This window comes from Oreochromis aureus, linkage group 3 (genome assembly GCF_013358895.1).
Source record: "Oreochromis aureus strain Israel breed Guangdong linkage group 3, ZZ_aureus, whole genome shotgun sequence".
NCBI lineage: Eukaryota > Metazoa > Chordata > Actinopteri > Cichliformes > Cichlidae > Oreochromis > Oreochromis aureus.
In genome coordinates this window covers 96,631,978-96,773,441 of record NC_052944.1, presented here as the reverse complement: position 1 = coordinate 96,773,441, position 141,464 = coordinate 96,631,978, and the positions used below count along the sequence as shown (strand labels likewise).

The 141,464-nt window shown below is 40.8% G+C and overlaps 10 protein-coding genes across 11 annotated transcripts in view; 7 read left to right on the top strand and 3 right to left on the bottom strand.

Annotated features, from left to right (window-relative positions):
- Positions 1 to 5,870, bottom strand: part of LOC120438538 — a 9,682-nt gene extending 3,812 nt beyond the window's left edge. Inside the window, exons 1-5 of the mRNA XM_039608912.1 lie at positions 5,726 to 5,870; positions 4,573 to 4,944; positions 4,374 to 4,481; positions 2,589 to 2,915; positions 369 to 701 (exon numbers count right to left, since the gene is read on the bottom strand). Coding sequence (XP_039464846.1) covers positions 369 to 701; positions 2,589 to 2,915; positions 4,374 to 4,481; positions 4,573 to 4,944; positions 5,726 to 5,762 — 1,177 coding nt within the window. The 5' untranslated portion in view covers positions 5,763 to 5,870. The remainder of the gene's footprint in view (positions 1 to 368; positions 702 to 2,588; positions 2,916 to 4,373; positions 4,482 to 4,572; positions 4,945 to 5,725) is intronic.
- Positions 5,871 to 8,293: 2,423 nt separating this feature from the next.
- Positions 8,294 to 17,204, top strand: LOC120438558. Its single transcript, XM_039608958.1, has 7 exons — positions 8,294 to 8,419; positions 10,255 to 10,296; positions 10,376 to 10,642; positions 10,723 to 10,962; positions 11,052 to 11,273; positions 11,439 to 11,564; positions 14,682 to 17,204. Exons 1-7 carry the CDS (start codon positions 8,389 to 8,391, stop codon positions 14,687 to 14,689), a joined length of 936 nt encoding a protein of 311 aa, XP_039464892.1. The 5' UTR covers positions 8,294 to 8,388; the 3' UTR covers positions 14,690 to 17,204.
- Positions 17,205 to 19,439: 2,235 nt separating this feature from the next.
- On the bottom strand, positions 19,440 to 32,213 carry LOC120438539. Of its 2 annotated transcripts, XM_039608915.1 has the most exons (9): positions 32,047 to 32,213; positions 28,981 to 29,337; positions 28,787 to 28,882; positions 28,074 to 28,400; positions 26,965 to 27,297; positions 21,686 to 22,015; positions 21,180 to 21,515; positions 20,984 to 21,110; positions 19,440 to 20,836 (listed from the first exon to the last, which is right to left on the bottom strand). In XM_039608915.1, the coding sequence occupies exons 1-8, from the start codon at positions 32,093 to 32,095 to the stop codon at positions 21,019 to 21,021; spliced, it is 1,920 nt and encodes a 639-aa protein (XP_039464849.1). In that variant the 5' UTR covers positions 32,096 to 32,213; the 3' UTR covers positions 19,440 to 20,836; positions 20,984 to 21,018. The 2 variants fall into 2 exon arrangements, with proteins under 2 accessions (XP_039464849.1, XP_039464848.1); XM_039608914.1 differs by having other exon boundaries at positions 19,440 to 21,110.
- An 11,546-nt stretch (positions 32,214 to 43,759) lies between these two features.
- LOC120438562 lies at positions 43,760 to 47,608 on the top strand. Its single transcript, XM_039608962.1, has 7 exons — positions 43,760 to 43,888; positions 45,417 to 45,458; positions 45,538 to 45,807; positions 45,891 to 46,130; positions 46,217 to 46,402; positions 47,003 to 47,124; positions 47,286 to 47,608. Exons 1-7 carry the CDS (start codon positions 43,858 to 43,860, stop codon positions 47,298 to 47,300), a joined length of 906 nt encoding a protein of 301 aa, XP_039464896.1. The 5' UTR covers positions 43,760 to 43,857; the 3' UTR covers positions 47,301 to 47,608.
- Positions 47,609 to 54,125: 6,517 nt separating this feature from the next.
- Positions 54,126 to 58,094, top strand: LOC120434759. The gene is made up of 7 exons (XM_039603098.1): positions 54,126 to 54,156; positions 55,459 to 55,500; positions 55,580 to 55,846; positions 55,930 to 56,169; positions 56,251 to 56,430; positions 57,058 to 57,183; positions 57,748 to 58,094. Exons 1-7 carry the CDS (start codon positions 54,126 to 54,128, stop codon positions 57,750 to 57,752), a joined length of 891 nt encoding a protein of 296 aa, XP_039459032.1. The 3' UTR covers positions 57,753 to 58,094.
- A 9,350-nt stretch (positions 58,095 to 67,444) lies between these two features.
- On the top strand, positions 67,445 to 74,566 carry LOC120438556 (low affinity immunoglobulin gamma Fc region receptor II-like). Its single transcript, XM_039608954.1, has 8 exons — positions 67,445 to 67,484; positions 70,049 to 70,090; positions 70,170 to 70,436; positions 70,522 to 70,761; positions 70,840 to 71,049; positions 71,175 to 71,297; positions 74,051 to 74,095; positions 74,545 to 74,566. The coding sequence occupies exons 1-7, from the start codon at positions 67,454 to 67,456 to the stop codon at positions 74,056 to 74,058; spliced, it is 921 nt and encodes a 306-aa protein (XP_039464888.1). The 5' UTR covers positions 67,445 to 67,453; the 3' UTR covers positions 74,059 to 74,095; positions 74,545 to 74,566.
- Positions 74,567 to 89,643: 15,077 nt separating this feature from the next.
- LOC120434756 lies at positions 89,644 to 102,636 on the top strand. Its single transcript, XM_039603091.1, has 7 exons — positions 89,644 to 89,674; positions 97,145 to 97,186; positions 97,266 to 97,532; positions 97,614 to 97,853; positions 97,958 to 98,125; positions 101,457 to 101,579; positions 102,185 to 102,636. Exons 1-7 carry the CDS (start codon positions 89,644 to 89,646, stop codon positions 102,205 to 102,207), a joined length of 894 nt encoding a protein of 297 aa, XP_039459025.1. The 3' UTR covers positions 102,208 to 102,636.
- A 7,808-nt stretch (positions 102,637 to 110,444) lies between these two features.
- On the top strand, positions 110,445 to 117,653 carry LOC120438560. The gene is made up of 7 exons (XM_039608960.1): positions 110,445 to 110,484; positions 112,041 to 112,082; positions 112,162 to 112,428; positions 112,512 to 112,751; positions 112,830 to 113,042; positions 113,167 to 113,289; positions 116,396 to 117,653. Exons 1-7 carry the CDS (start codon positions 110,454 to 110,456, stop codon positions 116,401 to 116,403), a joined length of 924 nt encoding a protein of 307 aa, XP_039464894.1. The 5' UTR covers positions 110,445 to 110,453; the 3' UTR covers positions 116,404 to 117,653.
- Positions 117,654 to 117,668: 15 nt separating this feature from the next.
- LOC120438559 lies at positions 117,669 to 121,763 on the top strand. Its single transcript, XM_039608959.1, has 7 exons — positions 117,669 to 117,828; positions 118,782 to 118,823; positions 118,903 to 119,169; positions 119,707 to 119,946; positions 120,036 to 120,236; positions 120,833 to 120,958; positions 121,668 to 121,763. Exons 1-7 carry the CDS (start codon positions 117,798 to 117,800, stop codon positions 121,688 to 121,690), a joined length of 930 nt encoding a protein of 309 aa, XP_039464893.1. The 5' UTR covers positions 117,669 to 117,797; the 3' UTR covers positions 121,691 to 121,763.
- Positions 121,764 to 131,504: 9,741 nt separating this feature from the next.
- On the bottom strand, positions 131,505 to 139,876 carry LOC116334468. The gene is made up of 8 exons (XM_039608911.1): positions 139,708 to 139,876; positions 137,996 to 138,370; positions 137,790 to 137,897; positions 136,569 to 136,895; positions 135,451 to 135,783; positions 133,421 to 133,750; positions 132,914 to 133,249; positions 131,505 to 132,814 (listed from the first exon to the last, which is right to left on the bottom strand). The coding sequence occupies exons 1-8, from the start codon at positions 139,769 to 139,771 to the stop codon at positions 132,723 to 132,725; spliced, it is 1,965 nt and encodes a 654-aa protein (XP_039464845.1). The 5' UTR covers positions 139,772 to 139,876; the 3' UTR covers positions 131,505 to 132,722.
- Between the last annotated feature and the right edge of the window lie 1,588 nt (positions 139,877 to 141,464).

Here is a 141,464-nt window from a genome sequence, read left to right as displayed (position 1 = left end):
TTTGTTGTAAGTTCATGCATTGTGTTGGTTTTGTTCTTTGAACAAGGTGATGTTCATGCACGGCTCATTTTGTACACCAGTAAAAAACATATCTATGTCTTGAATATGAAAAAAAATCATATTTTATTTTTCACTAAAGTGGGGTTCGGTGAATGCGCATATGAAACTGGTGGGTTTGGTACCTCCAGCAAGGTTAAGAACCAATGATTTAAACACACAGTTGTGCCGCCTGACATTCTTGGTTTTTAGTCAAAACATCAAAGAATTTATTTTATTTGAATGAACTGAAAATAGATTCAAATTAAAGGCTTTTAGAGATTAAACTCCTACATGACCTCTGACCTTCGACCTGTATCTACAGCACTGACCTCTGACTTTCAGCTCCACTTGTTTCTTCAGCAGGATGTTTCCCTCCCTGCTGTAGACGGTGCAGGTGTAGGTGTAGTGATCCCAATCTGTGGGGTATTTCAGGGTCAGACTGAGGTCTCCAGTTTTCAGCAGGTCTTTATTCATCTTCGTTCGGTCTTTGTAAAACTGGTCCTGTTCTTTAAACTGGTCAGAGCCGTTCTCATACACGTGGACCTTCCTGGTTCGGATGTAAATACAAGTCCACTCCACTTTAGCATCTTCAGGCAGGCGAAGTCTGGTTTTGCAGGGCAGCTGGACAGACTCCACCCCATCCTTCACCTCTACACAGGGGACTGAGAGGACAACAAAGCACAATGAGTTGTACAGCCAGTGCAGCAGCATGAAGTTAAACATTTTCAGTGAAAACATGTTTGACCAATTCGACTCTGAAATATGTTCCTTTGCTCCACATTACAGAGTACAGTGTACAGTACAGTGGTGTCTGTCCAATCAGCAGCAGAGCTGACTCTTTACCAGAATTTTTTGTGTCAAATGTACAGAAGCAAATCCTTTGTTTGTTTCTGAAGAGTAAAGTTTTTATTTTCATCTTTCAAGGTTATTTCTTAGAATCTTTCAAAGAAACTGTAGAAGTTACTAGACTATGATTCAACTACACAGTCAGCTGGTCACTTGATCTGCTCTCTGAATGCTCAACTTGAGCTCAAAATGAACTTAAAGAAACGTCTGTTGTGGTTGTTAGGTCTGCACTCGCAGGCCTCTCTAGCTCAGAGACTTATCCCGATGAACAAAGCAAGACAATCAGAGCTCGATCGGTTTTTACTTGCGCAACAGTCGTAATCTCAGAGCTGCAAGCTCTGCACCCAAATTCAGTCAACTTCAACTCCAGCCTCTCCTCGCAGCCTTTTATTAAATGAATACAGTTACACAACCCCCTATTGTAAAACCCGTATGATGTGTTGTAAGAGCTAAGGCACTATGTGAGTAAATGCTCGTGCGAGTATGTAAGTGAATGTGTGTGTGTACGTGTCTGTGCGTGTGTGTCTGTATATGTGACTTCCTGTTGACCATAATATCCTATTAGAGCGATTAGAACATGCTGTAGGTATTACAGGTACTGTGCTGCAGTGGTTTGTATCATATCTATCTAATAGACTAAAGAAAAAAAGCTTTGTAACCCTACTATCCCTACTAGTGAAGACTGTAATTTCTACAACACTGCTTTCCTCCCCGAGGTCCGCAAAGCCGTTTAAAAGCCCCTTTGAGGTCCCTGTGTAATCACATAAACCTTTGATAAAAAATCAACTGAACTCAGACATGCACAGAACATTTTTCCTTCATTGTGTGGTTGAACTTAGAGCAGCTGTAGGGTTTGTTTCTATTGGTTGCTGAAGGCACATCACAGCACACAGCGGTCAAACTTTGACCCCTACATGTGCATGTACTCCTCACTTGTGCACTTTAGCTGCACTTTGCTTGGCGCAGTGGGAAAACTGATGGTAGAAAGACAAACAAGCAGCAACAGAAGCCAGCTGCAGCAAAAACCTTCAGGCTGTAGCACAAACACTAAAAGCAATCAATATTTTTAAATTTGTGCTAGCTTGTCCAGTGACTTTAGAGCCTTAGAAAACTGTTGCCTGTTTACAAAAATGGCTGTTATTCCTAACCAATTAAATGCTACATTTCTGTCAAACCTCTTGAATTAACCTCCAGAGTCCCAGTGTCTTTTGATTTCTGCTTGCTTTATGGGTTTATGGGTTTGGCCTGTGTGAGTGAATAAAGGCTGGTGAGTATAAAAACTGATCTTTGTAGTAGCAGAGGTATTTCTCTAATATGAGGACAGGGGCTAGATTCTACAAAGTTCAATAAAGTCAGCATTTCTTATCAAAGTATAAATCCGTATTAATTAGCATAAAGTCAAAGGTGCAGAAAATGTAAAGTTCCCATATGAGGATGCAGGATCTGGGTCGCAGATCTGGTGGATAAAGTTGAAGGTGTGTACTTCAATAACATCTTGATTGTTTCATTTAAAATCACCTTTCCTGGTTTACAGACAAAGTGTCCAAAAACGTAGGGACCTCCTGCATCTGCAGCTCACTCATAACATCCTGTTCACCATAGTAACCACAGTCACATTATCAATGACAGGCTCTTGTTAGCAAACTTCACCATTTCTATCAATCCTATACTGTAAACCTTTGACCTGTATCTGCAGCTCTGACCTTTGACTTTCAGCTTCACATTTTTCTTCAGGATGTTTTCCTCCCTGGTGCTGACGGTGCAGGTGTACGTGTCCGTGTCTTTGTCTGTGGGGTATTTCAGAGTCAGACTGAGGTTGGCAACTGTCAGCCGGTTTCTCTTCATCTTGGTTCGGTTTGTGTATAACCAGTGTTGTTGTGGTTGAGGCTGGTCAGAGTCACTTTGCTGCACATGGGCTGTCCTGTTAAGGCTGTCAGTCCACATCACTGTAGTGTCTTCAGGCAGGTGAACTGTGGTTATAAAGGGAAGTTGAACAGACTCCACCCCTGAATCCACCTTCACCTGCGGGACTGAGAGGACAACAAACATCATCATCAGCTGCACAGGAAGTCTTTAACACTTGGAGCAGGTAGTGACTTAAATAGTTACTGTTTATTTTCAGTGTTGTTCCTGAAAATATTTGTATTGTTTTTCTGATTACAGCCTGTTGTTTTAGGCTGGAATTATATTTTTCTCTTCTCTGTGGGGTTTTATTCCGCTTGTACTGGTGTAACTGTAATCGTAGGTGAAGCTCATTGGACTTTATATGATACGTGTTCCCTGTATCATTCATCCTAGGGACCGAAGTGACCCAGTACTACACAAACGTCGCTCGTGTATATCTTGCCAACAAAATGGGAAATCAGTGGAGCGATTTATTGAAATATGTTTATATATTTAACTGAGCTCTAATAACAAGTCAGATGCCTTCACTCCTTTTGAGGATGCAGTGTCCATGTTGCCCCAATAATCCTAAAATTTAATCCATCTGACCACAGAACAGTTTTCGACTTATTTAATGACATTTGCCTTTACTGTCTAAGGACAGCGCAGCGAGAACTCTCTGCTTATGAGAAGAAGAAAAAAAAAAAACAGGGGAAGTTTTAGCAGTGAGAGAGAGAGAGAGGCAGAGAGAGAGAGGGAGAGAGACTGAGAGAGAGAGAGGGAGAGAGAGAGAGAGCAGAAAAAGAGAGAGAGATGTGAGATTTGTGACGTTTAGCGTGTTTGGAGTGTGTAGTTAATGTGTTGTCTTGTGTAGTTAGTGTGTAGTGTTGTGGATAGTTTTGTGTTGTGTGTCAGAACAATGAGGCGACTGCTGTCTCCAGGTAGAAACAGGAGTGATACACCTGCTGCTGTCAGACCTGCAGGTATCAGGCTGGACAGAAATGATTTTTTGGAGTGGCACAAATAATTTGTGTGGCATCTTATTGAAGAACAGCTGATTGTTCTGTAAAATGAAAATGAAAACATGACTGTAAATTCAGACATGTGAGGTTGTGCTGAAAAGAATGAAACCAAACAAGGCAAAGTAAATAGTTTTTAAAGGTAAAATGTGGAGGGAAAATCAAATTGATCAAATTCCTGATTCTCTGAACGCTTTCATGAAGTTATGTGCTGTAAATGATGAGATATTTACAGTTTTCAGAACTCCGTCCTGAGGAACATTATTTTGTAATTGTTTTTGCAAACTCTGAACATCTTTACTTCGGGTAACTCTGCCTCTCTTAATGCTCAGCAATGTTATTGACCTGTTGCCAATTAGCCTAATTCAGTTAAATGTTAGTTAAATAATTATACAGATGTGTCATTTTTTGCTTTTTGTTGCTGCAACTTTTTGGAAAATTGTTACTGCCATCGAATTCAAAACTTTATTAAAATTGTACATTTTCTCAGGTTGCTGGTTCCCTTAAGAACATGGCTAAGATCACTAACCACCATCATTTAAAAATGGAAATGTGACCACATCACACATGTGACAAATCACTTACCTTTCACAAAATAGTGTCTGAAGTACATGCCTCCACCCACAATTAAGAATGCAGCCAGATTCAAGAAAACCAGGAGAACTGTGACCCTGCTGCGATCTAACAACACAACTGTGAACAAAAACAGGAAAATTGCGTGATGTTAAAATAATGCTGCAGAATCTCTAACGCTGCACATGATTTTTCATTCGTTTGCACTGACCTCCACCTGTGGCCCTCTGGACCTGCAGCTGCACTGTTGTCTCACCCTGTTCATGTCCAGACTTGCGGGCGGTGCAGGTGTAGTTGCCACTATCAGACAGTTGAAGATTTTTCAGAGTGAGGCTGAGGTTTCCAGTTTCCAGAGCATCAGTATTCATGTATGTTCGCCCGCTGTAATGCTGGTTTTGGTTCTGAAGGTTATCGCCTTCCTGTTCACGCAGGTGAACTGTGGGTGGATTGAGGTCGGACCGGCTCCACACAACTGCGCATTCTGCCACATTAAAACTGAGAAACCTACATGGCAGCAGGACAAACTCTGCTCCCTCCTGCACCTTCACACTTGAGGCATGCTGGGAAACTGTGGAGTTTAAACCTGAAATCATTCCCACACTTTATTATGACAGCAGGAAACCACAGATACCACAGACACAATACAGCAGTTCCAGTGATGCACACGGCTGATTTCATGAAATCATATTGATTCAGTGGGTTTTTTTTTATTTGTTTAGATAATAAGGACATTATTCCTGAGACATGACCAAAGTGGCTGCTGTTTCATAACTGTCACAAAACCTGTGAGACCAGTTACACTGCCATGGTGGCTAGATGAAACCAGCCAAGTGCATCAGCTTAGAGTGACTCGAGCTGATAATAGAACAGATAGAGACCACATCAGGCCGCATTTTTGTCTCACTGCTTCAGTGAGAGAAGACATTTAAGATAAAGTAACACTGACTCAGATAATGTCAGTATGTTTACAATGGCATACTGTAGGATGTTGTCCCTCTCTGTCAGCCATATAAAGTGTGTCCTGAACTGTTTTACTGAACTTGAACAGCAGAGGGCTCTGTAACAGCAGCAACTTCTCCACAAGGTTCAAGTGACACATACAACATACCACCTGGATTTGTGTAGCAATAAGCCCACAAAGGTGCCCTTTCATCAGGATGGAGGGCAGTATCTTCATCCTGTTAGGCTTAGAAGAACCCAGTGGGACCAAGGTGAAGTATCAACTGCGACAGCATGTGGCAGTTGAGACCTCGCCTTGTTTATGAATGCACACAAACCTGTCTGACTGTGTGTGTCTCTGTGTGTCTCTGCAAGTGTGATATTAATGGAGCTTGGATCGTGAGAACAGAGGCAGATTTTCTTACCGTGCAGGAGAATCACAAACACCAACAGGGTCTTCATCTTTCTGTAAAAACAGCAAATAGCTAAAAAAAAATTCCTTCAGTCTTCTTCTGCCTGAGGAAATCAGCAGTAAATCCACAGACATAATCCACCTGCTCCCCACCTTACACAAACACACCTTCAGTTTTTTTCATTCAGGAAGAGGAAACACTTGTTCAGAGGGAGGAAGGGACTGTTCACGTACCTCTAGCCAGTAAAGACGAGGACAAGAGAAACAAAGCAAATAAAGAGAAAAGAAACGTGAGTCAGGACCAGTTTAATACGTCTGTAATCAAAAATTTTAATCATCACGTCAGACTAAAGTGAAATATTATCTCTTTGTTTCCTCGTATCCTTCCACATATGATAAATGAGAATAAAGTACATAATAATAAGAATAATAAATAATGTTTTATTGCTGTCTACCAGCAGCAGCTTCACAGCCCACCAGGGGTTTAAGTACTTACCCCCAACAGCAGCCCTCCTTATAAAGTTAACTGTGGTTAGTATCTGTAAGAAATAAAAAAATTAATAATAATAGCTAACTTTAATTCAGTAATAAAGAGTATTATTATTATCATTAGAAAAGAACAGGAGTGATTGACTGGTAACACTGTAAGAGTAACAGTATTTAAAATATTAGCAGTTATTAATTATATTTTAGTCAAGATCATTTTAGAGTTTATTAAAAATGTTTTTAAAAAGTATTACCCTTCCACCTCTAACAGTGATGATATATTAGTTTTGGATGAACAAATATTGTAGTTTGTATTCTTTATTTGCATTTTAGAGGTTTAAATAACAATATTGATTCAGTTTTCTGTGGAAAAGGCAAAGAGGGAACTGCACATCTCGTTCATTAACTCTAAAAGAAAATGTTTCCTCTGTGTTGCTGTGAAAATCACTCATTCAGTTCAGCAGCTCAGCCTCGCTCTGCAGAAGCAGCGTGCCAAGCTGATGATGTTAAGAGGGAAGTAGTGAAGAGGATGATGTCGCTCTGCTTTCAGTCATCATCCCGACAACATGAAGACTTCATCTGCTCCTCTGTGAGTCACACACTGAAATCCTTCACTGATCTTTTTCATCGATTCATTGATAGCAGGTCTAATAAACACTCTTGGATGCTCTCACTCACTGACTGCTTGTTTTAGGTGAGAGGATCAGTTCACTTTTCTTCTTTTATATTACAGGTTTCCTCTGAGAGCGGTCTGTGATGTTTGATTGGAGCCAGGAAGAGATATTTTTGGCTTATAATGAATATCACAAGTTTATTTTATTTTAGAGCTTCCAGACTTTCTGCAGTTTATTCTGGAGTAATACATTAATAAAGTCCACCATGTAATCTGGACCGTCATAATAAATTGCTCATGCCCAGTTAGTGTCTGTAACATGAAGTCAGATGACCTCTTTTCATCAAACATGCTTTCTCTCAGGAAACCACAGCTGCTGGCTGCATGTGCCACAGGTTCTTCTGCCTGTTCTGTAATCTTCACTTCCTCTATTAGAAGCACATTTTCCACGATGAGTCAAACCAAAGAAATGGAGACTGTTCTTGAATGGTAAAATCAACAACCACTGAACAACAACCACTGATCAATGGTCATGAGTACCATTCACAGATCGTTGGGGGAATGACAACAACATTATCAACTTTCCGTCAGACAAGGGTAGGTACACAGTTTTGCTAAAGCAGAAAGACTATCATGAGAATATTTCCGAAGTAAAGTGTGGCGATCGTAAACATAGGTAGTTGTAATCTCATCCACAGACAGCAGCAGAATAGGTAATGCAACATAAAACAGAAGAAGACAGAGTTTGACAGCGGCGTTGCCGATCACAGGCACCATCTTGTCAGAGAGAGAGAGAGAAACCTGTCACAGATACTTGTCTTTGAAAATGTTTGAGTCCTGCTGTGATGAGATTTAAAACAAAGTAAACTCTCAAGATGATCAGTGCAATTACACCATACAGAAATGTTTTTTTTCTGCCCCCACCTCTATCACGGCGCTTCTCCAACCCTACTGTCCAAAGCAGACTTTTAGATCCACTGATAGTGGTCTTCTATCTTTCCACGGACCCGTTTGAAAACGAAGGGGATCACGCTTTTCAAACCCTGGCTCCAATACATCCCCACAGACACAGCGATCAGGGGGGCAGAAGAACAGCACATCAAGAAGGCCCTGAGTAAATGTGGTTATCCCAGCTGGACTTTTGTCAAAGCTGGAAAGGCACCTAAAGAAAGCTCCAGCCAATCCAGGAGAGAAGGACAACCGCTGCCCAAGCGAAAACCTGTAGTGATCCCATATGTGTCAGGAGTATCAGAGCAGTTGAGACGCATTTTTTCTAAACATCGGGTCTCTTTGTGTCTCTGTTAAAGAGCTCCTCTTTGATGACCACTCCCCAAATTTGAGACAGTGGTGACAACAGACTGGGACCAGAAAAAGTAGATGCATATATCATTCATTAGCTCCCAAACTGTCCAGTTATGGACTGAAACAGTGAGGGTTACCGTGAACATGACTCATGCAGTTTATTAGGGAAGCGGCTCAGCCTCGATCTGCAGAAGCAGTGTCACAAGCTGATGGTGTAAACAGGGAAGTGGTGAAGCTGAAGGTGTCACTCTGCTGTCAGTCGTCATTCCGACAACATGAAGACTTCAGGTGTGTCTCTGCTCCTCGGTGAGTCAAAAACTGAAAAACTTTTTATGCTTACTTTCAGTCATATATTCATTTGTGTGATTTACATTGCTGTGCTTGAGAGCCTCCATCTACTGGAACCAAATTCCTTGTATGTGTCTGCACATATAGTTGGCCAATTTGTTGGATCTGCTTAAAGTTTGTTTCATGTAGGAGAGAGGAAGAGTTCGCTCTTTTTCTGTTGTCTGTTTTCTAGTAGGGCTAAAATAATTTAATTAAAAGTAATTGAAAATAGACAGTGATGCAGCTCACACTTTAACTCAGATGCATCTAATGAAATAAATTCTTTCACACAAGCGTAAAGCAGGAAAGTGTGCATACATCATGACTTACTTTTGTCTCATCAACAGATGTGGATACAAACAGAGTTCTAAGCAGAAAAACAAAGTTGTGATCCATCATGTAATTTGCACTGGCTCAATGAACTTTGTATTCATGTTAAGTTCACTGTCTATAACATGATGACTTAAGGAGAATTCGGGCAATCTCATTTCTTCGAACATCGACGTTCATTCAGGAAACCACAGCTGCTAGTTGCACTCACCACACGTTTGTCTTATCTGCCTATTATGTAGCCTTCACTTCCTTTAATAAGAGCAAAGTTTCCATTATAAACACAGAGTCTAACAAAAGACTGGTGACTGTTTTGGTCATTTCCCTCAGAGTTTGTATGTTTTGTTGTTTTTCTGATGATGAGCTTCAAACAGCAGCAGATTGAGACTCAAATAGAACCTAATAAAATCAGTGAAGCAGTTTCTCCAGGCTGTTCATTCAACTGCTCATGTCATCCATCAGGGAGTTACTTTAATATCATTACATTGTTTGCTTTTAGTAAATGTGAAAAATTGAATATGAATGAATTTTATGTTTTTCTTTTTTTTTTTTTCTTAATACCTAACTGCTGTACCTGTACTGCCCGTATCTCTGTAGATATACTGTATAGCCACTCAAAACTGATGTTCAGACAAGAGTGTGGGAGCCGCCTGTTTTCTCTCTCCATTATAATTCCTGACAATTTTATTAGTTTGGGCGAGCTCAGCAATTGCGTTTTCTAAGGACAGCGCTAGCAAGCACTCTCCGCTATTTTATGGGAGTTGCATGAATACTTTGTGTGCCTTCTTATTTGATGATCGATGGCTGCAGACTCTGTGGGAACTGAAATCAGCCCGTCATCGATGCAGAAGTGTCTCTCGACAAAGTGTCTTGTGTCCGCTCCAGAGTTTGTCTCGCCTTCCCAGGTGGCTCTTCATAGGTAATAGATGGTTACTACTGGTGACGGGCTATTACCAAAAAATATGCACCCAGACGTGGTCTTCCTGCACTTTGTCACATGGGTAGCAGTAATCAACAACTTTTTATTCTTTTTTTATTCTTATGAGCACGAGAGAGAGAGAGAGAGGGCCACAGGTACATAGTCACAAAAGATGAATAGCACAGCATTTAGTTGAATAGACGTTAAAAGAGAAGGTGTTTCAACAGCTGTTGTCTACACTCTTGACACAGGAGAACAGAAGACTTCACCACCAGTTGACCTCCTCACCAACTTTCTCACAACACCTAACTGTGACCTACATAGAAAGCCAGCTGAGTGTGCAGCTTTGAAATATAACATCCAGAGTCTATGTGGCAAATGGCTAAACAAGTGCCATCACAGCAGGGTGAAGGGTGAAGGCTTTTAATAAAATAAAAAAATACTCTCAGGCCTATTACTGCCTTCTGGTCATAATGTCCACTCCCTTTCAGTGACCTCTCACCTTTAATATCCTATGACCTTCACTGACCTCTGACCTTTAGTGACCTCTGACCTCCTGTTGCAGGTGTGCGTGTGCTGCTGCTGTCTGCACTGACTGTTTCTGCAGGTGAGTAGATGCAGTGCACCATGGTCCAGGACAAACACTGAGTGTAAACACTGATAGAAACTGTCCGTCTGTCCTCCAGTCTCTCTGACCGTCAGTCCAAACCTGCAGCAGTTCTTCACAGGAGCCTCAGTGTCTCTGACATGTGAAGGTCAGCTGGGCTCTGATGGAAGGACGGTGAAGAGGGACACAGGAAGTGGGACTGAGTCATGTGGAGCAGGTGGGCGGGGCTTTGGGAGGATAAATGGTTCATCCTGTTTGTTTGATGAGTTCAAGCCAGTCAGTGGAGTTTACTGGTGTGAAGGTGAAGCTGGAGAGAAGAGTGAAGAAGTTAACATCACTGTATCAGGTAATGAAGTCATTCAATTAATCAGACTAACAGCACACTGTTATACCACCTCTACATCACTCTGTGTGTCTTTTCCTCAGATAAACATGTGATCCTGGAGATCCCTGCAGTTCCTGTGAGCACAGGAAGTGATGTCACTCTACAGTGTAAAAAGAAAACTGGTGGCACAGCTGCAGCTTATTTCTACTTCAATGGGTGTCTTGTTAGACCTAAATCAGAGAAAAACATCACCATTAACGTGCAGCAGTCTGATGAAGGTCTCTACTACTGTGCTACTGATGAGTTTGGATCATCTCATCAGAGCTTTCTGAGGGTCAGAGGTCAGATCACTGACATCACTTCCTGTTTAAAGACAATCTGCTGAGCTGATGATAAACTGACTGAACCAGCTTCCTCATCTCTCCTGCAGGTCCTTCAACCACAGACTTGTTTACAACAACAAAAGAAGCAACAACAACCATAACGTCACTGAGAAACACTCATATTTCCTCTTCTTCTACCCTTCTTTCTCCTCCCCCTTCTCCCTCCCCCACCTCATTCTTTGTATTCCCAATTGTAGCTGCTATAGGTTTTCTGGTGCTATTGGTTCCGGTTCTGTTTGTACTTCATCTTCTGTGGAAGAAGCACACAGGTATAGCGTCTTTCTCAAATTTTCATCCAAAGTCATCATCTTGGGCACATCACGACAGCCTCCATCAGCGTTTCTATTTTTAGAACATCGCTTAGAAAGTAGATTCAGACTAAAACACCACAGACACAAATACTAGTATTCTTTCAGATCACTTCATCTTTGCAGGGAGATACCAGTCAGCTACAACAAATGATGTCACCTATGCTGAGGTCACCAGTAGAGCCTGGACCAAGAAGACTCCAGTCAGCGAACCTGAAGTACTTTACTCCAGTCTGCGGACAAACACTACAGGTACACATTCACCTGTGTTATAGCAAGGGAGATAAACCCAAAAGTTCTTTTAACTGGGGTTGTAAAATGTGGTCAATGAAACAATGAGAATCTTCTTCTCAAATTTATCAAACTAGTGTTTTGAAAGTGGGACCTGAATGCAGGATTCACAGCAGGTGCAGTTCACTCTTTAATTTGAGCGGATTTGGTTTGTTTTTAATCCAGATGTAACTTTTCTAAGATAAAACGGAGAAGCACACGTTGGATAGTTTAATAAAATACTCTACAAACCACCAAACCAGCAAAGCAACAAAATTAGGAAAATAACAATCAGTACAAGGTAAGAATGTACTGCTCTCATTCTGACTCAAATCTAAAGGAGCAAAAACAAGTTTTAACACATTATTTAAAGACAGGCAGTTAGTGGACTGAACTAATGAGGGCAGGGTGATGCTTCCACAGTTTTGGGCTACAGCTGAAAAAGCCCAGTCAGCTCTCACTTTAAGTCAAGTTTTTGGGACTACCACGAGAAGCTAGTTCAGTGACCATATTACGTCTTTTATTGCCATGTAAATCTGAGGGTTATATACATAACAATAGTAGACTAGGCCATATTTTAAAAAGCTAACCCCTGGACAGAGGATAAAGGGAAAAGAAGGTTATACCACCTATTTGTATTATAAATGAGGAAGATGCAGAGTCACCACTGTGAAAAAACTTCGTCTTTGATGTCCATAAAGTGACATGAGGGTGGTTATGGTTACCCTGTGAGTCGCAGCATGTAAAAGCACATTAATAGTGAAGTCACCTGAGTCAGTAGTTCATATTTCCCCGGGTCGATCGTTCATTGACCCACATCAAAACAGGTGCTGCTTGTGTGGTTAACTGCTGAGAGAAGCTGAAGCTGTGTGATGGAGCTTCTTTGTTGAGATCAGTGGGAAATGATCAAAGGTAAAACACATAAACCATGAAGTGTTTTATGTGTTTAAGTTCAGTCTAGCAGCTATTCGAATGTTGTGGACTCTGTAAAGATAAACTGTGTCTGACTGCAGAGTCCAGAGAGTGCATGTCAGAAGATAGTGGTGAGATACAGGACTGAACAAAGGAAGATGTAAAGTTACCACATAGCAAAAGATGTTCTTAACTTTGTTTCTTGTCTTCATCTGTTTATGTGTTTAGACTAGTGTTTAAAGTGAAATAAAATGATAAAGAGTTCTTTTTAAGAGAGATATTCATGAAGCCCCTCACAAAGTCTTCATAAGAATTAAGATTTTTCTGCAGGGTATTATTAAATTAAAACAATATATATTTGAATTCAGTTCAGCAGGCAAACAGGTTTGATGGAAAATCCAAGTTCAGTGAGAAGAAAAAAAAACCTGGATATTCAGTCACTCATTGGCATGTTCTTGTCTTGATGATGTCATCCCAAAAACTTCCTTTAGCACACATGACCAATGCTGACATCATCACTCAGACCCCTGAGAACACAGGTAGGGAGGCTGCACCTATATTACTCATGTCCCAGTGTTATTACATACTGAACTGTCGGGGTGACCGTGGTTCAGGGGATTGGGAATCTCATCTGTAACTGGAAGGTTGCCAGTTCGATCCCTCCTGCTCTCTCTGTCCTGGTCATTGTGTCCTTGGGCAGGACACTTCACCTACCGCCTACTGGTGTTGGCCGGAGGGGCCGATGGTGCGATATGGCAGCCTCGCTTCTGTCAGTCTGCCCCAGGGCAGCTGTGGCTACAACTGTAGCTCACCTCCACTAGTTTGTGAATGAGAGAGTGACTGAATAGTGGAATTGAAACGTACTTTGGGTACCTCTCCAAAAGTTGAATCTGTTCATCTGGACGTAGCGTTTTGTGGGAGAAACGTTTCGTCACTCATCCAAGTGACTTCTTCAGTCTCAGCTGACTGCAGGTTTCCCCAAACCTTATAAACAGGACATTTGCATAATGACTGAAACCAGCCCACTGAAGGAACAATGGGCTGTGAGGTCAGTTCCTTAATCATAATTATGCAAATTCCCATGACCATTGATCAACAATCACTGACCAAAACCCATTGATCAAAGAACACTGATCAATGGCCATGAGTACCATTCACAGAGAGTTGGGGAATGGCTGCAATCACAGCATTGTAAGATGGCGAAAGATGTACCCTTAGGCCCCCTCCTCGATTCAGAGATGGTCTTTCCCTTTTCACGTAAATGGCCTCCTTGACTCCGCGCTCAAACCAGCGTTCTTCCCTGTCCAGGATGTGTACATCCTCATCGTTGAAAGAGTGTCCACTGGCCTGTAGGTGTGAATAGACTGCAGAGTCCTGGCCTGATGAGGTAGCTCTTCTGTGTTGTGCCATCCGCTTCGCCAGAGGTTGTTTGGTTTCCCCGATGTATAAATCCTGGCAATCCTCCTGGCACTTAACAGCGTACACTATGTTACTCTGTTTGTGTCGGGGGACCCGATCCTTGGGGTGGACCAGTTTTTGGTGCAGCGTGTTTTGGGGTTTAAAAGCCACAGAGACCCGGTGTTTAGAAAAAATGCGTCTCAACTGCTCCGATACTCGTGACACATATGGGATCACTACAGGTTTTCGCCTGGGCAGCGGTTGTCCTTCTCTCCTGGATCGGCTGGAGCTTTCTTTAGGTGCCTTTCCCGCTTTGACAAAAGTCCAGCTGGGATAACCACATTTACTCAGGGCCTTCTTGATGTGCTGTTCTTCTGCCTCCCTGGCCGCTGTGTCAGTGGGGATGGTGTTCGCTCTGTGTTGTAGCGTCCTGATGACACAAAACGCTACGTCCAGATGAACAGATTCAACTTTTGGAGATTTACTTTCCTGGATGATTGAGAATGCATCAAGATGTACTTTGGGTACCTAGAAAAGCGCTATATAAATGCAATCCATCATTAACTTTTTTTCTCTTTAAGCTTCAGTTTAAAAATTAGGTTTAAAGTTTCATATATTTGTTACATACATATACATTTTTATTAGGTTTTAAAGTTGGTAGGACAATAAATCCCTCACCATTCTAGTGACCTGCCCTATGACTGCACACTCAACTGTCCCATTTTTACAGAAGCTATAGACACCACAGAAGAAGTTAGAAAGAAATGACAAGTTTCTCTGTGTAAACAGGAAGCTGAGGACAGACCTGAAGACTTCCTGTGGACAGTCTCACCGTGGGAACATTTACAGCCAGTCATCAGCTTCCTCCGTTCTTCATTCACTCCCATTCATTCACACAGTGATGTCATTTTGGGAGCAAGTGGGGAAGATCTCCTGTTTCCTGTTCCTCCTGAGGAACCAGGAATGATGAGGAACTAAAGAAATCAAACTGCTGCTGGTTTGAGTCTCTGCAGCTTGAACTGTGACAAAGGTCTTCTGCGAGGTGAAGAGTCGTCACTTTCGGGAGCTGCTTCCATCATTTCAAACTGATCAATACTCTGAACTTATGAACACTCATGTTTGACAACGAATGTCCTGTGATGGTCCTCGGTCTTTGACCTAGTTTTTGTGTTTGTTATGGACTATGTGTTTACTTGTTCTCTAGTTTGGATGTTTCCAACCTTTCTTCTATATTGGTGTCTCTTGAGCTCAGGTTCCATAATTTGTCACAGTCTTCATTATTTATATTTCTTATTCTCCATTTCATGTTGTTTAAGTTTATTTCCTTCGTGTCCAGTCTGTGCCAGCCTCTTCTCTGTGTTTTGTTATTCTTTCAGTCTCTCCGGTCATGTACCTGCGTTTGTCTGTTTTCTCTGTGTTCTGTCTCATTGTGTTTGTAATCCCATCCCTGTGTTTTCTCCCTCCACGTTCATCTCTCTGTATTTTTACTCCTTTGTCCCCTCAGTCAGTCATGTCTCAGTGTGTTTATTCTTCTGCGTCTAGTTCACATATATTAGTCCTGGTCTCTATGTTTGTACTTCCTGTTTTATTTTGATAGTTTTTCATCCTATGTATGTTGTGCCCAGTTTTGCTTCCTCCTTCTCTTTAGTAATTAGTTCCAGTTGTGTTCCCAATTATTGTCAAACCTCTCATTATCCTGTGTGTGTATTTAGGTCCTCAGTCTCTCTCGTGCCATCCTGTTTTGCTGTGTACGTCTGTGAGTTCTAGGTTTCCCTCGTAGTTTCCTGTTTATACTCTCTAATTTTTCTTTGTTTGTTTCTCTTGTATTTTTTGTGTTTCTTTCTGAATTTCTAGTAACAGTCATAAAGCTGCCTCTTTTAGCCGACCCGTTTGTTTCCAAGTCCTGCATTTGGGTCTTGCCTCTGCCTGCCACACAGCTGTTCATGACAGGCACAGAAAACGATTTTGAGCCTAGAGGTAATAAATGCATGAACTAGTTTTTCAGCATCACTCTGAGACAGGATATTTCTAAATTTAGAGATACTGCTCAAATGGAAGAAAGCAGTCTTACATATCTGTTTAATATGTGCATTCAAGGACATATCCTGGTCAAAAATGACTGGTTTCATCTCAAAGCTGGCCAGTTGGACAGGAAACAAAACAAGATGTTATTTACATATGAGCATCACACTTTACCTGAAATACACAAAGAATCACCTAATAATAGAAAACAGTTTCAAACCTGCAGGATTAAAGTGATGAAAGTTTGTTTTTACCATGATTTAAATTTGTCTCATAAACATCCAAAACCTGCTGAAGGTTCAGAACTGAATCTAATGCAGTAAAGTCGAGCATGTAGTGAGACTGAGTCAGTGAAGCTTCATTCCCAGTTAGTGTTTGTAACATGACGACTGAACAAGAAAGCAGATGCCCTCTTTTCATCAAACAGGAAACCACAGCTGCTGGTCTGTTATGTAGACGATGTTTCCTCTGTTAAGAACTAATTTTCCACTATGTGGACTGAGTCAGTAATCGTCCTGTGTCTCTCAGAATTTCATTATTTTGTTTTCAGATCTAAATGTTGCCATCAGTCACTGTCAGTTTGGGCACTGAACCTTAAACAAGCATGTCAAAAATAAATCTACATTAATGATGCATAAACATCAAACCAGCAGGATCTGTGCACTGTGAACACTGACTGAGGCTGAGGTGATGTGATCCAGTGGGTAGTCTTCTAAATGTGTCTTCTTGTCTGCATGCTGAAGTATTCTTGGGCAAAATACTGAACCCCAAATTTCTTCTGACGCCTCCATCCAAACGTGAGTGTTTGATAAAGGTGCTTAGAAAGCACTGTGTGAATAGCTGAGTCTTGTAGTAAAAAGTTCTCTGAGTGCTCAGCTGGATTAGAGCAGTAGCAGCAGTTCATTTACACAGACAACCTGTCGCTTACATCTATAAATGATGATCAGTGAACTGTCACTCGTGGTTGAAGCATTTGTTATGTAGAGCCAGAAAATAAACCACAAGCTTGAACACTATTTTACTGACCTTTATCTGTGTAGCCTTCCTGTATTGAGCTAGGCAAGGACTAAAATAATTTCCCAGCATTATCTTTCTAACTAAATGGCTTTTTGCTTTAGTTACACTGCAAATACAGCTGACATGGCATTTCAGACTTTTGCTGTAATCAAATTTGTAAACTTGTATTTAAGTTGGTACATAAGCTACATGTGTGCATAATGCACTGAAATAGATTCCTTTGTGATACTAAAGTATTAATATTTACTGATGTTCAATCTTGGTCTCTTTGTGCAAGAGAAAAATATGTATGTGCATTTTTCCTCATGAATTTTGTTGATGTTGTGTCAAAGAGTTACACATTTATAATATTTGATACATAGCTGTGTCATTGTAGTTCAAATTCAAATTCAAATTTTATTTGTCACATACACAGTCATACACAGTATGATATGCAGTGAAATGCTTACACAACTGCTCGTGACCTAAAGAAAGAAAAAAGGCTATGAATAAGAATAATTAAAAAGGGTAAATTTAACTAGGAAGGAATAAAATAAAATATAAAAATTAAAGTTAAAAATGAAATAAATGTACAACACAAATTAGAATGAAGGGTAAATTTAACTGGGAAAGAATAAGATAAATATATAAATTAAATTTGAAAATAAAATAACTGTACAACAAAATACACAATACACAGTATAGAAATATATAAGAATGTATGAAGAAATATAAATATATATACAATAACAGCAGCATTTTTTTTGTACAAGTATTAAATGGAAATGAAGAAATATAATGTCCAGTGTTGTGCAATCCACATTTGTGTCTTATGCAGTGCAAATATGCTTAAAGTGATTTAGTGGGCAGTTGGAAGTCTCTCAAGCGTCTGAGGTGGTAGAGACGCTGTCGGGCCTTTTTCACTACAGTGTTGATGTGACAGGACCATGACAGGTCCTGCGTGATGTGAACCCCAAAGTATTTGAAGCTGTCCACTCTCTCCACTGGGCACTCGTTAATGACAGGTGTCTGGTAGTTCCTCTCCTGCTTAGTGCTGAAGTCTACTATCAACTCCTTTGTTTTACTGACGTTTCGAAGGAGGTTGTTCCTCTGGCACCAGTTCTCCAGATTCCTAACCTCCTTCAAGTAGGCCGTCTCGTTGTTGTCAGAGATCAGGCCCACCACGACGGTGTCGTCAGCAAACTTGATGATTGTGGTGGAGCTGGTAGTGGCCACACAGTCATATGTGTACAAAGAGTACAGCAGGGGGCTCAGAACACACCCCTGGGGGGCTCCAGTGCTGAGAGTGGTGGAGACTGAGACATGTCCGCCCATCCTTACTGCCTGTGGTCTGCCAGTTAGGAAGTTGGAGATCCACTGACACATAGATGAGCTGAGTCCCAGGTGCTCCAGTTTGGTGGTGAGTGTGGAGGGAATTATGGTATTAAATGCAGAGCTGTAGTCGATGAAGAGCATTTTAACATAATCCCCCCTTCTAGTGTCCAGGTGAGTGAGTGATGTGTGGAGGAGATGAGAGATGGCATCGTCTGTGGAACGATTTGGACGGTAAGCGAACTGTAGTGGGTCCAGTGTGTCTGGTAGTGAAGAAATGATGAAGTCTCTGACCAGGCGTTCAAAGCACTTCATCACTACTGAGGTGAGGGCTACAGGGCGAAGCAGAGAAGCAGGGTTCAAGCTTCTACAGAGAAGCAGGGTGGGGTTTCTTCGGGACAGGAACAATGATGGACTCCTTGAAGCATGTGGGGAACACCGACTGAGATAAAGAGATGTTGAATATCTCACAGGAGCTAGCTGGTTCTGTGTACAAGTTTGGACTTAACCCTCTGATTTAATCTAAAATAATACTCTGTGTTATTTTGTTAGACCAACATGAAAGATAAATAATTAAAACAACTTGTTGGAGAATTAAAATAGTAAGAAATGGAAATCAGATCTCTCAGCTACTTCTGTATGAGGTACTATGAGAACGTGTGATTTCAGGCTGTAGATAATAGATTTCTAAGAGGTTTCTTGCTGGATGAAACCTAAACGAAAAACTCTACAGACATGAGGTGGGCTCACCCAGGATTTGAACCCGGGACCTAAGCGAGAATCATACTCCTAGACTAACAAGCCAAGTAAACATCATCACCAACTTCTTTTCTGAAAGTCGCACATCAGAGCACGTAGCTGAAGCTGAATATATGAAACATTGTCTTGAAAGCTGCCAGTCAAAGGTATGGAAACACATCATCATGGGTTTTCCACATTGTGGACACAAACAGTTTCAGGACATCAGCTCACAGCAACTGTCATTTTAAAGATCTTGCCTCATTCAACCAGACAAGCACTTTTTCTATGCTTTAGTGCTTTCTAGCTAAGAGTCGCTAACATTCATTCTTTGCATCAGAGAGCAACTTGGGGTGCCAATCTGCCAACTCAGGAGGTAAAGCAGATCATTTCCCAGTTGGAAAATTGATGGGTTAATTTCCTGGATGCTCCCATCTGCATATCCATGGACAAGTCATCTTTTCATTTCAAATCAATTTTATTCATATAGTGACCAGTCACAATAACAGTCACCTCAAGGCGCTATATATTGTAAGGTAAACCCTACAGAGAAAAACCGAACAATCATATGATCATCTGACCAGACTATATATCACTGGCTTTGCTAAATGTTGTTCAGCAAACTTGCTCTTCATACCTGCTGATTCCAGGTTTTTCTGTAGCTCCTTGGCTCTTCAACAACTCTTCTGATCATTATTATATATGGTGAAATGACTTTCGTTCCACCTCTGGATTAAGAACCCAACAATGCTAACTAGAACCTTCAATAGTTTAGAACCATCAGTATGTTTTGCAACAATAAGGTTGTGAAGGTTTTGAGACAGCTCACTGGTTTTACCCATCATGAGATGTTTCTTTTGTCACACTTTGGTAATGACACAGATTTTTATAGGCCATGAGTTGGGCCTGAACCTGCTAATATTAATTTGTAATAACTGTCAGGATTGCTTTTAATTATTGATAAATTTCAGTTGCCACGAATCATGATTTCCCATGTCTCATTGCACCTTCCTTTTCTTCACGTTCCTTTTCTTCCTTTTAACCCCTGACCTGAACTTTTAGAGGTGAGTTATAAAACATCATTAATTGAATTACAATATTAGACAAAGAACAGAAGTAAATACAAAATGCAGTTTCTAAATAAATGTGTTTATTATTAAGGGGAAAAAATCCAAACCTAGATGAACATGTCAGAAAAAGCAATTGCCCCCTCAATTTAATAAATAGTTGGCTCACCCTTAGCAGCAACAACTGCAACCAAGCATTTGTGGCAACCAGCAATAAATCTTTAACAGCACTGTGGAGGATTTTCAGCTCACCCACTGTTGCAGAATTGTTGTAATTTAGCCACATTGCTGAACCAGCTTTTTAAGGTCATGTCACAGCATATAAATCAGAAACACACAAAATTGACTTATTTGTGTGTTTTGCATAATTTTCCTGCTGCAGAAACCAAGTGTGCTTCAGCTTCAGGTCAGATGAGAATGGATGGCCAGATAGTCTCCTAAAGAATTGTTTTTTTAAGAGGGCTGAATTCATGCTTCCATTTAGGAAAGCCAGTCTTGCAGGTCCTGAGGCAGCAAAACAGCCTCAGACTATCAGACTATCAGACTATCAGCACCATATTTTACTGTTAGTATGAGCTTCCTTTTCAGAAATGTCGTGTGTAATGAGACACACTCATCAGTCCAGAGTTTTTTCCCAAAGATTTTGAGGATCATCAAGATGTTTGAGGCAAGCGTTCATATTCATTTTGTTGACTAGTGGTTTTCATCTTGGAACTCTGCCATGCAGGCTGGTGTGCCCCAGTCCCTTCCTTAAAGTGTAGTCGTGAGAAAGGGACTTTAATTTTAACTGCAGGAAATCCATTTTTGAAAACATCAAATCATCTTTAAAACTTCTTTAACTAGCTTTACCCATTATAACAAATATTTGTTCTTAATGTTTTGCATAGTTAAATAAAATGATTTCTTTGATAAACTGTAATTTTTTCTATCTCTGTTTGAACTAAAAGCTGATCCTAAACTAAGCAGAGATGTCAAACTGATTGATCAGCCATCAGAGGAGTCGGATCAATGGAGCTGCTTCTGTTCCTGATGTCCCCTGTTTGATCCTGGACCTGAACTCTCCCTGCAGAGGAGACACAAGACAGTCAGACACACACAAACAACAAGAGAAAACTTATATATTCATACTGACCTTTGACCTTTAGTAGCACTGTGGTCTCTCTTGAAATGCTTTTTTCTTTGCTGCTGACATTACAGATGTACTCTCCACTGTCTCTCTCTGTGGGCTGTTTCAGGGTCAGACTGAGGTCTCCAGTTTTCAGCAGGTCTTCATTCATCTTCGTTCGGTCTCTGTAAACCTGGTGCTGTTCTTCAGGCTGGTCAGAGCCGTTCTCATACACGTGGACTAAAACTGATGGTTTGGGTTCTTCACGTTTCCACTCCACTTTAGCATCTTCAGGCAGGTTTTGTGTGGTTTTGAAGGGCAGCTGGACAGACTCCGCCCCCTCCTCCACCTCCAGCACACAGTCTAAGAGGACAACAAACACAACATGAGCTGTACAGACAGCAGTGAATCTAGAAAACACCTTATTAAGCTTCTTTATAGATACTGCAGTCTGATATTTATATTTAATTTTTGTTATTATTATTTTTTTAAACAAATACACTAACAAATATTTCATAGGTATTTGTACTGACTTATCACTTTGAGCAGAACTGTTTTCTTTCTCTTGATCTTTTTGCTCTCAACTCTGCAGATGTACTTTCCAGTGTCTCTGTCTGTGGGGTAATTCAGGGTCAGACTGAGGTCACCAGTTTTAAGTGAGTCGCCTCTCATTTCATTTCGCTCTCTGTAAGACTGGTCTCGTGCATCAGGCTGGTCAAAGCCGGTCTGATATTTGTGAACCGTCATCGGTGGTTCGGGTTCATAGCGCCACCACTCCACTTCCGTATCTTCAGGCAGGTTTTGTGTGGTTTTGAATGGCAGCTGGACAGACTCCACCCCCTCCTCCACCTCCACCTGACAGACTGAGAGGACAACAAACACAACATGACACAGCAGCAGTTTTATTCAATGATTCCAAAGAGAACCTTAATATTCAATTTTAGGCTCAAACTATGATATTTGTCTTTGCTTGTGTTGATATCCTAAAGTTACATGAAATATACTACAATAATTTAACTAAGAATTAATGTATTTTATTGGTTGTTTTCTTTTGAATTGTTTTTGAATCCAATAAAGTAATGACTTTATTGGATGTTACACCATTTTGTCTAGTGCACTTCGCTCTCGCTCTGCAGGCTTACTTGCTGTTCCTAGAGTATTTAAAAGTAGAATGGGAGGCAGAGCCTTCAGTTTTCAGGCCCCTCTTCTGTGGAACCAGCTTCCAGTTTGGATTCGGTGTCACGATCCTGGGTCTTATGACCCAGTGTTTTGAGTTTTAGTTCTTTTGATGTTTATAGTGTATGTTTAAGCTTATTAGGTTTCCTATGTTCATTTGCTTATTAGTTCCCCCTTGTGTTTTCAACCCCTGTGTAGCCTCCCTTGCTCTTCGTGTGTTTCATGTCTGTGTGTCTTATGTTGTCATGTCTGCGTCTCATTATATTTCCTGTTTTATTTTGAAGGGGTCCTGTGTTCCTATGTTCAATGTTTTTAGTTTTACGCTCTCCTTGTGACGTCGTTATGTTCTTGTGTGTCAGCTGTTTTCTCCATGTGTTCCCACTTCCCTCATTATACTCCTGTGTGTATTTAGTCCGTGTGCTTTCAGTCATTTCTTGTCAGGTCGTCTGCTCATTCACATCTCAACTTCAGGTATCCATGTCAGTTCACCAGGTTTAAGGGTTTTCATGTTTAGTTTTAGTTCACCCAGTTTAGGTTATTGTTTAGTTTCACCAATGCCCTTTTGTTTGTACCTTTTTTGCTAGCCTCAATAAAAAGCTTGTTTTTTGTTATATCCACGCCACGTTCAGTTTTTGGTCTGCGTTGAGTCCTCTTTTGCAAACACATACAGTCTGCCCCAGCCAGACTGTGACATTCAGGAGACAGACACTATCTCTACTTTCAAGATTAGGCTTCAAACTTTCCTTTTTGCTAAAGCATATAGTTAGGGCTGGACCAGGTGACCCTGAATCCTCCCTTAGTTATGCTGCAATAGGCTCAGTGTGACCAATTTAGTCCTAGAACTGAAAAAGCTTCTTGGATGAGACGTAATACGTCGTCAAGCAACTTAAAGAAGTCCAGACTTTTTTCTTTTCAAGCTCCTTAGACCACGATGGATGGATGATGAGAACCTTCACAGATAAGATCCAAACAACACTTCACATTTGATAAATGTCGTCATTAATTCCGCTTTAGCTGTTTTGCTTCCACCACGATAAAAATCACACTTCATGCACAGCTCTCTCTTTTTCTCTGTGTACTTCAAGATGTACAGGGGTGCTCGTGGCTCAGGAGTTGCAGTGTTGGGGAGTAACGGAATACATGTACCGCCGTTACGTATTTAAAATACAAAATATGAGTAACTGTATTCTGTTACAGTTACCGTTTAAAAAGGTGGTATTCAGAATACAGTTACTTTGTTGAAATAAATGGATTACACGGCGGTACTTTCCTGTTTCATATTGTCACGGGTCAGGACTGTTTGGGTTTGTTTGACAGCTACGTAATGTTGTTCCAGGCGGCAGCGTTACGGTTGCCATGGTTACAGGGTGACGCGCTCTCTCTCTGCGTGTTTCCTGGGTGAGAGAGCGCTTGTCGTTGTTGTTGTTGTTGTGCTAAGCTAAAAGGCAGAATGCTACAGGCATAGCTCTAAAGATTGTAGCTGATGGGCAGTGTAGTCCGTGCTGCAGGGAGAATGGACTGCCATACACGTTATGTGTCTGTGAGCGAGGGAGGGAGAAAAAGGCGAGTGGAAAGTACGAGTTGTCATCGAGCAAAAACGGGAGCTGGAAGCATGTAAATATAATAATAACCACTGCAGCCAAGAAGAGTGCCTGACGAGCCCATTTGTAAGTAAGCTATTAAGACTCAACTGTACACTGTTTTCGTGTTTTCCTCCGGAAAAAATAAGTTCCGTTGGAGCAGCCTTTCAACGCCTCTCTCTGTCTCTGGCAAGCAAAGTTGACCCAGACAACAAAGTAAAGCTACGAGCCCGACACGGAACCCGATGTATCAGCCAGAGGTCCCTTTACTATAGTTGGGAACCGCGGACCTTCAGTAACAGTAATAAATCACAGCAATAGTACATTCACGTAGTTGTAAACAGCACGATAATATATTAAGTAATCCAAAGTATTCAGAATACGTTACTCTCATTGAATAACGTAACGGAATACGTTACAGAATACATTTTGGGGCATGTATTCTGCAATCTGTAATGGAATACATTTTAAAAGTAACCTTCCCAACACTGAGGAGTTGGCAGTTCATCTTGTAATCGGAAGGTTGCCGGTTCGAGCCCTGGCTCGGACAGTTTCAGTCGTTGTGTCCTTGGGCAGGACACTTCACCTACCGCCTACTGGTGTTGGCCAGAGGGGGCGATGGCGTGATATGGCAGCCTCGCTTCTGTCAGTCTGCCCCAGGGCAGCTGTGGCAACTGTAGCTGCCACCACCAGTGTGTGAATGTGAGAGTGAATGAATAGTGGAATTGTAAAGCGCTTTGAGGGCCCCGAAAAGCGCTATATAAATGCAATCCATTATTATTAATAGTTTCCCGTCTCAAATCTGTTTTCTGCATTATTCATTCGCTTATTACCTACCAGTCTACCGTTGTTTACAGCGCTGTCGGCCGCTGTCTTTTTCTTTTCTTTTTTTTTTTCACTTAAATGATCTCAGACAAGACAGACTAATTTCTGCTATTTAATACTGAAGAAATTAGAACTTTTTAAAAATGATGTCAAACCTCTGTGACTTTGCTCTGCTTCACTTGCTTCACCAGCAGCATCAGGTAATGTTCACATGTTGATTCATGGTTTTCTTTTTGTTCTACTGCAGCTTATTTTTATGCTTATCTGCTACAAAAAGCCAGGCCAGGAAAATGTCCTTCATGTTTTTGTGTTTTTTTTCCTCAGTTACTTTCACACAAAGGCATCTGCTGTGATGTTCACACCTCTGATGAAGTCTCACATGTATCAGTACTGATAAATGATCAGAATTATAATATTTCTGACTGTCCGAGGCAAAGTTGAATCGAATCAGGACTTTGAGAACCGGAATCGAATGGATTATAGAAATCAGTGATGATACCCAGCCCTAGTGAGCAGCCTAGACCTGACAGAAGTGGATGTAGCTGTGGGTAATAAGAAAAGATGAAAAGAACTATTGATAACTTTTTTGTTAAGTTAAGGCCTGATCCCTAGTAAATTATAGGCAGTGCTCTGACACGGAGCCATCAATCTTTGAACTTTGAAAAACTGCAGTGTATCCAGAAAACACATTATGTGCTGCAATAAGTGTCCCCTCTCCCCACTGCCTTTCAGCGGCAGGCAGCAGCAAACAGGTCGTCAGAGCAGGCCGAGATGAGGATTATGTTCATTGTGATAGTGATGATATGTTAGTACACCTCTCTGAATTTAATAATTAGTTATTAATAACCTCTTGCCATTTGGTAAATGGCCTGTATTTGTAAAGCGCTTTACACATCCAGTCATCCACCCATTCACACACATTCACACACTGGTCATGGCAAGCTACATTGTAGCCACAGCCACCCTGGGGTGCACTGACAGAGGCGAGGCTGCCGGACACTGGCGCCACTGGGCCCTCTGACCACCACTAGTAGGCAACGGCTCTCAGAGAACTGCCCACTCTTGAGCCACAATCGCCCCTAACATTCAAATATGAATGTTATTGTATTTAACTGGTAGTCAAAGTGTAAAAAACCAAAGGCAACCTTCTGATTACAAGACGAACTGTCTCAGCTCTTTCCGGGATAGTGGCGCGGCTGCCCCTCTGTTGGTCTTCCTTGGTCTCTTGTGTTCTGGGGGCCTCTGGATGTCTGGAGTTTTGATATCCTCCATAGCTGCTTCATGCCCTGGAGGACGGGGCTGTGGCCCCCCCACACCCTCTAGCAGATCATTACATGAAGGAACCTTTTAAATACAAGCGCGTCCATGCTCACAGGTGTACACACGGGTGCTCACACACACAAACTACACCCTTTTTGGCTCCTACCTCAAAGCACACTGTGCGCTGTCGATCTCACGTGCTGCACAATAATGTTTAATATTTAGTTATTACTCACATAGATTGTCGTGATGATGTTGTTTATTATGTTGCTCTCTTTTTCTTTCTCAGCAGGTGATTGATATATTTATTTTGTGAATCACATGGACCAATATGGCAAGAGCGGGATGGTCCATTTGGTAAAGTAAATCCGTTGGGCATCTTTCTTCGCCTTCAGACAATTTTTCTGATGGCAAAAGAGCCAAACGGGACAGGCGGGGAGAAAAAAATACAAAACTCTTGAGCCACAATCGCCCGTTTTTCCTCCCACTGTCACCAAAGCACTTGCCCACAGTAGGGTCATATGATTATTGGGGTTTTCTCTGTTTTCTCTCTATTATTGTAGGGGCTACCTTATAAAAAAAAAGAATGGGCAAGGATTTCAGTCTGTAGATGTGCAAAGCTGGTAGAGACATACCCTAAAAGACTGGCAGCTGTAATTGCAGCAAAAGGTGGTTCTACAAAGTATTGACTCAGGGGAGTGAATAATTACGCACACCCCACTTTTCAGTTATTTATTTGTAAAAAAAAGTTTGGAATCATGTATGATTTTCGTTCCACTTCTCACGTGTACACCACTTTGTATTAGTCTTTCACGTTGAATTGATTCATGTTTGTGGCTGTAATGTGACAAAATGTGGAAAAGTTCAAGGGGCCGAATACTTTTTCAAGCCATTGTAATATAAAGGGCCTTGATGCAATTGTTGTTGTGATTTGGTGCTATAAAAATAACTTAATTAAATTTAAGTCTGACCTTCGACTCGAAGCCTCACTTCTCTCCTCAGCAGGATGTTTCCCTCCCTGCTGTAGACGGTGCAGGTGAAGACTTCGGTGTCTCTCTCTGTGGGGTGTTTCAGGGTCAGACTGAGGTCTCCAGTTTTCAGCAGGTCTTCATTCATCTTCGTTCGGTCTCTGTAAAAGTGGTCTTGCTCTTCAAGCTGGTCAGACCCGTTCTCATACACGTGGACATTTGTGGTCCGGATGTAAATGCAGGTCCACTCCACTTTACTGTCTTTTGGCAGGTGAAGTTTGGTTTTGCAGGGCAGCTGTACAGACTCGACCCCCTCCTCCACCTGCACCAGGGGGACTGAAAGGAGAAAAAATACCAAAATGAGCTGAACACAGAATCATGAGCATTGAGAACATTATATTTGCATAAAATGAAACATGTGCACTGAAAACATGTTTGACTGGCTGCAGTCTAAGATTTGTCCCGTTGCTTCACTGAGCAGAGACTGTGTTATATTTGGTGTCCTAAATCAGTTATGGGAAGAAATTTATCATTTTGTTTATTTTCACATAGTCCAGGTCAGGCTCTGTACACTGTGTAAAAAAAACACAAAAAACCCTCAACTTTGTAGAAAGAGGGGCCATCTGTCTTTATTTTTAAACTGGAAAAGTTAATTGACTGTCATGGGAGCTTGCCTACTTAATATTTCCTATCTACATGTAGATTAGTATGAACTGTTGTTCTCATCTCTGCAGGTTCAGACTCATTTTAACAAGGGGGAAATAGAAGAAGCTCATGCGAGTTTCCTTCAAAAAAATCAGATCCTCAAAATTCTAGATCGAGATTTCAGGCTGAGATTGACTGAAACACATTATCATTATAATATTTTCATTCAAAATTATTTTAATTGTAAAAATGACGTCTTTTAAAATTTCTCTTAAACTCCTCAAGTTCTTGGACTTGTGTCACATCTTTAGTTTGAGCTGATAAAAAAGTGATGGTTGAAAAACCTAAACTAGAAGATCTTACTGTACTCATCAAGTCCTGTTCACCTCAGGGACAGATTATCAATGTGGTCACCAAGCTCTTCAGTTCATGACTCACCATCTTCATCTTTTATCTACAGCACTCACCTGTGACATAGAGCTTCACTTGTTTCTTCTTTAGGATGTTTTTCCCCCTGTCATAGACGGTGCAGGTGTAGGTGTTTGTGTCTCTGTTTGTCGGGTATTTCAGAGTCAGGCTGAGGTCCACAGCTATCCGCAGGTTTTTCCTCATCATTGTTCGATTTCTGTAAAACCAGTGCTGTTTTTCAAGGAGGTCAGAACCGTTTTTATACACATGGACTATCCTGTTGGAGCTGTCAGTCCACTCTACAGTTGCATCTTCACGTCGGTGAACTGTGGTTATAAAGGGCAGCTGAACAGACTCCACCCCTGAATCCACATCCACCTGTGGGGCTGTGAAGTAAGAAAACCAAATAATGATTTGTGCCCGCAGTCTGTCAAAGCCCCCATGTTTGACATGTAAAATGTATGAGGGGAGCAAAGAGTAAATCAATTAGTATTCTAGAGAAATAGCTGCCATTTGTCCTCAGGCTCCTAAATGAGAGAGAGGAGTCAGTTTAGTAAAATGAGCTGGAGGATTCCTTAAGACATGGAACATGGGGATACACTGGTTCGTGTTTTATTGAAAAAAAGGAGACAATTAAAACAACCTATTAACATAACTAATAGATTAAGAAGAAGAAGAAAACACTGTAAGTCAAGTCAAGTAAAATAAATCTGAGGTTTAGGGACGATTTAGATTATTCACAATGCAAACACATCACACACACACAACATACCTTCCTTAAAATAGTGTCTGAAGTAAACTCCAACACCCACGATGACAGCTGCAACTACAACCAGGACAACCAGAGCCACTGTGACACTGACGGGAACTTATAACACAATGAAAACATGAAAATTACATGATGTTAACATAAAATGATTAACACTCTGTGACACTCCATGCAATTTTGAATCTCTTTGCACTGACCTCCACCTTTGACCCTCTGAACCTGCAGTTCCACTCTTGACTGACTGAGTTCAACTCCAAACCTACGGACGGTGCAGGTGTAGCTGCCGCTGTCAGACAGCTGAAGCTTTTTCAGAGTGAGAGTGAGGTCTCCGGTTTCCAGAGCGTCGGGATTCATGGACGTTCGGCCGCTGAACTGCTCATTTTGGTTCTGAAGGTCATCGCCTTCTCGTCGACGCAGGTGAACTGTGGAGGGATTGAGGTCATAGCGACTCCACACAGCTGTGGATTCTTTTTGTTCAAAAGTGGGAAACTCACAGGGCAGGAGAACAAACTTCGCCCCCTCTACTACCTCCACACCTGATGCACACTGGGAAACTGAGGAGACAGACATAGAAAAAGAACTTAATAATCCCACACAGGAGAAACTCAGCATAAGCGACAAGAAGAACATGTGAATTCAAAATGTATTAGAAAACCATAAAAATAGACAAAATAAATAATAAAAAGATTCTGTGCAAATGGTTACTATATGCAGAAAAATACAACAAGATGTTTTATGTGCACATAAAGTGCAGAGGCAGTGATAGTTATACACATATATTTATAAACAGTGTTTATCCTGTGTATAATGTTACAGCCTGGCTTCTGTCGGGATGAAGGACCTGTGATAGCGCTCCATCCACAGTCTCCATCCAGTCTCATGCAGGGGTGAGAGATGTTGTGCATAATAGCCCACCCACCTCCTTTATGGGGTCTAGGGGACTGTCCAGGATGGAGCTGGCCCTGTTCACCAGGCTATTTAGCTGTTACCAAGGTTATTATCGTTAACGAAAACTAACGAAATAACGAAAACTAGAAGTGAAAAAACATTTTCGTTAACGGAAATAAAAATAAAAACAAAAAAAGGAAAACTAACTAAAACTGTAATGAGTGTTCACAAAACTAACTAAAATTAACTGAATTTATAGCAAAAATGTGTTTAGTTTTCGTTGATGTGTGCGTGTCATACAATAGTCAAGGATGAAAATGAAGTTTAGTTTCCAGGTTTTTTTCTTGCTGTGTCTCATTATGCCAGCAGGTGGCAGTACGTTAGTCGAGTCGTCTGTGTCGCTGCTCCGTCCACGCTCAGAATCATGTCAGGAAAAGTCGGGAGAAAGCGCCAGAGTCCAATTTGGGATTACTTTGAATATGACTGTGTTTTGGATAAAGCAAGTGTCTTGTAGTGGAACGAGACAAATTATGAGGGAAGAGGGAACTAAAGGGAAAAAAATCCCACAAACCTTAAAGTGCACTTGAAAAGCTCACACAAGAAGGCTAACCTAGCTTACCTGGAGAAGGTAAGGGAGCACGCCCAACCCTCATCCCCAGAAACAGAAGCTAACACCAGGCAAGGCAGCGTGATGCATCCCGAGACAACAGGACTGGGATATCTACATAACTGTGTGAGTCAATTGCCTGAACACCCGGTGCTGCAAGAGTTAATAGTCTCATTGGGGCCAAGATATACCTTTTATAGTTGCCTGGTATCAACGGTTGTTCATCTGCCCTAATTTATTTATTTATTTATTTATTTAAAGAACCCATAGGTGGGAATGTGAGTTGTCTGTCTCTGCGTGTTAGCCCTGCGACAGACAGGCGACCTGTCCAGGGTGCAGGGTATGGTAGCTGGAATAGCAACATACCCAAGGATAAACAGAAGAGAATGACTGATATGATGAAACTGGGATTTTGTTACACTTAATTATTGCAAACACAACTAAAACTATAACTGAAACTAATCAAAACTAAACTGAAACTAATGATTTTCAAAAAAATAAAAACTAAACTAAACTAGCAAACAATTGGTAAAAACTAATTAAAACTAATATAAAATTGAAAATCTGAAGTCAAAACGAAATAAAAATAAAAACTAATGAAAATTGCAAAACTATTAAAACCCTGGCTGTTACCTGTCCCTCTCCCTGCTGCCACCACAGCAGAGCTCTGCATAAAAGATTGCAGACATCCACAGTAATGTCATGCAGACTTCAGCCTGTCAGCACAGTCGACTTTGGTCCTCCTGGTGCCGAGTCTGAATGTTTTCTGAGCAGTCCAGGTTATTGTTAAGGTGAACACCCAGTAGCTTGTACGTAGTGACCACCTCAATGCCCAAACTTTGGATGAGGTGTGGTTTGCTCGGGAGGTTGACAACCACCTGCTCCTCCTGATCATTTGCCTCAGATACACATCCAAGGATGGCTGAATCAATGGATTCAGTCTATCTGCCCACCAGTGACAGATGTGGATTCTTCATGCTCAAAGACTGTTTCCAAGACGTTTGGTGACTGAGAACATTCATTTTAATGGATGAAAGTCTGGATGGCAGTGATGCTGCTTCTACACGTTCTCTCTACCACCACAATGAATCTGTGTGCTTGGACCCTGATGAACCATGTATAACACCTGTATTCAAATATATAACGGCTGCATAAACAGTGAAACCGTTTGTCTTCTTTGTGGGTGATGTAACGAAATGTTTCCATGGTAATGAAAGTCCGAGGTCTCTTTAAAGGTGTTTTTTTTTTTAAATTAAATGTAGTGTTTAAAATGCTGGACGGCTTACAGGTGTTCAAGTTTACAAGAGAGGTTTCTGTCTATAATAATACCGTGTGTGTGTGTGTGTGTGTGTGTGTACCTTTGCTGTTTTTATATTTTGTATGTCATCTCTCCCACTTGCCTGTGATATTTTACCCACTGACTGTCTTACTGTTCATAACCGTGGCCTGGATTACAGCTGGACTTTAGATTTTACTCAGTTTCAGAGTGTTTGTGTTTGAGTCCAGTTATTGTTTTTAAAAAAATGAGAGAACTAAAGTTCAGTTTTGTCCCATTTATATACTTCTTATGGTAAAAGTCTGGTGCAAACATACACTTGGTCCTAAAACAAAAAAACTATTCGCTCATTTGGCTTTAACTATGTAAAACAGCCTGTGGCATTTGAGAACTTATCTTCCTGATCAACATGCACAAACCTGTCTGACTGTGTGCGTGTGCTTGTGTAAATATGTGTGCGTGTCTCATAAGTCTAAAGGAAGCTTTTCTTACCGTACAGGAGGATCACAAACAAATCCAAAATCTTCATGTTGCTATACATAGAGTAGACATCTAAAAAGTTAATCTTCAATCTGAACCGACTAAGAGATTAAATAATTCTGCCAAGAAGCCAAAGGTGTTTTCTGGCTGCTCTCCATGTCACACAGCACACCTGTGGATTGCTTTCATTCAGGAAGAGGAAACAATTTTTTTAAAGCAGGAGGAAGAGGAGTGTTCACAAAAGCCTCAGCCAGTAAAGAAGAAACTGTTCGAATGAAAGAAGCATTCATTAAAGTAAAAACCTTTATAACCTATTTGCACATTTAACACTTCCTGCTTTAAATCTGTGATCATGTAATCATGACACTTTTTCAACATGAATCACTAAAATTAAATCTTTCCAGTTTTAGATCTGTTGATTCCCACTCTCTTTTAACTATTTTCCCACCAATGAAAAAATGTAGTGCATCTAAGCACAGCTGGGATTGATCTTTATTTTCACTTCTTTAAATGTAACTTTTAATCATAAATATTATAGGACAGATTTAAATTCTAGTTACAAAACTGAAGAAAACAGCAAAAACAACAACAAAAATCTGCTGCCATTCACCTGTAATACCTGTACAGCCCACCAGAGGGAGTGATACTCAAATCAGACACAGCAACGGCTGATGGTGACAAGTGTGAGTTCATTCAGTAACAGAAAGGAACTGAGTTGGTAACACTTCATAATGGCCACTGTTATTTAACTGTGAATTATAGGTGTTAATTTAACTTTACCATACCATATGATACCATCTTTATTTATAAAGCACTTTAAAATAAAACCAGGGTTCACAAAATGCTGTACATGCCAGCAAAAAAAATGTGTTTTAAGAAGAGTTTAAAACTCAGAAAGAGCAGAAGCCTGCCTAATGTGCAAGGGCAGATCGTTCCACAACTTTGGAACTGTTACAGCCAAAGCACATTAATGTTTACTAAGGGAGTGGGAAGATGTATATGGCTGTTGTAGCTCAGAGAGGTGGGGGCAGGCTATAAGAGATTTAAAAACAAATAAGAGAACTTTAAGGACCCTAAAATGTACAGGTAGCCAGTGAGTGAAATTAAAAGGGGGGTAATGTGCTCAGACCTTTTTGTTCCAGTTAAAAGACGCGCTGCAGCATTTTTCATATCCTGCACAGAGAAAGTTTGGTCTGCCAAATAGGATCTGAACCACTGCAGTGCGGTACTCCTAACACCCACCAACTGCTCTGAACTGGAAATTAAAATCTTATCATCCACTGTTATAAAGGCAGCAGTTCAATCTAAAAGCACGATAATAACACAGTCATGTGATTCAGTTCCTAATAAAATCATTAAAACGGGCAGATTTTGTACTATGCAAAGCTCTAAAACCAGATTGAAAAACTTCCAAAATACAGCATCCTTCTGAAAACGGATATTCATGGCTTGTAAACTACCTTTTCAAGAATTTTTGAGATAAAACTCAGTTTGGAAATAGGCCTGTAATTTGCAATCATTTCAGGACGTGAATTCCAGTAATACTGTAATATTTGCTATGACACCTGAAGTTTATCCTTCTTCCATTTACGTTCAGCTCTCCTACACTTTCTTCTGGCTTCACAGGTGCCTTCATTCAGCCATGGTTCAGATATGGCTTTTACTTGTCTAAGATTAAAGAATCCAAAATCTTTACTGAATCAAGATCAAAATTCAGAAATCATCTTAACCACACAAGTACCTGAGTTAGGGTCAACCAGTGTCCTATTCGGTTCACTGGTAACATTAATCTCACCATCATACAGGTTTCTGACCACATCTGAGGCAGAAAATCCAAAGGTCTTTTTCTCCACAGACCCAAATTAGGTAGCCTTGAAAAGTAATATCTGAGAGGCGTTAGATCATTTCTGTTGGAGGAAATCTCCCAAATAGAAGGCTGCCAAAGTAAAACAGAGACACAGTGAGACAATATAAACAATCACATGTACATGGGGTGAACGTCTCTAATGAGAGTCACACAGTACTCTTCTTTATTGCAGGTTATATAGGCATGTAGGTTACACAGCAGACGGAGGCAGTCTCCGCCTGTTCTCAGAATATAGATTGCTTAACTGACAAATGCATATCTTACTAAACATTCTGTCTGTACTATACTAAACGTCTGCTTAAGTGGCACTTTCCGTTCCTCTTTACACAGGAACTTGTCTTCACAGGCATTTGATAAGCATAGGCAAGGCTTCATGTTTATCAGAGTGAATCATCATTCAGAGTTTACACAATCACAAGCAAAGCATATTTGAAGAATAAACAAAATCTTTTCACATTTCCCTCCTGTTGTTTAACTTTCACACTAGTTAAAACACCATTGGTTTATTATCTGTGCATGATTTTTTGCAGCGCATTTTTAATCAGCACGTCATACATTGGTGTATCACAGTATTTCAGTGTCAGGGGGATCATCATCATCTTCGTCCATGGGCAGTGTCAGGTATGCCTGCACATGAACTGTAACAACTTTATTAATCATTGATTGTACACATGGCAAAATACAAGAAGTAAAACAACAGAGTAGGAGTAGAAGAACTCCTACAAAAACCAGTCCTTTTATTAAAAGAGATTTCCAGGAACCACTCAACAGCCAGGTAAGCCAATCTTCAGTGTTCATGACATAGTCCTGCTGCTGAGCGTCCCTGAGTTGTTTCAGTGTGCGTAAGGCGTCGGTCATGTTGGAAGAGTGAACATTATCTGGAATGTATGTACAGCATGTGTTGTTAAAGAGTATACAGAGTCCTCCTTTTTCAGCCAGAATCATGTCCAGTGCGACTCGGTGTTGCATCACAGTTATGCGCAGGGCATCAATCTCTTCATTTTGTTGATTGTTGATTTTGCATGAGGCATTCAGGAACAGTCCAAAGCGGTAATCCAAAGTTTCAATTCTTAACATGTTCTTTCCGGTACCCACCCATGGAAACAGTGAGTGGAGGACCTTTTGTCCGGTGGTCCAAAGCTTAAATTCCTCTGGCACATCACTGCCATAGATGGGGTCATGTAGTTGCACTGCGGAGATGTCTCGTCGTCGTCTTGTAGTCTGAGAGCTATTTACAGCTGACATCCTGAAGGTGTGGTCTGAAATGAAGATTGGGGCACAGGTGCCCGTCCATCTGGGTGGCAGTATGAAGTAGGCACGTTGTCCACACAGCCAGGCCATTCCCTGCACCCAGTAGGTGCCGTTGCTGGGCGCAGACGTGTTTACAGGTGCGCCCTCTCCGTTGGCTGTGGTTTGGTTACAGTTGGTGGTGTCGCCTAGGGGTCTGTTACCGTTGTCTTGTCGGTAGCACATGGAGTGGTTCTTCCCTGGGGTTTGGTCCAAGAACACTGGGAAGTGAACGGACGTGTTCCGATTCGTCACGTTGAAGTTGATCCAGAAGAGCTGGTCACACGTTCCGTTGTCAAGTCCAGCGTTTTCGACGGTGATTACCTCGTATTGGGGTGGTCCCTGGAAGATACTAAAAAGGTTAAGCGAATAGATGATAGAGCTTGTCTCATTAATGATGATTTTCTTATGTTGATAGCCAATGCCCGCGAAGCTGGCAGCGCACTTGGCTTGTGTTTTATTCATGTAGTTTCCATAAAAGGTGGGATGTGTCGAGGTGCATGGCATGTGGGAGCAGACGTAACATGCAGTGTTATTAGGCTCTCCCTTGGTTCTGTCATGTACGTAGCGGTACCATGCGTTATTCATCCATGGGTGAATGTGGTCTTGTGTCATGTCACGGAGGTGTGAGTTGTCATGCGTCCATCTTGTCTGTAGGTGGTGTTGTTCATCTTCCTTTCTTTCGGGTGAGTGTCAATAAACTCACCAGCAATGCAACACTAGCCACTAAAAGGATGAGCGTCTTCATGATGACCAGACACACCAAGTCCTATAGGTGAGTAGACTAGGGGCGAGAAGAACAAGGGCGGGATTTACCCAAACAGCCCTCTCTCCACCTTCCTAGATCACCTACAGGCAGGGGTGTCGGCGTCTTAGGCGTTTAGATTCTCGCTTACTTTCTTACAGTGGCTCTGGTGGATCCAAGATGGTCTCTCTGCTATTTTGCAGGCAGTTGGTGTGGTGAGCAGCACCTGATAAGGACCTTCCCACCTTGGTGAACTCCAATTTTTCCTTTGGAGTACTTTGATCAGGATCCAATCACCTGGTTTCAACCTGCAAGATACTGGAGAAGATTCGGAAGGCAATTTATTGTTTAAAACAATATCTTTGTTTTCCAGCAGTTTTGACATCCATTCTGCTAGTGTAGTTTCTCTGATTGATTTATCTAAAGGTTCACTTGTGATTGGCAGTGGAAATGATCTGCCATGGATGATTTCAAAAGGTGTAAGTTTTTGTGAACCTTGTGTTAATCTCATCCACATTTTTACTAGGCCTATGCACTCTGGCCTGTTTCTTCCATGCATTTTCTAAGTCTCTGTTTTATTGTGCCGTTAGTTCTTTCCACTAATCCTGCACTTTGCGGATGATAAGCACAGTGATTTTTGATGCTGAATCCTAGTGCTTCAGAGACTTTGCTGATTACCTCATTGACAAAGTGTGTCCCATTATCTGATCTTATCAGAGTGGGGATGCCATATGTTGGAATAAAATGGTTACATAAGCATTTTGCTACTGAAATGGCATCTGCTTTCTTTACTGGGTAGATTTCTGGCCATTTTGAGATCACGTCTATGATCACTAGAGCGTATTTTGAGCCTTGGCATTCATTTAGTTCAATAAAATCCATGTGGATTGTGTGGAAAGGATGAGGTGGTGTGGGAAAATGACCTCTTTTTGGTCTAAGATTCCCTTGTACATTGTGTTTTTGACAAATCATGCATGTTCTTACAAATTCTTTTGCTGAAGTTTCGAAATTTAGAGTGTAAAAGTGTTTTGGAGATTATATCTCCTCTCCTCCTGTTGACGCATGGAGAGTAACTCCATGTGTCACTAAAACTGCTGTTTTGTGTAGAGATTTTTGGAAGTATTGGTTTTCCTTCACAAGTCATCAAGTCATCTCTTAGTTGCGCTCCGCATTTCAGCCATTTTTCTTTGCTCAGCTGTGGGAGCTGCTTTTTGTTCATCCTTTGTCAGTAAAATTGTTTCCCTTTGTAATTTCATAGTCATTCTTCTGATGTGCTGCACACTTGCAAATTGCTAAATGTCGCATCACATGAGGAGTTTCCTCCCATGTAAATTACTTGTGTTGCATCAATCAAGCAGAAAGCATCTCACAATTTATTGTATTACCAACTAAATTTATTGTCTGGTCACTGCTTGGTCATACCAGACTCTCTCTGTGTCTTTATTTTTCCTTCTGTTTTCACAAACGTTTCACCTATTGTCCTGCAAGCTGGAGAGTTAAATGTCAGTAGTGGGTAAATTCAGCAGTTGATAACAAAACTATTAAGTTTTTCCTGTTTTAACACCAATGTGAGATATAGAGGCGCACATATAGTGTGTGCTCTAGTGTAAGCTGCTCTTCATTGCATGTATGTGTGTTAGTAAGCTTGCATGCAGGGCCTCTGGGCCTGTCTCACCCAAAAAGGGCATTTTCTTAACAGTTGCCTTTCACTCGCCTGTGTTAAGAAAGGCAAATGTGCTTGTAGCAGTTGTGAGATTATTATGCTGTCATATATTACATTATACCTGTAATCAAAATGAGTGAATCATGATACTGCTGTAGGCCACATCATACTTCTTGTGTAATCAGTATGTAGTTTTAGTTTGCATCACACTTCTTAGTTAAAAGAATGTGAAAATCATTAGATCTATTAGATAGGTTTGTATTATCCTATACTGCTGATTCACTGCTGATTTACTGTGAGTGAGTTACACTGTTTCATGACATTTCATACTGCCGAGTTATGAAGAGAATATTGTATTCAGACAGTAGGGGTCTCTCTCTTTTTTTTTCCTTTGTGATAGTAAAGAGAACAGAGCACATGCCACGGGAGCGTCACCCCCACCCTTGGTGGAGGCAGAAAAACAGGGAGCCAAGGTCATAACTCAGGCTCACAAAGAGTCAGAAAGAATGTGAATACTTAGTTTTGTGGCTGTGGCGCATTCTGTATGGCTTTTTTTCTTTGTTTAGTAGCTTTCTGCCTTCACCTGAGGGTGTGCCCTAAGCATGTGACTTCAGGTCTCCATAAGTGGAGTTTATTTAAAGATAAATAAGATGATTTCATATATTGCTCGCAGATCATGCACTAGACGATATGTTGCAGTATTAGCCTGCTTCAACACTTAAACAAAACATCACTCTTTGTTTTATTATTATTATTATTATTATTATTATTATTATTATTATTATTATCCTGTCTCAAAACAGAAAATGAAATTGTAGTTGTTCTTGGCTGAGAAACACAAAACCTCTCTCTTTTTTTTTTTTTTCAAAACAAGAACCTAAGTTTTAATTTCTCAGCCTTGTCACATAAAACAAAACAGACAACCCAGCTCTCAGCTGGCTCTGGACTTATCATCATCAAGGACACATGGTGAGAGCTACTTCAGAAGGTACAGTACTCATCACTCAAGCAACATTTCAAAAAACAAAAGAACAAAAAACAAAACTCAGCACACTGCACAGAGAACAACAACAAGACATAACTGAAGATGTTGTTCTTGTTTGTTCTCCTTGAATTTTAGAATAAAGTTATTACATCTGCATTAGTAAATCATATGCCTAATCATTATGTGCCACTGTGATCCACAAGTATGATCACAGATTTATTCATTTTTCAAACCAACAAAACAAAAAACAAATTGTCGATGGCATCAAGGCTTTATACACATGAGTCAGGACACAAAAAGAAAAAGAAAAAGCTGCTGCCAGAAACAGAGCAGAAGTGTGAGGAAAAAAACTGAGCTCACAGACAGCTGCATGTGTGAGCTTTAATATGCAGCTTCTGCTCTAAAAAACAAATAAAAATGTGTAACTTGCTCATCAGCTTGGTAGTGTCCACATATTTAATTCATTTTATTCAGCTTCTCAAACCTGTAGCTTTAGCTGTTGTATACATGGTTTGGCTCATTAGTTGTTAGTATAGGTTTGCTCTTCATCTTAACAAAGTCTCATCTAAGATGACAGGTTTACAAGCAGGTCAAGTGTCTCTATGCACCTGATTAGTTTAGTTATTTCCTTATTTTCTTCATCTCCTATATCATTGTACTGAGTTTGAGCAAACCTTAAGCTTGAATCAGACTACTTTTAACAATCTTCCACCTCGCATCATAACTGACTGAGGTGCCTCTTCCTATTAATAGTATGTCATTATTAATGTTATCATTGTATTGTTTTTCCTTTTTTATAACAGCAATAGTATATCACAATACACTACTTTACTACTAATATACAATAGTATATTAGTTTATATTTTATTATGTATCCATCACGGGTCTGTGTGAACCTGCAGCTTCACACCTTCCCAAGCTGGAGACATTTTCCTTGGCTGAACAATGACACAGCCTTAATATGCCTTATACATCTCTCTTTTTATTTGATATATTTTGTGTGAATTATCTGGTTTCACTTATTCTATTCATTCAGCTTGGTTGTCTTCCCAATTTTGTTTCATTGCTTTAATTTAAGTTAACCTTAATTTAACCTTTTGTTTATTCCACTTCATTCCTCTTTCCATGCTTTAAAATATTACAACTCTTGTGTATGCTTTGATTTCTTTTTAGCTTCCTTTTCAGTATTTATTTCTGCTTGGAGGGTTTCTTATAATTTAGTTAATGCATTTTCCCTCCCACGTGGGACATTTAGTTTTCTTTGGATTTCTCCATCTAGATGCACTAATTTGTCCGGCGCCTGGACATTTTTTTTTTCTAGCCACTGCTCGTCAGCAGTGAGTTTTGTTGCTTTATTTCCCATTTTCTTATTTGTTTTATATGTTTATTTCTACTTATTTTATTTCTTTCTTTATGTATTTAGCGCTTAGTAATACACACACACACCTGCGGCACTTTCACTGGCACGAGAACGGAGAGAGGTGGCTGACACGCCCTTCTACTTTTGAGCTATTCTCAAAAGCGGTGTCAACTTTATGTGATAAAACACGACCTTCCTCTCGATTCACCAGTACTTCAGCAACCGACAGTAAACAAATCAGTGGAATAGTTCAGCCTCCTTATTGTGCTGTAGAAATCAACTTATTCCACCAAAAAAGACAACAAAAGACAGACAGTTTTAACGCGCGTTCACGCTACCAGCTTCCTTAAAGCGAGCGTAGTGCTTCCAGCCTTTCTTAGGCGAGCTTATAGGCCTATTTTTACCCTTTCGGGGAGCTACCAATCATTCTTAGACGAGCTCAATATTTATTTTACTGCTTCCAACCCTCTGCGGGCGAGCTGACTACCAGTCCTCAAGACGAGCTTAATGCTTCCAGTCTGTCTTGGACGAGTCTTAAGTTTCGTTTTCGTTTTTGCGCAAACCTTTATTATCTCAAAGTAGTCTGTCTTACCTTGGCGCTGGTTTCTTCAGATGCACCTGATCAGCCCCCGACGGTGCGGACCGCTTGTAAAACGTTGGCCAAGACCCGAATTCACGTCCTTGGACTTTATCACACACCTAGTGCGTGAGCTGCCGGCAGACTTCAACGTGGGCTTCTCGCACCGACGGACCCTGGTGAGGCGCCTTCTGTGAGCTGCTTTAAATAGGCTGTCTCATCCGGCTCAAGGACCAAGAAATGTTGGAGGAAATCTCCCAAATAGAAGGCTGCCAAAGTAAAACAGAGACACAGTGAGACAATATAATCAATCACATGTACATGGGGTGAACGTCTCTAATGAGAGTCACACAGTACTCTTCTTTATTGCAGGTTATATAGGCATGTAGGTTACACAGCAGACGGAGGCAGTCTCCGCCTGTTCTCAGAATATAGATTGCTTAACTGACAAATGCATATCTTACTAAACATTCTGTCTGTACTATACTAAACGTCTGCTTAAGTGGCACTTTCCGTTCCTCTTTACACAGGAACTTGTCTTCACAGGCATTTGATAAGCATAGGCAAGGCTTCATGTTTATCAGAGTGAATCGTCATTCAGAGTTTACACAATCACAAGCAAAGCATATTTGAATAATAAACAAAATCTTTTCACAATTTCACAATGTTTATTATCCTAATACCATGCAGGCTGCATGTCACCTACCTCTGTGGCATTATATGATGTTGACATGTGTAAATACCCTCCTTTGGTATATAGAAGTCGATGTGGTCATGTTGATCGCCACTGAAAACAAAGAACTCAGAACATAACAGTTAGCATAGGCATGGTTTATATTTCGGTAATCATACAGTGTAAACATTACAAACCATTAAGTTTTCTTAATTAAGTTTTCACACGACATGGGCGGTACTGTATTCTGTACAGCGAAGCGAGGAATGCCCAGACCTCTATATTGGAGGAACCCAACAGCCGCTTCATAAACACATGGCACAACATAGAAGAGCCACCTCCACAGGACAAGACTCAGCAGTCCATCTGCATCTAAAGGACAAAGGTCACTCTTTTGAGGACGCCAGTGTTCACAAGCCATTTATGTCCACTGTGAGCGACCATCTTTGAACAGAGGTGGTGGCTTATGACACCAACTGTCTGCCATCTATAATCCAGTTTTGAGATCCCTTCCCAGACGCCTTAACGCCCACTCACATCCTGGGCCATCTGACCTCAGGAAATCACATGATAGGGTGGGGTTAGGTTTCACAATGAACTCACCCAAAAACCTCGTCTGATTGTGACCTACACCCATTTTCACACCATTGTCCCTCTTGGGAGGACACTCCCACAGGGCTTAAATCTGGGATTTTCCACGGTTAGAACCTAGAACTGAAGAAGCTTCTCGGATGAAACATCTTTAAGAAACCAAAAGAAGTCCAAACCTGTTTCTTTCCAGGCTCCTTAGACCATGGCAAACACCTCCTGCCCTCCAGTCAGGCCTGCAGAGTTCAAGAAGGGAGGTAGAGTGCACTTTATCTCCGAACACCTGCTTTATGGCCTCAGCCAAATTCCTGTGAGAAGAAGGATTCTCTTTGTTCATGTCTTCTAGTGTCAGTGTGTATCAGTCCAAATCCAAAAATACTCCACAATACATTGTATGGAGTAAAGGAAAAAACATCCTGATTATAAAGTATGTACCCTTAAAGATAAAAATAATTTCCAACACCAGTCTTGTTAGTGATCTCACTGATGGGGGTTCAGGCAGAACAGCTGTGAGGACAGAGTAACTCCTTGGTAAGTATTTGATGGTGACTTATGAAGGTTCTTACAGTCCAGTTGATCTTGCACACTTCCAGGATCCCTGTGTGAGGAACAGAGTCATAGGCTGTCTTGTAGTAAATCCAGGTGGTGCACAGGTTGGTCAGTGTAGTCTTTCTTTGTGTTCCCCACTCACATATTAATCCTTATTCCTCTTTATTGCTATACCTAACAGGAACTTATATGAAGTACAGAGGTATTCGGGTGAGACCAGTTGCTTCTTGGGATCCTTTGGCATCAGGGCTGTCCGGCCTTCAATTATGCTTTTCAGGTCTATCTTAGCTTGGCTATGAGTGGGAGTGTCTATGTGCAGCCTGCTCCTATCAGACTTTATCAGACAATGATGATAATGATGCTTATAAAATGTTAATTTAAAATGTTTAAATAACATAACAAATATAACAAAATGTTTATTTCCAAGGTGATGGCTGTACAATTAAATTGGTTCCATTTAAACATCAAGGTTTGGTTTTGTGTTATTATTAATCATTGATTCCATCATGGTTTATCATTTTGATTTATGGTTCTGTATTTCTAGCTCTCTAGTTCTTATTTGTTTTGTGATTTCTAGTACTTGGATTTTCTTCCTGTAGCCCTCATGTTTACTCAAGGTTTAGTTCTGTCTTCATGTTTATTTTCTTGTTCAGTCGTGTCTCATGTTGCAGTTTGTCAATCCTGTCCCTGTACTCTGTGTTCCCTCTGTTCACTATCAAGTCTGTGCCTCTTGTGTTTCCTTTTTTATTTTGATAGTCCCTGTCCTGTGTGCAGTGTGCTTGGTTTTGCTTCCCTTGTGTCATTAGGCCTGATTTGTCCCAGATGTGTTACCACCTATTCCCCATCCTCTCGTTGTCCTGCTTGTGTATTTAATCCCTGTGTTTCTCTGTTAGTTGTTGTTTGTATCCTCACTGTACTGTGTTTTGTTTTCTATGTGCTTCTGGTGATGTTCTGGTTCACTGTTTCTTGGTTTAATTTTCTAGTTTGGGCTTAAGTTTTGAGTTTATAGTTTTGTTTTCTTCTATTTCTATTCGAATGTTCTCCAGCAATAAAGCTGCCACTTTAGTTACCCAATCAGTCCTGCGTTTGGGTCCTACATCCTGCCTGCCACACACCGCACACCTCAACACGTTTAATTTTACAGCTTCTTCGTTATTAGAAAGTGCTGCAACTCACAATGTTTTCTAAGATGGTAAAACAAGATGTGGCTGACTACTTCTACAAACATGGAACTAAAGTGATGATATACATTTAGCGTTTGGACTTGGACACATACAGTCTGTTTTTCCTTATAACTACATGTGAGTTCAATTAACGTTTTGTGGGAAAAGGCAATTTGTTTTTTAAAAGGATTATAGATTGAATTACCCAACGGAACATATCAGTCACTGACGTTTGCTGGAGAAGCTGCTCTGCCTTTTTGTGATGGAGCAGCAGCGTGACGTACTGAAGACTGTTAACGGGGAAGTGCTGAAGCTGAAGGCGTCTCTCTGCTGCTCAGACTGACGTTCAGTCGTCATCCAGACAACATGAAGACTGCATCGGTCTCTCAGCTCCTCGGTGAGTCAAATACTATAATCATCAATTTATTTATCACAGCTCCAACATGGCAGGAAAACAAACTTTCAGCAGTTACAAGCTCGCAGTTACTGACTTTAAAGTTCACCTAAAAATTCTGAAAAGTTTCGTCAAGGCGAGAGGAACAGTTCATTCTCCTTCTTATGTCTTTCTGGTTTCATTTGATTGCTGGCTGTAAAGTTGGGCAGGAACCAAGAAGTGACGTTAATGTTGAATAATGGAGCTCACAGTTTTAACTGAAATGTATGAAGAGTGATAGAAAGTCATGAAACAGTGATAGAAAATGGTTTCAAACATGCATGATGAAATTGAGTTTTTCCCATTTTCGGTTTAAATTGATCTCATCATCACTGCAAACCTCTCAAAGGTTCAGACTCTTAGCAGTTTAATCTGGAATCCTGCAGGAAAGTCACCATATAGTCTAGACTAAGTCAGCGATTAAACTTTATGCCCAGCTAAGTGTCAGTAACATGAAGACCAAAAGAACAAAAGAGACTTGACCTCTTTTTATCAAACATCTTTTCACTCAGGAAACCACAGCATCTGACTGCATGAAGCTCAGGGTCTTCTGACTGCGTCCCCTCTTTTATCTCGTCTTCACTTCCTCTTTTCACAGCCAATTTTCCATTAAGAGGACTGAGTGTATTCAAACGACCACAGACTGTTTTGACTGTTAAAGTTCCCATTCCCGTTGACATGTTTTGTTATTTTTCTGATGATGACCTTTAAACAGCAGCAGTGTGGGACTGAAACAGGCCGCAAATATGAAAATAAAAACTGTGCGTTTGAAGGGTGGCTTCTTAGTCCCACACTTTCTGCTCTGCACATGAATGATAGCTCATCCATGCACAGTTCCATCTCCATTGTTTACAATGCTGTGCACTGTGATGTTTACCGTTGATTCCCATCTGATTAAAAAATATATAGAAAACCGGAAAAGACAGGCTAACCTGCCTTGCTGTCTCTGTGGTATGGTATAACTTCCTGTTACTGTGCACGGTGGTGTTTGTGTAGTTTAATCTGCGTGGCTCACAGATCTGGCGAAAATACAGACCTTCCATAATTAAGTAGAAGTACAAATACTACTGTTCAAAAATACTCCAGTAAAAGATGAAGCACTGATTCAACTTATTAACTCAAGTAAAAGTTAAAAAAAAGTACAGACTCTGAAATATACTCAAAGTAAGAAAGTAAAAAGTAGTAGCAGTAAAACCCTGGCTGATTGTGACCTACACCCATTTTCACACCTTGGCTTATGTGATTAGGTAGAGGATCATTAGGGGGTCCTTTGTCCCTCTCAGGGGGCTTACTCCCACAGAGCTTAAATCTGGGACTCTCCACCATTTGATCCTACAACTGAAGAAGCTTCTCGGATGAGCAGTGAAATGTCTTCAGGCAACTTAAAGAAGTCCAGATGCTTTTCTTTCCAAGCACCATAGATTGTGGCAGATACTTCAGGAAATTACAAAATGACCTCTGACCTTTAGTGACCTCTGACCTCCTGTTGCAGGTGTGTGTGTGCTGCTGCTGTCTGCACTGACTGTTTCTGCAGGTGAGTAGATGCAGTGCACCATGGTCCAGGACAAACACTGAGTGTAAACACTGATAGAAACTGTCCGTCTGTCCTCCAGTCTCTCTGACCGTCAGTCCAAACCTGCAGCAGTTCTTCACAGGAGCCTCAGTGTCTCTGACATGTGAAGGTCAGCTGGGCTCAGATGGATGGACGGTGAAGAGGGACACAGGAAGTGGGACTGAGTCATGTGGAGCGGGTGGGCGGGGCTTCGGGAGGACAAATGGTTCATCCTGTTTGTTTGATAAGCAAACCAAGCCAGTCAGTGGAGTTTACTGGTGTGAAGGTGAAGCTGGAGAGAAAAGTGAAGAAGTCAACATCACTGTATCAGGTAATGAAGTCATTCATTTCATCATCAGACTAACAGCTCACTGTTATACCACCTCTACATCACTCTGTGTGTCCTTTCTTCAGGTAAAGAAGTGATCCTGGAGATCCCTGCACTTCCTGTGAGGACAGGAAGTGATGTCACTCTACGCTGTAAAAAGAAAACTGGTGGCACAGCCGCAGCTTATTTCTACTGTAATGGACGTCCTTTAAGACCTAAATCAGAGAAAAACATCACCATTAATGTGCAGCAGTCTGATGAAGGTCTCTACTGGTGTGCTACTGATGAGTTTGGATCATCTCCTCAGAGCTTTCTGAGGGTCAGAGGTCAGAACACTGACATCACTTCCTGTTTAAAGCAAACCTGCTGAGCTTATACATTTAATGACCCAGTTTTATCATCTCTCCTGCAGATGTCTATGACACCACCACCATTTCAGCAAGTGCCACCAAACCACCACTGCCAACAACAACAACAACAATTACCAATCTCAATTCCCCTACATCTTCCTCCTCCATCATCACACCTGCTCTAGGTTCTCTGGGTCTTCTGGATCTTATTCTGGTTGCAGCTTTGGTGTTTTGGAACAAAAAAATAGGTATAAAGTGTGTCTAACCGCCCAGAGCTCATTAGATGAAACATTTTACATGGAAAAATAATTTTTAAATAATTCTGTAATTATATACTATAATTTAGTTATAAACTGTCTCCATTCACATTGTTTAGCAGAGAACTTATCTTACATGAAAAATATAGAGACACTTTTATTGATAAATTATAAGCCCTCATCCTTGGGGTGGACCAATGTTTGGCGCGTGTGTTTTGGGGTTTAAAAGCCACAGAGACGTGGTGTTTAGAAAAAATGCGTCTCAACTGTTCTGATACTCCTGTCACACACAGGATCACTACAGGTTTTCACTTGGATAGCGGTTGTCCTTCTCTCCTGGATCGGCTGGAGCTTTCTTTTGGCGCCTTCTCAGCTTTGACAAAGGTTCAGCTGGGATAACCACATTTACTCAGGGCCTTCTTGATGTGATGTTCTTCTGCCTCCCTGTGTCAGTGGGGATGGTGTTCACTCTGTGTTGTAGTGTCCTGATAACACCCAGTTTGTGCTCCATGCTTTAAGATGTCTTCAGTTTCGGGGGAATCTTTTACTATTTGTCTCATGTTTAAATCCTCATCTTTCTCATTCCTGCAGAAAGGACGCTGTCATCAAGCCTGAGTCAAGTCACCTATCAGGAAATGATCTTCAGACAATCAGCCAACAAGATTACAGTTACACACTCAAATGTTGTTTTCTCCAGTCTGAGGATACTGCAGGTACACATTCAGCTGTTATCCCACAAGCTGTTGCTTCTCAAAATATGATTATAACCCTTTGTCCACTGTGGGTCCTTGTGATAATTTTTTTGCTACTCTATTCTTCTTGTCTTTTCATCTCCTGGTTTCTCTTTTAACCATCTACTCATTCTCATTTTCAGGTACATCAGGGCTGAGTTATTGATGAAGTTTCCCAGATCAAATTTAAAGGAGGATGGGAAGAAAAGGATTTTCTCTCTCCCAGAATGAGCAGCTGTCCAGTCTCGTCAGCTCCCTGCTAAGATTTAGAGCTTGTCCTGTTTTTCGATATGAAGGCCCTGGTCATCTGTTTTTCTTGCCATTACTTAATAGTTCAATAAGGAAATCAGTGTTAAACTAGTTAAAAAGTGTACATTCTGGGTCCAAATGTCCAGCTGCCTTCAACTTTGATGTTTGTGTTGGCCAAACCTTCAAGCCTTCAGTTTATTTCTTTGTTTAAATAAAAATCTCTAGCTGACAAACTGAACCCTGGCTGTTGCTTCCTCTCTGCAGACAAGCTGTGTTGTTGTCAGAGTAGCGCTATATAAGTGCTACATAAGAACCAGTCCTTCTACCATTTACTGAAAGCAGGCTTTTGCCAGGGCTGCAAAGGGATTTGTAAAGAATTAATTTTTGGTGTATTATGTTTCAGGCAGTTGTTGCATGGAAGTGGCTATTACTGAAAGTTCAGCACAGACTTGTGGTGATAGCCAGTGATTGGCATTATGTAATGAGAATAATAGCATAATGATTAAAAATTCCAGATTCCTAATGAAGGTCTTGCAGATAAACAGTAACACATTCTATAATTTATTATTAATAAATAATAAACAGGTGGAGCCGTTAGCTCAGCATGTTTGATTTGGCAGTTTTGCACACTTCCTGAGGCAACTCCAATGGCATCTGTGTTTCCAGGTGGAACTGAACAACAACCTCTCCATTGCAGCCAATAATAATAAAAATAATAAATAGCCCCCAAATAATAATAAGCTTTATTTGGGGGTATCTGAGAATGTAACATAATTTGGAATGTGGGTCTCAACAAGCTCAAGGAACGCTTTAAAAGTAGCCATTAATATTGTAAAATCACAGGTAGCCAGTGTAGTGCTGTTTCTTTAAATATGTTAAAAGTCTGGCAGCCGAGTTTTGAACGAGCTGGACTCTTGACTAAGACCAGAGTAAAGTCTGGACTCAAGGAGATAAAAGCATTGAAAACTGTGAGATCAACAGATTCATCTTTTTCTGGTGAAATGTATGGAGGTTTCTTTGGTTTGTGTACAAGAAAGTGAAATAATTTTCTTGAATTCTTAAACATTTTTACATAATATTAGCAGGTGGCTCCTTTACTAAACAGCTCCAACTGTTTGATTTGTTTGAATTTTACAGGACAGCTTTTCCCCTGTTAATCACTTCATTATGGAGCCACTGTAGTTAACATGTAATGCTTCTCTAAAACCCTGTGAGACAATCTTCTTTAACATTAGTACGCCTTAACCCCACATGTTCCCTGTTTTTTTTGCCTGTCACACAAAAAGCGAGCGCTTAATGCTCTAACAGCGCCCACTTTTTCTGCTGCCTTTATGGATTCTGGAATAATGATCTTTCGGACATTCTTCATTCTACTTGCATTGATATCTTGGACTCTATTACTCCGTTCAGGACTGTGCGCGCTAAACAAGTACCAGAGCCATGGTTCAATGATCATACGAGCTCCCTTAGACGCGACTATAGATGCGCAGAAAGGAAAAAGGACAGACTGCACGTTTCCCTACAGATTTTAAGGACTCGTCTATCTGCTTACCAAGAAGCTGTAAAAACTGCAAATACACAGTTTGTCTCAAACTTAGTGTCAGTAAACAGTCACAGGCCTCAGGTACTTTTTAATGTCCTTAATCGCTTTCTTAGTTCACGTGATAATGCCGGAGTCATTTCTTCACCAAGTATTTGTGATGATTTTTTAGCGTTTTTTATTGACAAGATTCTATCGATTAGGGCTCTTGTCTTGTCGTCTGCTCAGATCCGAGTCTTTCTCCTGTGTGCTCAGCTGTCTTAGAGCAGTTTAATCTTGTCTCCCTTAATGACTTGACTGTGGTAGTTTGTAACCTAAGATCATCACACTGCCCCTCTGATTGTCTCCCCCCAAGCTTGCTTAAAAGCACTTTTAATACTGTTGGGCCTTTTATCCTGAGATTAATTAATACGTCCCTTGCTACAGGCTGCGTCCTATCATGCTTTAAACAAGCTGTAGTTCAGCCTCTTCTTAAAAAAAATAATAACCTGGACCCAACTGTTCTGTCCAATTACAGGCCAGTCTCAAAACTTCCTTTTCTGTCTAAAGTTTTGGAGAAAGTGGTCTACTTACAGTTGCAGGCCCACCTTGATTTTAATATGATCTCTGAAAAATTTCAATCTGGTTTTAAATCACTTCATAGCACTGAGACGGCACTTTTAAGGATTTTTAACGATATTCTTTTAACTCTGGACTCTGGCAGCCCGGCTGCCCATTTATTGTTGGACCTGTCAGTAGCTTTTGACACGGTCGACCATGACATCCTGTTATCACGGCTAGAATTTCATGCCGGCCTAAAAGGATCTGCCCTACAGTAGTTTCGGTCCTACTTGTCAGGAAGATCTTTTTATGTCTTGATGCATTCTCAATCATTGATTGATTGATTGGTGAATATCAATCAGAGTGCCTGGACATTGTTTGTGGAGTTCCACAGGGGTCAGTATTGGGACCAAAGCTATTTATCCTGTACATCAATGATATATGTAAAACATCTGATATATTACAGTTTATTTTATTTGTAGATGATACAAATATTTTTTGTGCTGGAGAGAATTCACAGCAGCTTTTGGGAATTGTCACACAAGAAATGATTAAACTGAAAACATGGTTTGACAGAAACAAGTTATAAATAAATTTGAAAAAAACTACATTTATTTTATTTGGAAATTGTAAAAAAGATGCTGGAGCAAAATTGTTAATAAATAATGTTGAAGTAGAGCAACTTTCTCATACAAAATTTCTGGGTGTGATAATAGATAACAAAATCTGCTGGAAACCTCACATAAAGCATATACAAGCTAAACTGTCAAGAAGCATCTCTGTACTGAGTAAAGCTAAACATTTTTTGCCTTCCAAATCACTCCGGGTACTTTACTGTTCACTTATATTGCCATATTTGGAATACTGTGTGGAAACCTGGGGAAATACATACAAAACTTCACTTCAACCATTATGTAAAATTCAGAAAAAAAGCAATCAGGATGATTACTAAAGCAGGATTTAGAGACCACACTAACATTATGTTCTTGAAATTAAAAATTCTGAAGTTTATGGATCTTATAAAATATAAAACTGCAAAAATTATGTACAAAGCCAGATACAATATGTTACCAGGAAATGTACAGAGGATGTTTTTTGACAGAGAAGGGGACTATGAATTGAGGGGAAAATTAAATCTGAAGACTCTCAAAGCACGGACAAAGGTTAAAACCTTTTGTGTTACTATTTGTGGGGTAAAACTGTGGAACAGTTTTACTGTGGACCTACAGCAATGTTCAAGCATTAGTCAGTTCATAAAGATGTTTCGAAAACTGCTTTTGGAAGAATATGAAACTGATAAAGTTGATCACCCATTGCATATATAACTATGCTAAATTGTATCTAAATTATATCTATCACTGTAGCTATGTTTATACATGTCCTCCTTGTTTATTGTGTGGGGTAAGTGATGATGGGAATTAGGGGTAACAATGAATGGTGGGATTCAATAGAATGTTGAGCATGGGGTAGGGACTAATAAGTATGTTATACTTCTTCCTTCTCCATTTCAGACTTAATAATTGTCATTTCATGTCATTTAGACTCTGTTTTATTTTATTTGTTTTCTTTTTTTATCTGAGCACATACATGTGTGTATTTAAATATATATTCGTATTTGTAAATGCAAGTATGTGTACTTGTGTATATATTGTTTTTTTCTGTATATGTCTGAAATAAAGATACAATAATAATAATAATAATACAATAATAATAATCATCATCATCCAGGAAAGTAAATCTCTAAAAAGTTGATTCTGTTCATCTGGACGTAGCGTTTTGTGGGAGAAACGTTTCGTCACTCATCCAAGTGACTTCTTCAGTCTCAGCTGACTGCAGGTTTCCCCAAACCTTATAAACAGTACATTTGCATAATGACTGAAACCAGCCCACTGAAGGAACAATGGGCTGTGAGGTCAGTACCTTAATCATGCAAATTCCCATGACCATTGATCAACAATCACTGACCAAAACCCACTGATCAAAGCCCGCTGATCAATGGCCATGAGTACCATTCACAGAGAGTTGGGGAATGGCTGCAATCATAGCATTGTAAGATGGTGACAGATGTACCCTTAGGCCCCCTCCTCGATTCAGAGATGGTCTTTCCCTCTTCACGTAAATGGCCTCCTTGACTCCGCGCTCAAACCAGCGTTCTTCCCTGTCCAGGATGTGTACATCCTCATCATTGAAAGAGTGTCCACTGGTCTGTAGGTGTAAATAGACTGCAGAGTCCTGGCCTGACGAGGTAGCTCTTCTGTGTTGTGCCATCCGCTTCACCAGAGGTTGTTTGGTTTCCCCGATGTATAAATCCTGGCAATCCTCCTGGCACTTAACAGCGTACACTATGTTACTCTGTTTGTGTCGGGGGACCCGATCCTTGGGGTGGACCAGTTTTTGGCGCAGCGTGTTTTGGGGTTTAAAAGCCACAGAGACCCGGTGTTTGTTGCTTTTTTAGTGTTATATAAATAAATTTGACCTTGACCTTGTCAGTATTATGGTAGTAATGTCTCCTCTGTTTAGGAGAGGGCAGCAGGGTCACATCATCACTGACATCACCTGTATTTGCACTACAGTCATTCCCTTCACTGACCTTCTCTTTTCCATCAGGTTGTGTAAAACTGAAACAGGCATTAAATGTTTACTACAAATGATGCTTTACACAGAAATGCATTGTTAGCTGTTTTTACACACCAGCCTGTGTGAACCTTTAGTCTGAGCATGGGGTCAAAGGTCAGGACAGGAATGCAGCACTGTAACACATATACATATGTAAAACAACAGACATTTGACTGATTTGTGTTGTGACAGCTAGTTTTTTCGTTTATACAAATAAATGCTCATCACACACAGAAGAAATGTACAGACCATACATTTATTAGCTAATATCAGTGGATACAAGAAAAATGATATAAACACAAACACTAGCAGCCTTAGCGTTTCTGTTCTGAATGTCTAATCTTCCACAGATATTCATCAAACCCTATCCTCTATCAGCTTTTAGCATAAGAAAAAGTGTTAGGCCTCATTGAAAAACAGTCTGTTTGCAGATGAAGTACTGTAAAAACTATACTTAAAAACATTTCATACACAAATCTGTGATTTATCTAGATTTTCTCGACTAAGTTTACAATTTACTAAAACTGCCAAAACAACATGAATACAAAGAAATGATAAAGGATCCACTTCAAGGAAAGTGGAAAAGACTCTGTTAGCCGCTGTTTGCAGCTAACAGAGGCTAATATCAACGCTAACCAACAGTTTAGCATATCGTCAACAACTCACCTCAGCATCCCCCTGAACTGAATTGCCTCAGTGAAATACTTGCTCACTCACACCAAACTTCATTAAATGTGAATTTGTTACCTTGCTGGGTAGGCAAGTATGACAGGGTTATGTCTTCCCAGTTGCAGCTAAAGTGCATCCAATATTAGATTTCCCAGCTTTTCAAACACACCATGAGCTGTGCCATTTTCTGGGCACAGCAGGTTATTACCATGTAAAGATTTTCTGATGTGGTATCTCCATTAACAGGTCACGGCATTTCGCTATCGAGGCAGCCAGTGCCTTCCCTGCAGTCCCAAAAGGTTGATTCGGTTCATCTGGACGTACAGCTGTGTGCACTTGTATTCAAAAGGTTTTTCCGTGTAATGATCTGATAGTGGGTGTGGGGAGCCATAGCCGGGGAGCCATAGCGGGCATGGAGAAGATTCAGGCCCCAAATATTTAGAGGGCCCCCCCCAGAGATTAACAGCCCATGGAGGACCACTGGATGGGCAGATGGGATGTCACCCAGCAGCCACAGTGCAGAAGTCAGAGTGGGCCGGCAGCCAGCTGCACCAGAGCGGACCGAGGCCCAAGGTTTGAGGGCCCTCCACCCCACAAAGGGGCCTGACAGAGTCAAGGATGCCAGGCCCCACCAAGCAGCCGCCGGGAGTGAGCCAGTATGTACCTGAATGCCCAGCCCGGGACCACCAGCACACCTACGGCTGAGGGCATCAGCCTCCGGCAGGGAGTGTAGTGGGGGTAGATAGGCCGGCCGGGGGGCTGAGATCTTCCCAGAGAGGTGGAGTCCGAGGCACACACAGACACAAACATACACCACCCTCATATACATATATACAAATATTCAGCACTCACCCAATGTGGAGACAAGCAAAAATGAACACTGTACACACAATCACACTCCCCAAACACACTCTAAACCCCAAGTCCATTTCTTTTAGGGGAGAAATTTTGATTTTTGGGTGGGGATAAATTTCATGATACATGATCACATGTCATATATTTTTATATGTTTGGCTCCTCCCACGGGATGGTGTTCATCTTTCTCTACTTTCTCTGAGATGTGAGTATGGATATGTGTGTGTTGACTGTTGAGGCAGGTGGATGCTGCTGATTGCTGGTTTGAAAGAGTTCCTAAGTGTTGATTGGATGATTGGATGTACAGCAGCTTCTTAAACCCCAGCTCACAGCCACCTCAGCCCTCTCCTTCCCTCCTGTGTACCAAATAAGGAGCCAGCTTTGATCCAAATCAGCTAACTGCGCATCACCAACTCTTCCTCGTCCTCGCTGTCCAGAAGCAGCAGCGTGATGATCAACAGGGAAGTGGTGAAGCTGAAGGTGTCACTCTGCTGTCAGTCGTCGTCCCGACAACATGAAGACTTCATCTGTGTCTCTGCTCCTCGGTGAGTCAAATGCTGAAATCCTTCACTCACTCATAGCGTTCATGATTTCATTTATCACAGACTTATAACACAGACAGAGTGTGTGCTGGATGCTCTCACTGACTGGCTCTGAAATGAAATCTCTTCAGGTCTGTCCAAAGTTTGAAGTTACGTTTATGCGAGAAGAAGAGTTCACTCTTCTTCTTTAGTGTTTTTTGTTGTTTTATTTGATATTTGTTTGTCAAGTTGGACAGAAATCAAGTAAAAAATTTTTGGTTTTTACGGCAGCTCGCACTTTTAACTCAGAGGCACCAAATGAATAGAAATTTGTTTCTGACAGGTGAAAGAAGGACAATGAAAGTGTGTTTGTATGGTGACTTGAAGTTGTCTCATCAACAGTTTGTACGTTTTGCTGCTCAGAACCTATTTTCATCTCAAAGTTCAGATCCATCGTGTGGTCTGGACTTACTCAGAGAGTTGGACCTTCATACCCAGTTTGTTGTCTGTAACATGTTGACTTGTAGAGAACTCAGGCGACCTCTTTTTATCAAAGATCAACTTTCATTCAGGAAACCACAGCTGCTAGCTGCAGGTACCACATGCTCTTCTGGTCTGCTCTGTTATGTAGTCTTCACTTCCACTATTGAGAGCAAATTTTCCTTTATGTGGACTCTAATAAAAGGACTGGAGACTGTTTTTTGTCATTTACTTTACCTTTTGTGTATTTTGTTATTTTTCTCATAATGAGCTTCAAACAGAAGCAAACTGGGACTCAAACCTGTGAATAAAAAAATCAATGAAACAGCTTCTCCAGGTCTTTATTCAGCAACTGGTGCTGAATAAAGACCTAACCCTTATCCCATGGCTTTGGTTTATGAGTTCTTACTGTTTAATCCTGATAATGCTTTTCTTGCCTGCAGTACCTTTACTCCTTTATTCCCCATTGCCCATCCACCCCAAACTGCTGGGTCTTCATGACGCCTGAGTGGGCAGCAGTTTCTCTTCTGCTTCCAATAATCAACAATTTCCCCAAATCTCCTTAGTTTGGGAAATATTTAGGTGCAGGGTGTTGGATTGTCAAAACAGATATGACGCCCACCTCATTCAGACCAAGTATACAAACATAGCTTCGTCAGCATGTGTTAAAACTGAGTTGGCGCTTTGTGTGATGTTTATAAGTCTAAATGTAGTTTTAAAACCTAAACAGAACCTTAAAAGTGAATTAAAGGTCTCCCCCCTTTAGTGTGATGTTTCTGGAACAAGACCAGATTGAAACAGCTTCCTGCCCTCTGACCTTCAGTGACCTCTGTCCTCATGTTGCAGGTGTGTGTGTGCTGCTGCTGTCTGCACTGACTGTTTCTGCAGGTGAGTAGATGCAGTGCACCATGGTCCAGGACAAACACTGAGTGTAAACACTGATAGAAACTGTCCGTCTGTCCTCCAGTCTCTCTGACCGTCAGTCCAAACCTGCAGCAGTTCTTCACAGGAGCCTCAGTGTCTCTGACATGTGAAGGTCAGCTGGGCTCTGATGGATGGACGGTGAAGAGGGACACAGGAAGTGGGAATGAGTCATGTGGAGCAGGTGGGCGGGGCTTTGGGAGGATAAATGGTTCATCCTTTTTGCTTGATGAGTTCAAACCAGTCAGTGGAGTTTACTGGTGTGAAGGTGAAGCTGGAGAGAAGAATGAAGAAGTCAACATCACTGTATCAGGTAATGAAGTCATTCATCTAATCATCAGACTAACAGCACACTGTTATACCACCTCTACATCACTCTGTGTGTCTTTTCTTCAGATAATCGTGTGATCCTGGAGATCCCAGCACTTCCTGTGAGGACAGGAAGTGATGTCACTCTACACTGTAAAAAGAAAACTGGTGGCACAGCCGCAGCTTATTTCTACTTTAATGGACGTCCAGTTAGGCCTAAAACAGAGAAAAACATCACCATTAACGTGCAGCAGTCTGATGAAGGTCTCTACTGGTGTGCTACCGATGAGTTTGGATTATCTCCTCAGAGCTTTCTGAGGGTCAGAGGTCAGAAAACTGTTTCCTGTTAAAGCTAACCTGTTGAGCTTATAACAAACTGAATGACCCAGCTTCATATCTTTCATGCAGATCCTGCTACACCAACACCACCGCCAACAAAAACAACAGCAAACATCCATATCTCCTGTTCTCCTCCTCCTCCTCTTCCTAATCCCTCCTTCATCATCCCAGTCATAGTTACTGTAGGTTCTCTGGTCCTTGTGGTTCTGGTTCTGGTTGCAGTTCAGCTTCTTTGGAAGAAACACACAGGTATGATATCTGTCTGACCCACCTGGGCTCTTTTGGTTGAAGCAGCAAATTAAAATATTTTGAAATTTCACTTGAGAAAATCTGAGTGACTCTTCTCTGTCATTTAATTTCCTGTCTGCATTTATTTTGTAGAGCACTGGGTCCCAACATCTTTAGACTGATGAGTTCCCATGGCACAGTTAAAAAGTTTTAAAAGTTCTGGAAGTGGGTCCATAAAAATGAAAAATATTACTGATATAAACTGGGCTTATCTCTCGTTCAAAGTCACCATTCTTGGGCATGTCCAGGCAGCTTCCACCAGGGTTTCTATTTCAGGATCACTCCCTAGAAATTAGATTCAGACTAAAGCCCCACAGACACAAATACCAGTTTGGGTTCTTTTTCCTGATTGGCTATCACTTGTTAAGGTCGTATGATACGGGAACAGTGTTCTGTGGTCTCATCACTCTGATGCTGCCATCATGGCTCTGCTTAATCCACAATTAACGAGTCTTTGCTTCTGAATCCTGCACCTGTAACATCAGACTGTCCTTGAAGGTCTTCTAAACATCCTACAGCAGTGAAGTGATCACCTGCTCCTTCAGTGAGATTTGCCTAATGTTGATTCACATCACATCATTTCTGCAGGGAAACACCAGCCAGCAACTACAAATGATGTCACATATGCCGAGGTCACCAGTAGAGAGTCAGCCAATAAGATGTCAGTCGTCCAACCAGAAGTGATTTACTCCAGCCTGAGCATAAACACTACAGGTACACATTCTAGCAGGTGACATAAATGAGCGATAAAAGCAAGAGAAATCGAGACATGGGTGAAAAAAGTTGAAGAAGATGAGACTTTTTTCCCCTCTTCATACTGCCATGTATATTTGACCTCTGTCTCTAAATTAACCTCCTAGGACCTGCCGTCTACATATGTGGACATCACATTTTGGGTTATTTAGACCAGAATATTCAATTTTGCTCTACAAGAGCCTGATATCCACTTACGAGGACATTATACTGCTACTGTTCTATTGAAATTTTAAACGAATATCCTCATATGTGGCTCTCATTTTCCTTAGAAACAAAAATTAGGTAAAAAAAAAAATCTGGTAATTCTTTGTTTTCACATCCATCAAGACCCAATCAGCCCAAATATCAAAGAGAAATTAAAAATGCAATGAGTTTGGGTCTTAGGAGGTTAATCTGAAAGTTTCTTGTTCTGCACCATTTTAAATGTAAACCCATTTTCTAAAAAGAATTTAAAAATGTGTAAATAAACAAAGAAAGATTTGTAAATCTCATATTTTATTAACAATACAATACCAAAAACAGGTTAACAGGAGAGAAAACCAAGTGGTACCAAAGACCTACAGCTGGAGGAGGAACACTTCCAGAAATGACTCTCTATGAACACAGTTCACCATGCCATCTATTCCAGGAGCGCAGCTTCATAGTAGAAGAGTCAGGTGCTGAACTGGCCTGCCTGCAGTCCTGATCTTTCATCAATGAAAACATCTGGAGCATCATGAAACCAGAAGCAGGACAAAGAAGAGTCAGGACAGCTGAGCAGCTAAAACCCTCCATCAGACACGGATGGAGCAACATCCCACTCCCAAAAAGTCCAAAAGCTGCTGTGCTCAGTTCACAGACGTTTACAGAATGATGTTAAAAGGCGATGCTGTACAGGAGCATTACAAAATTAAACTTCTGATATGTGTTTGGTTTTCTGTCTTTGAGAGAACATGGGTTTATGAGATTTGAAAATCATTGGATTCTGTTTTTATTTAAGTTTTAAACAGCATCACTACTTTGAGGTTGTAACATGTGGTCATGGAAAAAATATTTTTACCTCAAATATATCAAAAGTTTTGAAAGTGGGACATGAATGCGGGATCTACAGCAGGTCTGCAGCTCTCTTGTTAGTTTCCTGTTTTAGAATTAACGTTGTCACTGGTTTCCACTAAACCTTTACTGTGGTCTCTGTGGTCGAGTCACTGTTTGAAAAATGGGACAGTCACAGTGTCAGACAGCCGTGGCACTGATCCTGCAGCTTAAACAGACCACTGCATTGGAAGAATGTGATTGGTACATGTTGTGAGTCAGTTCAGGTCAGTATGGATGTCTGCCCTTTTCCAAAATAATTTTGGGAAATTTGCTTTGTTCTTTATCCATGTGTGTTTGGTGAAAAATAAAGTTGACAAGCACAAGTCGCTCAGAGAGAGATCATTGAGAGAAAGAAAGGTTAGGCCACCTTTTGGATTCCACACGACACACGAGGAGCTGATGAAGATGCAGAGTCACCAAAGTGAAGGGAGAAAGTTCTCCTGTGTGAGACGCAGCAGTCACATGTAAAAGCACATAAATAGTGAAGTCACCTGAGTCAGTAGCTGTTTTTTCCCAGAGTCAAGCGTTCATTGACCCACATCAAAACAGGTGCTGCTCGTGTGGTTAACAGCTGAGAGAAGCTGAAGTCTCTGTGTGACAGAGCTTCCTTGTTGACACCAGTGGGAAATGATCAAAGGTAAAACAACTGGTGTCATAAACCATGAAGTGTTTTATGTGTTTAAGGTCAGTTTAAATGCTATTTGAATGTTGTGGACTGTTTCCCAGCATTAAGAAAGAAAAGATAAACAGTGTCTGACTGCAGAGTCCAGAGTGTGCATGTCAGAACATGAAAGTATGCTGAACTGGATCAAATTAATACTGAGAATGAAATAACATGATCTCATGAACTACAGTAAACTAAGAATGATGATGATGAGTAGAAGGAAGATGACCCACAAACTCCCTCCTCAAATGCCTGTGTCCTCAAGGTCAGCTCTTCGCCTTGACTTCACTCAGCAGTTCCACCTCAACAACGCCGTGTGGTTCAGTCAAATTTTCCCATCTCAGTTATAAAGTTTCCCTGCTTTCTTTCTTCCTTTCTGGTTGTTTCTGTCCTCCTGTGACCATCCTAGAGCCTGTCTCTCTGCCTATTCCTGCTCACAGAGAGGCTTGTACCCTGCCTTCCCCTGCACCCTTTCCAGTTCCCTGAATGGTGGTCGCTGTCCAGTCAGTCCCAGTTACCTAGAGCAGCTAGGGCTCCGCTTGTCCCTGCAACCATATCAGTTCCTCAGGTAGCGACAGCTAGTGTCCAGCTGTCACCTGCTCCCATGCCTGCTCCCAGCGTGAGGCCATCCAAGGCCCAGTCCACCTTTGCACAGTGGCTGGTGTCCAACTACTTCCCGTGCCTGTCCCTACTCCTAGGGTGACGGTGGCAAAGACACAACCTATCCTTGCACTCGTACCCATTCCTTGGATTGGGACAGCTGTTCAGCCAATCCCTTCACCAGTACCTGCTCTAAGCCCTCAATGAATCTTAATACACCATAGAAGCACAAGCAACAAGGGTGGGGGTAACCCGGTGTAGACAGCACAGCTGGTCCTGTAGCATGCACTGGGCCCAGATCTGCCCCCTGACCTCTGCCTTGGAGATAAGCATGCAAAGGTGTTTGGAATCCAGGATGGGGGTGCAAAGGATGGGAAGGAAGATTCTAAACACAGTCTGTTATTGTGGAGAAAGGTCTTGTTGTCCAGCTCCAGCCTTGAGGCCACAGCTGGCGCCAATATGGTAGGCGCATGAGATGATAGTGATTTTCCTTTAGTGCAAAAACTGCATGCTAATTTTACAGTTGCTCTAAATGTCCGTCACCGGTCTCTCAATCTCCTGTTGGCGAGCTGTGAGCTTCTCCAAGATGTTATTGCTATTATTATTATCTTATCTTATTACTATTACTAAGCTCTTTTTATCGGCTAATTGACCATAAACAGCTGATGCAGTTTTGCTAGATTAACCCAATGATTTAAAATCATGATTGACATTAAATATTTTGAATGTAAATGATCAAAGAACGTAGATTTTACTATTTGAACCCCGTTATTATCTTTAGGGTGACCTTAGGCCTTTGGAAAACTCCAGAACTTCCTGCTTAAAAAATTTGCAAGTGATTTCTGTCATGGCAGTTTTTCATTTGTAAAACAAATCAATTCCTTTGTAAAAGCCAACTTCTTCCAGCTCAGGGCCCTTGCAAAAAATAAGAAAATTTTGTAATCTGCTGACTTTGAGAAAGTTATTCATGCATTTATTTAATCCAGGCTTGATTACTGTAATAGTCTTTATTTTGGTATCAGCCAGGCTCTGCTCTCTCATCTTTAGCTTGTTCAGAATGCTGCAGCCCGGTGGGGATGATAAGCGACGCGACGAGGTGATGGTGTCACTCTGCTGTCAGTCATCGTCCCGACAACATGAAGACTTCATCTGTGACTCTGAGTCAAACACTGAAGTCCTTCACTCATCTATCACAGACAGACACACTAACAGAGTGTGAGCTCTCACTGACTGACTGTAGAATCAAATCTGTTCAGGTCTGTCCACAGTTTCATGTGTTGTTCAGGCGAGAGGAAGAGTTCACTCATCTTCTTTTGTGTTTTGCTTTTATTTGATATTTGTTTGTCATGTTGTGAAGAGGAAACCAAGTAGAAGTGTTTTCAGTTTCTGTAACATGATGGTTTGTATAGATATCAGCCAACAATCATCAGATATCAGCTTTCACTCAGGAAACCACAGCTGCTAGCTGCATGTACCAAATGTTTGTCTGACCGGCCTTTGTTGTATAGGCTCCACTTCCTCTTCTGTATACAAATTTTCCATCATGTCAACTGAGTCTAATTTAATTTCTCTCAGAGTTTGTATGCTTTCTTACTTTCTGATGATGAGCTTCAAATATGAGCAAAGTGAAACTCAAACAGGACATAAACCTGCAAAGAAAATCCACGAAACAGCTTTTTCAGACTGCAAGACCTGCCTGCATTACCTTTATGCACCCAAAGCTGCTGAGAGCCTGAGTGGGGAGCAACAACTCAAACAAACAACAAATCAGTGGAGTTTACTGGTGTGTCATTCTGTTACAATCAAGGTGAGTGGCTGCAAATTTCCACCAGGTTCTTGAACCTCTTTCATATCCGCCCCAAAGCAGGCCCATAATCTCTTCATCAGGTCCACTGACCTGGAGCTGATTTTTGGCAATCAGGCTGGAGATATTTAAGCCTCACACTGACGTTCCTTCTTCACCAGTTAGTCAGCTACTCCATGTTGGAGCTGGCTTTTATGTCCCATGTTCTCCTGTGCCTTAGTTTTCCTGGACTCTCCACGTCTCTTACTCCACCTTAATCTCATCCCTTGGACCTCGAACAACTCACCTTCACTCTGGAAATCTCTCCGTGCCTCACCGGCCTGCCATCCCGCTCCATCCAAACCTGTGGAACGTAGATCAGCCAGCTCACACCATCCAACTCACCTGGACTCACACTGCCTCTCCCTCAAAGCTTTTTTCACTCCAACTGCCAGTGAGCTATAAATACAGCAAAACTCACCCTCTCCAGTGTTTCCCCTTCTTCTAACTCCGTTCTCCTCTCTCCTCTGTGTGACAGCTAGACCTAAGCTGTCACGCTCCAGTTCTGGCCCTCATGACACATTGATTTAATCATCAGAATAACAGCACGCTGTTACACCACCTCTACATCGATCTGTCTTTTTTTCCTTTTTTTAATTTTTACATAAAGAAAGGATCCTGGACATCCTGACACTTCCTGAAAAGACAGGAAGTGATGTCACTCTACGCTGCAAAGACAAAACTGGTGGCACAGTCACTGCTTATTTCTACTTTAATGGACAACTAACCAAAACAGAGCATCATGATTAATGTGCAGCAGTCTGATGAAGGTCTCTACTGATGAATTTGGATCATCTCCTCAGTTTTCTGGAGGTCAAAGGTCAGAACATTGACATCACTTCCTGTATAAAGACAATCTGCTGAGCTGATAATAAACTGACTGAACCAGCTTTATCATGTCTCCTGCAGGTCCTCCAACCACAGTCTCCGTTACAACAACAAACACTCACACCACCTACTCTCCTCCTCCAGCTCTTTCTTCTTCCTCCTCCTTCATCATCACAGTCATTGCTGCTGTGGTTTTTCTGGTCGTTCTGGTTCTGATTCAACTTCTATGAAAGAAACACAGAAGTATGAAGTCTATCAGACACTACATCAGCTCTTCTGGTTGAAGCAGCTGATTACACCTGAGACAATCTAAGTCGGCCAACTAGAACTTGTTTAACAAGTACACGTTTACCTGTTCTCTGACGGGTGATGTGAATGTGAGATAAAAACAGAACCAGAGGAAGAGAGCTAAATATTTATATCTGCAAAGGTCATTTAGAGTAACTGTGCCTGTCTCTACATTGAAACTGTGATACTAACCTTTGTCCTGAAGGTCATTGACTGAATATTGATCATGTGAGTCATCACACGAGCAGAGGTGTGAATACAGGCGTAGGTCATTACCATCACCACAGATGAAGCCTCCATGAGACATTGATCTCAAGACGACTGAAAAAAGTGATCTTCTTCACTGAAGTTTATGTACATTATGCAAAGCTCTCTGAAATCCCACCAATACATTTCATTCAATGTTAGGGTCAGGGCTTTGGACCATCCCAGCACTTCTGTTTCAAAAATGGACAAATGAACAAAAGCACTTTGTTCTCAGACATTCAGACTGTCTGTAAACATTCTCAGTAAAAAAAAAAAATACAAATAATCAGTTCAATAGACAGAAACTCTGAAGTGAAAATCAAACTCAGTCCTTCACTCACTCATACACAACGACACTGACGTCTTCACACAGGCGAGAACGAAGGTAGGCTGGGCGTACCTGTATGTAGACTAACTGCAAAGAATCAGGAACAAATGAATTCATCTTTGGAAAGCGAACAGATGCTGACTGTGGTCTGCATTTATGCACCGAACAACAGTTGAGAGCAGCCAGTCTGTTGGGGGTCACTGGGTGGGGTACTCAAGGGTTCTTCATCCAGAGAATCTTTGGAGACTTTAGAGCTCATGTGGACAATGACAGTGAGACCTGGATGGCGTGACTGGGCACATCAGGTGAAGGCCCAGGTCTTTGGGGCCTACAGACACCACAAAAGAAGAAGATCAAATATAAAATGAATGATGGAAACTGAGGTCAGAGCATTAACCTCCTAGGACCTGGCGTCCACATATGTGGACATCACATTTTGGGTTGTCTAGACCAAAATACTACATTTTGTTCTACAAGGGCCTGATATCCAATTACTAGGACATTATACTGCCACTGTTCTATCGAAATTTAAAGTGAATGTCCTCATATGTGGATGTCATTTTTCTCAGAAACAAAAATCAGGTTAAAAAAAAAAACTTAATTCTTTGTTTTTACATTCATCAGGTCCCAAGATAGCAAAGAGAAATTAAAAATGCATGGTGTGGAAGAATTCGGGTCTTAGGAGGTTAAAGGCACAAATGAGTTTAAACAGGTAAAGTCAGGTAAATGGATCCTGATCATTGATTTAAAGTGACTAAAGTCAGTAAAGAATAAATGTTTAGGCTTTATCGTGTCAGTCAGACAAACATTAACAGTAACCTGTCTCATCTATCAGACACAGAGATGAGTGATGACATCAGCAGCAGAAGTAAACCTGAGAGCAAACAAAGGGAAACGTTTCTTCTGTGAGGTGTGTGATCTCAGCACTGACCAGCAGAGGGCGTCGGAGTCACATGATTGAAAATAAAGGCATTAATTTGTCCAAAATTAACTTTCTTTATTTCTGTTTCCTTTATGTGTCTCCTTTCATCTTGCCTCCTTGTCTCCTCCCTCCTTCCACCATGTCTTCCCCACTCTCTCATTCTTACTTCTCCAGTCTCATTGTTCCTTCCTCCTCTATGTATGTCTCCTTCATCGCTTCTTTACTTTTTTTACCCTTCTCTTCTTTCACTTTATCTCCTGCCTCCTCCTATGATTTCTCTATCTTCTTGTCTCAAAGTTTCCTTCACCCTTCACTCCTCCCTCGTTGCCTACTCTCTCCTTGTCTCATTTATTTCACTCTTCTTTATTTTCTTCTTTTCAGTCTCCTCCTTGTCTCTCATTGGTTCCTGCCTCCATGTCTCCTCCTACCTTGTATGTGAGGATTCGTGAAGGTGAAACATGTTCAACACAAACTGATGTTCCACACACACACCTATGGGCTCAAATTGTGGTCATAAATATTTTGTACTTGTAAATCTGACCGCCTAGTTGTGAACTGAGTTTTGTAACCTTGTAAACCAAAAACCAAAATCTAAAACATTTATGTGCATCTATAGATGAGAATTGGTGTGTGTGCAAAAAAGATTTGTTTTGTTTGTTGTTTTTTTAAAAAGAAAGAAAAGAAAAAGAATAATAACAATAATTATTATTGTTACCAGCCTGATAATAATTAGGCTGAAGAACCAACAATTTTAGCCCATAAGAACCATAAGAATGAACTACCTCCAGGACCTGAACCCCTCCAACAGCCAAACCCATCTGTTCTCTCATTGGATTGTTAAATTTGTGATTGACATGATATTAACCAATCAGCTGAAAGGAAGAAAAATTGGGTCAAAATTTGTACTTTTAAGTTGTGTGATCCCCTTACAGTTGGAGCACACCCTTCACTCCCCAATATTTAAATATGGGAACCACTACCCGAGTCTGAGAGTCAAGGGCCCCAGATATGCAATGTTGCAAAGGCCTGTCAACCAAGTGAGCCCTACAACATCGAGAGCCTTCAGGAACTCAGAGTGAATCCCATCCACACTACAGGCTCTGCCACCTACAGTGATTCCAGACTCACTTCCCTTACAGAAGGCCATCTGTGGGATTAAGGACATCTTTGAAGTAAAGTGCCTTGAAAAAGTCTTCATACCCCTTGAACTTTTGCACATTTTTTCACCTTAAAACCACAAACTTAAATGTTGTTATGTATGTTTTCAGTAATAGGCCAACACAAAGTAGCACATACTTGTGAAGTGGTACAAAAATAATACATGGTTTTCTAAAATCTATGGAGATAAAACTCTGAAAGTTATTCATTTGTATTTAGCCCCTCTGTGTCAATATTTTGTAGAGCCACCTTTCACTGCAGTTACAGCTTTTGGGGTATGTTTCTACCAGCTTTGCACATTTTCAAGTCTTGCCACAGATGTTCAGTAAATGGGTAAAATGGGTACTGAGGCTGTGAATATAAATAAAGAAAATGACATTTGTAGGTGGGGTTCTTCGTCTCCTGATTAATTCTCTGCATGCTCCTGAATGCTCATCCAGCGAACCTGTTGCTGAGCAAAAGGAACATAAAGGCTCGTGTCACAAAAAACATTCTGATGATCCCAAGACAGTCCAAGGCATCTGTGGACTGACAAAGAAAAAGTTTAACTTTTTGGAGAGTTTGGTCTTAATACATCTACATCAAAGTAAGAGCATTTGATAGGCCATGAATTGTGCTGTCAACCAGAAAATCCACCAGAGAATGTCTCGCAACATGAAGCAAGACAGCAGGAAGTCCACCTCTGAGTGGCTCAAAAAGAAGAAAATGAATGTTTGGGGTTAAATTGAAATGCTGTGCAATGACCTCAAAAAGGCAGTAATGATGGAAAACCATCATTTTCTATTTTTTCTATGTAACTTGAAAGACAGAGTTCATGTTGAAGGACATGGGTGTTACTATTTAAAATGTAAACATGCCAGATTTTAGCTAAACTGCTAACTTACATCTGTCATCCTGAACAGGTTCTATTTACTCCTTTAGTTCACATTTACAGTAAAACATACAGTAAACACTCTGTTGTCCTCTGAGGTATAGGTTAATCTCAAATAGTCCAATAAATTACGCTCCTGTGCTCCTAATCACGTGATCTAAATGTTGAAGTAATGACGGTCACACTGGACCTCTTAATGATGTGACTGGAGTGTTGTTAACATGGGTCTGCTGTGCGAAACTACAATGTCCTCAAGATGGACCTTTAACAAAAGATGATCTGATGTCTTCTCTGTTTAATAAGGTAATTAAAGAAGCACTGACACACTTTTCTGTATGTTTTTACAGAATTCCACCATTTCTGGTTATAGATGCAGACACTTCATGAAATGAAAAACCTTCATGATCACAACCTCAGTCTTTCATTGAATGACCTCTGAATACTGTTGTGAATAAAAAATGAAATCTGAAATTTGCGAATCAGTGCTTTCTGTTGTTATTTACATTTTACGAAGGCCCCCAGATCTTTTGTAACTGGGTTTGTAAAGGCAGTTGTTCAAGCTCAGCACAGCCTTGCAGTGACAGTCGGTCACGGGACTTTCATAGAACCCACAGCAGTGATGTAGCATAGTGATCTGAAACTGCAGCTTCCTAGTGAGAGGCTTACAGGTAAAGTCACAGGGGTCATAATTTAATAAAAACATTTACTCAATCTAGCCTCCCCTAGTTATTGTCTGTATCCTGTAAATGTTCTTTTATGTAGTTTTAATTATTTTATTTTATTTTATTGTTGAATAATCTCCTAGTCGAGTTGTGTTTGTATTTTCTTTTACATATTTTCACTGCACTGCAGCTAATAAGTGCTCTCCACCTGTTGGTGTATTTATTCGCTTTTAATGTTTCCCTCCTATAAATGATTGTATTACTGTAAAGCACTTTGGGGTACTGCTGGTTTTAAATGTGCTATACAAATAAAGTTGTATTGTATTCTCTTTGTTATTTCCTGTTCTCAAAAGGAGCATTGAGCTGTTCATAGACTGCAAACTGCACATATAATTTACAATTTAAAAAAACTGTCCACTTAGGACTGTATGCTTGTCTTTTTACATTCATATGTATATTATATTTAGACCCATATCTCTATATTCATCTATTTATCTGAATAGTTTTGTTATCATATCTCTGTTTCTACATTCATTTTATATGTTGTTTCTTGTATATTTGCTGCTATAACTCAGTTTCCCTCTGACATTAATAAAGTTTCTCTGATTCTGATTCTGATGAAGACGAGTGTATTAGAAACAGCTCGTCCTTGTGAAGAAGCAGCAGCGTGACGAGCTGATGATGTTAACAGGGAAGTGGTGAAGCTGAAGGTATCACTCTGCTGTCAGTCTCCAACATGACAACATGCGGACTTCATCTGTCGCTCTGCTCCTCGGTGAGTCAAACCCTCCCTTCTTCTTCCATTCTTTATCACAGCTCCAACACACACTAAAGGTCAAAGGTAAAGAGCATATTTTCAGCAGCTGGAAGCTCTCAATTATAATTTCTCTCACATGAAATCTGTTCAGATGTGTTTGTTTTGTTTTCCTTAGTGAGAAGAAGTGATCACTACTTCTTTTGTTTATCTAAGGCTGGTTGTATCTGATATTTGTTTGTGTGGTTGGACAGAAATCAAGTAGTGATGCTTATTTCCTGTAAGCACCTCATATTTAACTCAAGTGTATGAAGATACAGGAAGTGACAGAAAACTGTTTCAGTTGCATAAACTCTTTAAAATTCAAAGCCTGCAGAGTTTAGACATTTAACTCTGTGTTTCTCTGTCCTGTAATCTGGATTGACTCACAGAGCTGAAGCTTCATGTCGTGTCTATAACATAAAGAGGGAAGTGACCTGTTTTCATCAAACATTAACCTTTACTCAGGAAACCATGGCTCCTAGCTGCATGTACCACATGTTCTTCTTATCTGCCTGTTGTAATCTTCACTTCCTCTGTTCAGACCAGATTTTTCCATCATATTGACTGAGTCTGACTAAATGACTGAAGATAGTTGGTTTTTTCAGAAGTTTGTCTTGTAATCGGAAGGTTGCCGGTTCGAGCCCCGGCTCTGACAGTCTCGGTCGTTGTGTCCTTGGGCAAGACACTTCACCTCCCGCCTACTGGTGTTGGCCAGATGGCGCGATATGGCAGCCTCGCTTCTGTCAGTCTGCCCCAGAGCAGCTGTGGCTACAACTGTAGCTTTCCTCCACCAGTGTGTGAATGAATAGTGGAATTGTAAAGTCCTTTGAGGGTCTTGAAAAGTGCTATATAAATGCAATCCATTACTTTCTGTATGGTTTGATTTTCTGATGGGGATTTAGAAGAGTGGGACTCAAAGGACTTAAACCTGTAAACATAAATTTACTAAACAGATTCATCAGATTGCTCATTCAGCAGCTGATTTTGCCAATGTTGCCTAACATTAATCCAGTGACCTCAGTGGATTGATGGTTTAATAACTCTGATTGCTTTGATTGCTTTTCTAAGTAATTTCCCTACGGGGATCAATAAAGTATACATTATTATTATTATTATTATTACCATTGTTATTTATTTATTTATTTATTTATTTTTTAAATGTCTCTTTTTTTTACTGTTTTACTTAGCCAGGGGAGAGCTAATTGGGCCTAACCTACCTTCGGCTGCACTGGCTACAGAAACCTGGCTAATGTTGGGTTTGATTTTTATTTGAATCTGTAATTTTTTACTTACTGAATCATTACTAAACCTGCAGACATATCAATATAAAAGAATGTGTGGGGGCAGCTGGAGACACAATAACTGGTGCCTGATATCACAGCCATCTCTTAGCTTATGGCCTGCAAAACAAGCAGGTTCTCCCCACCAGTTTTAACTTGTCAGATAGATGCTCATTCTGATATAAAACTCTGTGCACTGCTAGGAGAGGTTATTCTCTCCTGGGAAGTTAGCGGTGGCAACACAGATTTCAGAAAGGAAGCGATCCATGTACATGCCAATTTTTTAATCATCCAATGCCTTAAAAAACAAAAGTCATAAATAAAGTGTTTTGGCTTGTGATTCCTATATAAACACACTAACACTAGCTACAGGTTTTTAAAGGGTGCAAATCCAAGTCTCTAATTCAGTGATTCTGGTCTCCAGAGCTGAAAATAGGTTACATTTATTACAAGTATCATTACTGCTGAAGGAGGCCGAGGAGTAACTAAACAGTGCACAGGAAAGTGCAGGAGGGACAGGTGAAGAGGCCATGCTGCAAGTGAGTCAGCTACAAACGTAAGCTAAGCTAAGCTAGCGAATCCCTAACGACACAGTGGCTGAATAATGTGACTATAATTAGCGAATGAATCAAAAGAGAGAGTGCGTTGGATAAAGCACATGAAGATTAGACCATGAAATGAAAAGTTATCGATAAGATATTAATGAACTTGCTACACAGATAAGCTACACAAAACAAAACTGTGTGTTAAAACAGGAACAGGAAGTGATACTCTACTGCAGAGTAAGCCCAACGCCAAGTGACAGCGATATCATATTTAATTCCCAAGAACATCTGGTTTTGGGAAACATTGATGCGATTGTTGTTGGAATGAATTTAGACATAGTACCTCCACCTAATTTAGGTCAAATTTACCAACACAGCATCAGCATGTTTTAAGGAGGTGGAGCTGTGAATGGTTTAGAATCCCGCTTTGAGGAGGTGTTTAGTTGTTCCCTACTATGCCTGTCTGACAAATTCAATAGTTATAATAATCAAACCTTTATGCAGAAACACAATTTTACATTTTTGGTTAATAACACAGAACTCGAATTTGGACAGCCTTCATCGCCTCTCTGTGACGTATCCGGCCTACAAATGCGGCTTCTGAATTTGGAAACAATTAAAGACTATGAGACTGTAACATTAAAGTAACAGTGTCTTTAAATGACCTTTGACCTTAAGTGACCTCTAAGCTTCATTGACCTCTGTCCTCATGTTGCAGGTGTGTGTGTGCTGCTGCTGTCTGCACTGACTGTTTCTGCAGGTGAGTAGATGCAGTGCACCATGGTCCAGGACAAACACTGAGTGTAAACACTGATAGAAACTGTCCGTCTGTCCTCCAGTCTCTCTGACCGTCAGTCCAAACCTGCAGCAGTTCTTCACAGGAGCCTCAGTGTCTCTGACATGTGAAGGTCAGCTGGGCTCTGATGGATGGACGGTGAAGAGGGACACAGGAAGTGGGACTGAGTCATGTGGAGCAGGTGGGCGGGGCTTTGGGAGGTTAACTGGTTCATCCTGTTTGTTTGATGAATTCAACCCAGTCAGTGGAGTTTACTGGTGTGAAGGTGAAGCTGGAGAGAAAAGTGAAGAAGTCAACATCACTGTATCAGGTAATGAAGTCTTTCATTTATTCATTTCAGACTAACAGCACACTGTTATACCACCTCTACATCACTCTGTGTGTCTTTTCTTTAGATAAAGAAGTGATCCTGGAGATCCCTGCACTTCCTGTGAGGACTGGAAGTGATGTCACACTACGCTGTAAGAAGAAAACTGGTGGCACAACTGCAGCTTATTTCTACTTCAGTGGACGTCCTGTTAGACCTAAAACAGAGAAAAGCATCACCATTAATGTGCAGCAGTCTGATGAAGGTCTCTACTGGTGTTCTACTGATGAGTTTGGATCATCTCCTCAGAGCTTTCTGAGGGTCAGAGGTCAGAATACTGACATCACTTCCTGTCTGCTGAGTTGATGATAAATTTACTAAATCAGCTTCATTATCTCTCCTGCAGGTCCTCTTCCTCCCACAACAACAACAACAAAAAACAAAACAGAAACAACAACAACAACAACGGATACTGATGTCTCCTGTCCACCTTCTCCTTCTGTTCACCTTCCTCCTCTCAAGCCCTTTGTCATCCCAGTCATAGCTGCTGTTTTTTCTCTGGTTCTTGTGTCTCTGGTTCTGGTTCTGGTTCGGCTTCTTTGGAAGAAACATACAGGTATAGAGTCTGACTGATCCAACTGAGCACTTGTAAGTGAAGCAGTATACATGTATGTATGTGTTGTATGGGATCAGTGATTCTCGGTCTTATCACTCTCATGCTGCCTTCATGGCTCTACCTAGTCCCCAATGAGGCTCCTTCAAATGATGTCACCTATTCTGAGGTCACCAGTAGAGAGTCATCCAATAAGATGCCAGTCATCCAACCAGAAATGGTTTACTCCACCCTGAGGACAAACACTACAGGTACGGAAATGAGGGATAAAAGCAGGAAAACTAGAGATACACTTAGGTTAATACATCTTTTGTAATGTTGTATAAATAAAGCCAGAATGCAATCATTTGTATATCTTATAAAACCATATTTTGTTAAAAATAGAACACAGTACAGGGATTGAATCCACAAATGGAGAAAAAAGCAGGGGCTCCCAAATAGGGATGGGTACCGGTTCTGACATAAACGGTAGTAACCAGACTGAAAAGCAGCGCACATTTTGGTGCTTTATTTTCCTGAGATGTCATACACTTTGGATTCTAGCCAATCATTTTACGTTTCCGAGGATAGTAGGCGGGGCCAGGTATGTACGTTCTTTTAGAGCAGAGCTACAGATTAAAAATGCCCAAGGTGAAGCGGTCAAAAGTCTGGCTGTACTTCACAGCAAAAGATGCAAACTCAGCAGCCTGCAACAAGTGCTTTAAGCTGATATTGTGATATTGTCAAAGGAGGTAACACCTCAAATCTGATGAAACACCTGGCGACGCATAGCGTTTTTTAAAAGTGGAGAAATGCGCCGTGTTTGATAGCTTGCTGCGAGACCTCACACCGTGCACATCTACTGCGGGTGTGGTGCCTGTTATCGGACCCGGAGTTAGCAACATCATCCCCCAAGAACCCGAAGAGTAGAGTCCTGGCCCCTAGCCCTGCCAGTGTAGCAGAAATGATGACGGATGATGATGGCAGCAGCAGCCGTTCTTCTCTGCGCGAGTAGATTAATGTTGTCTGTGTGTAATTCACGTTGAGTACGCTAACCACGTTATTAAATTAGTGCATGTAAGGTGAACTAGCAAACACCGTCGTAGTTACATGCGGCTGTCTTCTTGTTTGATGGCAGATACTCCCTTCACCCTGGCCAAAAAGGCTAAAATGACCAAAGAAAAAGTGGAAAACAGTTAAACATGAGAGGTTTTTGGACAAAGTTTGTGTTTTTTCCATTGTTTAAGCACCGGTTCGAGCACCGTTTAAGCACCTGCACCGTTTCAAAAGTACCGATTTGGCACTGGTATCGGATAAAACCTAAACGTTACCCATCCCTAGTCCCAAACACAAACAGCTGGAGGAACACTTCCTGAAATTACTGTCTGTGAACATTGTTCACTGTGCCTTCCACAAATGCAGGTTGAAGCTCCATAATGCAAAGAAGAAGCCACATATGAGCATGCTCCAGAATCACCGGCCTCTTCTTTGTGGTTATCTTATCTCAGCTTATTTCTTATCTTATCTTATCTTATGATAAAATATGGGTTTATGAGATTTGCAAATCATTGCATCCTGTTGTGACTTTAGTCTGTGTTTGCACAGGGTCCCTGTGTTTTTTAGAACTGGGGTAAACTGTGGTCATGGAAACATTGACTTATATTTTCCTCAAATGCATCAAAACAAAGAGGAACTGTGACTCAACAGCTTCAAGCTTTATGAAACAAAAGCTCTCTTTGGTTTCCTGTCTCACAGTAAAACATGTTACTGGTTTCACATTTGAATCTTTATTGTGGTCTGTGTGGTTGAGGCACTGTTTGTAAAAATGGGACAGTGTCACAGACAACCATGGCAGCAATCCTGCAGCTTAAATGGGCCACTGTAATGGAAGGATGTGATTGGTGTATGATGTGGAAGACTCAAAGTTGTTATATCAAAACGACTGTGGCATAAACACAAAGACTAATTATTATTTTCTTACTGTTATTGTTCCTTTTATTACTTGTTTAGAAATACCAAGAAAAACTGTATTAATGCATTTTTATATCAAATTTTAAATGTTTCACATAAAGCTGAGATTCCCAATCCAATTTTATTTATATGCTTTTTTTTTTAACAACAGGGTTTGACAACATCCTGCACAAATCACCAAACCTCAGAACAGCAAGAACATAAAATAATATCGCTAATGTCGCTCTGACTCAAAGCCTGGGAGTGAAAATTAGTTTCAAGATGTGATTTAAAGATGAGCAGTGTGGCCGTTATCCTGATGGGTAGGACATCAGTTGGGCTGAGAAATTTAAGGTCGTCCAAGCCACTGATGTTTCACTGGCATGTAAATTTGGGGTTATACACATGAAAACAAGGGTTAGGCCATAAAGACTCAGTTAAAGAGAAGATAAAGAGAAAAAAGAATTGGTTCAAGAATTACACCTCGTTGAACTCAGTAGGAGAAAGGAGCTGAGGAAGATGCAGACTCACTTTGATTGATGAGGATGTTTTAGTTCCCCGTTTGAGAGCAGCAGTCAGATGTAAAAGCACGTACATGGTGAAGCACCTTGAGTCCATAGTTCCCAGAGTCGAGTGTTTATTTTCACCCACATCAGAACAGGTGCTGCTTGTGTGGTAAACTGATGAGTGAAGCTGAAATCTGTGTGTGGAAGAACTTTTTTGTTGTGACCAGTGGTGGTCACAACAGGTGATCACAGGTAAAACACATGATGTCATAAGCCATGAACTGTTGTATGTGTTTAAGTTCAGTTTAACAGCTGTTTGAATAATGTAGACTCTGTAAAGATGAACAGTGTCCAGAGTCCAGAGAGTGCATGTCAGCAGATACTGAACCTGAAGGTTTGCTGAATCATATTGGATCACATTGTTCTTCAGTGTTATCAATAAAAAAATAATAGTTTGAATTGAGTTCAGCAGACAAGGTTTGATGGAAACTCCAAGTTCACAGTGAGATGAAAATGAATCACAGATGTTCGGTCACACACTGGTTTGTTTCTGTCTTTGATTCTTTCAGCGCAGTGACCAACGTGCATGACTGCACGTACAGGTGAGGACACAGGTAGGCCGGGTGTGCTGTGATATTCATGTCCCATTGTTATTACACACTGAACACATATACACAACATTACTGTGGATGATGACTAATCCATTCAATAGAAAACCGAGAAACATTTTGGGGTTAAAGTATTTTATTATCTGACCTTCGGTTTAACAATTTGGCCCAAAGTTTCAAGTCTTGTTTGTTTTTGTTTTTGTTTTTTTGTTTTTGTTTTTGTTTTTTGTTTGTTTTTGTTTTTTTAACCAACCGCAAGGTTTGAAATATTACATGTGGACTTTTAATAAGGTCTTTTTTTTAAGTTGGTAGGGCAGTAAATGCCTCACCATCCGAGTGACCTGCCACATGACTGCACACTCAACTGTCCCATTTTTACAGAAGGTGAAGGAACCACAGACACCACAGAAAATATTAAAAAGTGAAAGAAATGATGAGTCTCTCTGTGTAAACAGGAAGCTGAGGACAAACCTGCAGACGTCCTGTGGACACATTTCACTCTGTCAGTCTCACCGTGGGAACATTTACAGACAGTCATCAGCTTCCTCCTTTCTTCATTCGCTTCCATTTAATCCAATCGATGGAGTCATGGCGGCAGCAAGTGAGGAAGGCGTCCTGTTTCCAGTTCCTCCAGAGAAACCAGGAGGAGGAACTGAAGAAATCAAACTGCTGCTGGTTTGAGTCTCTGCAGCTTAGTTCCCACGTGTGGGACTAATAAAGGTTATCTTATCTTGAACTCTGACAAGGGTCTTCTACGATGGAGCTGTTCCCTTCATTTCAATCTGATCAATACTTTGAACTTCTGCTGTAATTTCAGCAGTTTTATACAGTTAATTTAATACAGATTTAATGAACAGACAGATCTGCAGATGATCAATCAGGAACTTTCCTGTTTGATATACTGATTATTAGAGCAGGAAGAGAGGGGGCAGACTCAATTACCTCTTTGGGTACAGCAAGCGATTTTCAGGAGGGGCCCAGCAGTAATAAATACATCAACTACTTTTTCAGCATTTTACTCTGAGATTGGAGGTTTTCTTTTTGGAGACAGCCGATTCTGAATGCTTTGTTATGTTTGAGTCTACAGTGTCTGCGGTGCTTCCCAAGAGGAGCGCTACAGACCCTGTAGGCTCCTCTTGTTAGTGTTTTTGTTTTATTTATTTAATATTCATGTTGTTATCTGTGCGGATATTGTGCTGGAGTGGACAGGGGTAAAGGATTGCTGAAAAAAAGGCACACTCGAACAAATCAAAGCAAACTTAAATCATACACAACGCCTGAAAGACAAAACAGAGGGAGGTACGCAAACAAATATACATTCTTACCATGTGTGTGCTTCTGAGAGACAGAGTAAGAGAAATGTGAGTGTCTGTATATGAGTGTTTATCATGAAACGTACTTGAAACGTGAAATTCTGTAATGACTGTAAAAATGTAATAATTATGATGCGATTAAAAAGGAGAAACAAATGGCTGCACAGCACATCCAGGTCCTGCCGACTGTGACTCTGCAGCTCATGTCCCCAAAGGACAGAGACGACTGGTATTACTTAAATGGAGCGAGGCAGCTTGGGTGATTAATATGAAACTGATATGACAAAATACGGCAGAGGATGACACATATGACAGATGACAGTCGTAACATAGAGCTTCAGTTTTATTACTGTTTAGTTTGAGAATGTTTGAGCAACAATGAGGCAGTCGTAACAGCAGTCGAGATGGGTGGAATTGTGTTTGTAAGAAATATACAGCTGAGTGTCATCTCCATAAAAGTGAACGTTAATACTATATTTCCAATATATGTGGCCGATTTGAAGCATGTAAATTATGAATAAAAAAGGCTCCGATAGATAAAAATATTTGCTTTGAGTTTCTCTTTGAGTTCATTGGAGCAGCGGCTCGGCCTCACTGTGATGAAGCAGCGTGACGAAGCTGCTGGTGCTAACAGGGAAGTGGTGAAGCTGAAGTTGTCACTCTGCTGTCAGTCGTCATCTCGACAACATGAAGACTTCATGTGTGTCTCTGCTCCTCGGTGAGTCAAACACTCATATTCATCCATTCATTTACTGTACAGCAGCTTCCACACTCTGTAAAGGAGAACACATCGTCAGCTCTCACTGACTGAACTGAAACTTCCACTGAAATCAAATCTGTGTAGATCTGCTTGTTTGCTTTGTTTAGGAAGAGTTCGCTCTGCTTCTTTTGTTTATTTGGTTCCACCTTACAGCTGGTCAGCTGGACAGGAAACAAAACAAGATGATATTTATGTATGAGCAGCACGCTTTAACTCAAATACACTACGCTACGCTACTACTCAAATACAAATACGCTCAAATACACAAAGAGTCAGTGAATAATAGAAAACAGTTTCAAACTTGTTGGTTTATAGTAATGAAAGTTTGTTTTTACCATGATTCAAATTTGTCTCATTAACATCCAAAACCTCCTGAATGTTCAGATCTGAATCTAATGCAGTGAAGTCAAGCATGTCGACTGAGTCAGTGCAGCTTCAGGCCCAGTTAGTGTCTGTAACAAGACGGCTGAACATGAAGGCAGACGACCTTATTCATGAAACAGGAAACCACAGCTTGTGCGTTAAGCTTCTTCTGATTGGGTCTTTTGTGTAGACGATATTTCCTTTATTACGAACAAATTTTCCATTATATGGACAGAGTCAATAATCGTCCTGTGTCTCTCAGGAGTCTGGAGCTTCATTGATTTGTTTTCAGATCTAAATGTTTCCATCAGTCACTGTTTGGGTCCTTTCATCCTGAAAGGATCCTGAAACCTTGAATAGCTCGATGATGCAGAGACTTCAGGAAATTAGAAAGTTTCCTGAAAGAAAGAAAACCATGTGACTATAACATCAGAGTTTCTTTAAATGACCTCTGACTTTCAGTGACCTCTGTCCTCATGTTGCAGGTGTGTGTGTGCTGCTGCTGTCTGCACTGACTGTTTCTGCAGGTGAGTAGATGCAGTGCACCATGGTCCAGGACAAACACTGAGTGTAAACACTGATAGAAACTGTCCGTCTGTCCTCCAGTCTCTCTGACCGTCAGTCCAAACCTGCAGCAGTTCTTCACAGGAGCCTCAGTGTCTCTGACATGTGAAGGTCAGCTGGGCTCTGATGGATGGACGGTGAAGAGGGACACAGGAAGTGGGACTGAGTCATGTGGAGCAGGTGGGCGGGGCTTTGGGAGGTTAACTGGTTCATCCTGTTTGTTTGATGAGTTCAACCCAATCAGTGGAGTTTACTGGTGTGAAGGTGAAGCTGGAGAGAAGAGTGAAGAAGTCAACATCACTGTATCAGGTAATGAAGTCATTCATTTAATCATCAGACTAACTGCACACTGTTATACCACCTCTACATCACTCTGTGTGTCTTTTCTTCAGATAAAGAAGTGATCCTGGAGATCCCTGCACTTCCTGTGAGGACAGGAAGTGATGTCACACTATGCTGTAAGAAGAAAACTGGTGGCCCAGTCGCAGCTTATTTCCACTTTAATGGACGTCCTGTTAGACCTAAAACAGAGAAAAACATCACCATTAACATGCAGCAGTCTGATGAAGGTCTCTACTGGTGTGCTAATGATGAGTTTGGATCATCTCCTCAGAGCTTTCTGAGGGTCAGAGGTCAGATCAATGACATCACTTCCAGTTGAAGCCAATCTGCTGAGCTGATAATAAACTGACTGACCCAGCTTCATCATCTCTCCTGCAGGTTCTGTGACACCAATCTCTGTTACAACAACAGAAAGAGCAACAACAACAACAACAACCACCACTACCATCACCACTCATATCTCCCATCCTTCTCCTCCTTCCTCCTCCTCCTCCATCGTTCCAGTCATTGCAGCTGTGGTTTTTCTGGGTCTACTGGATCTGGTTCTGGTTGTAGTTCTGATGAAATGGTGGAGACAAACAGGTATGAAGTGTGTCAACGTCTTCAGAGCTTGTGATGAAACATTGCAATAATACCAAAACACTTCTTTGTCTCATCCTGTAACATATGATATTGAAATGTCTGCTTTTATATTTGTGTCTCATTGTGTGACTCAAGGAAACATTATTTACATGAAAAATACAAAATATTCACCTTAGATATATGTAGGAGTTCACTGATTGGCTCTAGAGGCCCAAACTTCAACCTATCACATCATTGTACAAATGAAATCATTCTATTGTTCATGTTTTAACATTTAGCCAAAAATTTCCTTCACATGTAAATTTATTAAAATGTTAAAGAAATGTTTGTATTATAAATGTATGTCAGGTAAATGATATTTCTCACAGTAATATCTCTTGTGTGTTTCATGGTGAGCGTATTATACTCACATACCAGGGTGTACAGGAGAAAAGTGGTGAGCTGTCTGACATCACAATAAGAAACATGTAGGTTTGAATCTGTTGGTTGTCCCGGGAGTTTAAAATGATGTGTACGAGGTTAAAGTGAGCATAGTTTAACTTAATTAATCAAAATCATTGATCCTGAGTCTTTTGAATCAGTCTTATATTCTTTGTTCTTGTCTCTTGTCATTGCTGCAGGAAGAACTCTGCCATCACTTCAGAGGAAAGCCGTCTATGAGGGTCTCACCTTAAAAAAAAACAGCCAATAAGATTTCAATCATCCAGTCACATGTTGTTTTTTCCAGTCTGAGGACAAACACTGCAGGTAAACACTCAGTTTTTATCTAACAAGCTGGTAAAAGATAAAATAAGTGAAAATAAAAGTTAATGTTTACACATCATTTATTTTCACTGTGATCTCCGTTCCTCAAATTCCTGCCATTAATTAATGCTCCAGTCTTAAATATGGTAAACCTACTAATAATCTACTAATCATCTACACAGGCCTTCAAGTCTGAAGTAGTTAAACTGTTACTTAAAAAGCCATCTCTAGACCCAGTGGCTTTAGCTAGTTATAGTCCAAACTCTAACCTTCCTTTTTATATCTGTAGCCCGGATGGGAATTTGGGAGTAGATACTCATAATTCCCATGGACGCAAACGCCACAGTGACATAAGGTGTTCACAGTTAATTTTATGTGATGTAACTGTACCCTGAATGTAATTTGCCCTGTAATATGTCACAAGGTAAATACAGGTAATTAGAGCAATGAAACTATTATGTTAATCATAAAGTATTATTTTTTGGTATGTAACTCTGAAGGGAGTTAAAATATTGTTCAGAGTTCTAATTTTCGGGAGGCCCATGAAGGTAGCAGAGGACGGGACCTGTGTATTTGTTGTAATGGAGGAGGAGAAGAGAAGGCTAAAGGTTAGCCCGGACTGCTTGGCTGCGCCACGGAGGCAGCCGCTATGGACTGTCGGAGAGCTGGACAGTATGGCAAGCCATTCTTAATCAAACGGGTTAGAAAAGTGGCGATTTTTGGCACTAATGGCTTGCCATAGTACAGTGACTGGCTAACGCGCTGTGGAGACAGCATCGGGTCGCGGAGAGTGGATTTAGTTTGGGACTGGTGAACGACGACCTACCAAGCAACTGAACTGTAAGTCAGACTTTTGTGCTCTTACTGGGGAGAAGAGGATTTTTCTCCATCGTCCGGCGTGAGCAGCAAACAGGCCTGCAACCAGTGTGAATGTGAGTGTGTGTGGGGCCCATGTGTGAATATTGTATGTTTAGTGGATTTATATAACGTGTTTTGGAGTGTATATTAGTGAGTCACTTACCAAAAGGTGATAACATAAGTTGGGTTGTTTAATATAATTTCAAAGGGAATTATTTCATTTATACAGTGTATTTCATTTGGTTAAGGAATTGGAATATCATTTGAGTTTAAAAAAGGGATGTGTTGTACAGTATTTGTCCCTGCCCTCACGTTCAGTAAACGTTTCGTTTGTGTTAAAGAGTTGTCTGGGGTCGTTTCTTTACTACTGGTTAAGTTTAACTTGCAGGCCAGGGTTTACTGGTAGTTTCCCTGATTCCTGTCTATACCAGAACCATTTGTGGTATCTAGGCTGTAACGAACCTAACACCCCGCCTAGGGGGTCTGAACTGAGGTAAGTGGGTTTAGACTCAGTATAACGCTACATATCAAAAGTTCTTCACACATGTTGATGCATGCTCAACCATCCAGGTAAGTAAACTCTAAATGATTGATTCTTTTCACCTGGACGTGGGGTTTTCAGTGGGAGAAACGTCCAAGTGACTTTTTCAGTCTCAAAGTTGCGGCTGACGATGAACAGAATCAACCTTCACACGTTCTCTCGGTTTAAAAAGAGGTCAATGATAGCCTGGGACACCTGATGTTCTGCACCAATCACATCCCACGTATAGTTCTTATTCAAGCCTTCAGTGTTGTGCAACATATTGGTGACACACATAATGTGACAGATCCTGTCTTAACAATAAAAATCCCTAACTCACAGCGGGGTGGGGGTGCAGGTACATACTCTGCAGTGTTTACTGCCGCTCTCCTTTCTTTCCCTCTTTTCTCTCCTCTCATCTCCTCTCTCTCATTTTCAGGTGTGTCAGAAGAAAGTAACTGATGGGCTGTCCAACCTCTTTTTAAAGGAAACAACAAACAGCAAGCAGTCATTTAAAATGAGTGTAGAAACTGACAGATGAACTTTCAGTTAATTTCTTTGTTTAATTAAAATTTGTTTAAATAAAACTCTTGTTAATGAGTCTTCTGTTGTTTTTCTCATTGGCCTTATATCAGCAGGTTTAATACCAAGCATATGACTTTCTAAAAAACTGATTTATGAGTTTTCAGGTCTTACATTTGGTTGTAGCACAAACTAAAAGAAGTTTTTAAACTTCAGCATAAACTTTCGTGATAAGAGGTCATTAGAATTTCAAAGCACCAGTCTAGCATAAAGCTAAAGTTCCCAAATGAAAGCCTTGCAGATTCACAACAACATATATAATATTTTAATAATAGTATAACCTTTATTTAAAAAAAAAAACTTTAATCACTTCTATATCCACGAGGCAGCCAGTCAAATGTTCTCTATTTGAACCTCTGAGAGTCTGACAGTTCTTTGAACGAGCTGGAGGCAGAGATGGGCTTTGGCTGAAAAGTGAGGAGGATGTTTTCAAGATGTGCTTAAAAGATAAATAAATATAACTGCTGTATATATATATAATATATATCTATATTGGGTGTTCAGTTATAAAATGTTCTTCAATGATTTTGAGGGTTTTTTTGTTGCTATTGATTTGCGGCTGCTTAATGACAGTCGACTGGGGTAGTACATCCTAGCGGGAGGGGCTATGAGCTCACATGGCTTGTAGCTGTGCCAGAGAGCAAGCTTGGTGAGCTAGTGGGGAATATCTCCTTCTGCAGTAGCCTTAAAAAAAAAAGACTATTGTTCGTTCTCCTGCCAGACGCCTCGCTGCTGTGCTGTCTTGTTGTCGTGCTGTCTCGCTGGTGCCATTAAAGGTTTGGTGGCTGCCATTCATTCCTCCTGACCACGAGTATTTGGACCGAAGTACTCACACACACGCCCGCACTCAGTGCCATACACTCTCTTTATTTTGCTGGCCAGCTAACACCCTTGTTTTTTTTGCATTCACAAAGACTATCCAAAGACATTTTGGTCACTGTCAAATAGACACTCTCTGATTACAGACTGAGGAGGTTGTGTTACAATCCAAGGACTGAAAAAGACTCTTTACATGATATATTTACTTGTCTCCTGGCTAAGATTTCTGATCCCTCCATAAATGAACGATACAAAAGTAATAGCCTATAATTAATTTATCTGTAACATTTATATTATATAATTTATTGTGTTCTGTATATGTTACTACAGTGTGATTTCGGAAATACATAAATATACGGACAACAGGCTCTTCCGCAGCGTCAAAAAACAACGTTTAGGCAGATCTATAGTATTCAATAAGAGGACCCTGCACGTCAATTCTCGACGCGCCGGGTACCCCCCTGCACGTTGATAAGTGAAGCAGAGGGAGCCTGACCATGCGTCACACATTTGACAAGTTAGGAGTGAGAATGAGTATGATGAGTATTATCAGTTGGAAGTTTTCATTGACTGAGCTGATACTTCTTTTAAAATTAAGTCTGTTCAGTGATGGGTCTAGATTGGTCTGGACAATTCTACTACAACAGCAAACAGCATTGGACACAAAGCAGAACACTTTGATCTGCACGAGGGAGAGAACTATGACAAACGCCGTTCCTTTGCTTGACCCCAGTCGCTCTCGTCTGCTCCCTCGTAACACAGCTCTTTATTGTGGTTACATGACTATGCATAAGTTTATTAGCATATGATGTTTTACATAGGTATACATATGGGGGAGGGGGTTTACTTTTCTGAAAAGGCAGTGTGTAATAAGACACACTCATCAGTCCAGGGTTTTTTTCCCCAAAAGTCTTGAGGATCATTAAAATGTTTTCTGCCAAAACTGAGACAAGCGTTTATATTCATTTTGCTGACTAGTGGTTTTCATCTTGGAACTCTGCCATGCAGGCTGGTGTGCCCCAGTCCCTTCCTTAAAGTGTAGTCGTGAGAAAGGGACTTTAATTTTAACTGCAGGACATTTTGAAAACATCAAAACATCTTTAAAACTTCTTTAACTAGCTTTACCCATTATAACAAATATTTGCTCTTAATGTTTTGCATAGTTAAATAAAAATGACTTATTTGATAAACTGTTATTTTTTCTATCTCTGTTTGAACTAAAAGCTGATCCTAAACTAAGCAGAGAAGTCAAACTGATTGATCAGCCATCAGAGGAGTCGGATCAATGGAGCTGCTTCTGTTCCTGATGTCCCCTGTTTGATCCTGGACCTGAACTCTCCCTGCAGAGGAGACACAAGACAGTCATACACACACACACACACACACACACACACACACACACACACACACAACAAGAGAAAACTTATATTTTTATACTGACCTTTGACCTTTAGTAGCACGGTGGTCTTTCTTGAAATACTTTTTTCTTTGCTGCAGACATTACAGATGTATCTCCCACTGTGTCTCTCTGTGGGGTATTTCAGGGTCAGACTGAGGTCTCCAGTTTTCAGCAGGTCTTCATTCATCTTCGTTCGGTCTCTGTAAACCTGGTGCTGTTTGTCAGGCTGGTCAGAGCCGTTCATATACAGGTGAACCAACACTGATGGTACAGGGTCAATGCGTCTCCACACCACTTTAGCATCTTCAGGCAGGTTTCCTGTGGTTTTGAAGGGCAGCCAGATAGACTCCGCCCCCTCCTCCACCTCCAGCACACAGTCTAAGAGGACAACAAACACAACATGAGCTGTACAGACAGCAGTGAATCTAGAAAACACCTTATTAAGCTTCTTTATAGATACTGCAGTCTGATATTTATATTTAATTTTTGTTATTATTATTTTTTTAAACAAATACACTGTAACAAATATTTCATAGGTATTTGTACTGACTTATCACTTTGAGCAGAACTGTTTTCTTTCTCTTGATCCTTTTGCTCTCAACTCTGCAGATGTACTTTCCCGTGTCTCTGTCTGTGGGGTGTTTCAGGGTCAGACTGAGGTCACCAGTTTTAAGTGAGTCGTCTCTCATTTCATTTCGCTCTCTGAAAAGCTGGTCTCGTGCATCAGGCTGGTCAGAGCCGATAAGATATTTGTGAACCGTCTTCGGTGGTTCAGGTTCGTAGCGCCACCACTCCACATCAGCATCTTCAGGCAGGTTTTGTGTGGTTTTGAAGGGCAGCTGGGCAGACTCCGCCCCCTCCTCCACCTCCACCTGACAGACTGAGAGGACAACAAACACAACATGACACAGCAGCAGTTTTATTAAATGATTCCAAAGAGAACCTTAATATTCAATTTTAGGCTCAAACTATGATATTTGTCTTTGCTTGTGTTGATTTCCTAAAGTTACATGAAACATACAACAATAATTTAATTAAGAATTAATGTATTTTATTGGTTGTTCTTCTTTTCTTTTGAATTTTTGCCTTAAGTCCACTTTAGTCTCATTTATTTTGATTAGGTTTGCACACAAAGAAAGAATTAAATAATTTTTAATGGTAGTTTAATTTTAACAAAGTGAGACAAATTATCAAGATAAAATCCAGAAAATGAACAATACACAAAAGTTGTAAATTAATCTGTATATCATAGAGTGAAATACATATTTGGACCCTTAAACTTACCCAAAACTACAATCTGTGTGTTCATGTAACACACAGATCGCAATCAATCAAATCAATGAAGTACAGATACCTGATCTCAACTCATTTTGTGTATAAAGTAGGCATGTCTACACTATTTACTTACAGTATTACTTTTAGTGTATTGCAGATAATAACTTTAAAAAGCCATAAATACTATACCTTTCTATGTTGGTAACTCTTTACATTGCAAAATGTAATATGCGTCCCAAGGGCGTAGATTTGGTTTTGGCATTGGTGGGGACGGATGATTCAACCACCGAACCCTGCCCTGTTTCTTTTTCTTTGTATTTGTCTTTGTTTCTTGATAACAGAAGGAGAAATATACTTGCCTACATATGCTGTTCTACCTGCTTTTAAACCATTTAAGATTACAATTCATACTGTACAGTTAACGTTGTCACTGGTTTCCACTAAACCTTTACTGTGGTCTCTGTGGTCGAGTCACTGTTTGAAAAATGGGACAGTCACAGTGTCAGACAGCCGTGGCACTGATCCTGCAGCTTAAACAGACCACTGCATTGGAAGAATGTGATTGGTACATGGTGTGAGTCAATTCAGGTTATGAATGGCACGATGCAGCAGGAGCTGTCCACCTGTCATGAAGTCTGAAAATAATTTTGGGAAATTTGCTTTGTTCTTTATCCGTGTGTGTTTGGTGAAAAATAAAGTTGACAAGCACAAATCGCTCAGAGAGAGATCATAGAGAGAAAGAAAGGTTAGGCCACCTTTTGGATTCCACACGACACACGAGGAGCTGATGAAGATGCAGAGTCACCAAAGTGAAGGGAGAAAGTTCTCCTGTGTGAAATGCAGCAGTCACATGTAAAAGCACATAAATGGTAAAGTCACCTGAGTCAGTAGCTGTTTTTTCCCAGAGTCAAGCGTTCATTTACCCACATCAAAACAGGTGCTGCTCGTGTGGTTAACTGCTGAGAGAAGCTGAAGTCTCTGTATGACAGAGCTTCCTTGTTGACACCAGTGGGAAATGATTCAAAGATAAAACAACCGGTGTCATAAACCATGAAGTGTTTTATGTGTTTAAGTTCAGTTTAACTGCTATTTGAATGTTGTGGACTGTTTCCCGCCATTAAGAAAGAAAAGATAAACAGTGTCTGACTGCAGAGTCCAGAGAGTGCATGTCAACAGACACTGAACATGAGAGTATGCTGAACTGGATCAAATTGATACTGAGAATGAAATAACATGATCTCATCAATTACAGTGAACTAAGAATGATGATGATGAGTAAAAACAAGAGGAAGACCCACAAACTCATCGCTCAATCGCCTGTCTTGTCAAGGTCAGCTCTTCATCAAACTTCACTCAGCAGTTCCACCCCAACAACGCCGTGTGGTTCACTCAAATTTTCCCATCTGGGCTCATCAGAGACTCAGTTATCCAATTTCCCTGCATTCTTTCTTTCTTTCTGGTTGTTTCTCTTCTCCTATTATGATCCCAGAACCCGTCTCTCTGCCCCTTCCTCCTCCCAGAGTGCCCTGCCTTCCCCTGCACCCTTTCCAGTTCCCAGATTGGTGGTGGCTGTTGTCCAGCCAGTCCTAGTCCCGGTACCTCCCGCTCCTACTCCCAGGGTGAGGCCAGCCGAGGCCCAGTCCACTTTTGCACCCAGCAGCGCTGGCGTCCAGCTAGTTCGTGCCTGTCGCTCCTCGTAGGGTGAGGGCGGCCAGGACACAACCCATCCTTGTACTCGTACTAGTTCCTTGGATTGGGATGGCTGCTGTTCAGCCAATCCCGGCACCCGTATCTGTTCCAAGCACTTAACATGAGTTCTGGTTCCAGCACACAGAGCAGACTATGTGCCCTGTGCCATCCCAGCTGACGCCTCCGTAGTCTGCTGCAAGCAGACTTTGTCTCCACCATCTCGTCCTGCTTCGTCTCTGCTAGATGTTTCTGCACTATTTGGTCCTGCTCCACCTGACCCAGAGGTCTGCAAAAAGCCATGACATGGCTGACCACCTACTAAAAAATGCTGCTGCTAGCCCTCTGCCAAGCTGTCTCCATTGCCGCTGGCTGGAAGTGGGGTGAAGACAGCTGATGCCAACAGGCTGAAAAAACTGATTAGAAAGGCTGGTTCTGTCCTGGGTGTCAGACTTGAGAACCTGGAGGAGGTGTCTGAGAGGAGAATGCTAAAAAAGCTTCTTTCTATCATGGACAACCCCTCCCACCCCATGCACGCCCCCATGATGGACCATCGGAGCAAACGCAGCAAAAGACTCATTGCCCTGAAATGCAGAACTGACTGCCACAGTAAATCCTTTGTACCGGTGGCAATAAGACTGTATAACTCTTCCTCACTCTGTAGGTGATTCTCCTGAGACTATTACCAATGTTATTCTGTTCCCTCCCAGACCGTGCAATATTACCCAAGAGTACTTATTGAATATTTGTTTCATCCCCCCATCATATGCTGCTACTCCCTTTATTCTATTGCACAATACTTTGTCACTTTCTAGAACCGCCTGCACTGATAGTTAAGTTATTTATTCACCAGGATATAGTTATGTATATTACTTTGTTAGAGTTATCCGATACTATGTCTTGCACTATCCTACTGTATATTACTGTACACTACTATTCTTATTGTATATATTGTATATCTTATATCTATTTCATCTGTTCCTCTGTCTCTCCTGCTGCTTTGAGCATGTCCATGACAAAAGAATTTCCCTCAGGATAAATAAAGTTGTTCTTATTCTTCTTATTCTTATTCTTATTCTACCTGCTAAGCTGTCTAAAATGTCCCATCACTGGCCATGCGCCCAGCCTCTAGATCATGACTGATCATTGATTAATAATCAATGATCCTTGATCAGTGGTCTTTCATCAGTAGTTGATGAGCAATGGTCATGACAATTTGCATATTAATGAGTAAGGAACTGACCTCATAGCCGATTGTTATTCAGTGGAACGGTGCAAAGGTACTTTTATAAGGTCGGGGAAACCTGTAGTCAGCCGAGACTGTAGAAGTCACTTGGATGAGGGACAAAACGTTTTTCCCAATGAAAATGCTACGTCTAGATGAACAGAATCAACTTTTGGGGATTTTCTTAGTAGTTTCTTAGCAGCTATTTGACCATAAACCATTGATTCTGTTTTGCTGGGTTAACCTGATGATTTAAAATAATTCTTGACATTGAATATTTTGAATGTAAATGATCAAAGAGCATAGATTTTACTATTTGGACCTTCTGAGCATCATTCTGCTTTTTAGGGTGACCTCAGCCCTTTGGGAAACTCCATAACTCTCTGTGTAAAATAAGTGTTTTCTTTCATGGCAGTTTTTCATTTGTGAAACAAATCAATTCTGTTGTAAAAGCCAGCTTCTTCCAGCTCAGGGCCCTTGCAAATATTAAGAACATTTTGTCATCTGCTGGCTTTGTTATTCATGCATTTACTTCATCCAGGCTTCATTACTGTAATAGTCTTTCGTTTTGTTATCAGGCAGGCTCTGCTCTCTCATCTTTAGCTTGTTCAGAATACTGCAGCCCAACCCTTGATGTTTACACTGGCTTCCAGTACATCCTAGAATAGATTTTAAGACCTTATTGCTTGTTTTTACATCTCTAAATTGATTAGTTCCCTTATATCTCTCTGATATTTTAACTAAAAATACTCCAAAATTTAGGTCAGCTAATAAGGTGCTTCAAATTGTTCCTAGAAGTAGACTAAAACACAAAGGAGACTGGGCCTTTAAACTGTGACTGAGTGTTTTAGCTTTTGGGTCTACTCTTCTATTCGTGTGTGTGTGTGTGTGTGTGTGTGTGTGTGTGTGTTTATCATATTTTAAGTGAGCTCAGCCTTAAATATGTGCAGTAGGTACATCTTTCTGGACAAAAAGTACTTTTACTTTTGATGCTTATTATATTGATATCTATCCATCCATCCATCCATCCATCCATCCATCCATCTTCATCCGAATGCCGAACCTCTCCCCAGCCACCTCCTCCAGCTTGTCTGGGGGAACACCAAGGCGTTCCCAGGCCAGCCAAGAGATAAAATCTCTCCAGGTCTGCCCTGGGGCCTCACTCAGGAGGCATCCTTATCAACTGGCTCCTTTCGATGTGGAGGAACACTGGCTATACTCTTAGGCCCTCCTGGTTGGCTGAACCCCTCACCCTATCTCTAAGGAAGTGGCCAGCCACCCTTCTGAGGAAGCCCATTTCTGCCACTTTTATCCGCTATCTTGTTCTTTCGGTCACTACCCACAGCTCATGACCATAGGTGAGGGTAGAGACGTAGATTGATGGGTAAATTGAGAGCTTCGCTTTTACACTCATTTCTCTCTTCACCATGACTGATACAGCGTCTGCATCACTGCTGCCGCAGCACCGATCCATCTATCAAACTTAAACTCTTCCACTTGGGGCAGGAGCTCGTCCCTGACCCCGGGTGGGCACTCCACCCTTTTCCGACTGAGGACCATGGCCTCAGATTTGGAGCTGCTGATTCTCATTCCCAACGCTTCACACTCGGCTGCAAACTGTTCCAGTGCAATCTGGGGTCCACCACCCAATGAAGCAAACAGAACCACATCATCTGTGAGGTGTCACAGTCTCATAGGTGAGACTATGAGACCACCTAAGCCAAACCTTCTGCCACTTGGCTATGGCTGGAAATTCTGTACATAAAAATTAGGAACAGAATCAGTGACAAAGTGTGGACCAAACTCTTGCAACGGTTGTCTAAGAATTGAATGACCCATAGCAATGGGCCAGACACCCCATACTGAAGCACCTCCCACAGTACCCCCAAGGGATACGGTCGAATTCCCTCACTAAGTCCATAAAACAGATGTAGACTGGTTAGGCAAACTGGTTAGGCGGCCAAACCCTCCAGCCCGCCGCCTCTCACCAAGAGCAATTCCAGACTGAGACAGAGTCCAGCCTCTCTCTAGGACAATGGTTCCAAAGCCCAAGCCATGCGTTGAGGTGAGCCCGACTACATGATAAGGTGTTTATTTCGTGTTCTCTATTGCTTTCCCCTCCATGGTATTCATTTGATATTAATGCACCTTTCTGTGTAGTGAGGTGTTTTCATAGTTTCACTGTTGCTTTTATTGAAGCAACAAAAGGTTCACTGTCATGCAGTGTTTGGACTGAGACATTGTATTATTTTGTATTGATTTACTCTTCCTTTTTCATATAAAAAGGCAATGAGCTGTCACGTTAGGAAAAGACTCTGTATTATTTACTAAATGAAAAAAACAAACTCTACTGTTATTAACTAATGTTTCTTTTGAGTTTCCATAAGCGCATCTAATGCAGTTCATCACAGCACTGCATCAGCCTTGCAGCAAAGATGCAGCAGCATGATGAGCTCGTGATGTTAACAGGGAAGTAGTGAAGCTGAAGGTGTCACTCTGCCATCAGTCGTCATCCCAACAACATGAAGACTTCGTTTGTGTCTTTGCTCCTAGGTGAGTCGAACTCATTCATTCATATCCATTAATTTATAGCATCTTTCACACACTAAAGAAAGAACAGATAGTTTTATCAGTTGGAAGTTTACATTGACTGAGCTGATACTTCCTTTAAAATGAAGTCTGTCCAGTTCGTCTCATTTAGGTGACCAGAATTTTTCTTTGGTCTTTTTGGTTTCATTCGATAGTTAACCATGAAGTAGGACAAACACTGAGACAAGATTTTATTTTCTTATAATGATTTTCACACTTTAAACTCACTCGCATTAAGAGGCACCAAATGATGAAAGTGATTTTCAAACATGCTGGATGAAACCGTATTTTTACTCTAATTAAAATGTCTCTCTTGAAAACTGAAAACCTATCAGTGGTTTATTCTGGACTAATGCAGCAATGTCCACAATGTAATCTGGACTGACTCTGTGAGTTGAAGCTTCATGCCCAGTTAGCGTCTGTAACATGATGACTGAACATGAAGAACATACAGATGGCCTCTTTTCATCAAACGTTTTCAGTCAGGAAACCACAGCTGCTTGTTGCGCGTAGCAGATTCTTCTGATTATATCTCTGCTGTTATGTACAGAACACATTATTTCCTCTAACACCAGATTTTCCATTATGTGGACTGAATCTAATAAACTACTGCAAGATGTCTTTGGACTTTAGAGTCAAGTTTTCCTCATCTTTGTTATTTTTCTGATTATGAGAAAGTGGTGGGACTGAAACATAACTTAAACTAGGGCTGGGCCATATCATACTGTTCACGGTAATACCGGTATAATGTTGGGCAACGATAAGAAAATGATATATCGCGATAGAATATTGGTAAAACGTGCATGCGCATTGCCTTTGTTTTCATACACACATGGCAGAAAAAGCATGACGGCGACGGAGAATGAGAAGGGCGAAAGTGGATCGTTGAATCAAACGGATGAACCAGAATTGGTTTGTAAAAATGCTGCAACTTCAGTGGTGTGGAACTGGTTTAGCTTTCGTCCGTCAGATACACAACAAAGCACTATTTTTGGCAGAGCATGCTAGCGGGCCGTCGTTATTACCGTGTGTAACCCAGGGTTAAAAACGGGATTAAAAGCATAAATATTAATACTCTTTTGATTAAAATACTAATTTCATAACGGTAATAAATATTGATAAAAAGAACTTAAATATAATAAATACTGATAAAAAGCATGTAAACATAAGTTTAATTAATATGTACGTATGTATATGTAATATATAAATGGTGTGGGGGCAGGACTTAGTCCTGTGGAGTGTGTTTGTTAGATCCACTGAGCGACCAATCATTGGCCGGTCTGACCCTTCCCCAGTCTGTGTGCGCTGCTCAGACACCTGTGTGTGCCTGCGTGTGCCAGTCAGAAACGCCAGAGACATAGACGGTGAAAGATTCGGTTACCCGTGCGGTGAAGAAGCTAGCTGGATAGTAAAAGTCCTGTTTTCGGTGGAAATAATAAGAGTGATACTGTATTCCAGAGGCCGTGAGCCAGCGTGATCACTGTGAAGCCCCGTGTAGCATTTGTTGCTTCACATGGTAAGTCCCAGGCAGTGCACGTGCGCTAGCATAGCATGCTACTTGCTTGCGCTAGCTCAATGCTAACTTCCGCTAGCCATTTTGCAATGAAAGTGCCTTTTTCGAGGCTACAGCCATTAGCACTGAGTCTGCTGCACTTTATACGAAATGTTCTTTAAAGGTTCATGTCATATTACTGTGGTATTGATGTATAATGTATGGTTTTGTGCGAAGTTGTTATGTTAGCACATGTTCACTTTTCTCATGGTGCTAATTATAGTTCTGCACACTGAGTGTTAGCAACGTGAAATTAAGTGCCTTCACCTGCACTTTACTTAGCTGAAACTTGATAAGTCTCAAGCCAATGTGTGTTTTAATGCACTGCTGAGCTATTTTGTATTATTTTAAATGTGTGTTTCCTATGCACTTTTTGCCCTTGAAATTAGAATAATTTGTTGTACAACATAGAATATTTTGAAAGAAATTTAGAACCACTACAAGCAACTCTTAGTAGTAATAAGTTATAGACATGATAGCTAAATGTTGAACTACTGTGTTCTGGCCTGGTCCCCAGGTCAGGTTTTTTTTCCTTTGCTTATTTGGATTGGATTGGTTTTGAGGACCTGAGAAGAATCGAGGATCCCTTTTCCAGTACTGGATGGCGAGCCCAGCCCAAAGAGCCGGATGAACTGGTAGATTGTAACCCGACTGGTTACAAACACACTGAGTGACTATTGAACATTGACTGACTGAAATTGACTTTAAAAAAGGACACAAAAGACAATATATCCTTGGGCCGACCATTTGTGGGGTTTATTTTATTTTATTTTGTTTTCAAAAGCGCGCTCTACTTTTGTTAAATGTGCACAACCTGCTAAATTTTAATAATTGCTAATAAATGCAATTGTGTTTTCTACACCTGCTGTGTACAAGTCCTCTGTTGTCATACACCCTTGGCTCCTACGAATCTAGAACCTGTCTGATCTGGCCCATATTTCCCTTCTGTCCTCGTACTGTGGTTAAAGGTAACTACACTGCCCGTACTACATGCAAAGAAGGCAAGAAGTAGCACTAACAGGTCTTACATGCCCACTACTAGTATTGCACCACCAGTGTTACATAAGTTACACGTGTTTTTTGGAAAATACGGCACACTTAAAATCAATCCTTTGATTTTTCTGAAAATCGACAGTGCCCCTTATAATCCCGTGTGCCTTATGTATGAATTCTGGTTGTGTTTACTGACCTCGAAACGATTTTATGTACACGGCGCTCAAAAATCTGTCAAATGTTTTAGTACGACTTTGCTAAGCTACGAAGCCGCACAGCTTGATGGATTGTCGGAGCATTACGGCTACCGTAGGCAGGCGCCTCGCGGAGTGATACGTACTGTGCTTCAACATAATATTACCGTGTTGTGTGTGTATAACCTCTTTTTAAGTTTTGTGGATATTATACGTGGTTATGCTGAGAATATGTCGGCCAATTTCCACTGGAAATGCCTTTTGGTTAAACTGTCAGCGAGGAATTTGCACTGTTACATTTTTATATGACTTTAATGCACATAAAAAACAGATGGGTTTTTTTTTTGCACTAATAAAGTTGAGTTGTAAAGCATTTTGTCTAGTAGTGGTACAACGGATCACGGTTGATCCGAAATCCAAACCGATCCCACTCGACGGTTCGGTATGTACGTGATCCGAAGATTCGAAAAAGAAAAAAAAAGTATGCGTATGGTGCGCGTGGTCAGTCTGTCAAGCGGTAGTTATGGTCAGCGCTAGCGGTCCAAGTAGCGGAGCAGAGGAGTTTGCGGCATTTAAGCAGCCCTTTGCTGCCCAGTCCGACCAGGCTAAAGCTATTACTAAAGCTACTGGGGTGTTTAGCTGCAGACGGGAGGCCGTCGTCTGTTGTGCAAAACAAGGGGTTTAAACTGTGATGAACGTGCTTGCGCCACGCTATGATATCTCGTTGCGCGTCCACTTCAGTGTGACAAGATCGTTCCAAGCATGTATGAGCAGGAGAAGTTTAAAGTTATGGCTGAACTGTCCCAGGCATCTTCTGTTGCTCTAACTACAAATGGGTGGAGCTCCAGGGCAACGGAAAGCCACGTGACCGTGACCGCTCGTTATATCACAGCGGAGTGGTAGCTACAAAGCCCTGCACTGCCCTATAGATTACATTAGATTAGATGAAACTTTATTTATCCCTCAGGTGGGTTCAAACTGAAATTCAGTTTCCAGTAGCACAGCACCGACAGAAGTTGCAGAATGTGAGCAGAAATATACCATATATACACATTTATAAATACAGAGAATACAAAAGGGATAAATAGAATAAATAGGAATAAAAATACAAGGGAACTGCACATTTCAAGTATTGTGAGTCTATTACACTGCTGGATATTAACAAAAGCTTTTGCACAGTGAAAAGGCACTACAGCTACTTGTTCCCCCCTCCTCTGTCCCCGTTTCCCCTCCAGCGAGGAGTTAAACAGTTTGATGGCGTGTGGGACAAAGGACTTTTTAAGTCTGCTGGTCCTTGACTTTGGGAGAAGCAACCTGTCACTGAACAGACTCCTCTGGTTGTTTATGGCCGTGTGCAGAGGATGCAGAGGCTGCCCAGCATGGTCCATAATGTCCATATTGCACCTTAATTTGTTTTTATATAAGTGCGTGGAATGAGTCTTCAGTTGAATGTTTTTTAATAGGCAAAAAATACTTAAATAAGTAAACGGCGAGTAGAATTTGTCTTTTTTTTTTCTATTTTTGCTGATCCGAAAATTGATCCGATCCGTGACTTTAAAACTGTGATCCGATCCGAACCGTGAGATTTTTGATCCGTTGCACCACTATTGTCTAGTGTCAATTTTATCATTATCGCAAATTTTCAAATGTATATTGTGATAAATATTTTTGATTATATCGCCCTGCTCTAACTTAAGCCTGCAAATAAAAGTTAAATGGAACTCTTTATGGAGGTGGGCTTTTCACGTGCATGCTGTAGTCATGCACAGTTCCATACAACCCCATTATGTGCAACGTTGTGACTGATGATTGACCCACTAAGGCAAGATTGTACAGTCGCTGCAGCACAGTCTGTCCCTCTCTTTCTGCAATTTGCACAATCACAGGTGTGATCATACCTGCTGAAATCTATTTTCAACTTTGCAGTTTTGTTAACATTATACAAGGTTGCTATCACACTCATCTCTGTCAAATCATTGGTGCAGGTGTCCTTACTGTTGTGACTTACAGGTGGTGAAAATCGCTAGCTGGGCCCACGTCCTCATTTTAGGTTTGACAGCTTTTTTATTATATAAAAGTGAATGGCTTAAACATGAATCTAGCTGCAATTTGAGGAGGGCCTCGGAGGGGACTGGCGGCAGCTTCTGGGCCAGGCAGATCTTCATGTACTAATGAGAAGTGAAAGAATTGAAAAAGGGGAGGGAGGGAAGGTAGACCCCAAAATAATACCTACAGAGAAAAACTCAACAATCATATGATTCTATTAAAAGGGAGAAAAAAATTTCCTTTAAATGGGAGAAACCTCCAGCAGAACCAGGCTCAGGGAGGGGTGGCCATCTACCACAACCATTTGGGGTGAGAAAAGGAAAACAGAACAAAATACATGTGCAGAGAAAGAGAACGCCAAGTGACATTGACATCTAAAGGAGTGGAATATAACTGGTAGACAGGCTAGTGAAGATGAGCAGGCCATGGCCTCAGGAAGGTGGTTGAGGATTCCATTGAGTGGAGTGGAGCTAGGAAAATGGTGAGAAAATGGAATGGGGGGAGAAGGGATCAAAGGAAATTTAGGACAACAAAAGACCTTAATAGATAAATGTGGGGAACCCTCAATCAGGTAGCAAAGTTGGTTGACTCTGAACTGAAGCTATGACAGTGATGCATGCAGAGATTTTCAGACTTGAGGTAATGGCTTGACGGCTCGTAAAAGTTTGTCTTGGAGTAGAAGATGGAGAGGGGGCATCTGGCTGGCTACTTTGGGTAAGGTAGCAATAACTACTGTGCCGATTTCTAAAATTAACAGAGGCGATGGTAAGCAGCTTTGGAAGGGTTGGGTGAATTGAAAGACTGACCTTCCATAATGATAATCCAAAAATCCGGCAGACAGCCTAGTAGAATTACTCAGAGAAGATGATAATCACATTTTGGGTCCTGTTAGAACCGTGGGTCGGCTTGGAGAGCTCAATGTGGAAAAACAAGCGTCCCAGTGGTAGAAAAATTTGCTACTGTGTTTGTGAAGGAGGGATAGAGGGAAGAGAACCTGGCATCTCTGTGCCTAAAAGCATGCTGCTGTCATGGTCCTGGGTCGGTGACCCAGCGTTTTTGAGTTTATTGTTGTTGTTTTCTAGTTTCTTCTGATTTTGTATTAGTTGTTAGGGTTTGGATCTTGTGTTTAGTGCTTTATTTTTCCTACCTGTGTTCTCTCCCCTGCACTGTTCGTGCCCCTGCTGCTTTTCGCAGTGATAGATGAAGAAAAAGTGGCAACTCGGTGGTAGGAAGCTTGCTACATTTTGCTAATGACGGACAGAGATGAACCTGCATTCCTGTTGCCAAACTTGCTTGTGCACTTTGCGGAAGAAGAGATAGAAAACTTTTAAGCTGGCATTCCTGTGCCTACCAGAGATAAACAGGAATGGAGGAGCAGCAGAGCATGGAACTAGAGACTGATTTTCAGCTGTACATTAAATGGTGTTAGGAGGAAAGTGCACAGAACTGAGCTTGCCCCTGCTACCTGGCGCTGATGGGTGGGTGGAACTATAAAGTACACAGTATCCTTTGCTGTTGGAGCTGCAATTTTGACTTTGGATTGACATTCAGAAGTGCAAGGTTAAGAAGCTGTTGAAACTGGGCCAGTCTAAATCCTTAATGAAAGGATACCTGGGAGACCTTATGGATGCGTGGGTATGAAGTGGCTTCTGGGTTCAGCACTGACTTCCATCTACTTCCTGGTGGGTGACCTTGCTGGCTGCCGGTTGGCAAGAAAATTACTAGAACATTTCCTGGGTCAGTCCACATCATTTGGTCTCTCTGAAGCACCGCGATGACGTTCAGTGTGTTTGAGTTTCTTGGATTCCCTAAAGGGAAAGCAATGAAGCCGAGCTGAGTAGTTCTTCATCTGATGTACTGACGGACGAGAGGGTGATCGTAAGCAAATGGGAGGCAGAGTAAAAGTATGTTACTCTTGTGTGATGAGCTGTGTTGAAGACCTTCTCGAAAGGTGTTCGCACAAGCACAAACGGAAATGAGAACAAACCATGTTCGCACAAAAATGAGAATGAAGACACTTGTAGAACTAGATAGATAAGACTTAGACTGGTTTGTTTGAAGTTGTGTTCCTGCTCCTGAAATTCAGATACTTTATGTCTAATTAATGGATGCTGATGGAAAACTCTGTTTTTTGTTTAAAAAATAACAGATATGAATAACTGCCCATTGCTTCAGAGGATTGCGAGCATATTTTTTCAGTTTGCACTGTTTAGTTATAAGACATATTTTGACTGAGAACACTGACTGTTCATCCTCTGCCAGCTGAGGCTGAGATGATGGAGTGGAGTCAGATAAAACGTAATACCTACTTTTAAGTTTTTTTCTTGACCTTTTCACTCTGACCATCTATAATTTTCCCCAGAACATTTCTTTAACCTTAGAATATCAATAAATCTTGGGATATGGCTGTCCATGATGGATTCACCAGACCAATCCTTGAAATCTAGGGAGACAGAGGACGCATTTGTGGGCTACATTTGAAGAAGCCTTCGAATTTGAACAGCCTTCATCGCCTCACTTTGACATAATCGGCCTACAAATGCGGACTCTGAATTTGGAAACAGCCAAAGACTATGTGACTGTAACATTAAACTAACAGTGTCTTTAAATGACCTCTGACCTTTAGTGACCTCTGACCTCCTGTTGCAGGTGTGTGTGTGCTGCTGCTGTCTGCACTGACTGTTTCTGCAGGTGAGTAGATGCAGTGCACCATGGTCCAGGACAAACACTGAGTGTAAACACTGATAGAAACTGTCCGTCTGTCCTCCAGTCTCTCTGACCGTCAGTCCAAACCTGCAGCAGTTCTTCACAGGAGCCTCAGTGTCTCTGACATGTGAAGGTCAGCTGGGCTCTGATGGATGGACGGTGAAGAGGGACACAGGAAGTGGGACTGAGTCATGTGGAGCAGGTGGGAGGGGCTTCGGGAGGTTCAGTGGTTCATCCTGTTTGTTTGATGAGTTCAAGCCAGTCAGTGGAGTTTACTGGTGTGAAGGTGAAGCTGGAGAGAAGAGTGAAGAAGTCAACATCACTGTATCAGGTAATGAAGTCTTTCATTTCATCATCAGACTAACAGCACACTGTTATACCACCTCTACATCACTCTGTGTCTTTTCTTCAGGTAAAGATGTGATCCTGGAGATCCCTGCACTTCCTGTGAGAACAGGAAGTGATGTCACACTATGCTGTAAGAAGAAAACTGGTGGCACAGCCGCAGCTTATTTCTTCTTTAATGGACGTCCTTTAAGACCTAAATCAGAGAAAAACATCACCATTAACGTGCAGCAGTCTGATGAAGGTCTCTACTGGTGTGCGAATGATGAGTTTGGATCATCTCCTCAGAGCTTTCTGAGGGTCAGAGGTCAGAACACTGACATCACTTCTTGTTTAAAGCCAATCTGCTGAGCTGATGATAAACTGACTGACCCAGCTTTATCATGTCTCCTGCGGGTTTTCCAATCACAGATTCTATTACAACAGCAGCAACCATCACCACTCACATCTCCCATTCTACTCCTCTTCCGCCTTCCTCCTCCTCCTCCTCCATCGTTCCAGTCATTGCAGCTGTGGTTTTTCTGGGTCTACTGGATCTGATTCTGGTTGTAGTTCTGATGAAATGGTGGAGACAAACAGGTATGAAGTGTGTCAACGTCTTCAGAGCTTGTGATGAAACATTGCAATAACACCAAAACACCTTTTTGTCTCATCCTGTAACATATGATATTGAAATGTCTGCTTTAATACTTGTGTCTTATTGTGTGATTCAAGGAAACATTATTTACATGAAACATACAAAATATCCACCTTAGATATATGTAGAAGGTCACTGACTGGCTCTAGAGGCCCAAACTTCAGCCTATCACATGTTAGCAGACATGAAATGCTTCTATCGTTTTATCTTCAGGGGCATTTAGCCAAAGATTTCCTTCACACTGTGGAGGTAAACAGACAACATGGAGCTCTTAGTTCTCACTGCTGCTTTATTCCTCTTCTCTAGTGGTGTGTGAATCATGAACGAATCGTTCAATACTCGAGAATCACTTTACTAACTCATGAATCATGATTCACAAGCCCAACTGACTCACTGACTCATCCCTGTTGCTGTTAGCAAACTAATTCCATTAGTAGAAATATATCTAGCTTATACTTAAAATTGTGGGGAAAAAAACAACAGCCAGTCCATCCATTCGCTTCCGCTTATCCTTTCCAGGGTCGCGGGGGGCGCTGGAGCCTATCCCAGCTATCATAGGGCGAGAGGCGGGGTACACCCTGGACAGGTCGCCAGTCTGTCGCAGGGCCAACACACAGGGACAGACAACCATTCACGCTCACATTCACTCACACATTCACACCTAGTGACAATTTGGATTATCCAATTAACCTATGAGGGGACAACAGCCAGTTTCTTAACAAAAACATTTCTGCTCTGAACTGGAAGAAAAAACCCTGAGTAGAAGCTCACATCAAGACAATAGCTCCTCGGTTCACAGCAGCATCGCTCAGCTAGCATGCTAACAGCACATTTGAGTTACTCACCCCCTCCCTTGCTGTGCTGAATCATAGCATAAGTGAATCACTCACTCACTCACTCCCTCCTGGCTCACAGCTGCTTCTTCTTCTTCTTGGTTGGTAACCAATTTTAGGGCGCATTACCGCCCCCTGGCTCACAGCTCAGTGGACATTTAGATGAGAAAATATAATATATATTTGACACATTTGAGGAAAATACTAATAAAATAAAAATAAATAAAATAAAATAAATGTTCCCTTTAGAAATCTTTTTTTGCTCTTTTTTGCTAGTTGTAGTTCTTTTTCTTTTTCAATCACTCATCTTAGCAGTAGGATTTACATGAAAAGCGAAACAAATTAAGTTTGAGTGAAAATGTACATTTTTTGCACTCTCTGGTCAACTGACTCAGTGACTCAAATGACTCAAAAAACCCGATTCACTTTGGTGAGTGACTCATTAAAACTCGATTCAGTCAAAAGAATCGAATTACCCATCAGTACTCTTCTCACATCGACTCAACACACTTCTTCAACACTGGGTGTGAGTGGAGCCTTCTAGTGGTCTGCCACAACACCTAAATTTGTTAAAATGTTTAAGAAATTTTCTTATTATCAATGTATGTTAAATATATGATATTTCTCAGGGTTATATCTCTTGTGTGTTTCATGGTGAGCGTATTATCCTCACATACCAGTGTGTACAGGAGAACAGTGGTAAGCAGTGTGACATCACAATAAGAAGCATGTGGGTTTGAATCTGCTGGTTGTCTGGTGTGTTTAAAATGATGTTTACGAGGTTAAAGTGAGCGTAGTTTCACTAAGTCTTCTGAATCACCTCTGTGAAGTTCACCACTTCACAATCCTGTTCAGCTCCAGCTGGACTCTACAGAAGTATAGAGCTGCCACCCAGGCAAAAAAAAGAAAAAAAATAGAGCTGTATCACATTATATTGTGAAAACTTCTTTATTTTTCTAGCAATTTCTAACAACATACTATGATGTTATTACAATATGCATAACTATCATGTCATAACAAAATCTCCCCATGCCCCAATCCAAGCATAAAATAGAACTTAACTAATTCCAATAAATGAGCCATTGTCTCAAACTCTGATCTGCACTGTCATCCACTTCACTATGTTTTAAGGTAAACATATATATCATGTTCGAAAAATAAAAGATATTTTATAACGTGAAAATGTTATTGTTATTGTTCAAGCAACATAATTATCACGTTCGTACAAAATAATATTTATATTGTAAAAACCTGAAAGTTTTTTTGTTATAACGTGATAGTTATGCATATTCAGTGGCAGGTTTTGATATGGGCGACACTGGTCATTGCCCAGGGCGGCATCGTGACATTGGCAAAAAAAAAAAAAAAAAAAAGTTGCTGCATTTTGGGGATTGTGTGAGCACCGATCAGTTTTCTATTGCCCATTTGTGGGGAGTAAAGGCGCCATCCGACTGCAAGGTGCGTCTGCTGCTTGCAGCACAGAGAGGAGAGGGGTGGGGCGGGGTGGCGGGGGATTCTCTGACTGGAGCGGCATCTAATAACCAGTTTGCGCAATAAAACAAAGTACAAACAAACCGGGGCAGCACGGTGGCACGGTGGTTAGCACTGTTGCCGCACAGCAAGAAGGTCCTGAGTTCAATTCCAACATCAGGCCGGGGTCTTTCTGTGTGGAGTTTGCATGTTCTCCCCGTGTTTGCGTGGGTTCTCTCCGGGTACTCCGGCTTCCTCCCACCGTCCAAAGACATGCAGCTTGTGGGGATAGGTTAATTGGATAAACCAAATTGCCACTAGGTGTGAATGTGCGAGCGAATGTGAGTGTGAATGGTTGTCTGTCCTTGTGTGTTGGCCCTGCGACAGACTGGCGACCTGTCCAGGGTGTACCCCGCCTCTCGCCCTATGACAGCTGGGATAGGCTCCAGCGCCCCCCGCGACCCTGAAAAGGAGAAGCGGAAGCGAATGGATGGATGGATGGACAAACAAACCAACAAACTAGAGCTGTCAACGTTAACGGCGTCATCACGATTAATGCAACTAAAAAAATTGAATGCAATTAATCCATCTGGAGCGCAGAATGGCTCAAAATCCCTGAAATGGCTCTGTCAACGCATTTCGGGCACTTTGTCCAAAGTTTGTCCTTTCTGCGCTCCAGAGCGGTTGATTGCATTAAAAATTGTAATCGCTTTATTCGTGATGACACCTTTAACATTGACAGCCCTACAACAAACACAAAAACTGAACACATTATGATACAGACTTATAATTTTGTGTTTTCTAAATTCTATCACACACACATACGTGAAAAGTGTGCGCGAGTGCCCTCTGTTTTCCTTGCGTGCTGCTGCTGTTCGCTTAGTTTAACCTCACAGTCGTCTTCAGCTCCAGCTGGTATCTGACCTTATTTGTCTTACATTCAAATCCTCATCTCTTCTCATTGCTGCAGGAAGAACTCTGCCATCAATTCTGAGTAAAGTCATCTATCAGGCTCTCATCTTCAGAGAGCCAGCAAATAAGAATTCAGTAATCCAGTCACATGTTTTCTCCAGTCTGTGGACAAACACTGCAGGTAAACACTCAGCTTGTATCTGTCAAGTTGGTAAAAGATAAGACGGGTGAAAATAAACATTTATATTTATATGTTATTTATTTTCACTGAAACCTCTGTTCCTCAAAATCCTGCCATTAATTAATGCTTCAGTCTTAAATATGATCAACCTATCTCTAATAATCATGTATGTACCACAGGCCTTCAGGTTTGAAGTAGTTAGACCTTTACTTAAAAAGCCATCTCTACACCCAGCAGCTTTAGGTAATCATAGGCCAATCTCCAACCTTCCTTTCATATCAAAAGTTCTTCGCACATGTTCCCCTGTTCAAAAAGAGATCATTGATATGGTTCTAACCTGCGCCACCCAATGTTCTGCATCAGTCACTTCCCACAGGTATTTCTTATGCAAACCTTCAATGTTTTGCAACTGCATTATTTAAGCTTTTGCATAAATAGTGTGAGAGGTACATGTGATAATATGTATGTTTGTGACTCTATTATTTTCTTGTTTTGAAGTAAAAAATCACTAACTTACAGTATGGTGGGGGTGTTATTACATGTCCTGCAGTGTTTGAGGTCTCTCCTTTCTTTCCTTCTTTTCTTCTCCTCTCTCTCATTTGCAGGTGTGACAGGAGAAAGTACCTGATGGACTGTCCTACCTCTCTTTAAAAGAAATTTATCTCTCTTTGCTTGAGATTAAAAAAAATGAATACAAAAAAATAAAACTGCTGCAATAAGAACTAAAACCATCAGCAGAAATACGTTTCCTTCATTTTTGTTTTTATTATTTTTTTAATGGCCTGTGCTTGTTTGTAAATAAACAAAATGTTTTTCACTGCTTCACTGGATTTTGAAATTCTTGACTAAAGAAAATCCCCAATAATGAAACCAATAACCAGAAGAAAAGAAGAATAAATCGATTTAATCCAATTTCACTGCAGGTGTAAACATTGCATGTGACAAAGGTTTGATTGAAAAAAAATCCTGATGAGATGTAAAGAAAAAGAAAAAAGAACATTATTGTGTGAAACTCTGGCAAATATCCAATCAGTTAATCACATGGCAGCAAACCAATGCATGAAGACTTCGGGCGTTTATCAATATGCGTACTTGTGCGTACTTGCGTTCTCGTGTACTCGTGATACGTCATCAGTCGGAGACCAAGTACTGTTCCAATTGGGCACGCATCACGCCGAGAACGCGAAAAGTCCCGGATGTGTTCTCGATCCGCCCATTTTATCGAGCATGCATCGGTGTAGACTTGGGACAGCTATATATCCCAGAATGCATTTCGTCCAAAACTCAACAGCGGACTCCCGGCACATCGTTCCCCCCCCCTCCCCTCCCCGCCCGCTCGCGGTCTTCTCACTACTCAGGTTAAAGAAACTCCAGCAGCTGTCTATAGTATTGAGTGTCCACTAGAATAGAAATAAAAGCGTTCTAACATCTCACCTGCTTGTTTTTATTAAGGTATGTACACGTATGTACATGTACACTATTTGTATTAATAGAGGTTTCACTACTGAGGTTAAAATGATATATAAGTCACTTAGATCACTTCTAAATGTTAGTGTTTGGTTTATTTCAGTGTTTTATTTGTTCCTGAGTAAACCGGTTTGGCTGTGATTAAAGTTAAGCTTCATAACATGTTACTCACAGTTAAATTAGGAGGGGACGGCAGTAAAAACTCCGGACCTGTGACATCATCACATACGCTGGTACAAATCACGAGTCCGTGCTCACGTGCATTTGAGAATTGAGAGACGGCCCACGAGTCCGTGCTTGCGTTCTCGGCGGTACGTGCTCCCGTGCGTTCTCGGCGAGTACGTACTCACCGAGAACGCGAGTACGTACTCGCGTACTTGGGCATTGATAAACGGCCTTCATCTGTGTCTCTGAGTCAAACACTGAAGTCCTTCACTCATCTATCACAGACAGACACACTAACAGAGTTTGACCTCTCACTGACTGACTGTAGAATCAAATCTGTTCAGGTCTGTCCACAGTTTCATGTGTTGTTCAGGCGAGAGGAAGAGTTCGCTCATCTTCTTTTGTGTTTTGCTTTTATTTGATATTTGTTTGTCATGTTGTGAAGAGGAAATCGAGTAGAAATGTTTTCAGTTTCTGTAACATGATGGTTTGTATAGATATCAGCCAACAATCATCAGATATCAGCTTTCACTCAGGAAACCACAGCTGCTAGCTGCATTTACTAAATGTTTGTCTGACCGGCCTTTGTTGTATAGGCTCCACTTCCTCTTCTGTATACAAATTTTCCATCATGTCAGCTGAGTCTAATTTAATTCCTCTCAGAGTTTGTATGCTTTCTTACTTTCTGATGATGAGCTTCAAATATGAGCAAAGTGAGACTCAAACAGGACGTAAACCTGCAAAGAAAATCAATGAAACAGTTTTATTATTATTTATGTTTCTTCATTTTGCAAGACCTGCCTGCATTACCTTTATTCACCCAAAGCTGCTGAGAGCCTGAGTGGGGAGCAACAACTCAAACAAACAACAAATCAGTGGAGTTTACTGGTGTGTCATTCTGTTACAATCAAGGTGAGTGGCTGCAAATTTCCACCAGGTCCTTGAACCTCTTTGATATCCGCCCCCAAGCAGGCCCATAATCTCTTCATCAGGTCCACTCACCTGGAGCTGATTTTTGGCAATCAGGCTGGAGATATTTAAGCCTCACACTGACGTTCCTTCTCCACCAGTTAGTCAGCTACTCCATGCTGGAGCTGGCTTTTATGTCCCTTGTTCTCGTGTGCCTTAGTTTTCCTGGACTCTCCACGTCTCTTGGACCTCGAACAACTCACCTTCACTCTGGAAGTCTCTCCGTGCCTCACCGGCCTGCCATCACGCTCCATCCAAACCTATGTGTAGTGAAGCAGATTTGGGGTAGGATTTTACGTGATGTCCGCAAATGCAGCACTAACATCCAGACCTTCCCAGCTGATAAATATCCAGCTGCGCTTGGAGGCATTTGGCCCATTTGTTCGGGAGGATTTGAATATTTTATTTTATTTTATTTTTGTCATTTCGGTCCACACTCCACACCAGTTGGTGGCAGTAATGCAACATTTTGCTGTTTGCCAACTGCCAATAAACCCTATACAGAAGAAGAAAAGGCAATCGTTATTCTTTCTCCATCCAAGGTGGCTGAGAGCATTAGGCAGCTAAGCACTGCAGATCTCCTCAGGAAAGCTGCTCATTTTAGTATTGGCCTTTAGGGAGTGGTAAGTGGGACTCTTGTGTTTGTCTTAATGTGGCATATAGTAGGGTGGACCTTGATGACTGTTTGCCTCTTTTGTTACAGGATTGTGCCATACTGCTGCTGTCTTGTTTTGTTGTGTCTTGTTGTGGCCTGTTGTCATCGTACAAACATTTATGGACTGGCCTCGACTGACTCCTGGTTTTATGGTCTTTTACTTGGAATTGTTTTATACGTTTTAATCATGCGTTTATAAAGAACTGTAACTTAGGGTGTATTTAAAGGAGTTTGCAAAGAAAAGCATCTGGACTTCTTTGAGTTGCTTGAAGACGTTTCACCTCTCATCCGAGAAGCTTCTTCAGTTCTAAGGTCAAATGGCCGAGAGTCCCAGATTTAAACCCAGTGGGAGTATCCCCCCAAAGAGGGACAAAGGACCCCCTGGTGATCCTCTAATCACATGCGCCAAGGTGTGAAAGCGGGTGTGGGTCCCAATCAGCCAGGGTTTCGGGTGAGCTCATTGTGAAACCTGGCCCCACCCTATCATGTGATTTCCTGAGGTCAGATGGCCCAGGATGTGAGTGGGCGTTAAGGCGTCTGGGGAGGGAACTCAAAACTGGATTATAGATGGCAGACAGTTGGTGTCGTAAACCACCGCCTCTGTTCAAAGATGGTCGCTCACAGTGGACATAGATGGCCTCTTTCACTCCTCTTTCAAACCATCTGTCCTCTCTGTCCAATATGTGAACATTGGCATCCTCGAAAGAGTGACCTTTGACCTTTAGATGCAGATGGACTGCTCAGTCTTGTCCTGTGGAGGTGGCTCTTCTATGTTGTGCCATGCGCTTGTGGAGTGGCTGTTTGGTCTCACCAATGTAGAGGTCCGGGCATTCCTCACTGCACTGTACAGCATACACCACGTTTTTCAGTCTGTGTTTTGGAGTTTTGTCTTCGGGTGAACCAGTTTCTGTCTGAGTGTGTTGCTGGGTCCTTGGCGCATGTGATTAGAGGATCACCAGGGGGTCCTTTGTCCCTCTTTGGGGGGATACTCCCACTGGGTTTAAATCTGGGACTCTCGGCCATTTGACCTTAGAACTGAAGAAGCTTCTCGGATGAGAGGTGAAACATCTTCAAGCAACTCAAAGAAGTCCAGACGCTTTTCTTTACAAACTCCTTTGACTACGATGACCTGGATGACTGAGAACCTTCACAGACACTTAGGGTGTATTTGTTTTATTTATCTTTTTTATTTAAATTTTACATAAGAAATGATCCTGGACATCCTGGAACTTCCTGTGAGGACAGGAAGTGATGTCACGCTAAGCTGCAAAAACAAAATTCGCACAGCCACCGCTTATTTCTACTTAAATGGACAACTAACCAAAACAGAGCATCATGATTAATGTGCAGCTGTCTGATGAAGGTCTCTACTGAGACCATCTCTTCAGAGCTTTCTGGGGTCAAAGGTCAGAACACTGACATCACTTCCTGTATAAAGACAATCTGCTGAGCTGATAATAAACTGACTGAACCGGCTTTATCATGTCTCCTGCAGGTCCTCCAACCACAACCTCCATTACAACAACAAACACTTACACCACCTATTCTCATCCTCCAGCTCTTTCTTCTTCCCCCTCCTTCATCATCACAGTCATTGCTGCTGTGGTTTTTCTGGTCGTTCTGGTTCTGGTTCAACTTCTATGAAAGAAACACAGAAGTATGAAGTCTATCAGGCTCTACATCAGTTCTTCTGGGTAAAGCAGCTAATTTAGCTGATTACACCAGAGACAATCTGAGTCAGTCAACTAGAAGTTGTTTAACAAGTACACGTTTACCTGTTCTCTGACAGGTGATGTAAATGTGAGATAAAAACAGAACCAGAGGAAGAGAGCTAAATATTTATATCTGCAAAGGGGTCATTAAGAATAACTGTCTGTTTCTACATTGAAACTGTGACACTAACATCTGTCCTGAAGGTCATTGACTGAATATTGATCATGTGAGTCATCACATGAGCAGAGGTGTGAATACAGGCGTAGGTCATTACTATCACCACCAGTGTTGGTCAAGTTACTTGAAAAAAGTAATCAGTTACTAATTACTGATTACTTCCCCCCAAAAGTAATCCCGTTACTTTACTGATTACTTATTTTCAAAAGTAATCAATTACTTAGTTACTTAGTTACTTAGTTACTTTTTAAAAACACGATTTACATCCTGAATAGGTGATAAAGTGATAGATCTTTCAGCCCAATTCTACTTTTTCTGCATAATCCATCATGCAAAATGTAATCAAATGGAAAAGTCTCTTTTTAAAACTTGTTTTATTAGTTTTAATCTTTTAACTTTATGCATCAAGCAAAAATTAAATTATATGCAACATTCTCTGACTGGAAGAAATTTGTTTAACATTTAAACCTATTTTCTGCACATTCCAGCACATAAAATAAAATATTTTTTTGTGTTTACACTCACTCTTTCAAATAGATGCAAGTAAAACACAGCAGAAAATAAATAAAATCAAAGACTAGCGGTCCTGTTGCTCTATTTTCACCTGTAAAGCAGGACTGGGGTAGGCGGAGGTTTACCCTGGTGCAGGTGTGCTGCAGCGGTCAGTGGAAGAATCCGCGAGTTTCTCTGTGAATTTCACATTACGTCGTAGTACACTCGCTGCTTGCTTGGACGTTTAGGGGGTTTTTTCGCTGTAAAAAGAAGTTTTCTTCCCACGCACAACGGACACTAATGTTTTTGTCACTTTTTATGGAATCAAACTCAAAATAAGGTCAGTACTTCCACGCTTTAAACGCTGCATGCTACACTCTGTCCCGCACTCGATATATTATGATCTGCACACAGCTGTTGTCACGAACGTCGCACTCGCTTACGTCACTGTCATGAGACGTTCTCGCAAAAAATCACGGTTTTAGTAACGCAGTAACGCAGCGTTCCTACGTGAAAGTAACGGTAATCTAATTACCGTTTTTGCAATAGTAATCCCTTACATTACTCGTTACTTGAAAAAAGTAATCAGATTACAGTAACGCGTTACAAGTAACGCGTTACTGCCCATCTCTGATCACCACAGGTGAAGCCTCCATGAGACATTGATCTCAAGACTACTGAAAAAAGAGATATTCTTCACAGTGCTGCTTCAGCTCACTGAAGTTTATGTACATTATGCAAAGCTCTCTGAAATCTTACCAATACATTTCATTCAGGGTTAGGGTCAGGGCTTTGGACCATCAAAGCACTTCAATTTCAAAAATGGACAAATGAACAAAAGCATTTTGTTCTCAGACATTCAGACTGTCTCTAAACATTCTCAGTAAAAAAATACAAATAATCAGTCCAACAGACAGAAACTCTGAAGTGAAAATCAAACTCAGTCCTTCACTCACTCATACACAACGACACTGACGTCTTCACACAGGCGAGAACGAAGGTAGGCTGGGCGTACCTGTATGTGGACTAACTGCAAAGAATCAGGAACAAATGAATTCATCTTTGGAAAGCGAACAGATGCTGACTGTGGTCTGCATTTATGCACCGAACAACAGTTGAGAGCAGCCAGTCTGTTGGGGGTCACTGGGTGGGGTACTCAAGGCTTCTTCATCCAGTGAATCTTTGGAGACTTTAGAGCTCATGTGGACAATGACAGTGAGACCTGGATGGCGTGACTGGGCACATCAGGCGAAGGCCCAGGTCTTTGGGGCCTACAGACACCACAAAAGAAGAAGATCAAATGGAAAATGAATGATGGAAACTGAGGTCAGAGCTGCAGACTTGCTGGTGAGGAGAGGTATTGATCTTCACGCAAGGGAAGTGCTGTTCAGTCCTCTCCTCATCTTCCTCGTGCTCCTTTGTATATTCCATGTAGCATTAAAGGCACAAATGAGTTTAAACAGGTAAAGTCAGGTAAATGGATCCTAATCACTGATTCAAAGTGACTAAAGTCAGTAAAGAATAAATGTTTAGGCTTTATTGTGTCAGTCAGACCAACATTAACAGTAACCTGTCTCATCTATCAGACACAGAGATGAGTGATGACATCAGCAGCAGAAATAAACCTGAGTGCAAACAAAATGTTTCTTCTGTGAGCTGTGTGATGTCAGCACTGACCAGCAGAGGGCGTCAGAGTCACATGATTGAAAATAAAGGCATAAATTGTCCAAAATTAATTTTCTTTATTTCTGTTCCCTTTATGTGTCTCCTTTCATCTTGCCTCCTTGTCTCCTTCTGCTCAGTAAAGCACCCCTACAACAGCCAAACCCATCTGTTCTCTCATTGGATTGTTAAATTTGTGATTGACATGACATTAACCAATCAGCTGAAAGGAAGAAAAATTGGGTCAAAATTTGTACTTTTAAGTTGTGTGATCCCCTTACAGTTGAAGCACACGCCTCACTCCCCAATATTTAAATATGGGAACCACTACCCCAGTCTGAGAGTCAAGGGCCCCAGATATGCAACGTTGCAAAGGCCTGTCAAGCAAGTGAGCCCTACAACATCGAGAGCCTTCAGGAACTAATACATGGTTTTCTAAAATCTATGGAGGTGTGTTTCTACCAGCTTCGCACATCTACAAACTGAAAATTTTGCCAGTTCTTTGTTGCAAAATAGCTCAAGCTGAGCCAGACTGGATGGTGAGCGTCTGTGAACAGAAGTTTTCAAGTCCGGCCACAGATGCTCAGTAAATGGGTAAAATGGGTTTTGAGGCTGTGAATATAAATAAAGAAAATGACATTTTTAGGTGGGTTTCTTCGTCTCCTGATTAATTCTCTGCATGCTCCTGAATGCTCATCCAGCGAACCTGTTGCTGAGCAAAAGGAACATAAAGGCTCGTGTCACAAAAAACATTCTGATGATCCCAAAAACAGTCCAAGGCATCTGTGGACTGATGAGACAAAAGTTGAACTTTTTGGAGAGTTTGCTCTCAATACATCTGCATCAAAGTAAGAGCATTTGATAGGCCATGAATTTTGCTGTCAACCAGAAAATCCAGCAGAGAATGTCACGCCATCAGCTCTTATCCTGAGGCTCAAGAACACTTGCTTATGAAGCAAGACAGCAGGAAGTCCACCTCTGAGTGGCTCAAAAAGAAGAAAATGAGTGTTTGGGGTTAAATTGAAAAGCTGTGCATTGACCTCAAGAAGGCAGTAATGATGGAAAACCATCATTTCCTATTTTTTCTATGTAACTTGAAAGACAGAGTTCATGTTGAAGGACATGGGTGTTACTATTTAAAATGTAAACATGTCAGATTTTAGCTAAACTGCTAACTTACATCTGTCATCCTGAACAGGTTCTATTTACTCCTTTAGTTCACATTTACAGTAAAACATACAGTAAACACTCTGTTGTCCTCTGAGGTATAGGTTAATCTCAAATAGTCCAATAAAATACGCTCCTCTGCTCCTAATCACATAATCTAAATTTATAGTTTTGTTATCATATCTCTGTTTCTACATTCATTTTTTATGTTGTTTGTTGTATATTTGCTGCTATAATAACTCGATTTCCCTCTGAGATTAAAAAACTTTCTCTGATTCTGATGAAGACGAGTGTATTAGAAACAGCTCGTCCTTGTGGAGAAGCAGCAAAGTGACGAGCTGATGATGTTAACAGGGAAGTGGTGAAGCTGAAGGTATCACTCCGCTGTCAGTCTCCAACATGACAACATGCGGACTCCATCTGTCGCTCTGCTCCTCGGTGAGTCAAACCCTCCCTTCTTCTTCCATTCTTTATCACAGCTCCAACACACACTAAAGGTCAAAGGTAAAGAGCATATTTTCAGCAGCTGGAAGCTCTCACTGATAGTTTCTCTCACATTGTTTTCTTTTGGTGAGAAAGGTGATCACTCTACTTCTTTTGTTCATCTGAGGCTGATTGTATCTGATATTTGTTTGTGTGGTTGGACAGAAATCAAGTAGTGACGCTAATTTCCTGTAAACACCTGATATTTAACTCAATTGTATGAAGATACAGGAAGTGACAGAAAACTGTTTCAGTTGGATAAACTCATTAAAATTCAAACCCTGCAGAGTTTAGAAGTTTACCTCTGTGTTTCTCTGTCCTGTAATCTGGACTGACTCACAGAGCTGAAGCTTCATGTCGTGTCTGTAACATAAAGAGAAAAGTGACCTGTTTTCATCAAACGCGAACCTTTACTCAGGAAACCACGGCTCCTAGCTGCATGTACCACATGTTCTCCTTATCTGCCTGTTGTAATCTGCACTTCCTCTGTTCAGACCAGATTGACTGAGTCTGACTAAATGACTGAAGATAGTTGGTTTTTTCAGAATTAATGTCTGATTTTCCTAATTTTCTGTATGCTTTGTTAATTTTCTGATGGCGATTTAGAAGAGCAGGACTCAAACGACTGTAATGTTTAGATCCTGTAAACATACATTTACTAAACAGATTTTTCAGGTTGCTCATTCAGCAGCTGATATCGCCAAAGTCGCCGAATTTTAATCCAGTGACCTCGGTGGTTTGATGGTTTGTTAACTCTGATTGCTTTTTTAAATGTCTCTCTTTTACTTTTTTACTTAGCCAGAGGAGAGCTAACTGGGCCTAGCCTACCTTCGGCAGCACTGGCTATAGGAACCTGCTAATGTTGGGTTTGATGTTTATTTGTGATTAGTAGAATCTGTAGTTTTCTACTTACTGAACAATTACTTAGAAACCTGCAGACGTATCAATACAAAAGAATTAGGGCCTGCAAAACAAGCAGGTTCTCCCCACCAGTTTTAACTGGTCCTGATATGAAACTCTGTGAACTGCTAGGACAGGTTAGGCTCTCCTGGGAAGTTTGCTGCAGCTATGTGGATTTCTGAATGGAAGAGATCCATGTACATGCCAATTTTTTAATTATCCAATACATTAAAAAACAATAGTGATAAATAAAGTGTTTTGGCTTGTGATTCCTAAATAAACACACTAACACTAGCTACACGTTTTTAAAGGGTGCAAATCCAATTCTCTAATTCAGTGATTCTGGTCTCCAGAGCTGAAGACAGTGTTGATGTTCTTTTGAGAATTGTGAAGTTGGTTTAGTCTAAAATGCCTGAGTTGAGAGCAGGTGGGTGTAATTTCAGAATTTCTATCTAAAAAGAAATTAAAAGGAAAAATAGTCAATTTGAATTCAGCTCGAGCATTTTACACCGAATCTGCTTGGTCAGGTTTGAATGATGTTTCCTGAACCTCACAAGAACAGATTACAATTTCCTGCCCTCTGACCTTTAGTGACCTCTGACCTGTTGCAGGTGTGTGTGTGCTGCTGCTGTCTGCACTGACTGTTTCTGCAGGTGAGTAGATGCAGTGCACCATGGTCCAGGACAAACACTGAGTGTAAACACTGATAGAAACTGTCCGTCTGTCCTCCAGTCTCTCTGACCGTCAGTCCAAACCTGCAGCAGTTCTTCACAGGAGCCTCAGTGTCTCTGACATGTGAAGGTCAGCTGGGCTCTGATGGATGGACGGTGAAGAGGGACACAGGAAGTGGGACTGAGTCATGTGGAGCAGGTGGGCGGGGCTTCGGGAGGTTACATGGTCCATCCTGTTTGTTTGATGAGTTCAACCCAATCAGTGGAGTTTACTGGTGTGAAGGTGAAGCTGGAGAGAAGAGTGAAGAAGTCAACATCACTGTATCAGGTAATGACGTCATTCATTTAATCATCAGACTAACAGCTCACTGTTATACCACCTCTACATCACTCTGTGTGTCTTTTCCTCAGGTAAAGAAGTGATCCTGGAGATCCCTGCACTTCCTGTAAGGACAGGAAGTGATGTCACTCTACGCTGTAAAAAGAAAATTAATGGGACAGCCCCAGCTTATTTCTACTTTAATGGACGTCCTGTTAGACCTAAATTACAGAAAAACATCACCATTAACGTGCAGCAGTCTGATGAAGGTCTCTACTGGTGTGCTACTGATGAGTTTGGATCATCTCCTCAGAGCTTTCTGAGGGTCAGAGGTCAGAACACTGACATCACTTCCTGTCTGCTGAGCTGATGATAAATTTACTGAATCCACTTCATCATCTCTCCTGCAGGTCCTCTTCCTCCCACAACAACAACAACAACAACAACAACAAACAAAACAACAACAACAACAACAACAACAGACACTGATGTCTCCTATACACCTTCTCCTTCTCTTCATCCTCCTCCTCTCCAGCCCTTCATCATCCCAGTCATAGCTGCTGTGGTTTCTCTGGTTCTTGTGGTTCTGGTTCTGGTTTGGCTCCTTTGGAAGAAACACACAGGTATAGAGTCTGTCTGACCCAACTGAGCACTTGTAAGTGAAGCAGTATACATGTATGTATGTGTTGTATGGGATCAGTGATTCTTATCTTATCACTCTCATGCTGCCTTCATGGCTCTACCTAGTCCCCAATGAGGCTCCTTCAGATGATGTCACCTATTCTGAGGTCACCAGTAGAGAGTCATCCAATAAGATGCCAGTCATCCAACCAGAAATGGTTTACTCCACCCTGAGGACAAACACTACAGGTACCGAAATGAGGGATAAAGGCAGGAAAACTAGAGATACACTTAGGTTAATACATCTTTTGTGATGTTGTATAAATAAAGCCAGAATGCAATGATTTGTGTATCTTATAAAACCATATTTTATTAAAAATAGAACACAGTAAAGGGATTGAATCCACAAATGGAGAAGAAGCAGGTGGTCCCAAACACAAACAGGTGGAGCAACACTTCCTGAAATTACTGTCTGTGAGCATTGTTCACCGTGCCACAAATGCAGGTTAAAGCTTCATGATGCAAAGAAGAAGCCACATGTGAGCGTGCTCCAGAATCAGCCTCTTCTTTGTGGTTTTCTTATCTCAGCTTATTTCCTATCTCATGATAAAATATGGGTTTGTGAGATTTTCAAATCATTGCATCCTGTTGTGACTTTAGTCTGTGTTTGCACAGGGTCCCTGTGTTTTTTAGAATTGGGCTAAACTGTGGTCGTGGAAACATTGACTTCTATTTTCCTCAAAGGCATCAAAACAAAGAGGAACTGTGACTCAACAGCTTCAAGCTTTATGACACAAAAGCTCTCTTTGGTTTCCTGTCTCACAGTAAAACATGTTACTGGTTTCACATCTGAACCTTACTGTGGTCTCAGTGGTCGAGTCGCTGTTTGTAAAAATGGGTCAGTGTCAGAGAAAACCATGGCAGCAATCCTGCAGCTCAGAGCGCTGTAATGGAAGGATGTGATCGGTGTATGATGTGGAAGATTGTTGTGTATGACACGATGCAGCACAAACTGTCTGATTGAACTCCAGTGTGAAAATGATTTGGGGAGATTTTGTCACAGCAGCACACTATGAATTTGAGGAGTGGACCCAAAATCCTGACACGAATGAACATAGAAGATAAACAAGAGGGGAGCCGTCTAACAAGGCTGATTAAAACATCTGGAAATAAAAGGCTGAGGTGAAGCTAAACAGTAACCTAAGCGTGCAACATGAAAGCACAAGCTGATGTTTCACTGGCATGTAAGTTTGGGGTTATACACATAAAAACAGGGATTTGGCAATGAAGACTCTGTGAAAGAGAAGATGAAGAGAGAAGAATTTGTTCAAGAATTACACCTCGTTGAACTCAGTAGGAGAAAGGAGCTGAGGAAGATGCAGACTCACTTTGATTGATGAGGATGTTTCGGTTAATTGTGTTGGGGCAGCAGTCAGAAGTAAAAGCACATACATGGTGATAGGGATGGGTATCGAAAACCGGTTCTTGTTGAGAACCGGTTCCAACTGTTTCAATTAATTGGAATTGTTTGCCATTTTTGCAAACGATTCCCTTATCGATTCCAGTCGCCTCGAATGACGTCACCACATTGCGGAGCGTCATTTACCTGGCAGGAAACACGGCGGCTCAAACGCTCAAAAGTTTGGTTATATTTTACCAGAACGGATGACAACAGGGCAACTTGCAATACTTGCAAAGTAGAAATTTCATTTAAAGGAGGAAACACTACGAATATGCAAAAGCATTTGCTCACAAAACACGCGATGACCTTAAATGAATGTCGTGTTTTTAATTCTGCTCCGGACTCGTGAATCTCAACCCAGCAGCAGCGGTAACGTTTGCACGTCCTCTCCCATTAATGCAGCAGGTAAATAATCAGCTAACAGTGCATATTATGTTAGCGCGATCTGCCTCATTACAAAACCTGCCATTACTGTGCATTTAGGTGACCATGATGAGACAGACAGACAGAGTCTGGCTGGCTCAGATGCTGGCAGTTCTCGCTGCAGTCTACCGGTAGCGTCTCCTTTCAGGCCAGAATGTCCCCGAGCAGTGACTAAGTTTGTGGTAAAAGCCTTGCACCCATTTGCCACAGCAGATGCCCCCGATTTTCGGTAAGTGAATGTGTTTAATTGTAGGCAGGGACATTACTGGATATTCTTGTGTGATTGCTACAGAATAATTTATGTTATACTTTGTTATTGAATTTTTATTTTATTATTTTACATTTACAATTTTTTCCCGGGGACCCTGTGACACCCCATTGAAGAGCCGTAGGCTGTGGATCTCCTAAGATCTCACTGTTGGGTTTATAAGGCCATGTTACTCCTAAATTTCTATCTTGTTCAAAGAGAAGATATAAAACAAAGTTCTAAGCTAATCGACCTTAGTGTTCTCCTTTTTAAAAAGAATCGATAAAGAATTGAATCGTTGAACAGAATTGAAAATGGAATTGGTATCGTGAAAATCTTATCAATACCCATCCCTACATGGTGAAGTCACCTGAGTTTGTAGTTCCCAGAGTCGAGTGTTTATTTCCACTCACATCAGAACAGGTGCTGCTCGTGTGGTTAACTGATGAGAGAAGCTGAAGTCTTTGTGTGACAGAGCTTCCTTGTTGTGACCAGTGAGAAATGATCAAAGGTAAAACACATGATGAACCATGAAACCATGAAGTGTTTTATCTGTTTAAGTTCAGTTTAACAGCTGTTTGAATGATGTGGAGTGTAAAGAGAAACAGAGTCCAGAGAGTGCATGTCAGCAGATACTGAACCTGAAGGTTTGCTGAATCATGTTGGATCACATTGTTCTTCAGTGTTATCAATAAAAAATAATAGTTTGAATTGAGTTCAGCAGACAAGGTTTGATGGGAACTCCAAGTTCACAGTGAGATGAAAATGAATCACAGATGTTCGGTCACACACTGGTTTGTTCCAACGTGCATGACCGGGTGAGGACACAGGTAGGCAGGGTGTGCTGTGATATTCATGTCCCGTTGTTATTATACACTGAACACATATACACAACATTACTGTGGATGATGACTAATCCATTCAATAGAAAACCGAGAAACATTTTGGGGTTAAAGTATTTTATTATCTGACCTTCGGTTTAACAATTTGGCCCAAAGTTTCAGGCCTTGTTTTCTTTTTTCAACCAACCGCAAGGTTTGAAATATTACATGTGGACTTTTAATAAGGTCTTTTTTTTTAAGTTGGTAGGGCAGTAAATGCCTCACCATCCGAGTGACCTGCCACATGACTGCACACTCAACTGTCCCATTTTTACAGAAGGTGAAGGAACCACAGAAGAAATTAAAAAGTGAAAGAAATGATGAGTCTCTCTGTGTAAACAGGAAGCTGAGGACAGACCTGCAGAGCTCCTGTGGACACGTTTCACTGTGTCAGTCTCACCGTGGGAACATTTACAGACAGTCATCAGCTTCCTCCTTTCTTCATTCACTTCCATTTAATCCAATCAATGGAGTCATGGCGGCAACAAGTGAGGAAGGCGTCCTGTTTCCTGTTCCTCCAGAGAAACCAGGAGCAGGAACTGAAGAAATCAAACTGCTGCTGGTTTGAGTCTCTGCAGCTTGAACTCTGACAAAGGTCGTCTATGATGGAGCTGCTTCCTTCATTTCAACCTGATCAATACTTTGAACTCCCGCTGTAATTTCAGCAGTTTTATACAGTTAATTTAATACAGATTTAATGAACAGACAGATCTGCAGATCATCAATCAGGAACTTTCCTGTTTGCTATACTGATTATTAGAGCAGGAAGAGAGGGGACAGACTCAATTACCTCTTTGGGTACAGCAAGCGATTTTCAGGAGGGGCCCAGCATTAATAAATGCATCAACTAGTTTTTCAGCATTTTACTCTGAGATGGGAGGTTTTCTTTTTGGAGCCAGCAGAATCTGAATGCTTTGTTATGTTTGAGTCTGCAGTGTCTGCGGTGCTTCCCAAGAGGAGCACCACAGACCCTGTAGACTCCTCCTGTTAGTGTTTTTGTTTTATTTATTTAATATTCATGTTGTTATCTGTGTGGATATAGTGCTGGAGTGGACAGAGGTACGCAAACAAATATACATTTTTACCCTGTGTGTGCTTCTGAGAGACAGAGTAAGAGAAATGTGAGTGTCTGTGTATGAGTGTTTATCATGTAACGTAGTGGAAAAGTGAAATTCTGTAATGACTGTAAAAATGTAATAATTATGATGCGATTAAAAAGGAGAAACAAATGGCTGCACAGCACATCCAGCAAAGCCACATGAATGGTCCTGCCAGCTGTGGCTCTGCAGCTCATGTCCCCAAAGCACAGAGACGACTGAGTGATTAATATGAAACTGATATGACAAAATACAGCAGAGGATGACACATATGACAGATGACAGTCGTAACATAGAGCTTCAGTTTTATTACTGTTTAGTTTGAGAACGTTTGAGCAACAATGAGGCAGTCGTAACAGCAGTCGAGATGGGTGAATTGTGTTGTAAGAAATATACAGCTGAGTGTCGTCTCCATAAAAGTGAAAGTTAATACTATATTTCCAATATATGTGGCCGATTTGAAGCATGTAAATTATGAATAAAAAGGCCCCGATAGATAAAAATATTTGCTTTGAGTTTCTCTTTGAGTTCATTGGAGCAGCGGCTCGGCCTCACTGTGATGAAGCAGCGTGACGAAGCTGCTGGTGCTAACAGGGAAGTGGTGAAGCTGAAGGTGTCACTCTGCTGTCAGTCGTCATCTCGACAACATGAAGACTTCATGTGTGTCTCTGCTCCTCGGTGAGTCAAACACTCATATTCATCCATTCATTTACTGCACAGCAGCTTCCACACTCTGTAAAGGAGAACACATCGTCAGCTCTCACTGACTGAGCTGAAACTTCCACTGAAATCAAATCTGTGTAGATCTGCTTGTTTGCTTTGTTTAGGAAGAGTTCGCTCTGCTTTTGTTTATTTGGTTCCACCTTACAGCTGGTCAGCTGGACAGGAAACAAAACAAGATGATATTTATGTATGAGCATCACGCTTTAACTCAAATACACAAAGAGTCAGTGAATAATAGAAAACAGTTTCAAACTTGCTGGTTCATAGGAATGAAAGTTTGTTTTTACCATGATTTAAATTTGTCTCATTAACATCCAAAACCTGCTGAATGTTCAGATCTGAATCTAATGCAGTGAAGTCGAGCATGTCGACTGAGTCAGTGCAGCTTCAGGCCCAGTTAGTGTCTGTAACAAGACGGCTGAACATGAAGGCAGACGACCTTATTCATGAAACAGGAAACCACAGCTTGTGCGTTAAGCTTCTTCTGATTGGGTCTGTTGTGTAGACGATATTTCCTTTATTACGAACAAATTTTCCATTATATGGACAGAGTCAATAATCGTCCTGTGTCTCTCTGGACTCTGGAGCTTCATTGATTTGTTTTCAGATCCAATGCATAAACATCAAACCATCATTTACATGAGGTGACACATGTCAGGCATGCTGATAATTTTCATGAGCGGTGCTTGATGACCTGTGATGGTATCGTCCTTCATAAAGATGGTCCAGTGTGTGTTAAAATAAAAGAAACGATGAAGCTCCATTCATCCTCAACTTGAATAGCTTGATGATGCAGAGACTTCAGGAAATTAGAAAGTTTCCTGAAAGAAAGAAAACTATGTGACTATAACATCAGAGTTTCTTTAAATGACCTCTGACCTTTAGTGACCTCTGACCTCCTGTTGCAGGTGTGTGTGTGCTGCTGCTGTCTGCACTGACTGTTTCTGCAGGTGAGTAGATGCAGTGCACCATGGTCCAGGACAAACACTGAGTGTAAACACTGATAGAAACTGTCCGTCTGTCCTCCAGTCTCTCTGACCGTCAGTCCAAACCTGCAGCAGTTCTTCACAGGAGCCTCAGTGTCTCTGACATGTGAAGGTCAGCTGGGCTCTGATGGATGGACAGTGAAGAGGGACACAGGAAGTGGGACTGAGTCATGTGGAGCAGGTGGGCGGGGCTTTGGGAGGATAAATGGTTCATCCTGTTTTTTGGATGAGTTCAAGCCAATCAGTGGAGTTTACTGGTGTGAAGGTGAAGCTGGAGAGAAGAGTGAAGAAGTCAACATCACTGTATCAGGTAATGAAGTCATTCATCTAATCATCAGACTAACAGCACACTGTTATACCACCTCTCTAGCACCTTCGTATCTCTCTGACCTCTTACACCGGTATATTCCATCCCGTGCTCTCCGATCTCAGGACTCTGGTCTTTTAAAAGTTCCTAAAGCCAGGAAAAAGAAACTTGGAGAGCGTGCTTTTTCTTTTCGTGCCCCGGTTTTATGGAATAACCTCCCCCAAGATATCAGGCAGGCATGCTCTGTCGAGGTTTTTAAAGCTAAGCTGAAGACACACCTGTTTACCTTATCTTACATGTCTTAACTCTATGGCTTTTAGGTTTTAAATGTTTTCTTCTTTTTATTTTGTTCTTGATTTCTCTTTTTTTTGTTTTTAAATTTGTACTCCTATGTCTTACTTTTAAACCCTTTTGATTTTAAACAATTGTACAGCACTTTGCTTGAAGGTGCTTTATAAATAAAGTTATTATTATTATTATTATTATATTATGATTATGATTATTATTATTATTACATCACTCTGTGTGTTCTTTCTTCAGATAAACATGTGATCCTGGAGATCCCTGCAGTTCCTGTGAGCACAGGAAGTGATGTCACTCTACGCTGTAAAAAGAAAACTGGTGGCACAGCTGCAGCTTATTTCTACTGTAATGGGCGTCCTGTTAGACCTAAATCAGAGAAAAACATCACCATTAACGTGCAGCAGTCTGATGAAGGTCTCTACTGGTGTTCTACTGATGACTTTGGATCATCTCCTCAGAGCTTTCTGAGGGTCAGAGGTCAGAACACTGACATCACTTCCTGTTTAAAGCCAATCTGCTGAGCTTATAGTAAATTGACTGAACCAGCTTCCTCATCTCTCCTGCAGGTTCTGTGACACCAATCTCTGTTACAACAACAGAAAGAGCAACAACACCAAAAACAACCACCACCACTCATATCTCCCATCCTCCTCCTTCTCCTCCTTCCTCCTCCTCCTCCATCTTTCCAGCCATGGCAGCTGTAGTTTTTCTGTGTCTTCTGGATCTGGTTCTGGTTGTGGTTCTGATGAAATGGTGGAGACAAACAGGTATGAAGTGTGTCAACGTCTTCTGAGCTTGTGATGAAACATTGGTGAAACACCTTTTTGTCTCATCCTGTAACATATGATATTGAAATGTTTGCTTACATATTTGTGTCTCATTGTGTGATTCAAGGAAACATAATTTAGATGAAAAATACAAAATATTCACCTTAGATATATGTAGGAGGTCACTGATTGGCTCTAGAGGACCAAACTTCAGCCTATCATCATTGCACAAATGAAATCATTCTATTGTTCATGTTTTCAGGGGCATTTAGCCACAAATTTCCTTCACATGTAATTTTTTTTAAAAAATGTTTAAGAAATGTTTGTATTATAAATGTATGTCAGGTAAATGATATTTCTCAGAGTTATATCTCATATATTATACTCACATACCGTATGCAGGAGAACAGTGGTGAGCAGTGTGACATCACAATAAGACACATGTGGGTTTGAATCTGCTGGTTGTCCCCCGTGTTTAAAATGATGTGTACGAGGTTAAAGTGAGCGTAGTTACACTTAATTAATCAAAATCACTGATCCTGAGTCTTTTGAATCAGTCTTATATTCTTTGTTCTTGTCTCTTTTCATTGTTGCAGGAAGAACTCTGCCATCACTTCAGGGGAAAGTCGTCTACGAGGGTCTCACCTTAAAAAAAACAGCCAATAAGATTTCAATCATCCAGTCACATGTTGTTTTTTCCAGTCTGAGGACAAACACTGCAGGTAAACACTCAGTTTTTATCTAACAGGCTGGTAAAACATAAAATCAGTGAAAATAAAAGTTAATGTTTACACATTATTTATTTTCAATGTGATCTCCATTCCTCAAATTCCTGCAAATAATTAATGCTTCAGTCTTAAATATGGTAAACCTACTAATAATCTACTAATCATCTACACAGGCCTTCAAGTCTGAAGTAGTTAAACTATTACTTAAAAAGCCGTCTCTAACCCAGCGGCTTTAGCTAGTTATAGTCCAAACTCTAACCTTCCTTTCATGTCAAAAGTTCTTCACACATGTTGATGCATGCTCAAGCATCCAGGTAGGTAAACTCTAAATGGTTGATTCTGTTCACCTGGATGTGGCGATTTCAGTGGGAGAAACGTCCAAGTGACTTCTTCAGTCTCAAAGTTGCGGCTGATGATGAACAGAATCAACCTTCACACATTCTCTCGGTTTAAAAAGAGGTCAATGATAGCCTGGGACACCTGATGTTCTGCACCAATCACATCCCACATATAGTTCTTATTGAAGCCTTCAGTGTTGTGCAACATATTGGTGACACACATAATGTGACAGATCCTGTCTTAACAATAAAAATCACTAACTCACAGCAGGGTGGGGGTGTTGGTACATACTCTGCAGTGTTTACTGCCGCTCTCCTTTCTTTCCCTCTTTTCTCCCCTCTCATCTCCTCTCTCTCATTTTCAGGTGTGTCAGAAGAAAGTAACTGATGGGCTGTCCAACCTCTTTTTAAAGGAAACAACAAACAACAAGCAGTCATTTAAAATGAGTGTAGAAACTAACAGATGAACTTTCAGTTAATTTCTTTGTTTAATTAAAATTTGTTTAAATAAAACTCTTGTTAATGAGTCTTCTGTTGTTTTTCTCATTGGACTTATATCAGCAGGTTTAATACAAGCATATGACTTTCTAAAGAACTGATTTATGATTTTTCAGGTCTTGCATTTGGTTGTAGCATAAACTAAAAGAAGTTTTTAAACTTCAGCATAAACTTTCATGATAGGAGGTCATTAGAATTTCAAAGCACCAGTCTAGCATAAAGCTAAAGTTCCCAAATGAAAGCCTTGCAGATACACAACAACATATATAATATTTTAATAACAATATAACCTTTATTTAAAAAAAAAACTTTAATCACTTCTATATCCACGAGGCAGCCAGTCAAATGTTCTCTATTTGAACCTCTGACAGTCTGACAGTTCTTTGAACGAGCTGGAGGCAGAGATGGCTTTTGGCTGAGAAGTGAGGAGGATGTTTTCAACATGTGCTCAAAAGATAAATAAATATAACTGCTGTAAACTGAAGTACTGATTCAACATCTGTGCTGAAATAAAAGTTGAAAAAAACCCACTTCAAAAACGTCCCTTTATGCTCGCTCCTCTTCAGCAGAGCTAGCTAGATGCTAAAGTACTGCAACTGCAACTTATGGGCACCTGCAGTGGTTCCAGATTGGGACAAAAAAACATAAATAAATAAAAAATATGTTCCACTTTAACCCACGACTTTAGCATGTGTCATCTCTATTTCTTTAAAAATGTAGGCAGTAAAACTAAAAAGCAGTCAGGAAAAAACTAATCAAGTAAAATACAGATACATGAAAATTGTACTAAACAGTGAATAAACACAAATCTCTGATTTATCAAGATCTCCGGACCTGAGACTGTGATGAAAGTAATAACTCAGCAGAACAGATGGGAAGCAAAATGGACATTAGAAATGGATGCCAGAGAAACCTGAGGACCAGGTTTGTTTTTGTTTTAAATACACTGAAGGTTCTTACTGTTACTCTGGGTTTTGACTTCTTGGCTACCATGCCGACCCCCAATCCCATCCCTAAAACCACACTGCCCCATCTCTGCACAGGATGGAGAAGAACCTGCCTCTTGTCTTTAAACAAACTTAGAATTCGCTCAGACTGTGAGTAAAAACAAATGATGACCACTGCACTGTTTGAAAAGATTTAAACAAAACAATTTCAAAAACAAAGTGATCTAAACAATTTCACAAGTAATGAGGTTAATAACAAAAAGAAATCCTAATTAGAGGTGAAGAAAAAGAAAATAGAACATTTTAAGTGAAACCTTTGCATGAGACAAATCAGAAGAACAAAGATCCTGACGTTACAAACACGACAGTGATCATAGCCCAGTTTATGTTTAACATATTACCAACACTTTTATTAAAGCAGGTAAATCTGTGTGTTTACTTTGAAACATTAAAGAGGTCAATAAAAACAATCACACTGACACAAGTTACACAGCTCAGTCATCCTGAAACTGAAGAACATTTCTTATCTGAAAATCTTTCAGACCCACTCTGATCAACACTGTTACTGTCCTGCCACCAGCCACTTTATTAGGTACACCTGCTCAACTGACCCTAACTGCAAATATCCAATCAGTCAATCACATGGCAGCAAATCAGCTCATTAAGGCACATAGACAGAATCAAGCCAGTCGACTCCGGTTCAAACTGAGCATCAGAATGATGACAATAGGTGACATTAGAGACTTTGAATGTGACAGTCTGGTCTGAGTATTTCAGAACCTGCTGATCTGCTGGGATGCTCCCACCAACCATCTGTGGTGTTCACAGAGGACGGTCTAAAAAGGAGAAAATATCCAGTGAACAGCAGCTCTCTGAGCTCAGAGGAGAATGGACAGACTGCTTCAATAGCTCTCTTTATAACCAAGGTCTGCTGAAGAGCATATGTTAATTCACAGCATGATGAACCTTGAAGCAGATAGGCTACAGCAGCAGAACACTGGAGTGGTGTGGAGCAGTCTGGAGCAGAAATGAGCTTCCTCCAAAGGGTGGCTGGCTTCTCGCTTGGAGGTAGGGGGAGAAGTTCAGCCATCCAGGAGGTGCTCAGAGTAGAGCCGCTGCTCCTCCATAAAAAGGAGCCAGTTGAGATGGTACGGGCATGTCCCACTGGGAGCAGTCCCCAGAGCAGAACCAGGACATGCTGGAGAAATTATATCTCTCGAGTGGCCTGGGAAGTTTCACTGGACAAGCTGGGGAGAGGCAGGCTTGTTTGCTTAGGCTGCTGCCCTGGCTACCCGGCCCCAGAGAAGCAGAATAAGATGGATGGATGGATGGATGGATGGATGGATGGATGGATGGATGGAGTATCATGTAAGGTAATCACCGATGGTGTTTTTGAAATTGATTATTTAAAGTGATGATGTTTCAATGTTTCTAGCATAGTTTGTCTTATTTCCTGTTCTCTACAAACTTGATTTAGTCATTTCATGGAAAAGAGCAAAAATCAAAATGGGCTTTCTGCACATTACTCACAATCTCTGAAACTTTACACTTATGAACTGAACTGTTACCTTAGAGTTGCTGTGAATACATCTCATGCAGTTTATTTACTGTCCTCACGCTCCAGAAGCAGCAGCGAGACAAGCTGATGGTGTTAACAGGGAAGTGGTGAAGCTGAGGATGTCACTCTGCTGTCAGTCGTCGTCCTGGCAACATGAAGATTACATCTGTGTCTCTGCTCCTCGGTGAGTCAAACACTGAAGTCCTTCACTCATCTATCACAGATTTATAACACAGTAACAGAGTGTGAGCTGCTCAGCTGCTGGATGCTCTCACTGACTGAGCTGATGATTCCTCTAAAATGAAATCTCTTCATGTTTCATTTAGGCGAGAGGCAGAGTTCACTCATCTTCTCTTAGTTTGTTTTATTTGATGTTTTTTTGTCAAGTTGTGAAGAGGAAATTAGTAGAAATGTTTTCAGTTTATATGTCAGCTCACACTTTTAACTGAAATGTACAAATACCTGTGGAATGAATAGAAAGTGAATACTCACAGGTGTAAAGCAGGACGATGAAAGTGATTTTCTATCGTGATTAATTTGCCTCACTAATAGTTTGTATGTTTTTCTGCTCACACATCATTCGTATCTCCCATCATGTAATCTGGACGGACTCAGAGAGCTGGAGCTTCAAGCCCAGTTTAACATGATGACTTGCATAGATATAAGATGACCTCTTTTCATCAGATATCAGCTTTCACTCAGGAAACCACAGCTGCTAGCTGCATGTACTAAATCTTTGTCTGACCAGCCTTTGTTGCGCAGTCTTCACTTCCTCTGTTGTAAACAAATTATCGGTTATCTGCACTTAAACTTATTTAATTTCTCTCAGAGTTCGTATGCTTTGTTATTTTGATGATTCAAACATGAGCAGACCGAGACTCACACAGGACGTAAACCTGCAAATAACAGCAATAAAAACAGCTTCTGCAGGCTGTTCATCCCACAACTGAGGTGGAATGAACACCTATAAGCCATGAGCAGAGTTGGAACTCAGAGTTCCTTGGTGTCCTCATGTCAGCTGACATCGCCTGGACAGACAACATCTCAGCTGACATTGAGAACGCCCAACAGCAGCTGCAATACTAAATTCTATGTGCAATAACCCAATTGTATATACATAACACAATTTATTGCTCTGAATCTCATTGTACAAATGACAATGAAAGCATTCTATTCTATTCTATGTGTTATGCTGTAGAAATAAAGTAGGTAGTAGCCGTGTTCACAGGATATTCCTCATTTCTAAGCTGTTTCAGTTGTTGTGGAGAATTAATGTTTACAAAGATTTTGCCTGATGTTGTTACCGTGCAAGCATATGAACCTGTTCTTGCTAATAACCCCTGTGTAAACATAGCAGCATGTGATTGAGCAATTGTGTCCACTAGAGGGTGGTGTCGACTCACAAATGGGACAACTATCCTAAACTGACTATGATCCTGTTATGACGCTGTGATATCTTCCATGGTATCTGTTTCTGTCCATGCATGATCTGGTATGGTGTTCACTGAAGTACTGAATGTGAGAGATGCTGAACCAATGAAACAGATGTTTATGTTATTTCTTATTTGTAATAATTAAAGAACCACATCCTTACTCGCCAGCAAGAGTGTGTGTTCGATGTGGGCTCGTTGTAAATAAAGTTCTTCAACACTGTGACATCATTCCACGTCTCTGATCAGACCTTACTACCAGGGGACAGAATCACATTTCAGAGTGGACTAGTGTGTCCACCACAACAAGGTTGATTCTGGTCACCTGGGTGTAGCGTTCTCAGTGGGAGAAACGTTTCGTCACTCATCCAAGTGACTTCTTCAGTCTCAGCTGACTGCAGGTTTCCCCAACCTTATAAACAGTACATTTGCATAATGGCTGAAACTAGAGTAGATAAATCCATTTAAATCCACAGCATCATGTTAGCGTGCACGGGTAGGTTAAAAGGTGAAACCGCTAACTTTACCTCAGTCATTAGCATTGTTAGCAAGACCACTAAAGAGTTGGTTTAATAAGTGAATAGTAAGCGAACACCTGAGAGAAGTTTAGTGCCAAACTGGAGTAAAGACAGTGTGTTATATTAGCAAGCTACCTGAAGCTAAACTGAGCTTGAGTTTGGTATACGTGTCTTGCAGGTGAAACATATACAGTCGTGTCTGATTGTAAATGGTCCTGTTTCTCCATCAAAATTAGTTATTGTTGTTTTTCCACCAGAGATTTTTGAATGTGTTTATCTGAAAGTAAACACTGGTTGGTCCTGGACTGTCCACTTAGTCCATTTCCTCTGCTAAATGTTTCCCTTGTTGTTGGCTGTTTGAGAAAAATCTTCCTAAAGGTTGAAAATTCCACACTGTTCCTTCGTAAGTGTTCAGTAATCCTCAGTGGCCTCTCCATTAGAGCTGGGCGATAAAACGATAACGATATGTACTGCGAAATAACTTTTTCTCGATAGAAAAATTAAACTATTGCGATAGACCTCATCTCTCTTGTCCTCTTAAAAAAAAAAAAAAGAACAGCCAATCCAAATTAAGTAGCGCAGAGCCGAACCAATCACAGCCGCAGAGTCACGTCACGTGACTTGTTACGTACAGCACAAGTGCCAAGGCGAACATGTGTATTTGTTTTTGCAGCCGTGCAGCCCGGGTAATGAAGGAAAGGAGTTTGCCGACTACAGAAAAATCAACCGAGAGTGTGAGCGAAGGTTACCGAAGAAAAAACAGATGATGGTTCCAATGCCGGAGAGCTTGTCGAACGGAAGGGCCACAGAAGTTTCGTAGTGTGAAGGTATTTCGGCTATTTCAAGTCTGACAAAAAACAGAGTAGCGCGCACTGTAAATTGTGCCGAAAGCAAGTCTGGAAATACAATAAAGCGGTGCATGCTCAATCTCTGACTGAAAGCGCTAATTCGTCATTCGGCTTTTGTCAGACTAAAGTAACTGTTAAAACTGTTTGAAAAGCTAAGCTATACAACAAGGAGAGATTGAGAATTTCCTTTTAGTTCTCAGTTTATTTGATATTGACAAAAGTTAGTCCATTTTGTCTGTTCTTCTGTAAAACGACCTAAGATTTATTTTTAGAATTAATATTTTGTTTCTAAGTGGAATTGACAATTTAGTCTGTTTTGTTTGTTCTATTTTGAAACTTAAACACTTTAGCGGCTGCCTTTTGTGTAGTTTGCAATTGTCCAGAGAGGAAGTATTATGTTTTGTTATTTTGATTTATTATTTTGTTATTATTGGTATTACTGTCATTACTGTTGCATCATAAACATATAGTAAGCATATGTATACAAGAGGTATTGATAATTGCATTTAAATGTTCAAATATATTGGTATCATATTAGTCTTTATTACAGGTCCAAGAAGAACCACTTTAAACTATAATTTTAAATGTTTTAATGCTTCTATGATCTCAGGGTTTCTGTGTAGAAGGGCAGAGACAGGAAAATACACTCTGTGCCAAAATGAGACAGGAAACGAAACGCGTCTGCAGAGCATGTTTTTGCAGAAGTGAAACTGAAGCCAGAGTTTAACTGCAAGTTAAGAGCATTATTATTATAGTTAAGAGCATTATTGTTATTATTATTGTTATTATGCATGTATCGTTGATTAACACACGCTTAGAGGGATCACTGATAGGGGAAAGTTCAAATTGCTTTGCTTGGGGTTACTTTTAGACTATATTAGGAGGAGCAAACATATTGGCAGATCTGAGAAGGAAAACCTGTGTTATGAAAATGATTTTAATCTTTTATACATGATTGCATTTGAGCTTATTAAAGAGCTGTGGCTCCTGGTCACGTGAAGGTCAGAAGTGTAACGGGTGAGATGTGAGAGCATTTAAGGGCGAGACACACATACAGACACAAATAGTGAGAGGTCATGACACGTACGCAGTACACAGCATGCATGCGCCCCCGCACATGCACACATACACACCATAATAGATCTATTTTGGTAGGGCAGAAGTGAAGATGTATTTTTGCTGCAAATGCAGAATTGTGCCGACGTACTTAGAGGAACTGCAACAGATCTCCCACAGGAGATAAGCGACAGCGAAGATGAGCTGAGGGGAAGCACCGACCCGAAGACTATGTTAAAGTTCACGGAACATTTTGTGGTTTAGGCTGACGTATGTAAATGTAAATCTGCCTACCAACAGAAAAGGGGGCTGTACTATCTTAATCCTATAAAACTGTTGTCTGAATATGGTAAAGACAGTTCAATACTGATTGGGTTGTTGAACTCACACATGTGTTTATTAAAATACTGTCTAATTGCACACTGGACCGGATCTGTGGTTATTTATGGATTCCTCTCTCAACAATGAACCTTAACACAATATTTGCCTTTATTTATCTGAAACTGAAGTCTCATGTTCCTTAAGTACATCTACCCTGTTGAACTTATTATGGGAAATAAATATTTTAATTAAAACAAGCTGCTAATTATTTCACATTTTACTTGTGAGCAACGGCACATTTAAATCTTACAAATATAGTTATTTGGCTTATATCGTGATATATATCGTTATCGCCTGAAATGAAAAAAACATATCGTGATATGAAAAAATCTTATATCGCCCAGCTCTACTCTCCATGTAAACTCTGATTTCACACCTTGGATCATATGAAAGGTAACAGCTGTTACCTACACCTACTGTTTCTGTGTTTAAAACCAGGGGCCAAAATGAATCAAAGCACCCCCAAATATTTCTTACTTTTTTTGACAATATTTGCTGTTTGTGTGACACACTACTAAAAATATAAAAAGCATACAGTACTTGGTTGAGACGGAACATTTTAACAACAAAAGTATAGATAACCCCTCCCCCCTCCCAAAATGGTTTGTTCCAGCTCGCCCCCACTCTGGCTGTAGGGTCGTTGCTGCCAGAGCGATGGTGGCTGAGACGCAGCGGAGCGGAGGTGGAGTGCCTGGATTAAAACAGGACATATTAGCAGCATTTAACCTTCAGTTACTCTTTATGTAGTTAGATAGGAGTCATGTTTCTTTTTAGCTGAAAAACCTTACACCCAGGTAACCTGCAGTGTTGAAAACGTGTTTTCCAATGATGTTTGCTACCCTACAATCCGTCCTACTCTGTAGTAAATTCAGCGACATTTGACCGTCCTGTTGCTCCCATTGAAATGTATACAGCCTATTTAAAATCTAAAACTTAAAATTGTCCGTAGCCTGCTGTTGTTACCACTGTCCTGTTTGAAATGGATACTAACTAGCTAACTGACTGAATGCCCATTAACCTTATAACTCCTGTTGTGTGTGTGTGTGTGTACAGAGAGACAGCCAGGTTCATAATGGATATAAGGAAGTTTTTTCAAAAACAGGAGCCACATTCAGGTAAAAGTGTAAGAACAAATGATCCATCAATAAAGGATTATGTTGGATCAGTGTTTCAGTATTTTATATCTTTTATTAGATGTTCATGTGGTTTGGTTATTTGCCTTTTGGTTGAAAGTACACTGAGAGAGGACTTTTCGTTAGTGATCTTAATAAAAAAAAATTTCATATTAATGTAATTTTTCATCTAATTGAATACAATCTATTTGTGTATGATTGTCAGTCCGAAGAGGGAGAGAGGAAAGAGGGGAACGTGAGGAGAAAGTACAAGGTCAGGAAGAACCAGGTAAGAAAACAGACAGGGAACAGTGACGGGCAAAACAGAAACTATTAAACTGACGAAGAGAAAAAACCTGATTTTACTCATACAGTCTGGAAGTTGTTTCCTCCCTATATTAAAGCTGCTATACAGAATCTGCAAAACAAACTGGGTTGAAACATTTTTGACCCTCTTTAACAACATTCCAACATAACATTATCATTGATTGGGGAGATTAAAATTAATGATATATTTTTATGTGGTTCAGCCACAACTCTACTAAAACCTCAGCCAGTAATAGGTAGGCCAACTTTTGGACCGTCCAGTTGTCTGTATGACTGCCGATACAGACTTATATGCAGAGAAACACTTATCAGTGTTTCTCAAACTTTTACAGTGTGTACCACCTGAGAAAAATGTCAAGCTCTCCCAAGTATCACTATGAAAGCATGAAACTCATAAATCTTACAACACAAAATTAGTATTATTAAATTAGTTAAATTAGTATCTGCAGTAAAGATTTTTTCATACATTGTATACATTCTACCACAGGCAAAGTTGCCTCCATTTTTATAGTTTTTATTAATATTTTGTAATAATTTATTCTGTTTTGGGAGTGTTTTTATGTATCTGTATTATATTATACATACACATTAAAAGTGAATCTCTGTCCAAAACATGCACTCAGTTTACTTCTTACTCACTATGAGCATCATTTAAATAACCTTTATCAGATTTGATGGTTTTGTTACAGACTTCTCAAAAAAGTGTTTTGCTTTTCTTTCACAAATGTGGGGATTAAATTGTGTTAAAATGTACAAAACAGTGATGTCATGTTTTGTGACGAGGACCCAGGCACAGAGAGACTTGATGAATTTAAGAATCTTATGATTTAATAAAGAAATTTACAGACTTGCACAGAGATGGTAAAATTATGATGACTGATAGCAGAGATGAAGACAACAGATGATGAGGACAGGGAGGAGGGGTTTAAATGCACCAAGGAGACAGTCAGAGGGAACTCGGGACAACTGGAGACATTTAAGGATGCAGGGACTGACAGAGACAGGGAAGAAGTCTCATTGTGACGTGTAAAGTTTATCTTGCCTGGCTGGGCAGCTCTGGGTGCTCAGCACCCCCAAAGCTCTAATCCTAGAATCGCCCCTGTTTAAAACCCAGTGTTAATTTGGTTATCTGATATTGTGTGATATTCAGTATATATGTATATATCTATATCTATATTGGGTGTTCAGTTATAAAATGTTCTTCAATGATTTTGAGGGTTTTTTTGTTGCTATTGATTTGCGGCTGCTTAATGACAGTCGACTGGGGTAGTACATCCTAGCGGGAGGGGCTATGAGCTCACATGGCTTGTAGCTGTGTCAGAGAGCAAGCTTGGGTGAGCTAGCGGGGAATATCTCCTTCTGCAGTAGCCTTAAAAAAAAGACTGTTCGTTCTCCTGCCAGACGCCTCGCTGCTGTGCTGTCTTGTTGTTGTGCTGTCTCGCTGGTGCCATTAAAGGTTTGGTGGCTGCCATTCATTCCTCCTGACCTCGAGTATTTGGACCGAAGTACTCACACACACGCCCGCACTCAGTGCCATACACTCTCTTTATTTTGCCGGCCAGCTAACACCCTTGTTTTTTTTGCATTCACAAAGACTATCCAAAGACATTTTGGTCACTGTCAAATAGACACTCTCTGATTACAGACTGAAGATGTTGTAGTGTTACAATCCGAGGACTGAAAAAGACTCTTTACATGATATATTTACTTGTCTCCTGGCTAAGATTTCTGATCCCTCCATAAATGAACGATACAAAAGTAATAGCCTATAATTAATTTATCTGCTACATTTACATTATATAATTTATTGTGTTCTGTATATGTCACTACAGTGTGATTTCGGAAATATACGGACAACAGGCTCTCCCGCAGCGTCAAAAAACAATGTTTAGGCAAATCTATAGTATTCAATAAGAGGACCCTGCACATCAATTCTCGACGCGCCGGGTACCCCCCTGCGTGTTGATAAGTGAAGCAGAGGGAGCCTGACCATGCGTCACACACTTGACAAGTTAGGAGTGAGAATGAGTATGATGAGTATTATCAGTTGGAAGTTTTCATTGACTGAGCTGATACTTCTTTTAAAATCAAGTCTGTTCAGTGATGGGTCTAGATTGGTCTGGACAATTCTACTACAACAGCAAACAGCATTGGACACAAACCAGAACGCTTTGATCTCGTGCACGAGGGAGAGAACTATGACAAACGCCGTTCCTTTGCTTGACCCCAGTCGCTCTCGTCTGCTCCCTCGTAACACAGCTCTTTATTGCGGTTACGTGACTATGCATAAGTTTATTAGCATATGATGTTTTACATAGATATACATATGGGGGAGGGGGGTTACTTTTCTGAAAATGCAGTGTGTAATAAGACACACTCATCAGTCCAGGGTTTTTTTCCTCAAAAGTCTTGAGGATCATTAAAATGTTTTCTGCCAAAATTGAGACAAGCATTCATATTCATTTTGTTGACTAGTGGTTTTCATCTTGTAACTCTGCCATGCAGGCTGGTGTGCCCCAGTCCCTTCCTTAAAGTGTAGTCGTGAGAAAGGGACTTTAATTTTAACTGCAGGACATTTTGAAAACATCAAAACATCTTTAGAACTTCTTTAACTAGCTTTACCCATTATAACAAATATTTGCTCTTAATGTGTTGCATAGTTAAATAAAAATGATTTATTTGAGAAACTGTTATTTTTTCCATCTCTGTTTGAACTAAAAGCTGATCCTAAACTAAGCAGAGAAGTCAAAGTGATTGATCAGCCATCAGAGGAGTCGGATCAATGGAGCTGCTTCTGTTCCTGATGTCCCCTGTTTGATCCTGGACCTGAACTCTCCCTGCAGAGGAGACACAAGACAGTCAGAGACACGCACACACACACACACACACACACACACACACAAACAACAAGAGAAAACTTATATTTTTATACTGACCTTTGACCTTTAGTAGCACGGTGGTCTTTCTTGAAATACTTTTTTCTTTGCTGCTGACATTACAGATGTATTCTCCACTGTCTCTCTCTGTGGGGTATTTCAGGGTCAGACTGAGGTCTCCAGTTTTCAGCAGGTCTTCATTCATCTTCGTTCGGTCTCTGTAAACCTGGTGCTGTTCTTCAGGCTGGTCAGAGCCGTTCTCATACATGTGAACCAACACTGATGGTACAGGGTCAATGCGTCTCCACACCACTTTAGCATCTTCAGGCAGGTTTTGTGTGGTTGTGAAGGGCAGCTGGACAGACTCCGCCCCTGGATCCACCTCCAGCAGACAGTCTGAGAGGACAACAAACACAACATGAGCTGTACAGACAGCAGTGAATCTAGAAAACACCTTATTAAGCTTCTTTATAGATACTGCAGTCTGATGTTTATATTTAATTATTGTTATTGTTATTTTTTTAACAAATACACTGTAACAAATATTTCATAGGTATTTGTACTGACTTATCACTTTGAGCAGAACTGTTTTCTTTCTCTTGATCCTTTTGCTCTCAACTCTGCAGATGTACTTTCCCGTGTCTCTGTCTGTGGGGTAATTCAGGGTCAGACTGAGGTCACCATTTTTAAGTGAGTCGTCTCTCATTTCGTTTCGCTCTCTGAAAAACTGGTCTCGTGCATCAGTCTGGTCAAAGCCGGTCTGATATTTGTGAACCGTCTTTGGTGGTTCGGGTTCATAGCGCCACCACTCCACTTCAGCATCTTCAGGCAGGTTTTGTGTGGTTTTGAAGGGCAGCTGGACAGACGCCGCCCCCTCCTCCACCTCCACCTGACAGACTGAGAGGACAACAAACACAACATGACACAGCAGCAGTTTTATTAAATGATTCCAAAGAGAACCTTAATATTCAATTTTAGGCTCAAACTATGATATTTGTCTTTGCTTGTGTTGATTTCCTAAAGATACATGAAATATACTACAATAATTAAATTCAGAATTAATGTATTTGGTTGTTCTTCATTTCTTTTGAAATTTTGTCTTCAGTCCACTTTAGTCTCATTTAGTTTGATTAGGTTTGCACACAAAGAAAGAATTAAAGTAGTTTAATTTTAACAAAGTGAGACGAATTATCAAGATAAAATCCAGAAAACGAACAATATACAAAAGTTGTAAATTAATCTGTATATCATAGAGTGAAATACATATTTGGACCCTTAAACTTACCCAAAACTACAATCTGTGTGTTCATGTAACACACAGATTGCGATCAATCAAATCAATGAAGTACAGATACTCCTGATCTCAACTCATTTTGTGTATAAAGTAGGCATGTCTACACTATTTACTTACACTATTACTTTTAGTGTATTGCAGATAATAACTTTAAAAAGCCATAAATACTATACCTTTCTATGTTGGTAACTCTTTACATTGCAAAATGTAATATGTGTCCCAAGGGCCTAGATTTGGTTTTGGCATTGGTGGGGACGGATGATTCAACCACCGAACCCCTGTTTCTTTTTTTTTACTTTTTGTTTTTGATTCTTGATAAAAAAGGAAAAAAAGGAGAAATATACTTGCCTACATATGCTATTCTACATGCTTTTAAACCATTTGAAATTACAATTCATAGTTTTATATGTGAATTATATAATGTTAAATTACTATTAAACAAATGACTGACTAAGTATTTTAGACTTTAGTTTACTTCAGCCATATTCCATATAAATCAGGTATCATACAAAAATAAAAATAGCTTCAAATACAGTCATGAATCACCCAGTCGTGATCTTGTGTGACCATTACTCTCTGAGCTTTGTGTTGGTTCTTCTGTCACCTGACAAATAGGACATACATGACAATAAGAATAAAATGTGTAGCTGCTTCAGTGTTTCTGTCAGTTTGTGCAGATCTTGACTTATCAGTAATGTTTGTAGGGTGAGTACATTTTTAAAACAATTTGTGCAAACTGCACTACAAGGTGGAATATTTGCAAAATCATGACTACCTCATGATATTTTGTCTGAAAGATTAACCCTATGAATATGTCAGTGCCATTAGCAAGGGTGTAGATTTGGCATGGACGGAAGGGACATGTCCCCACCAATAATTTGATCTCTTCAAGTAAAGAAAAACAAACCCAATAGAAAGAAAAAAAACGATCTGTCAGCGTCTCATTCACCCAGCGGTGCAGAAAGAGTTAAATTACGTTCTCTATTGGAGTCCTACCTCATGTGACGAATATGGATAATGTGATTGGCTGTGCCTTTCAGGGAGTTCTTGGTTATTGGTGGGGACATGTCCCTTCCGTCCATGCCAAGTCTACGCCCTTGATGTGTCCACTCTTTTGAGTATATTTACAGTAACCTAGTCAGTGTTAATGATTAACACTGACTAACGCTGAGCAGTGCTGATTTTCTATCACTGGAAAATAACTAAAAATGCTAGTAATATTTCAGTGTTAAAATCTTTGTAAAATGCCTTGATGCAATTGTTGTTGTTATTTGTTGCTATAAAAATAACTTTTAATTCTGACCATTGACTCGAAGCTTCACTTCTCTCTTCAGCAGGATGTTTCCCTCCCTGCTGTAGACGGTGCAGGTGTAGACTTCGTTGTCTCTGTCTGTGGGGTATTTCAGGGTCAGACTGAGGTCTCCAGTTTTCAGCAGGTCTTCATTCATCTTCGTTCGGTCTCTGTAAAAGTGGTCTTGCTCTTCAGGCTGGCCACACCCGTTCTCATACACGTGGACCTTTGTGGTCCGGATGTAAATGTAGGTCCACTCCACTTTACTGTCTTTAGGCAGGTGAAGTTTGGTTTTGCAGGGCAGCTGTACAGACTCGACCCCCTCCTCCACCTGCACCAGGGGGACTGAAAGGAGAAAAAAAATACCAAAATGAGCTGAAAACAGCATCATCAGCACTGAGAGCATTTTGGTTGGATAAAATGAAACATCTGCACTGAAAACTGAAGACTGGCTGCAGCCTGGGATTTGTCCCATTGCTTCACTGAGCAGAGACTGGTGTCTCTATTTGGTCTCCTAAATCAATTATGGGAAGAAACTTATCATTTTGTTTATTTTCACACAGTCCAGGTCAGGCTCTGTACACTGTGAACCAAAAACCCCTCAACTTTGTAGAAAGAGGTGCCATCTGTCTTTATCTTCACTTCCTAGACCCAAACTGGAAAAGATAATAGACTGTCATGGGAGCTTGCCTACTTAATATCTCCTATCTACATGTAGATTAGTATGAACTGTTGTTCTCATCTCTGCAGGTCCAGACTCATTTTAAGAAGGGGGAAATAGAAGAAGCTCATGTGAGTTTCCTTAAAAAAAAAATAGGATCCTCAAAATTCTAGATCTAGATTTCAGGCTGACATTGACTCAAAAACATTATCATTATAATATTTTCATTCCAAATTATTTTAATTGTAAAAATGACATCTTTTAAAATTTCTCTTAAACTCCTCAATTTCTTGGACTTGTGTCACATCTTTAGTTTGAGCTGATAAAAAAGTGATGGTTGAAAAACCTAAAATAGAAGATCTTTCTGTACTCATCAAGTCCTGTTCACCTCAGGGACAGATTATCAATGTGGTCACCAAGCTCTTTAATTCATGACTCAACATCTTCATCTTCTATCTACAGCACTCACCTCTGACATAGAGCTTCACTTGTTTCATCATCAGGGCGTTCCCCTCCCTGTCACAGACGGTGCAGGTGTAGGTGTTTGTGTCTCTGTTTGTCGGGTATTTCAGAGTCAGGCTGAGGTCCACAGCTATCCGCAGGTTTTTCCTCATCATTGTTCGATTTCTGTAAAACCAGTGCTGTTTTTCAAGGAGGTCAGAACCGTTTTTATACACGTGGACTATCCTGTTGGAGTTGTCAGTCCACTTTACAGTTACATCTTCACGTCGGTGAACTGTGGTTATAAAGGGCAGCTGAACAGACTCCACCCCCGAATCCACATCCACCTGTGGGACTGTGAAGAAAAAAAAAGAAATAATGATTTGTGCCCCCATGTTTGACATGTAAAATATATGAGGGGAGCAAAGAGTAATTCAATTAGTATTCTAGACAAATAGCTGCCATTTGTCCTCAGGAAGGCTCCTAAATGAGAGAGAGGAGTCAGTTTAGTAAAATGAGCTGGAGGATTCCTTAAGACATGAAACATGGGGATACACTGGTTCATGTTTTATTGAAAGAAAAGAGACAATTAAAACAGCCTATTAACATAAGTAATAGATCAATAATAATAATAATAATAATAATAATAATAATAATAATAATAATAATAATAATAAACCACTGTGAGCTCAAGTAAAGTAAAATAAATCTAATGTTTAGGGATGACTCAGTATTTACAATGCAACCACAACACAGACACAACATGTATATATATTATATATATGTAGTCTGAAGTAAACTCAAACACCCACAAAAACACTAAAGACAAGCAGTATAAGTTGACAAGGTGACAAACTATTAATTTCCATGTGGCAAATGTTTCATTTCACTAACTAAGTTGTCTATTCAACAGCATCCAGTGTCTGTTAATGATTCTAGTGTGAAGTTTAATTCTCTTACCACTGGACTTTTTATTTCTAACATCTTCTGAGTTATAAATCTTTACATCATTCAATTTTCTGTGGAGGTCAATAAAAAGTGAAGAAAAAGACACACGAGGTGAATTGATGTAATCTTTAACTAAAGCTTTGGATTCATCATGTCTGTAACTCAGGTGGAGATTTAATCTAACTAATACTGAATCAACTGCTAAATTCGCAGATGGAACAAAACCTTTTTTTTTAAATGAGCTCAATAATTGTATGCATTTATTCACAATGCAAACACATCACACACACACACAACATACCTTCCTTAAAATAGTGTCTGAAGTAAACTCCAGCACCCACGATGACAGAGATGATGACAGCTGCAACTACAACCAGGACAACCAGAGCCACTGTGACACTGATGGGAACTTATAACACAATGAAAACATGAAAATGACATGATGTTAACATAAAATCATTAACACTCTGTGACACTCCATGTGATTTTGAATCTCTTTGCACTGACCTCCACCTTTAACCTGCAGTTCCACTTTGACCCTCTGAACCTGCAGTTCCACTCTTGACTGACTGACTTCAACTCCAAACTCGTGGACGGTGCAGGTGTAGCTGCCGTTGTCAGACAGCTGAAGCTTTTTCAGAGTGAGACTGAGGTCTCCAGTTTCCAGAGCGTCGGGATTCATGGACGTTCGGCCGCTGAACTGCTCATTTTGGTTCTGAAGGTCATCGCCTTCACGTCGACGCAGGTGAACTGTGGAGGGATTGAAATCATAGCGACTCCACACAGCTGTGGATTCTTTTTCTTCAAAAGTGGGAAACTCACAGGGCAGGAGAACAAACTCCGCCCCCTCTAGTACCTCCACACCTGATGCACACTGGGAAACTGAGGACACAGACAAAGACCTTATTAATCACACACTGGAAATCAATATAAAAATTGGCTTTCAAAAAAGACAAAATTCTGTGCAAATGGTTACTATATGTAGAAAAATACACCAAGATGTTTTATATTTCGATAAAGTGCAGTGACAGTAATAGTGATTAAGCCTGGGTATCGTCACTGATTTCTAGAATCAATTCGATTTAATTTGAATCGGGGAAATTTTGCCTCAGACAGGCAGAAATATTATAATTTAGATCATGCATCAGTACATTTTCATATTTTTATATCTATAAAAGGAAAGCTGACACTTGCGAGACTTTATCAAAGGTATAAGCATCACAGCAGATGTCTAACTGTAACTGAGGATAAAACACAGCAAAAACATGGAGGCGATTTTCCTGGTCTGGGAATTTATTAAAAAATTTAAAAAGTTTAAATTTGTTCAGTAGCCTATTGAACGGCAGAAATTGGGCCGTTAAAAGGAATTTAAAAAAAACAGCGGCCGACAGCGCTGCAAACAACGGTAGACTTGTGCGCAAGCGAATAATGAAGAAAACAGATTTTTAGATGGGAAACACTGAGAGAGAGAGAGAGCTGTGCATGAAGTGGGATTTTATCGTGGTGGAAGCAAAACAGCAAAAGTAAGAAGGAATTCATGACGATGTTTATCAAATGTGAAGCGTAGTTTGCTGCTTCTTTTGCTGCTGGTTCAGTGAATTTTGGTGGGAGAGAGTAAAAACCTGCTGCTCAGAACTCTGAGCAGTCCAGATTATTGTTAAGGCGAGATTGGTGACAGAGGGAAAATGTGGAGTTTAAAATGCTGGACGGCTCACAAGTGTTCAAGTTTACAAGTGAGGTTACAAGCTACGAAGCTATGAGGTTTCTGTCTGTAGTAATGCCATTTGTGTGTGGACCTCTTGCCCGTTTTTATATTTTGTTTGTCATCTCTCCCCCTTACCTGTTCATAACTCTGGCCTGGATTACAGATGGACTTTACATTTTACTCATTTTCAGTGTGTTTGTGTTTGAGTCCCACCATTTTTTCAACCCCCCCCCCCCCAAAAAAAAATAAATAAATAATAAGAGGACTAGAATTCCATTTTGTCTCATTTACATACTTCTTATGGTAAAATTTACTGCAAACATACACTTGGTCCTAAAACAAATAACAATTTTCTCATTTGGCTTTAACTATGCGAGAATAGCCTGTGGCATTTGATAACTTATCTTCCTGATCAACATGCACAAACCTGTCTGACTGTTTTTGTAAGCAAAACCAGTGTGTGTCTGTGTATGTTTATGTGTGTGTGTGTGTGTCTAAAGGAAGCTTTTCTTACCGTACAGGAGGATCACAAACAAATCCAAAGTCTTGGATAGTGTTGCTATACATAGAGTAGACATCTAAAAAGTAAATCTTCAGCCTGAACAGACAAAGACATTAAATAATCCTGCTAACAAGCCACAGGCGTTATCTGGCTGCTCTCCATGTTACACAGCACACCTCTGGATTGCTTTCATTCAGGAAGAGGAAACACTTTTTTAAAAGCAGGAGGAAGAGGAGTGTTCACAAAAGCCTCAGCCAGTAAAGAAGAAGATGAAACTCATTGAATGAAAGAAGCATTAATTAAAGTAAAAACCTATATAACATATTTGCACATTTAAGACTTCCCGCTTTAAATCGGAAATTTTAATCTGTTATAACACTGTAGATTTTGCTGTCCAGATTAGTGATAATTGGTTTAACATACTGTGCCAGCAAACCAAGATCCATAGTAGTGGTCTCAGAAGTGCCACCAAAAACCATCACTTCTGTTTTCTGTTTATTAAAATGTAAAAAGTTCAAAGCCATCCAGGCTCTTATTTCATCAAGACATGAGCACAGGGTCTACTGAGAAACCATTTATCTTTTAAGAGCGAAATAAATCTGGGCGTCATCAGCATAACAGTTAAAAAAAATCCCATGTTTCCTGAAAATAGAGCCAAGGGTTAGCAGATATAGGGAGAAAAGAAGCGGGCCTAAAACTGAACCCTGTGGAACCCCACATTGAAAAGAAGCAGCAGAGAATACAAACTCACCAAGTTTCACAGAGAAACGTCTTGATGCATTCTCAATCATCAATGAAAGTAAATCTCCCAAAGTTGATTCTGTTCATCTGGACGTAGCACAGTTTCGCAGAGAAAGTTTGGTCTGCCAAATAGGATCTGAACCACTGCGGTGCGGTACTCCTAACACCCACCAACTGCTCTAAACTGGAAATTAAAATCGTATGATCCACTGTATCAAAGGGAGCAGTTAAGTCTAAAAGCACGATAATAACACAGTCATCTGATGCAGTTCCTAAAAAAAAATATTAAAAACTTTTTCCCGTGTTAATCACTTCATTATGGAGCCAATCTAGTTAACATGTAATGCTTCTCTAAAACCCTGTGAGACAATCTTCTTTAACATTAGTACATATTAACCCCACATCTTCCCTGTTTTTTGATTGCTGAATCATGTTGGCCTGACAGTATTGCGGTAACAATGTCTCCTCTGTTTAGGAGAGGGCAGCAGGGTCACATCATCACTGACATCACCTGTATTTGCACTACAGCCATTCCCTTCACTGACCTTTGCTTTCCTTCTTTTCCATCAGGTTGTGCAAAACTGAAACAGGTATTAAATTTTTATTAAAAATGATGCTTTACACAGAAATGTATTGTTACCCGCCTGTGTAAATCTTTCGTCTGAGCATGGGGTCAAAGTTCAGGACAGAAATGCAGCAACAGACATTTGACTGATTTGTGTTGTGACAGCTAGTTTTTTCTTTTATACAAATAAATGCTCATCACACACAGAAGAAATGCACAGAACCTACACTTATTAACAAATATCAGTGGATACAAGAAAAATGGTATAAACACAAACATTAGCAGCCTTAGCGTTTCTGTTCTGAATCTCTAATCTCTCACAGATATTCATCAAACCATATCCTCTATCAGCTTTCAACTGCCAAAGAACATGAATACAAACAAATGATGAAGTATCCATGAAAGGAAGAGGACTCCCTTACTACATTTATTTATATTATCTGTATAGCACTTTACACCTTTG

What these genes read in the sequence shown, in the direction of transcription:
- LOC116334468 (XM_039608911.1), bottom strand. Translation starts at nt 139,771, where the DNA reads ATGTCTACTCTATGTATAGCAACACTATCCAAGACTTTGGATTTGTTT. An exon ending in GTTTGTGATCCTCCTGTACG is followed by an intron (nt 138,371 to 139,707) that starts GTAAGAAAAGCT and finishes CTGTGTCCTCAG; the next exon opens with TTTCCCAGTGTGCATCAGGT. An exon ending in AGTTCTGCTCAAAGTGATAA is followed by an intron (nt 133,250 to 133,420) that starts GTCAGTACAAAT and finishes TTGTCCTCTCAG; the next exon opens with ACTGTCTGCTGGAGGTGGAT.
- LOC120434759 (XM_039603098.1), top strand. Translation starts at nt 54,126, where the DNA reads ATGAAGACTTCATCTGTGTCTCTGCTCCTCG. An exon ending in TGCACTGACTGTTTCTGCAG is followed by an intron (nt 55,501 to 55,579) that starts GTGAGTAGATGC and finishes TCTGTCCTCCAG; the next exon opens with TCTCTCTGACCGTCAGTCCA. An exon ending in GAGCTTTCTGAGGGTCAGAG is followed by an intron (nt 56,170 to 56,250) that starts GTCAGAAAACTG and finishes TCTTTCATGCAG; the next exon opens with ATCCTGCTACACCAACACCA.
- LOC120438558 (XM_039608958.1), top strand. Translation starts at nt 8,389, where the DNA reads ATGAAGACTTCAGGTGTGTCTCTGCTCCTCG. An exon ending in AGTTAACATCACTGTATCAG is followed by an intron (nt 10,643 to 10,722) that starts GTAATGAAGTCA and finishes TCTTTTCCTCAG; the next exon opens with ATAAACATGTGATCCTGGAG. An exon ending in GAGCTTTCTGAGGGTCAGAG is followed by an intron (nt 10,963 to 11,051) that starts GTCAGATCACTG and finishes TCTCTCCTGCAG; the next exon opens with GTCCTTCAACCACAGACTTG.
- LOC120438562 (XM_039608962.1), top strand. Translation starts at nt 43,858, where the DNA reads ATGAAGACTGCATCGGTCTCTCAGCTCCTCG. An exon ending in AGTCAACATCACTGTATCAG is followed by an intron (nt 45,808 to 45,890) that starts GTAATGAAGTCA and finishes TCCTTTCTTCAG; the next exon opens with GTAAAGAAGTGATCCTGGAG. An exon ending in GTTTTGGAACAAAAAAATAG is followed by an intron (nt 46,403 to 47,002) that starts GTATAAAGTGTG and finishes TCATTCCTGCAG; the next exon opens with AAAGGACGCTGTCATCAAGC.
- LOC120438560 (XM_039608960.1), top strand. Translation starts at nt 110,454, where the DNA reads ATGCGGACTCCATCTGTCGCTCTGCTCCTCG. An exon ending in TGCACTGACTGTTTCTGCAG is followed by an intron (nt 112,083 to 112,161) that starts GTGAGTAGATGC and finishes TCTGTCCTCCAG; the next exon opens with TCTCTCTGACCGTCAGTCCA. An exon ending in AGTCAACATCACTGTATCAG is followed by an intron (nt 112,429 to 112,511) that starts GTAATGACGTCA and finishes TCTTTTCCTCAG; the next exon opens with GTAAAGAAGTGATCCTGGAG.
- LOC120438556 (XM_039608954.1), top strand. Translation starts at nt 67,454, where the DNA reads ATGCGGACTTCATCTGTCGCTCTGCTCCTCG. An exon ending in TGCACTGACTGTTTCTGCAG is followed by an intron (nt 70,091 to 70,169) that starts GTGAGTAGATGC and finishes TCTGTCCTCCAG; the next exon opens with TCTCTCTGACCGTCAGTCCA. An exon ending in GAGCTTTCTGAGGGTCAGAG is followed by an intron (nt 70,762 to 70,839) that starts GTCAGAATACTG and finishes TCTCTCCTGCAG; the next exon opens with GTCCTCTTCCTCCCACAACA.
- LOC120438559 (XM_039608959.1), top strand. Translation starts at nt 117,798, where the DNA reads ATGAAGACTTCATGTGTGTCTCTGCTCCTCG. An exon ending in ATGTGTGTCTCTGCTCCTCG is followed by an intron (nt 117,829 to 118,781) that starts GTGAGTCAAACA and finishes CTCCTGTTGCAG; the next exon opens with GTGTGTGTGTGCTGCTGCTG. An exon ending in GAAATGGTGGAGACAAACAG is followed by an intron (nt 120,237 to 120,832) that starts GTATGAAGTGTG and finishes TCATTGTTGCAG; the next exon opens with GAAGAACTCTGCCATCACTT.
- LOC120438539 (XM_039608914.1), bottom strand. Translation starts at nt 32,095, where the DNA reads ATGTATAGCAACATGAAGATTTTGGATTTGTTTGTGATCCTCCTGTAC. An exon ending in TCAGAGGGTCAAAGGTGGAG is followed by an intron (nt 28,883 to 28,980) that starts GTCAGTGCAAAG and finishes TTGTGTTATAAG; the next exon opens with TTCCCGTCAGTGTCACAGTG. An exon ending in CAGACACTATTTTAAGGAAG is followed by an intron (nt 28,401 to 28,786) that starts GTATGTTGTGTG and finishes CTTACTTCACAG; the next exon opens with CCCCACAGGTGGATGTGGAT.
- LOC120434756 (XM_039603091.1), top strand. Translation starts at nt 89,644, where the DNA reads ATGAAGACTTCGTTTGTGTCTTTGCTCCTAG. An exon ending in TGCACTGACTGTTTCTGCAG is followed by an intron (nt 97,187 to 97,265) that starts GTGAGTAGATGC and finishes TCTGTCCTCCAG; the next exon opens with TCTCTCTGACCGTCAGTCCA. An exon ending in AGTCAACATCACTGTATCAG is followed by an intron (nt 97,533 to 97,613) that starts GTAATGAAGTCT and finishes TCTTTTCTTCAG; the next exon opens with GTAAAGATGTGATCCTGGAG.